This window comes from Oncorhynchus clarkii, chromosome 27 (assembly GCF_045791955.1).
Source record: "Oncorhynchus clarkii lewisi isolate Uvic-CL-2024 chromosome 27, UVic_Ocla_1.0, whole genome shotgun sequence".
Taxonomy (NCBI): domain Eukaryota; kingdom Metazoa; phylum Chordata; class Actinopteri; order Salmoniformes; family Salmonidae; genus Oncorhynchus; species Oncorhynchus clarkii.
In genome coordinates this window covers 2,864,982-3,009,160 of record NC_092173.1, presented here as the reverse complement: position 1 = coordinate 3,009,160, position 144,179 = coordinate 2,864,982, and positions in this window count along the sequence as shown.

The window sequence follows — 144,179 nt, the reverse complement described above, 5'->3', positions numbered from 1 at the left end:
AATCAACTGCATTACAGATAAAAATGACTGACTACCACCACTGATTTCTGTATGCTAGCTATGCTAACTAGCTTATACGAACAGGGGTTAGCATTTAGCGGTCAGTTGTTCTAAACCTTAAAAGGGACAACTTCTACACGTTATGCAGCTAAAACAGACAAATATATCCAAATCAGACTCAAGTAACCACATTGTGGGTGTCATGATTCCTCCTGGCAGCAGAGGGTGGCAGAGAATGCCCAAGAGACTATTATTAGTCTCAAGTGTGTCTTATTATTTCATGATAATTTGTGTCCCTGTTAAAAAAGGTGTGTTTTCTGTGGTCCTTCGCAGAAGCTTGAATTGTTTACCGCCTGCAATCGTTTTCTGAGTGAATTTTCCAGACGCATTGTTTATTTTTATTTTTTATGTGTACTGGGATCCTGTGGCTACCGTATCTCAGTAAAGTATTATGTTTATCCTTAAAGGCCCACTGATTCATGGTTCCAACCTTACCACATCACAGTGGGCCTGTTACAATACATAAATCATTACGAATATCCACTTTGTTAGATCAGATTTGTTGAATGTGCACCAATCTGGTCAATGGAATGTCTGCGTTCCATTGCCTCCTTTACAGCATCTATCAAAGTTATGAAAACATTTTTCAAACCAACTCCCTGACCAAAATGGCTGACCTTTATGCCATCATAATTAGGTTAATTCCCATTCTAGTATTCTAATTCCTAATTCTATAGCCACAACTTCAAATGTGCTGAATAATAATAATTTATTTAACTTTCAATTACAGAAAATAATCTCAATGCACATAAAAAGTAAACAACAAAATATTAAAACTTTAAATTGAAATTATGAAGATATAATGTCTCTAGATTATCTGGTAACTCCAGCCCCTCTGCTGGGGGCAATTATGAAACGAACAACAAAAGTAAACTAAAAACCTCTACATTAAACCCTGTGCTTCTAATAAGTAATAAGCCACGTAGTCAAGTCTTTGTCAGAAGGCCTACTGTAGTGCTCATCACACAGAAATCTGAATCCTCCTGCTTGAAGTTGACAAAAGTGGCCCTTTGTCTAAATGTTTAGTAGCAGCTGACTGTAAGGACACCCGGCTCTCTGGGAGTGGGTTCTGCTACCCGACACTCTGGCATGTGGCTGACTGATGTAAGGAGGACCATCTGCTGAGAGTTACAAACAGACCCTTGAAGCCCACCCTCAACATACAACACAGACATGTACACACTAGCGTGCGCACAGTCACTCTCTCTCACACACACAGGTGCTCGAGTATGCATATGACAGAGAACACACCCTCTTGTGCTCATGATGTACACAACAACACAAATACAAGGCCACATAAATAATAATTCACTCAGAATTATTTTTTTTGCAAATAAAAGTCTTAAAATGGTGAGGTACAGTTGAAGTCGGAAGTTTACATACACCTTAGCCAAATACATTTAAACTCAGTTTTTCACAATTCCTGACATTTAATCAGAGTAAAAATTCCCTGTCTTAGGTCAGTTAGGATCACCACTTTATTTTAATAATATGAAATGTCAGAATAATAGTAGAGAGAATTATTTATTTCAGCTTTTGTTTCTTTCATCACATTCCCAATAGGTCAGAAGTTTACATTCACTCAATTAGTATTTGGTAGCATTGCCTTTAAATTGTTTAACTTCGGTCAAACTTTTCGGGTATCCTTCCGCAAGCTGCCCACAATAAGTTGGGTGAATTTTGGCCCATTGCTCCTGACAGAGCAGGTGTAACTGAGTAAGGTTTGTAGGCCTCCTTGCTTGCACACGCTTTTTCAGTTCTGCCCACAAATGTTCTATAGGGTTGAGGTCAGGGCTTTGTGATGGCCACTCCAATACCTTGACTTTGTTGTCCTTAAGCCATTTTGCCACAACTTTGGAAGTATGCTTGGGGTCATTGTCCATTTGGAAGACCCATTTGCGACCAAGCTTTAACTTCCTGACTGATGTCTTGAGATGTTGCTTCAATATATCCACATAATTTTCCTGCCTCATCTATTTTGTGAAGTGCACCAGTCCCTACTGCAGCAAAGCACGCCCACAACATGATGCTGCCACCCACGTGCTTCACGGTTGGGATGGTGTTCTTCGGCTTGCAAGCCTCCCCCTTTTTCCTCCAAACATAACGATGGTCATTATGGCAAACAGTTCTATTTTTGTTTCATCAGACCAGAGGACATTTCTCCTAAAAGTACGACCTTTGTCCCCATGTGCAGTTGCAAACCATAATCTAGCTTTTTTATGGAGGCTTTGGAGCAGTGGCTTCTTCCTTGCTGCGCTGCCTTTCAGGTTATATTGATATAGGACTCGTTTTACTGTGGATATAGATACTTTTGTACCGGTTTCCTCCAGCATCTTCACAAGGTCCTTTGCTGTTGTTCTGGGATTGATTTGCACTTTTCGCACAAAAGTACGTAATCTTTAGGAGACAGAACAGCTCCTTCCTGAGCGGTATGACGGCTGCGTGGTCCCATGGGGTTTATACTTGCATACTATTGTTTGTATAGATGAACGTGGTACCTTCAGGTGTTTGGAAATTGCTCCCAAGGATGAACAAACTTGTGGAGGTCTACAATTTTTTTCCTGAGGTCTTGGCTGATTTCTTTAGATTTTTCCATGATGTCAAGCAAAGAGGCAATGAGTTTGAAGGTAGGCCTTGCAATACATCCACAGGTACACCTCCAATTGACTCAAATTATGTCAATTAGCCTATCAGAAGCTTCTAAAGCCATGACATGATTTTTCCAAGCTGTTTAAAGGCAGTCAACTTAGTGTATGTAAACTTCTGACCCACTGGAATTGTGATACAGTGAATTATAAGTGAAATAATCTGTAAACAATTGTTGGAAAAATGACTTGTGTCATGCACAAAGCAGATGTCCTAACCGACTTGCCAAAATTATAGTTTGTTAACAAGAAATTTGTGGAGTGGTTGAAAAAATAGTTTTAATGACTCCAACCTAAGTGTATGTAAACTTCCAACTTCAACTGTACATGATTCCAAATGTGCCATTTCATAGTTTGGATGTCTTCACTATTATTCTAAAATGTAGAAAATAGTAAAAATAAAGAACAACCGTTGAGTGAGTAGGTGTTTTCAAATGGTACTGTATAAATAATGGAATGTTATCCAGCTAGCTAGTTTTTACAGCACTGTTAATGTGCGTTATGAAAGTGAAGTGTACATCTACTGAAGTAGCTCAGGTTAGTTAATAGTAATCTAACTCTATATCTTACTATCTAATTGTGTGCTCCCTTGAATTATGCAAGCAGTCGGTGTGGACTGCAGTGATTAGAAGCAACAAAACATTTGCCTGACCAACCATGGATATGACAACCCGGGGCCCATAGTCCATCTCAACCATTCCATTGACCCATCTGTACTGCAAGATAACTAGTTAGATGACTAAAACTACCCCTTTTATATAGCCACTTGATCTACGGTTACCTGTGAATTTTCTCTATTGCATCTGTTCGCCTCCCCGTTCTCCTCCCCACTTCCTGTTTACTCTGTTCTAGTTCTACAGAATCTAAAGAGGGGTTCTGCAGCGCCAGACAGCAGATACCTCCAGGGCTCCTTTCCCAACATCCAGAGTCCCCCCCCCGTGATCTACCCAACATCAGACATTCAACCTCCATCAAGATGCATCAAAGTAGATGTCCTAACCGACTTGCCAAAACTATAGTTTGTTAACAAGAAATGTGTGGAGTGGTTGAAAAACACATTTTAATGACCCCAACCTAAGTGTATGTAAACTTCCGACTTCAACTGTATGATCACGCTCACAAAGTGGAATTTCACTAGTACACAGGCAGCCTGGGAGTAGGAGAGCTAACCACAGCCCTCCATCTCTTCCCCAGTCCTGTTATGTCTACCATCTGCCCCAACCCACAAATAGAGCGTCAGTCTGAACCTGGCCAGCCCACCCCTCAGCCACCAGACAGGAACACAGAACGCTGGGCTCTATTTGTGTCCTGTGACTCTCCTGACACCCACAGGGGGATAGGTCAGCATCATAAGTCATTCGAGCTTTGATAAGAACAGGTAGAATAGAGCTGACACATCTGAGGGAGCTGGGTAGTCACCTGACTGTCGTCAAAAATCTACTCCGGTTTGCTGACGACAACAGTGGCAGGCCTGATTTGCAAACAACAAGACAGCCTACAGGGAGGAGGTGAGGGCCTGGCGGAGTGGTGCCAGGAAAACAACCTATCCTTCAATGTCAACACTATGAAGGATCTTATTGTGGACAGCGGAGACAGCACGCCCCCATCCACATCGACAGGGCCACAGTGGAGAGGGTGAAAAGCTTCAAGTTCCTGACAACCTGAAATGGTTTATCCACACAGACAGTGTGTTGAAGAAGGCACAACATCGCCTCAACCTCAGCAGGCTGAAGAAATTTGGCTTGGCCCCTAAGACCCTCAAAAACTTCTACAGATGTACCATTGAGAGCACCGTCCTTAACCTCAGGTCTCTCGAGAGGGTGATGCGGTCAGCCCAACGCATCAACGGGGGCACTCTGCCTGTCCTACAGAACATCTACAGCACCATGTGTCACAGGAAGGACAAGAATATCATCAAGGACCTCAGCCACCCGAGCCACGGCCTGTTCACACTGCTACCATCTAGAAGGCGGAGATCGTACAGGTGCATCAAAGCTGTGGCCGAGAGACTGAAAAACAGCTTCTTCGTCTTGCCGTCAGAATGTTGAATAGTCACCAGTAGCCGGCCTAAGTCAGCCTCCTCCCAGTACGCTGCCCTGAACTTAGTCACTGTTACTAGCAGGCTACTACCCGGTACTCTACCCTGCACCTTAGAGACTGCTGCCCTATGTACATATTCATAGAGCACTGGTCACTATAATAATGTTTACATACTGTTTTACCCACTTCATATGTATATACTGTATTCTAGTCAAGGCTCATCGTATATATAGCTACTGATGTAAACACCGTTCCTATTCATATACTGTCGATACACACCATTATACTATATACATACACTGAGTGTACAAAACATTAGGAACACCTTCCTAATATTGAGTTACATCCTCTGCCCTCAGAACAGCCTCAATTCGTCAGAACACCCTTGAATGAGTAGGTGTGTCCAAACTGTATGTACATACACACATATGCAGTACCAGTGCAAAGTTTAGACACACCTACTCATTCAAGGGTTTTTCTTGATTTTGACTATTTTCTACATTGTAGAAAAATAGTAAAGACATCAAAACTATAAAATAACACATACGGAATCATGTAGTAACCAAATAAGTGTTTAACAAATCAAAATATATTTTAGATTCTTCAAAGTAACCACCCTTTGCCTTGATGACAGCTTTGCAAACTCTTGGCATTCTCTCAACCAGGTTCATGAGGTAGTCGCCTGGAATGCATTTAAATTAACATGTGTACTTTGTTTAAAGTAATTTCGTGGAATTTCTTTCCTACTTAATATATTACCGTTCAAAAGTTTGGGGTCACTTAGAAATGCCCTTGTTTTTGAAAGAAAGGCACATATTTTACCCATTAAAATAACATCAAATTGATCATAAATACAGTGTAGACATTGTTAATATCGTAAATGACTATTGTAGCTGAAAATAGCAGATTTTTTATGGAATATCTACATAGGTGTACAGAGGCCCATTATCAGCAACCATTACTCCTGTGTTCCAATAGCACGTTGTGTTAGCTAATCCAAGTTTATCATTTTTTTTAAATCTTAAATTATTATTTTAAATCTTAATGTTTTTAAATGACAAAATACAAATCTTCTTGAAACATTGTAGTTTCTTGACAAAAAGTCTGAGGGAAGTCCAGTGAATGAGGGGTTAAATAAAAAAGTATAAAGATTCATGTTTAGGGACAGGGGATTGTTCGTGACGGTGTGGCCTGACAAGGATAGACTAATTAGAGCTCGTCCAATCAGGGCACAGGACTACCCATGAGCCTCTCCTGGCGGAGAGACATCAGCCTGTTGAGCCAAAGCTCCTCGGCCTTCTCCTTGTCCAGGAACAACTAGAAGAGAAGACAGAGACAAGCACAGTGCACTGGTTAGATACAAATGAGTAGATAACAGAACCCACAAACAACCAGACAGAGAAATTATTGGAATGAGTGACAGGGTCTGGAGAAAAGTGTGTATGTGTGTGTGCATGTGAAAGAGTCTGAGATGTGTGGTTGAGAAAGTGAGGGATGAGTGGGTGCAACACACTGAGACAATCAATGCTGTACTTCAGTAACCTTTAATATTACTATACTAAACAAAAATATAAATCCAACATGCAAAGGGTTGGTCCCATGTTTCATGAGCTGAAATAAAAGATCCCAGAAATGTTCCATACGCACAAAAAGCATATTTCTCAACAACAACAAACATTGCACAAATTTGTTTATATCCCTGTTAGTGAGCATTTCTCATTTGCCAAGATAATGCATCCACCTGACAGGTGTGGCATATCAAAAAGCTGATTATACAGCATGATCATTACACAGGTGCACCTTGTGCTGGGCACAATAAAAGGCCACTCTAAAATGTGCAGTTTTGTCACACAACACAATGCCACAGATGCAGGAATGTCCAACAAAGCTGTTGCCAGAGAATTTAATGTTAATTTTTCTACCAAAAGCCGCCTCCAACATCATTTTAGAGAATTTGGCAGTACGTCCAACCGGTCTCACAACCGCAGACCACATGTAACCACGCCATCCCAGGACCTCCTCATTCGGCTTCTTCACCTGCGGGATGGTCTGACACCACCCGGACAGTTGATGAAACTGAGGAGTATTTCTGTCTGTAATAAAAACCCTTCTGTGGGGACAAACTCATTCTGACTGGCTGGGCCTGCCTCCCCAGTGGGTGGGCATATGACTGATTTCCTTATATGGACTGTAACTCAGTTGAAATTGTTGCATGTTGTGGGTATATTTTTGTTCAGTCTACATTAGAGGAAGACTTGGTCAGGAGAACAAGATGTATGTGTGTGTGCTTGCATGTGTCTATACGCATGTGCATGCCTGTGTACGAGTGTGTGTGTATGTGTGCTTTTACACGCAGGATGTGTCAAAACTAGCCCCCGTCCCGTCCGGGCAGCACACTAACCTGCCACAATGGTCATGAGCCTGACACACGGGTGTGTGCTCCGCCCTACTGAACTAACCTAGCATTGACCCCAACCTGGCACATGGCCATAAGTCAGCCACAGAATTGTGTTGATTGAAAGGTGCTTAATTGAGCTTGCCTGCCATGGTCCTACGTGGCTCAGTTGGTATGAATATGGAGCTAGCAACAGCAGGGTTGTGGGTCCAAATCCCAACGGGGGCTACTGGCGCAAAAATAAGCCCTCACTGCTGTAAGTCACTTTGGATAAGCGAGTGTACAAAACATTAAGAATATCTGCTCTGTCCATGACTGACCAGGTGAAAGATATGATCCCCACTTCAATCATTGTAGATGAAGAGGAGGAGACAGGTTAAAATAAGGATTTTTAAACCTTGAGACAATTGGGACATTGATTGTTTTTTTGTGCAATTCAGAAGGTGAATTGGCCAGACAAAATATTTAAGTGCCTTTGAAAAGGGTATGGTAGTAAGTGTTCAGGGGCACTGGTTTGTGTCAAGAACAGCAACACGGCTGAGTTTTTCACGCTCAACAGTTTCCCGTCTCTATCAAGAATTGTCCACCACCCAAAGGACATCCAGCCAACTTGACACAACTGTGGGAAGCATTGGAGTGAACATGGGCCAGCAACTCAATATTCATGTTTTGTACACTCAGTGTACATGTGGCTGGCGCATCGTAACCAGTGGATTAATCCCAAAAGTGCAAACTCTGCTCACCGGGAACTTCGGACAGACTCAAAAGAACGCTCAAAGCATTTAAAATAAATACATTTTTGAACCCATGTCAGATTAGCCATGATGGGATACTACTGGGGGTTCATGGCTGTGGTGGGTGACAGAAGGGTACACTCACCGAACAGTTTATTAGGTACTCCACCCCGTTCACAAAAATGGTTATGTGGCTGTGGCTTGCTACATAAAGGAGGCAGACAGGCATCGAGGCATTCAGTTACTGTTTGATTGAAAGTTAGAATGGGCAAAACGGGTGACCTAAGCGACTTCGAATGTTGTGTGGTCGTCGTTGACAGGTGCGCCGGATCCAGTATCTCAGAAACAGCTCTACCCTCTTGGGTTTTTCATGGATGACAGTGTCTAGGGTTTACCGAGAATGGTGCGACAAACCAAAAAACATCCCGTCAGCGGCAGTCCTGTGTGCGAAAACAGCTCGTTGATGAGAGAGGTCGAATGGCAAGAATCGTGCAAGCTAATAGGCGGGCCACAAACAGACAAATAATGGCGTACAACAGTGGTGTGCCGAACGGCATCTCGGAATGTACAACTCGTTGATCCTTGTCTAAAAACAAGAAGAAGTGGCTCCAGTGGGCATGCGATCACCAACACTGGACAATTGAGGAGTGGGAAAACATTGCCTGGTTCGACAAATCCTGGTTCCTGTTGCGTCATGCTGATGGCAGAGTCATGATTTGGCGTAAGCAGCACGAGTCCATGGACCCATCCTGCCTGGTACAGGCTGGTGGCGGTGGTGTAGGGAATGTTTTCCTGGCAAACGCTAGGTCCCTTGATAACAATAGAGCAACAAACGTTTCTGATAGCTTGTAGAATCCATACCAGGAAGAATTCAGGCTGTTCTGGAAGCAAAGGCGATCCGACCCGGTACTAGATGGGTGTACCTAATAAACTGTCCGGTTAGGGTATATGTCTAGTATAGGGATTTTTTAAAGTGGATTATTGTCTAGAATATATCTTCCCCCCCCCCCCCCACCCCCCCAGCACACCAAATTTCCGGTACCAACCCTACTAAGAGGCCCAAAGTCTCTGCCTTGATAAGAACATTTGTTAAGGCAAATTTAAGTGCAGGTTTCTATTTTGTTTTCTACAATTTGGAGGCTAAGGACACCCTAAAGATTCACTGCAGCCGTTCACAGAGCACGGGCCACCTGACAAAGAAAACCCATTCGAAAGACAGATCATTTCCATCTCTTCATATCCAGTGTCTCTGTGTGTATATAATGATGTTTGATTTATCCAACGTGCGTCTGATAGCTTAGGAGAGCTAAAGATGCAGCGTCTGGTGTGTAACGGCCTTGTGAATCACTCATCTCTTGCCTTAAACACGACGACACACACACACATACGCGTATGGCCTAACCTACAGTATGGGGTGTACACCGTTCCCTGTGTGTTATCTAGGGTTTGACACGGTGACTAGATCAGCCCCCCCCTCCCACCCCACCCTCTCGCCCAGGCTCTGGGGTGTCGCAGCAGTAACGAGTTTGAGATGACAGTATCTACAGTAGGGGTAATGGGGAATCATTATTCCTGATTGGCTCTCCCCCGCCTGGGGCATATTGCTGCCATAGATCAGGCTGTCGTGGGTTGATCTGCATGTGTCAGGGCTAACTCACTTTCCCCCGCAGGGAGATAAATGACTCCACACAGCTCTTCCAAAAGGGAGGGGGGGGGGGGGGTCGGAGTAGAGAGAGATTCAAGTTAGGCTTCATTTCCTATCCTAAGGCCTGACTCTGTGTGGATGGAAATTCTTGATTGTCGTGGGTGGGATGTGTGTGTGTGTGTGTGAGAGTCAAAGAGTCTGAGGGGACATGTGTGGGTGATAAGTGGGCCCAACACCCTGAGACAATCTATGCGATACTTCATATTCCTGTGTGTGTGTTTGTGTCCCCCAATCGGAAAAGAGTGTGTGTGTGTGTGATAGGGGAGAACTTACCCTGGGGTGTGCTAGCATGTCGCTGTCGTTGTAGCGGATTGTAGTAGGTAGAGAGCTGATGTCTGTAATGTCTGCTGATGTCTAAAAACACAGAGAAGGTCCGTTGATATAACATTACACTAGGGCTGCAACATTTCTAAGTTCTCCAGATATCCTGGTTATGGGATTCTAAACTTCCTGCCTATTTTCCTTTCTAATTCTAGGAATCTTCCAGACGGCATTTCTGGAAAACCTTGGAATTTTGGGAAAGTCATCTAAATTTTGGAACTCTACATCACACCAGGTCAGACCAAACAAATCAATCACATGGTATAGTAGTGTAATGTACCATTTATTCGTCACATCAAGTTTTCTGACAAGAACAAAAAAATGTGCTGCTGGCATTAACGAGCTAGAACACTCATGCAGAGGAATGACAGAGGCAGCAGATGTAGTTTGGTGTTTGCCCAGAAGATGGCAATGTGAGTATAAGTCTAAAGTACTGACTGGATCTTCTGAGCGGTGTGCGTGTGTCTTTGTTTAACACATGCACTTCCTGCAGCCGGGAGGGACACTGATGAGGGTGTATGTGCCCGCGTGTGGAGCATGATGGAAAATTCACCCTACTCGAGTGGGGATGGAAGGAGGTTAGGACTTGGCAGCTTAGGGGGTCACACCACTCTCCTCACACCCTGTATCCTCATTATTTCATTAGGGCCTCTATTTGAACAAGCCATGTGTAAATCGGTGGCTAATTGAGTGCTAACTGGAGAGGGCTGCAGGTGTTTGGCCCCTGGGGGACTCAGAACACTTAACTATAAAAAGTACCTCAATTACATTTACACTTTGGTCATTTAGCAGACGCTCTTATCCAGAGAAACGTACAATCAGTGCATTCAACTAAGGTAGGTAAGAAGACAACCATACGCAATCCCGTCCCTTTCCTTGTCCTCCTCTCATACCACTTACACAGGCCAGGTACAGCCGTGATAAGACAGAGAGAGATAAAACATTTTTTTTTTTTTTAAAGAGAGAGCAACAGCACACAGAGGGATAGATACAGGACCCGGTCCCAGTGCCTGGTGTAATCTATCAACCCGCTCCACTTGGACTGTCACCTTTTGTCCTAACCCTCCCAGGATCGGCAATGATTGCCAACAAATCTAATATCCTCCACGTTTTCCCAGGCAGGAGCATTTCAATAATGACTTCTGTGCTTCTGTCGCTGTGTCTGGTGGAGAGAGAGAGAGAGAGAGAAAGTGAGAGAGAGGGCGAGGGACAGAAATCCGCCGCGGTGGCTTTTGTGGCGGTTATCCCGCTTTTGTGGCGGCCGAGCAGATCAAAAAACAGTCCCGACCGGCCCCCTTTCTCGTCCCGAACAAACAGACGGAGCAAACGGCATTGAATGGGAATGGTTTAATTTGGGTCCGGGAGCCGTCCTCGGACAGATGGAATAAAAAACTGGATTGGGGGAGGAAGGAAATCTAATAAGAGAGAGAAAGAAGCGAACAGAGAAGGAGAGAGAGAAAGCGCACCTTGACACTGTCTCGGGATGATTTGAAAGCCTGAGGAACAAAGGATTCGCTCTCAATGGCCTCAATGTCCTTTATCCTTCGCACTTGATCAGCCAGCGACGTCCCCTCTGGAAACAGAAAGAGAGAGAGAGAGAGAGAGGGAGAGATAGAGATCGAGAGGGAGAGGGGGAGAGATAGAGAGAGAGACAGAGGGAGAAAGTGAGAGAGAGGTTAGCAGCGTTAGGGGGGAAAGGTCATACACACTGGGATTTGTTAGCTGCCCTCAAGTCACGTTGACACAAGAGGGACATCTGGGGAAGTGAACCCGATTACATTTAGGATGCTTGACTCTGTCCATGTTCTCTTGGCAGTAATGCTCTTTGGCACTTGCTAAGAAATCTCTGATGTGACCGAATCTCTGTATTTAAAAAAAAAAAAAAAAAAGGAGATATTAGCTAGGGGGACCTGACAGGGGGTCAGGTCTGGGGCCTACCCCCGTGAAAGAGAGAGAGACACAGGGCAAGACACTTAAGACAAACAAACAAAACAAACACAGAAGGTTGATCAGTCCCAAATGGCACCCTATTGCCTATATCGTGTACTACTTTTGACCAGAGCCCTATGGGTCAAAAGTAGTGCATTTGGGATGTACCTGAGGATCACAGTATATTTAGGAAAACATCAGACCAAATAGAATATATATTAGAATGTTTTTAAACATTGTCATTGCAAACAAACACTGTGTAGCCTCAAAATATGCTTAAAACAATAACTGTAATATGTTGGATGGTCAGTCATTGCATCAATAGCTCTGTCTATGAATTTAAGAGTTGTTACATTTCTCTAGGCCCCTCCCTCAACTTTTTATCCAATCCGAAGCTGGGTGTCCCCTTTGCTATTGTTTCAACTGTTGATTGGCCATTTAAGCAAATCTCAGTAAGCGCAGTCGATTATCTTACAATGAAACGATTTAAGTGTAAAAAAATGAAATCCACATTTTACGCATCAAATTAAAAAAACGTAGGCGGAAGGCACATTTTTGATTTATGAACGTGTGTCTGGAAAGGTAGGAGCTGTAAGAGTCTGAACAATACTTTTCTTCTTTCGCCTGTCAATCTCTCCACCAATCAGTCAATATTTATCCCTCGCTTACCTATCCATTCATCCTCCCCTGCACACGTCCATCTATCCAGCTGTCAATCTGAGAGATACCCCTGTCTCTGTCTGAGTTCCATGTAGAAGAGAGAGGTGCACAGAGAGAGACCTCCAGTGAGTCTGCATATGCTTCAATAACAGAAGCTGCGACTACAGTACCTGGTAGGGAAATTCAAGAGTTTCAATGAGCAGGTGTGGGCTCACAATGAATGACACGGATGATTGTCACACACACACACACACACACAGAGACAAACACACTCAAATACACGGACAAATACACACACACACATACTCACATACAACGAAGACACACCAGTTTGAGCTAATGACAGGAATTAAATGCCATCCATTACTAGCCACAGAGAAGCTGTCACAACAGATCTTTCTGGGCCGCGTGTTTAATGAATAGATTCATATTTGTTCTGGTTTTTATTAGGTTAGCGTGAGTGGCACAGCAACACACTTTCACACACACTTCTCATTATTTGCCTCAGTGCACGCGCACGTACACACACACACGCGCGCACAGAGTGAGGAAAAAGATACAAAAGAGGAGGACATAATGTTGTTCCAACAAACTTTGTTTCCATTCATATTTACTGGGAGAACTGGACAGACTGACTAACAATTGGAATTAAGCATTCCATCCATGATAGTCTGTCTTGTTGTGTGAGGAGAGGGGCAAGAGAAATAGACGTGGTATCTCCAAAAATAGTTATTACCTTGAATGTGCGGCTAGATGGAGAGCGGGAGCACCGGCCCAATATCCTCCTGAAGACTGTGGCCTGTCCTTCACATGACAGCCACAGCATCATAAAAAAGTATGTGTGTGTGTGTGTGTGTGTGTGTGTGTGTGTGTGTGTGTGTGTGTGTGTGTGTGTGTGTGTGTGTGTGTGTGTGTGTGTGTTCAAGTTTGACGGAGAGCCAAATCCATCAACAATGAATCCCGTTTTCAATCAGTGATCGATGAATCCACCCTCCGCCCTCTGAGGTAAGAGTTAATAAAGGACACACACACACACCTAAGCCCCCTCCCCACCCTATCTGCCCAGATATATCAATGACAGACCTTCGGGCGGGCGGCAGAGTGGACGGACGAGGCCCACGGAATCCATTAAAGCCTCATACTTTTTGACAAACACATTATTGGTAGATAAAATGACTTCCATATGCTGTTTGTCAGATGTCAGTGAGGAAAGATATGTATTTCATAGGAAAATCAAAAATAATGGACTTTGAGAGAGAGAGAGAGAGAGCGAGAGAGAGAGAGAGGGACGGGCCGAGCTACATACAAAACAAAAATCAATACCCGTGCCGCCCGAGTAGCGGAGAGTGGAGAGCCCGGGAGGTCAAAGTTGATATTTAATATTGACACATTATCTGGCAAATGAATTTAGCGGTGCGACTCGATTGTCACCGCATTACTGGCAGCGCTGGTCTGTCGGCGATGAGATGAAGACGGAGGGAAGAGAGAGGGGGGGGGGGGGGGGGGGGCATAAACAGACAGTAAAACTATTAGAAAGACAATGCCTTCAATGTACAGCACGTTTATGACAGCTCAATATTTTCATTAAACTGCTGTATGACTCTCCATAGAGTTATCCAGCTAGGTCAGGACCAAAAACAGCTGTAAACAGTGGAGTAGGCCTTTAAATGGTCTTACCACCATTATGAGTGACCTGGTGGGGCATCAAACCAGAATGATCAATACACTAGACCATATTGAGTGCCTTTACATTTTTTCATCCTTGTATTCACTCGTTATAATGACCCTAACAATGGTTAGTGATTGATCTGCTTCTTATCAAATCAAATTGTATTAGTCACATGCGCAAAATACAACAGGTGTTGACCTTACAGTGAAATGCTTACTTACGAGTCCCTAACCAACAGTGCAGTTTAAAAAAATATGGATAAGAATAAGAGATAAAAGTAACAAGTAATTAAAGAGCAACGATACAAAATAAAATAACAATATATACAGGTGGGTGCCGGTACAGAGTCAATGTGCGGGGGGCACCGGTTAGTTGAGGTAGTATGTACATGTAGGTAGAGTTAAAGAGAGAGTGGCTGTGGGGGGGGGGGGGGGGGGGTGGCGCAATGCAAATAGTCTGGGTAGCTATTTGACTAGATGTTCAGGAGTCTTATGGCTTGGGGGTAAAAGATGTTTAGAAGCCTCTTGGACTTAGACTTAGCTCTCTGGTACCACTTGCCGTGTGGAGAGAGTCTCTGTGTGTGCATGTGTGTGTGTTAAGTGTGTGGGATGGGCAGAAAACACTTGGAAACTCATTACCAAAATTAGTCCAAAGGCATCCTGATGAGCAACCTGGAATCAATAGCGTATTGTGCCCTCTAAATAGCTGTTTGTCTACTTCATTGATTAAAAGGGTGGAGAGAGGAGAGAGGAGAGAAAATCAAAAACACCAATGAAAGAAAGCAGATTCCCTGAGCCATACGGGACAGAAAGTGTGTATGTGTGTGTGTGCGTGTCAGAGAGAAAAAGAGAGGTGGCGTTTCTGCTGCAGTGACAAAGTCCAAACAGAGGAGAGCGCTGTTTGACCACAGATTTCAACAGTGCCAGACCGTGGTGTCTTTGTAAATGTGACTTTGCTCCACCGTTTGTCAATCAGCAACAGCGAGAACTGAATATATCGCTGCTAATGATTAATTCGAGTAATTGAGTGCATACCATCGCGAGCTAAATTACGACGGCGCTTATTGTGCCGAGCAAATAAATAAAGGAAACGAACTGTACGTTGTTTCGAGGTCGGTCACAAATTAAAGGTACCTTCAAAGGTGCTTTGGTGTTATATTTGCGAAAGGCAAGCAAAGAGCACGCTAATGGTGACATTAAAATAAGAAATAAAAAATGCGAGCGGGGAGAAAAGGGCAAATTTTACTGCTGTTGACATGGAGGATGTAATTGGACAGAGTTGAGCTGGCTGCAGTAGGGATGGATGGCGCTACGGCAGGGCATGATCCTACATGGTCCTGTTGGTCCATAGCACGTCCCTGCCTCCCCTTACCCTCCTCTTAGCACTGCAGTAAAGTATAATTCAATGCTCAATTTAGGGTATAGTCTAGCCTTAGATTTTTTTTCGCCCGCTAATTTATAGAAATTAAGACATTAATTAAGCCACTAGCCATCATTCAAGCCGGGGAAGATAAATACAAACTTTCATAATAACCACCTTCCCCATTTTAGGGCTCATTATCATCAATTTTTAATGCAATTATGCTATTCTTTTTACGCTGAGCTCATAAATTACCCGCCCTTTTGTTGCCGGCTGGCCTTGTAAAATCCAAAGTAATGCTTTGTAGTCTGATCTTTAAGGCAATTACTGGTTTCTTCAGTCTTTCATCTCCCTGCATTTCCAATAACCCTTGCCTCCAATGATTTATCCCTGCCACCACCCGCCAACACGCAGATGCGCACGCACGCACAAAGACATATACACACACACACACACACACACACACACACACACACACACACACACACACACACACACACACACACACACACACACACACACACACACACACACACACACACACACACACACACACACACACACACACACACACACACACACACACACACACACACACACACACACACACACACACTTTAACTCACCTCTGTTTACCATGTTCCTTACCAGGATGCCAAGGTAACAGAGCAAATGGAGCAGCTATGTTCCTATTGGTGGATCCCCGGTGGGTCTTGGCCTACCTGTGGCCTACCTTGTTGTTTGCGTAACCCCACGCAAAGCTAAGTACACAGAACACAGGTTCACTTGGCATCAAACGGTTAGTTTCATTCAGCGCCAGGGGGCAATGAGATACACTGAAATACACTGAAATACTGTAGCACTTCCTTACGCCTCAAAGTGTTCCTTCTTGAGGCCTAAACATGTTGTTTAATACATGATTGGGTCTGGGAATACGTTCAAACCACATTGGATGAACACTGATGTTTTCAGTCCGAAAACGTCAAGTTATCGCTAACCCCAAAATCCACATTCCAACCAAATGGCCGATTATTGAAATAAAGCAAAACCAGGTCAACTGTACAATTCTCAGCTCTGCCTGAGCTCCGAGTTTATACATGAGGATATACAGTGCATTCGGAAATTATTCAGACCCTTTGACTTTTTCCACATGTTGATATGTTACAGCCTTATTCTAAAATTGACTAAATAAGAAAAAACAGGTTGTTAGAATAAAATAAAAAAATGTATTAAAAACAAAAATAACTTATTTACATAAGTATTCAGACTCTTCGCTATGAGACTCGAAATTGAGCTCAGGTGCATCCTGTTTTCACTGATCATCCTTGAGATGTTTCGACAACTTGATTGTAGTCCACCTGTATATTAAGGTATGACAGTGCATGTCAGAGCAAAAACCAAGCTATGAGGTCGAAGGACAGGACTGTGTCGAGTGCTACCAGCAGGTATTTATCTTGGTGTGCACATGAGTGTGTCTCTCTACAAGGCACAGATCACTCAGCAAATCTTAAAACACACATCCCCAGCCAGCCCATCCCAGCCCTGAGAAATAGCAAAAACAGAAACAAAGGCTGGGTTATTAAAAAGGTGTCTGGCCCCGTGGTCCGGTAATAGTTTTGGACTGCATTGATTATGGCGCGCCGACAGCTTCCGATGCTAGCACTGAAAATGCATCAAGTGCGTAATGAGGAGCTATTAGGCCCATCGATTTGCTGATTTCAATTGATAGCTACCAGGCCAAAGCGGCACGTCAATATTTGCATAACTAATACCCTGCTGCCTGTCTGCTGCTCCCGGCCTTGACAAATGAGATCTCAATGAGGGGAGGAGAGGGAGTTGGATGGAAAGAGGGGGGGGGGGGCAGAGTGGTAGCAAGAGAAATGGGAGAGAAAAAGAAAAAGTAACACAGAGAAGAAAACAAGATCAGATGGGTAGACAACAGCAGTTGGACTCAACCCACCATTTATTGGAACCACATAGAAATAATGCATCAGATAATGTGTTGGGTCGGGCTGTGATATGTGCTAGGCTGAGCTGTATTGTGATGTGGTGTGTTTTGTTGTGCGGTTATTATGCTCTTATGTGATGTGTAATGTTTTTGCTGTGCTGTGTTGTCTGACAACTTACGTCTTACTTACTGACAACTTACGCTGAGCTGTGCTGTTTTACGTTGAACTGCTGTGCTGTGATGTGACGGAGCATGCTGCCATGCAGTGACGTCGAGTGGTGTGCTACATTCTGCTGTTCTGTGATGTGTAATGTTTAAGTCTTGTGATGTACAGTGCTGCTGTGCTATGCATGCTAGCACGTCATGCTGGCCATTATTGCTAGGGGGTTTTGGGGGTCACACCAGGGGGACAGAGTGGCAGCCTGGGCCAGATGTCCGAGAGAGGGAGGGGACCGCCCAGTACCACAGCAGGTGGCCAAGCTGTTCTAATGACGCTGCCACAGCCGCATTGTAAGGTCCCCCACGGGACCACACACACACACACACACACACACACAAACACACACACAGCTCCTTATCAACCAAGCATCCCCTCCTCCTCAAAACACACGCGCCCCGTAAATACGTAAGCGACGCGTGCCGAGTCCCCATGGTCCTAAAATCCTTATCACTGTGTCAATTGCCCTGGGTGCACCCTCTCCTTGATCCCTGTCATTCTCAGTGTGACACCTGAAGTCACTTGTCACAACACTAATGTCCCACCTACACCCATTATGACCCCCGACCTCCGTGTAAATACTAAACCCAATGCTCACTCTGATAACCTAAAGTATCACAATACTTCAAACTAAACAGCAACAAAGAAAGTCTATGACAGCCCTCTCCTCAACCGTAGAGCCCTGAGTTTTACCTGAAGCACAAATGTGTCTAAATGTCATTGATATTAACACAATCACATCTCTTCAATGCTTTTTTATGTGAAGCCTACATTTTCAGTAGGGTTTAAGATGGATGGATGGTTGGTTGAAGGATAGACAGATGGATGAAGGTTGGATGGATGATCTCCGTGCCCAGAGTTTTTCCCCTGAGTACATGACCCCATATTGACGGCCAGTGTCCTAGTCAGAGCAGCTGAGGACAGACACCTCGTGCGTCCTGGACTCCCTGACGTCTCCTAGAGAGATAAGCATCATCTCCACTCTTCACTCAATAAAGGGACCAATAATTAATTAATTACCCCAACACAGAGCCTAATGACAGGCAGAGACTGCCGCCGCGCTCCCATCTCCTTCACCATCTCCATTTACCCCCCCCCCCTCCTCAATCAACCCCTATAATCAGTGGGGTGACACTCCACACCTGTCTGCAGTCTGTTACGGCTATAGACCGCGGGGTCAGATAGATAGAGAACGATGCCATGTTGCGCGCACACACACACACACTTTTTTTTGCACAGAAATAATGAATAGAAAGGGTGTCTCCATTCAAGTCAATGACGGCATGGTGGGTGTAACTGGCAGCCATTTTGAGGGTACTCATGCCAGGAAGTAAAAGCAGGAAGTGTACCTTTTAATCTGTGCTGTGATTTGTTGAGTCAACTCAACTGACATTACATGAGCCACATCAGTTTTTGAATGAACATTCTACATTACCATGGCAACCCAGCATCAGTTGATAGAACATTCCAAAACACCATGAAAATGATTGCATCACAACACCAGGCAGCCATTGCGAGTGTGCACCCATGAGTTTACCAGTCATTTGCCAGGGTTAGAGCTTCCAAGCCCATTCTATTCAGTCTTATTTCTATGCTTTTTGATGGTATGAATAGCGTGGAGGGCATTTGATAATGCAATGTGTTTAATTGTGAATTCCCTATTAGCTGTGACTTTAGCAATAGCTGCTCTTTCTGGGATCCACACAAAACACAATCGTCATGCATATAAATAGACAGAAACAGCACATGGAGACAGACAGCAAAACCTCTATTTATCTGGTTAACAAAGAAGCCAAATACAAATCCAAAAGGCCCTCTTTTCACGACACACAAAAAACTGTGCTAGAGTCACGAGAGACCGCATTACAGTGCACCCAGGCTGCATCACGTAATGACACCATGTCCTATAGTGAACTTAGTTTTACCAGAGCCCTATGGATAGTGCACTAAAAAGGAATAGGCTGCTATTGAAGACGCAACCCTAATACTTGAGCCATAAGCCTTCTATTTACCCTGAAAGGGAGTAGGGTTTTGTGGGCTTGGATCTGTCCACTTACCCTGCCCAGTGCACTGTCAAGGTGGGTGGGTGTTAGATGGGGGGGGGGGGGGGGGGGGGGGATAGAAGGGTGAGGGGAGCAGACTGCACACACAGCACTGTGGGTTAACTAAAGACAGGTGTGTGTCCGTGTGTTTGTGCGTGCGACTCCGTGTCTGTCCATGTATGTGTGTGTGTGTGTGTGTGTGTAGGGTGAGTGGGTGTCAGCAGACAGCCAGTGTCTGTGCTGTATCACGGCGTGCCACTAAAATGTGAAGCTTTCACAGCCTGAACCGTGACGTCCTCAAGACCAGACCCTCTCTGTGTGTATGAGTGTGTTTTAGTGCATGTGCATTATGTGGGCGTGCAATACTAAAATATTATGCCTATTGTAATGTTCAAATATGATTATCTTGCATTCTGGGTGATTCAAGTGCATGTTTCGACCTCAGTCCAGCTTTAATCGAAACATGGGGTAATATCCTTTACGAGAAATAAGATACATTTTACCAGTATATTTAATTGATAAAGTGATTTGAACTGTGTGGGTATGTGTGCACTGCTAGTGTGTGAGTGTGTTTGCGCACGTATGTGTGTGTGTACGCAAGTGTGTGTGTGTGTGTGTATGTAAAAATGTGCTAGCGTGTGTGCATTCGAGTGTAAGTGTGCTAGCGTGCGTGTGCGTGAGCTAGTGAGAGTGAGTGAGCTAGAGAGAGTGAGTGAGCTAGAGAGAGTGAGTGAGCTGGAGAGAGTGAGTGAGCTGGAGAGAGTGAGAAAGAGTGAGTGAGCTAGAGAGAGTGAGTGAGCTAGAGAGAGAGAGTGAGCTAGAGAGAGAGAGAGAGAGAGAGAGAGAGAGAGAGAGAGAGAGAGAGAGAGAGAGAGCGGGGAAAAGTGCAGTGCTCTCCACTTTCTCGTCCTCGTCTGGTCAGCATGTCTTTTATGAGCAGGTCCGTAATTAAATAAACACCCGGGCAACTAATTACTTAATTGGAGCGTGCTCTTTAAAATGAAAATGATGTAATCAAGAATCCAGGAAAACGGAAGGGAGATTTACAAACAACACAAGCACACGTATACACATATACACACACACTGGTGACCTACAGCCTTGTTGACATCCAACCCCCCCCCACCCCCCTCTCTATTTGCACCCCTGTTTTCCTGCCTCTCTCTCTCTCTCTCTCCAAACCTAAGGAGGCTCTGGCTGGTTCTACGTAGCCAGATTTAGGATCTCTTTTGGACCGTCTCAACTAGCGAAATGTCATGGACATGGTGAAGGGTCGGGTGGGGGCCTGGTAAAGACACTTAATACATTACCTTACCGGCACCTTACCGACTTTACCTTATTGAATGAGAAGGACTTACGACAGAAACACAGAAAAACATTGTGTCCTCATAGGCATTCAAGCAACTGGGCTTTAGGAACGAGGAGTGCCTATTTCAGTTGTAAAAAGGGGCCATTTTCAAATGACCACTTGATAAGGGACAATACAATTTTCATTTGAAGCAAGTATGTGTCCCAGTAGACCAAACAGTTACCTAAACAACCTAAGTGTATTGTTAACCTACGTATATTGTGAATATTGATGATACTCAACTAACTAGTCTGTCTATGTGTGTGTCGTTTGAAAGTCAGTTTTCCTCAATTTCCTTGATTCTTGATTACACCATTTTCATTTCAGATTTTTTTAAACTACAAAAATCTAACTCTACAGTGCCTTGCGAAAGTATTTGGCCCCCTTGAACTTTGCGACCTTTTGCCACATTTCAGGCTTCAAACATAAAGATATAAAACTGTATTTTTTTGTGAAGAATCAACAACAAGTGGGACACAATCATGAAGTGGAACGACATTTATTGGATATTTCAAACTTTTTTAACAAATCAAAAACTGAAAAATTGGGCGTGCAAAATTATTCAGCCCCCTTAAGTTAATACTTTGTAGCGCCACCTTTTGCTGCGATTACAGCTGTAAGTCGCTTGGGGTATGTCTCTATCAGTTTTGTACATCGAGAGACTGACATTTTTTCCCATTCCTCCTTGCAAAACAGCTCGAGCTCAGTGAGGTTGGATGGAGAGCATTTGTGAACAGCAGTTTTCAGTTCTTTCCACAGATTCTCGATTGGATTCAGGTCTGGACTTTGACTTGGCCATTCTAACACCTGGATATGTTTATTTTTGAACCATTCCATTGTAGATTTTGCTTTATGTTTTGGATCATTGTCTTGTTGGAAGACAAATCTCCGTCCCAGTCTCAGGTCTTTTGCAGACTCCATCAGGTTTTCTTCCAGAATGGTCCTGTATTTGGCTCCATCCATCTTCCCATCAATTTTAACCATCTTCCCTGTCCCTGCTGAAGAAAAGCAGGCCCAAACCATGATGCTGCCACCACCATGTTTGACAGTGGGGATGGTGTGTTCAGCTGTGTTGCTTTTACGCCAAACATAACGTTTTGCATTGTTGCCAAAAAGTTAAATTTTGGTTTCATCTGACCAGAGCACCTTCTTCCACATGTTTGGTGTGTCTCCCAGGTGGCTTGTGGCAAACTTTAAACAACACTTTTTATGGATATCTTTAAGAAATGGCTTTCTTCTTGCCACTCTTCCATAAAGGCCAGATTTGTGGAATATACGACTGATTGTTGTCCTATGGACAGAGTCTCCCACCTCAGCTGTAGATCTCTGCAGTTCATCCAGAGTGATCATGGGCCTCTTGGCTGCATCTCTGATCAGTCTTCTCCTTGTATGAGCTGAAAGTTTAGAGGGACGGCCAGGTCTTGGTAGATTTGCAGTGGTCTGATACTCCTTCCATTTCAATATTATTGCTTGCCCAGTGCTCCTTGGGATGTTTAAAGCTTGGGAAATCTTTTTGTATCCAAATCCGGCTTTAAACTTCTTCACAACAGTATCTCGGACCTGCCTGGTGTGTTCCTTGTTCTTCATGATGCTCTCTGCGCTTTTAACGGACCTCTGAGACTATCACAGTGCAGGTGCATTTATACGGAGACTTGATTACACACAGGTGGATTGTATTTATCATCATTAGTCATTTAGGTCAACATTGGATCATTCAGAGATCCTCACTGAACTTCTGGAGAGAGTTTGCTGCACTGAAAGTAAAGGGGCTGAATAATTTTGCACGCCCAATTTTTCAGTTTTTGATTTGTTAAAAAAGTTTGAAATATCCAATAAATGTCGTTCCACTTCATGATTGTGTCCCACTTGTTGTTGATTCTTCACAAAAAAATACAGTTTTATATCTTTATGTTTGAAGCCTGAAATGTGGCAAAAGGTCGCAAAGTTCAAGGGGGCCGAATACTTTTGCAAGCCACTGTAACTCTTCAATATATTCTGTAGTTAAAGTGAAACAACCCCTGGATGGAATGACAACCATAAAGCTGTGGTTCCCTTCTCTCTGCTTTCGAATCGGAGGAGAAAACTGACAGGACACATTACATCAGCCCAGTCACTCATTCACACCCTCTCGCCCTCCTTCCCTCCATAGCCAGGTCTGGGGGTGGCTCTGGCCCTGCGAGGCGCTGTCTGTGAACCTTCCCCTCTACATGTCCCCCCAGTATCACCCTATCCCAGCCGTAGTGGTCTGCTCTACCACCCTCAGTCCCCCACAGCCCCTTCAGCCTGGTCTGGGACCACCAGTTACATCATGATTAGGTGCGAATGAGCCCCCCGCCCCACACACACACACACACACACACACTTTAACCCTGTCCCAGGAAACCCCTTTCCCACATATTATACACACACATTTACAAACACTTTTATACAGGATTGGAAAACACGCCCCCCCCCCCCCCCCCCCCCCCCCCCCCAGGCCTGTTTATGAACTCTGTCTGACCATAAAAACTTTAGAGGACCACATGGCTGGCTGCCACCCAGGGAGATTTCCCCCAGCAGAGCAGTGTGTATGCGCGTGCACGTGTGTGAGAGAGCCTGGCCATCCTGTGCCTGCATACTGCTCAGTGTGAGTGTGACCCTGTCCAGACATAGACAAGCCCTTACCACTCTGTCCTCCAGAGGTCCATACAACAGCACTCGGGCAACACACACTTACAGTGCCTTCAGAAAGTATTCACATCCCTTTACTTTCCCCACATTTTGTTGTGTTTACAGCCTCAATTTAAAATTGAGTAAATAGAGATTGATGTGTCACTCGCCGACACACAATACCGCATAATGTCAAAGTGGAATTATGTTTTTTAGAAATGTTTACAAATTCATTAAAAATGAAACGCTGAAATGTCTTGAGTCAATAAGTATTCAAACCCTTTGTTATCGCAAGCCTATATAAGTCCAGGAGTAAAAGCTAGCTTAACAAGTCACATAACTTGCATGGACTCACTCTGTGTGCAATAATAGTGTTTAACAGGATTTTTGAATGACTATCACATCTCTGTACACATACAATTATCTGTAAGGTCCCTCAGTCGAGCAGTGAATTTCAAACACAGATTCAACCACAAAGACCAGGGAGGTTATCCAATGCCTCTCAAAGAAGGGTATATATTGGTAAATGGGTAAAAAAAAGAAAGAAAAATATCCCTTTGAGTATGGTGAAGTTATTAATTATACTTTGGATGGTGTATCAATACACCCAGTCACTACAAAGATACAGGTGTCGTTCCTAACTCAGTTGTCGGAGAGGAAGGAAAACGATCAGGGATTACGCCATGGTGACTTTAAAACAGTTACAGAGTTTAATGGCTGTGATAGGAGAAACTGAGGATGGATCAACAACATTGTAGTTAGTACACAATGCGAACCTAAATGACAGAGTGAAAAGAAGGAAGCCTGTAAAGAATAAAAAATATTCCAAAGCATATTCCAAAGTTTGCAACAAGGCACTAAAGTAATACTGCGTAGAATATGAAAAAGCAATTCACTTTTTGTCCTGAATACAAAGCGGTATGTTTCGGGCAATTCCAACACAACACATCACCGAGTACAACTCTTCATATTTTCAAGCATGGTCGTAGCTGAATCATTTCAATTTTTTTTTTTTTTATGTTATGGGTATGCTTGTAATCGGCAAGCACTAGGGAGGATTTTAGGATAAAAAGAAATAAATTAGAGCTAAGCACAGTCAAAATCATAGAGGAAAACCTGGTTGTCTGCTTTCCAACAGACACTGGGAGACAAATTCACGTTTTGGCAGGACAAGTCCCAAAAACACAAGGCCAAATATACACTGGAGTTGCTTACCAAGACGACTTTGAATGTTCCTGAGTGGCCTAGTTAACAGTTTTGACATAAATGGGCTTGAAAATCTACGGCAAGACTTGAAAATGGCTGTCTAGCAATGATCAACCATCAATTTGACAGAGCTTGAAGAATTAAAAAAATAAATAATGTGCAAATATTGTACGATCCAGGTGTGCAAAGCTCTTAGAGACTGACCCAGAAAGACTCACCACTGTAATCACTGCCAAAGGTGATTCTAACATGCATTTACTCAGGGGTGTGAATACTTATGTAAATGAGATATTTCTGTATTTCATTTTCAATACATTTGCTAACATTTCTAAAAACATGTTTTCACTTTGTCATGATAGGTGATTGTGTGTAGATGGGTGAGAAAATAACATATTTAATCAATTTTGAATTCCGGCTGTAACACAAAATGTGGAATATGTCAATTGGTATGAATACTTTTTGAAGGCACTGTACAGTCAGATGAAACCTCATTCAGATCACAATCAAGGGCATTCTTAGGTTTAATATATATATATATATATTTTCCTTTATTTTTTATGAAGATCTTAATTACAAGGGTGACCTAGTCAATTATTTCAAATTCTTATGAAATATAATGGACTTGTATACTTTTACTGGGCAGCGATCAATATCAATGACAATCTGTTTATTGTTATAAACATTTTATTATATGAATCAGATTACTTTAATTGAGATGATTTCACTTTCGATGTCTGAATAATAGCAACAACGAGGGATACATTTCTGAAACAGTGACAAAGGCGGTATCAACATCAAGATGTTTTTCCTGTGGTTTTGGTGACATTCTGAAGGTACAGTACATCTCTCCATAGACAGAGGGGTAATTGATAAGGGTGACCCGTAAAACGATTAGTGATCAACACAGGTGAAAGGGTGCTGTCAATCATCTGTCCACTTGACCTGTGGTGTGCACTGCAGAGGCACATACGAAATATCTGCACAATGTGGGCTAATATGCTGCTACAGGTGTTGGCGGGCTGCTTCGTTTTTTAAAATTCACAGGGCAAGTTAAACATTTCGGTAGATACCCCTCCATGCACTGACGTTTGGTTTGGTCTGGTCGAGTCCCCTGGTGTCCCATAGCGAGAGAGCCGAGCAGTGGCATCCCATTATCCGACAACAACAGGGGTCGACCCGGGGTTATTAGAATTTGCCACGCAGCTCCACTTCTCCCCTGAACCGCAGAGGGCGGGATGGAGATGGAGGAGGGAGGGGGGGTTCCTCACTTAATCACTCGCGGTGGCTTTTCAAAGAGGGGGGGGGGGGGGGGCGAAAAAAAACTACTTTAAATTTTGTGGTGATGAAAAATCAATAAAGCTGTAATTGCTTGGCTTATCGCCGTGCGCGGGAACAAATTGGGAGAAGGCTGGCGCCCGCGCACGTTTGGCTGCAGCAGCGCGGGAGTTTCTGGGGTTCACTGGGCCAGCTGAGGGAAAAGGTCTCGCGTGATAATTAAATCTTCTCACACTGATTTTCTGCCAAATTTATTTCCCCAGGGTCCATAACTCTGATTCACTGCTTACAAGCCAGGCATAACTAATCATTTCAATGCGGGGTAGCCTTACAGCAAACCTGAATGGGGGGGGAGAAAGAAGGACATTGACTCGACTGGTGGAAACCAATTCACCAGGACACCAACTCCAAATCATACATCTTTTAGGAGAAAAAAAATATCGGTGGAGTTAAGTAGGCTAATAGACGACGACATTGTAAAGGAGTTTGTTTCTGTAAGGCCTGCATGTCAAACATTTACATCTACTGTAGCCTCTAAATGCGTAATTTATTGGCCTCTCTCTCCAAATAAGGCAGTATTTATTCACCGTTTTAATCAAAGAAACAAATATAAGTCATAAAACCGGTTAACTGTCAGTGCAATATTCCTCAACATGTTCAAGCATTATTGTATTGACAGTGAACATAATAACACAACAAATAAGTGGATCCATCGCAGAGCACTGCCACTAAACGACAAGTGATGAGTCCACCCCAGGATCGATAGCAGGTCAATACAAACCAGATTTTCTTAGATCAAAATCACTGTGAATGATATTCTGTCAGAGCGCACAATAGAAACACAGTCAGCTTTCTCGGAGCATCCAGGAGATACCCTCGATGTATAGGAAAATAAAGCCACAATAGGAGAGCGTACTGTAGCAAAATGGAATTAGGCCTAATGACGAGGGCAATGACAACGCGTTGACGTTATTCACCGTGTCTCATCATCAGCGCCATCTCCCATATTAGACTTCATGCAGGGTGATAATCGACACATGAACACCGATGTTTACCAGGTGCTGAATATCTCTGCTTGTCCTTCAAGTGCTGTGGCAGGATCCTCCTGCCCGCCCGGTAATTAAAACATTTAAAGCAGCACGAGTCCCGCGCTCCCGGGGTGTGATACCGGGGTCAGACGCCTGTAGATTCTAATTTGCGCGTCATTTGTATTCATGACAGGGTGCGTGTTAAATATTTAACAGCAGTCAGGTAGGAGTTTGTATTGTTAGGCTTTCGAGGTCAAATGATTTAATTTGCAGGCAGATTATATTAAAGCGTCCAATGTCCAATCCCCCCTCTCACTTCCATTTTTTTTTTACATTTTATTACCACCAAAGATACAAATTGAGGCACATAAAGATTGGGAGAGCTTGTTTTCTGCAGCCTATTTATTAATTTGAATTAGAATACGGAGCCCATCATTTATTGTAAGGCATGATAGCACATGTGAATGGTAGACTAGGGAACATATCGGGGTATCACAGGTTATTAAACGGGGCATAATCACACTGGCGGACTTCAACAAAATATGAATTCAAACATTGCAAGCGAATGCAGATAGATAGGCCTACTACCAGAGACACAGACAAGGCTAACCCCTAATCAGCACTCTAACTGCAGCTATGCGTAGAACATGAAATGTATGCCAGTTTCTCCATATGGGTACTTGTTCTCCTCTATAGGAGAGGGGAAAAGAAAAGGCACCTCTTGGTTTGTCCATTTTCTCTCCCACTCCCTCCCTTGCTACTTCGTTTTTTTTTTCTGTTCTACTCAGCAAGGCCATAGATGAAGTCCAGACATTTTCCTCTTCAGGATGGGGCTGGTGATTGACAACAGAGCTAGTTAAATGGTGATGAGGTGTTAATGGCTGCAGGGTCAGGGAGATATGGTGAATATTTAATCACCATCTAATTCCAGAACACAGCCACACACAGACAGGTACACACCCCAACCCGTGACCCATCCTACAAACAGCATAATTAAAGAAACAGTTATTTTGTTTTAATGCCAAAAGAGCAAGCCCGTAGTATATATTCCTCCTAATGATATGGGTTAAAAAGCTATTACATGTCTCATTAAAATATATGATCTTCCAATCTGCCAGCGGTTTGGGGTGATGGGGACAGAGAGAGGTGCATATGGCTTAAATACCTAAATACCATCAGCATAGGCGCAGGAATTACAACCCTTTACAACATCATGTAGTCGTACACAAGATTCAGATGCACCAACGAGGATGATGACAGCCTTCTGGGTGTATTGGCTTTGAAGTGGCATGGCTGTGTGTGGGAATGGCTGAGGTTATTAAGCATTTGATATGCATTTCCATATTGACTGCATGATGGTAGAGCCTCTGCCACAGGCTCCTCTGAACAACCATACACGTGAAAAGAAGGGGAATTAACAATCTTAATGAGCCCGGGTTTGATCTCTCTCTGCCACACAATGCACACAACACCTGATTCATTTGCACCTTTTCATATCAGGAAGGCTAGTGGTGTGGAACCACCCACCCACCCACTCACTCACTCACTCACTCTACTCACTCTACTCACTCTACTCACTCTACTCACTCTACTCACTCTACTCACTCACTCACTCACTCACTCACTCACTCACTCACATCAACGTTTTGGAGTGTGTGAGCACTGGGTTGAGGACCACGGCCATTACATCTGAGCATAGAGGAACCTTCTACACCTGGGGCCACAGACAGCCACTGACATAGAGTCAGTCTTGCCCTCACACCACATTGGCCTGAACCCTGGTGTTAGTGTGTGGCATCACACTCCTCAGCTAAAACAACAAGTCAGGGCAGCAATACATACAGCAGACATACGTAGTGGTTCTCTCTTCCCAAGTTTAATTTTCCATCTCTAGTATTTTCCCTTCGACAGATGAAAAAGTAACAGCCCTTTCAAGTTGAGAATACTTTGTTAAATTATGACCATGGGGCCAAGTATAGATCCGGATGTACTCTTGATAAAACCCACTTTGCTCAGGGGCAGCCAGTGTGCAATAATATAATAATAGTGTGCATATCACAGCTTCCACATGAATCGAGAACGGTTTCGATTAGTACCAATACCGTCGGACTTGTAAATCTATTTGTGAAGTGGAGTGTAGGTGGCTGTTCTTGTCCTCCCTCTCTCGTTTGGTTTCATTTTGTTCTTCTTAGTGGTTCAAGCGGTAACTTTCTTGTAGGGGCTGATCTGTAGGAGCCCCTGCGGGAGTGCATGGGAGACCCCAGTGACCCAGCACTTAATAAGCATCGGGCCCACCTCCTCTGTTTAGTGGCCCATTGAGAAGCGGGGCTGGGTGCCAGTAGACCGTGTAACGCCAGCTCACTGTCTTCGAGGTCAGAGCCAAAGCAGCTGTTGGGTCGACGAGGGCGCTTTGACGCTTTGATGAGACATTTTGCACCCAACTATTTCGGTCCACTCTCCCAAAGAGGACCAGGAGTAAAAAACCAAGCCTCGCAGCCTTATGCAGGCACAGCGCGTTACTTAATAAAACAGGAACAGTTTGAGAGAGGAATAAAGTGGCTTGGAGCTGGGGGGGGGGGAGTCAATTGATTCCAAAAAAGGCGAGATTACAGCGTGAACTCTGCTTAAGAAACCTACTTGACTGGGAGCTCGGCACCGTAGCCTGGAGCCACACACTTACTCAACACTTTGCCAATGTCTCCACTGAGAGAAAGAGAGTTGGAAGGGGGAGAGAGAGAGAGAGAAGGGGAGGGGGAGAGAGGGCCGGAGCAGCAAGAGAAATAAAAAATAGAAGGAGAGAATGACAGACCAAAAAATGAGGGCGAAACAGAGAGCGATTTAATTTATGTCCTCGCTGCCAACGGAGGAAAGACCAGAGTAGGTTTGCAGGGCTAATTAATTTCTGATGGCCGGGCTTTCATTTGGCTAAAAGGTCACCAAACTTTAAAGGTCATGCACAGTTTCCCACTGTGTGTGTGTGTGTGTGTGTGTGTGTTACTGTTACCAAACCCCTTGAATTACTCTCCAGAAGGGATGTGGTGCAGTACATAGCCAAGTAAAGACACTGGTAACATGGCATGTACCACAACATGACAATAACAACACCGAACACCTTCAGCAATCTGGAAGTTTTCAGTATGTGTGTGTGGTGTAATGCTATGAAATGCTTTGTTTCTCAAAGACATGGTAGAGGTGCGAAATGTAATGAATTCAATGCTAGCTACGTCCGCACACACATACACACACTTACACGGACGGAAGCACAAACACGCACACACACAAAGCCATCCCCACCTGCACCCTGACGACCCTGACATTTTCTCATATATTTCAGGACGTCACTGACTTAATTTCATCTGAAGCCTTTTAATACTGCTAGCACTTTCTGTAGCTCCATAAGCAAATGGCTCCTGATTTTATTTGAGAATGTCTGTCGAAATGCTGTCTGCTTCCCAAATGGCACCCTATTCACTATGTCAGGGGTTTTCAAACTTTTTTGGGGCCGGGGACCTATTGTGATAGCAAATTCATCAGGGGCCCTCTTATAATCAGAATACGACTTGAGTGAGACAAAAATAGCATACAATGCTTGGCCAGACGAATCAAGTCTCGGGCACTGGGAAGGAACACTTCGCATCGGAGAGAAAATGTTGCATTTTTCAAGCTAACTTCCTGTAATTTCGTACATTATGTTATGGGGCAGAGAGATTTTTTGAATTCTGCGAGAAAACTTTGCAGTTTTAAAGCTTAAATTACAGTGCATTTATGTACAGTATAATAAAAAAGAAATAAAACATGAAAAGTTGAAATGTCTTGAGTCAATAAGTATTTCAGCCCTTTGTATGGCGAGCCTATATGAGTTCAGGAAACCGTTCAAGGAATTGATTGATTGAATTTATTTGACAATTTGTAAAAATCCATACATAAGGGGGCTCCAGCTGGTGACGCCTCCACATTCAATTTAAGAAAATCATCAAGGATGATAACACAATAAAGCTTAACAGCTTATTTCCATTGTGGTCCTTATGGAGAGGGAACGGGGAAGGGGGAATACAACAAGGTTAGGCGGCGAGTGTAATGACAACAGACAATGACAGACACCATTTTTGTTTGTTTCACAGCAACCGATAATGTTCCTAATAAACATCTATGGACAGGTACATGTTCCTTGTCTCACATACCCTTAATATTTAAACAATCAATCCCTAATATACACACAAGACAATCACATTATAATAAACCACAGGCACCAACACTTTTGAGACATGCTACTATTTAGCAATTGTTTCGGTGAGAACTTGAAACTACCTATGGAGGTTTTACGTTTCAAATTCTTTGGAAGATTATTCCAAAGAATGGCAGCCGAATATAAAAATGTTTGTTTCCCCATACCACTTTTAAATCTAAATTTAATTTAAGTCCCTCCTTCTAGTTTAATAGTTTTGGTTATCCCTTACTAAGTTAAAGTAGTTACATAAGTATTGGGGGACTATATTGTGGACACAATTTTATCTGAGCAACTCTCTCGTCCACTTTAAGCCATCTAAGGCTTTTAAAGTGGGAATAGTCAAGATGCGTAAGTGCTGGAAGTTTAAGAATAATCCAGACTCATTTGTTCTGAGATGTCTGCAATTTATTTTTTAATATCCTGAGGGCACTATTGTACCAGGAAGAGCATGCATAGTCGAAGTGGCACTGAACAAGAGCCCCTGCCAATGTCCCCATTGCATTCTTATCCAGATATTTGGAGGTTCTAGCCAGGAACCTAATTTTATGGTTCACTTTGGCGATAACATTTTGTGCCATGCCAGAGATGGTTATCTAGCACACATCCAAGATACTTAACAGTCTTTTGTTGCGACTACTATGTCACCTACTACCACCTTAAAATCTGGGGATTTCCTCAGTTTGACTTTGGAACCGAACAAGATGGACTCTGTTTTCCAAGGTGAAGTGACAGCTTATTGTCATATAGCCATTTACTGAAATGGGGCGGCAGCGTAGCCTAGTGGTTAGAGCGTTGGGCTAGTAACCGAAAGGTTGCATGTTCAAACCCCCGAGCTGCCAAGGTGAAAATCTGTCGTTCTGCCCTTGAACAAGGCAGTTAACCCACTGATCCTAGGCCGTCATTGAAAATAAGAATTTGTCCTTAACTGACTTGCCTAGTTAAATAAAGGTACATTTAAAAAAATTCAGCACTGAGGGCTTTTTCAACCACATTTTTGTCTTTGTGGGAAACCAACGGTGCAGAATCATCTGCATATAGGAAAAGGTCACATGTACAGGCAGATTTCAGATCATTTATATACAATATAAGTTAAAGTGGACCCAGCAAACTCCCACCGCAGTTCAATATTTGGGGTTTAGACAGGGTCACATCCACCATCTGTTTTCTTCCTTGCAGGTAAGAGGTGACCCATTTTACTGCTAAGTTGTTAAAGCCCATGGCTCTTAGTTTGATTAACAGAATCTCACGATCCACTGTATCGAACACCTTTTGGAGAACTAACATAACCATACCACAAAATTTCCCTCCATCTACTTCCTTTCTTATGTGGTCTGTCAGATATAGTAGGCAGGTGTCAGTGGAATGGGATTTCCTGAAGCCAGATTGGAGCTCATAGAATAGGTTATGCAAGGAAATATAACTGTCAATCTGCTTGAACATGACCTTCGATAAAGCACACAGGATTGAGACATGCAGATAGTTTCCATGATCTAATATATTCCCTTCAATAGACAGATTCACAATGTGAGTTACACAGGGGGTGATAATTACCGCAGCATCCTATAGAAATCTGTCAGGAATGTTGTTACGGCCAGATGCTTTGGAATGGTCAAGCTCTTTCAGCATCTCATGGTGAAACCGCTCAGGGCCAATTGTGATTTTAAAACAGTGACATTACTGAGTACCACGCTCCATATTTTCAAGCATAGTGGTGGCTGCATCATGTTATGAGTAGCCTTATAATCGTTAAGGACTGGAGAGTTTTTCAGGATAGAAAATAAACGGATTGGAGTTGAGCACAAGAAAAATCCTAGAGGAAAACCTGGTTCAGTCTGCTTTCCTCCAGACACTGGGAAATTCATTCACCTTTCAGCAGGACAATAACCTAAAACACAAGGCCAAATCTACATTGGAGTTGCTTATCAAGAAGACAGTGAATGTTCCCAAGTGGCTGAGTTACAGTTTCAACTTACATCTGCATGAAAATATATGGCAAGACCTGAAAATGGTTTAGCAAAGATCAGAATAAGTTAGAAAATAATAAAAGGGCAAATTAACCAGAAGGACTCACAGCTGTAATCACTGCCACGGGTGATTCTAGACATGTACTGACTCAGGGGGTAGAATACTTATCTAATCAAGATATTAGTATTTCATTTTTCATGGTTTTACTTTTTTACATTTTTTTGACAGATTTTATAATTTTTCATTCACTTTGACATTACAGTGTAGATTTTGTGTAGATCGTTGACCAAAAAGTGACAATTAAATGAATTTTAATCCCACTTTGTAACAAAATGTGGAAAAAGGTGTGTGAACACTTTCTGAACTGTGGCACTGTAACTCATGCCTAAAGAAGTTTGGCAATTGCTCGCTGGTCTGTCTGTGTGCCGGTCTTTATTCCTGTCTGCCAGCCCATCCGCCTGTCTACCTGCCAGTCCATCCATCACCACCACTCAGCTGCAGACGACCAGTATGTATTGATGTTACACAAAGCATTATGGGTACTGTAGTACATCATGCTACACAGTCCACCTATAGTACCACCTCCACTACTAAATTGATGACATGGACCAGGCTCATCTTCATCTTCTTGGCCTCCTCGTCCTTCCTCTTCTTGGCTTTCAGTACCTCATCTGTTATGGCTGGAAAGGAGAGAGAGACACCCTCATGAGCAGAGCAAATAGCACATTTCTTTATCGAACAACATAACCAGCACACGTCGCTGGGCAGTGTATCTGTATCAAGGAGGAGTGTTTTCTCCATTGTTCCCTAACCCGATAAACCCCTTAACACGATAACCTCTCTCACTTTTAATATAGAGACCTAGCTAGCTTAGTCTTACATTGAAGAACACACCTCTCTCTAAGTTTAATATCTTACTCTTGAATTTAATAACTGAACTCGGGCATTAGATTTAATTGCTTATCGTTCCTCTTAAACCTATTAACCTACCGCCCCGATCTGGTTTCTTACTGTCTCGAGGGCCACCCAGGCCCTGCTTTTACCCTGCGCATTATCCCAATGAATTGTTCTCTCAGAGCAGTAATAGGAAATCAGCTCAGAAACAGCGACTGGCCGTAGCATAAGAGATAAATCAGATCTGGGGGGCCTCTTGGTTTGCTAGTATATTGAATCTAAATTGCAGCCCCCACGCCCCTCCGGCCCCCTTGTGTGGCTCTCCATGCACACCATCCATCTTGTAGGCTGATAATGTGAGCCGGCCCAATTCCACCTGATGTTTGCATTATTACATTTTAGTGCGCTAACGAGCTGCGGCTAATCCAGCCAGAGGAGAGGAGGAGGAGGGCGGGATCGGATGGAGAAGCCAGGGCCTTCATGGCATTTTTTCTGGTATTATTCTCTCTCTCTCTCTCTCTCTGTCGCTCTCCCTCCGTTCCTCAATGATGATTTGAATGAAACATAGACCCGGCGTCACTACATAGCTCTTTGGGCCCCGAGGCCCCTCAAGCTGCAATTACACATATAATCACAATTGTATTTCAACAGAGCCCGCAATTCTCATCCCCTTCTCTCTTCTCCTCGGCCCTTCCAGCCAAGGCAGAATGAAGCGTAAATGAAGTGAAAGACTTCTGCCGTCCCCAACACTTTGTTTTATTATGACCTAATTTAATCAAAGTCTCCGTCACAGAATTGCCAGGAAGGCAACGATGAACTGGAGTCCCTAATAGACAAAGAAATATACCTCCAATAATGATCCCTATACACCCTACAGATATTCCCCATATATCTATTTATATGGCGTATATCTGGCCGCGTGTATGCTGTTGTTTACGACTGTACATTACCAGTGTGTTGGATATATAACAGTGGCGAGGTAAGGATGTACTAAGGTTGTATTAATGTTTTTCCAGTAGCGCTCCTTATTGATGTAATTAAATAGGATCTGGCGCCGTTGTGAGGACCGACTTTCATTGTTTGTGGGGGCAGGATCCCCTGGAGGCAGCGCGGAGATGAGAGATGGATAAACAGTTTGATTTTGTGCTATCGCCCCGAGCAGTATACTGGAGAGATGGAGGAAGAGGGAGAGCGAGGGAGGAAGGGAGGGCGGGGGAGAGAGAGAGAGAAACAGAAACAGGGAGAGAGTGTGTAAAGCAGAAGGATAAGAGAACCAAGTGAAGGGCTGGAGGGGGGAGACAAGCAGAAACAGAAAATAAATCACTCTTCACTGTCTCACTTCTTTCAGTCTTTTTTTCCCCACTTCTCTTCTCTGTCTCACTTTCTCACTTACCCTCCTGTCTGTCTCACTCAGGGGCTAGTGGTGATGGAAGGGAGGTGGTAACTTGGAAGGATTAGGGACGTTAGCGGCCATTTCAAGCTAAGTCACTGTGCTAAAGAGGCAGAACGTTGAGTTTAAGTAGCCGTTGTACGAGTGTGACGGACTTTTTGTCTACGGCAATTACAAAACAAAGACGGCAGACGAGGAGTCACAGGGAGAAGGCAGAACTTATGGCCTGCATCAAGCGAGCGCGAACACACACACACACCTAAACAAACCCCTAGTCCATCCATTTGCAGTCACACAAAGACCTGTTCGCTCTACTTCCACATACTGTATGCATTCACAAACAAACACAGTACACCCACATTCATTTCATATTAGTTCACGAGTGCAGTGTTCTCCTCTCCCCTTCTCTCTGTCCTCTTTTCTCGGTTTTGGAAAAGTTTAAACTCATTAAGTGTAATGTTATTGGAGACTCAATTTTACACCGCTCACTCATCAACTAGTAAGATAGCAATAAAGCCCAATGGCTCATCGGAGACGCTAAATGCTTTGAAATAAATGATGCGCTGCAACAGAATCGTAATTAATTTACAGTCCATATTGATAGCCCTGCCGTACTCGGCTCTATCTTTTTTCATCTCTGCTCACATCTTCATTATTGGGGGGAAATCGCCTGAGTGAAGAAGGAACCGAGTCAACATCGCTGATGAATTGCCTGAGAAAGATGCGGCGGCCCACTCAAACGTTGTGCCTCGGCGCATCGATTTCTCTTAAGCATTTAATTATGGCGAACAATAAACAGCGTTGGATATGACTTAAAAAAATAATAATTAAACGTGTCGTAAGCAGAGGAAGTGGATTCTAGGTATTCAAATCAGTCTGTTCTTATTCTGGTTTACCTGCGAGGAAGACACTGTTACCTTGAATACCTTCAAACACCTGTGTTATTTTGACACAGGCATAAAAAGACACAATGTGTGTGTGAGGGAGAAAGATGTATGTGTACGCATGTATTAGAGAGAGACACACAGGAAAATACGTTTTGTGTGTGTGTGTGTGTGAGGTTGGAGGTTACCGTTATTAAGAGTAAATGAGACGGTTACTCGCTGGCAGAGAAAATCTTCCTTAGAGCAGGGCTCGGAGGCATAGCCCCCCCACACACTCCTACTCAAACGGTCTACAAAAACACCCAACTCTAGTCCTCTTACCCCAGCATCCTCACCCCTCTACCTATCCTCCTCAATCACATCCCTCCTTCCCTGAGCACCAGCGCTCTCGCTTTCTTTCTCTCTCCCCTTCAGCCCCAGGCCTCTCAATCAAACCAAACAAAGCTCATCCTGCTCCTCTGTGATTAATTACTCAGGCCTGAATATCAAAATCAAACACCCCCGTGTGAAGAGAAGGGGCTCCGCTTTAGAGCGCCGCGCCCACCGAAGGCAGACAGACAGGGGGACGGGAGGGTGGGCTACGCCTCCCTGCCTGCCTGTGGGCCTCACACACACACACACCTCTACCCCCTCCAGCCCCCAACCCCTTAGAGAAGTCCAGTCCAACCCTTTCCCCCCTCACACCCCGCTAGTCTCCTCTACATATCACTCTCGTTTGTAAGTTCCCTGGTCCATCAGGCTCCCCTTTCAACCCGGAAGCAGGGGTTTTACTACTACTTGTGGCTGCATCCTAAAGGGCACCCTATTCCCTATGTAGTGCACCACTTTTGACCAGGGCCCCAAAGTAGTGCACTAAATAGAGAATAGGGTGCCTTTTAGGATGCAACCCTACTACTATGTAGTGCACCACTTTTGACCAGGGCCCCAAAGTAGTGCACTAAATAGAGAATAGGGTGCCTTTTAGGATGCAACCCTACTACTATGTAGTGCACCACTTTTGACCAGGGCCCCAAAGTAGTGCACTAAATAGAGAATAGGGTGCCTTTTAGGATGCAACCCTACTACTATTACTACTACTGGTAGTGGAAGTGGTGGAGGTAAGGAGGGGAGAGGGAAGGGCTTTTAGACTGATTTACACTGACTAACTAATCAGATGGGAACACCATCCATCGCTTTTCCTCATCTCCACAGAAGGCTTATTTTCCAGTAAACCGAAGTGCAGGTAGAAAGGGAGAGAGAGAGGAAGAAAAAGAGAAAAGGAGAGATGACAAAAAAGGCTCCTCCCGCAAGGAGCTGAGCTCGCTCCCTTTCCCTCTCGATCACAGTGACAATTTCCCCCCCACCCCCAACAGGGCTCTATAAACCCCCTCTAACACCCCATTCACATCACATACATCACCCGAGCACCTACAGCTAGGCTACATGATGGGTTCCCTTTATGTGTCCTAAATGGCACCCTATTCCCTATGTAGTGCACTACTTTTGACCAGGGCCCATAACCTTTTGACCAGGACCCATTACCAGGGCTCTGGTAAAAAAAAAAAAAAAAAAAAAAGGGGGGGGGGGGGGGGGGAGTAGTGCACTACATAGGGAATAGGGTGCCATTTGGGATGCACCCACGGATAAGTTAATGAGAGAAGGGACTGGAGGAAATCAACGCAAACAATGGAGTGGTTGGAGGGAATAGATAGAGGAGTGGAAGGAGCGAGGGAGTAGCTTGGAGGAAGAGCTCATTTGCAAACTACAGACTACCCTGGAAGATCCCTTAGGAAATGCTAACAGAACTTCTGGTCTACTGACACAGCTCAATAAGTCCTGCGGAACACCAAAGAATAATAGTATCAAAACCAAAATGGGAAAACAGTGGGATTACAAAAGGATAGAAAAGCAGAGAGAAGCACTGATCTGACTGTGAAATAGAAATGCAAAACACGTCAGCTCCTGTGTATTACCCACTCCTCAACATGACACGGGTGTGTGTGTGTTAGTGATGCGCAGGTCAGCTATCTGTTCACCCGCAATTACTAATAACCCATCCGCATTCGGCTAATAAAGGGGAAATCTGAGGCCCTCACCCGACCCTAACCTGAAAATATAGAAAATGCTCTGTAGAGAGAAAAAAATAATACTTTTCAAGCCTTATTTCGATAGGCCTGTTTTTCTGATTATAATTTCCAACATTTTAGTAGGCTATTTGTTAGTCAACTCGTCTTTAATTAGAAACATGCAGTTTATTTTCTGTCATTACTTGCTACCCAAGAACACAAGTCAAATTCATTCCACGGAGGGCTGAGTGTCTGGGGGTTTAGCTCCTCCCTTTAACTTGATTGATGAATTAAGGTCACTAATTAGTTAGCAACTCCCCACACCTGGTTGTCTAGGTCAAAAACAAAACCCAGCAGATACTCCATAGAATGAGTTTGACACCCCTGCACTAAAAGACTAAACAAACCCTTGCTCACCAGAAAATATGTCATAAATCGATAGAATGAAATCTTCAATCTAGTTGACATCGGCAAAGTTTGTTCTTTAATCTCTGCTTCTCACTTGCAACAAATGTGTTTAGGGACCGGGGAGAAAATGTAATAACCCCACCCAAAATAGTGAAAGATTTTCTGTGCAAAATCAGTTTGACCAGTTTAAGGGAATTGAAAGCTGTGAAAAACATGTTTCTGATAAGATTTCAGTTAGTATTTCAACCATATAAAATAGGCTATGCATCCAAGACTATCAGCTTTTATGACGCTGATAAAAATAGCACCTTTACAGATGGTCCCTAACCGCACAGTCATTCTCTCAAGATGCTGAAATAAATAAATCATATTTCTCCACTCCTCGAGTCAAAATGTACATATGTTGTTTCATTTGACTGCAACAACTTCTTAATTGTGTAGGAGTTAATATTATGTAAGACTTTGTGAGAAGTTATAGGTCAACAGTCGGTGTCCAGATTTCAGTTACTATTCCATTTAACCCATCTGTAGGCCGTCATTACAAATAAGAATTTGTTCTTAACTGACTTGCCTAGTTAAATAAAGGTCAACATTTTTTTTTTTTATCTGAACAGGACAATTCCCTTGACGTGCCATATTTGAAGTCCCCGTTTTGTGACTGTCGAATTTGTATAGCGTCTCACAATCATCACACATAACATCTTTCCCAATCATTAGGCTACTGTTCAGGTCCTTCCTTCGCTTTTCTCGTTTTCAATTAAACTGTCCTTTTTGCCTCATGGATCGAAGTGAACTTTTTCTGCTCAAAAGCATTTGGCAATTGGCTTGTATTTGACGTACGTACAGTTGGCCGTAAAGCTTAGGCTTATGCACTAACACCAGATAAAAAATGATGAAAGAAAAACCTCATTGTAGCCTATAGATTTGAATTGCACAACAATTCTATATTTATGGATTTTTAATGCATTGTTATTGCTTAATTCAACCCGCCCTTCATCCACACAATATTTCATGATCACAAACCCGCCCGCCCAGTGGATATAACCGCGGGAACTGCGGGTTATGAGTCAATCCACGCAGCCCTAGTGTGTATACGTATGTGTGTCTGTGTGTGTGCTGTATTGTGCTGTATGTGAGTTTGAGCGAGTTTGTGTGTGCATACTGTATGTGAATTTGTGCATGTGTGTTCGTGGGTGCGTATGTGTGTATGGAGAGTAGGAGGGGGGGTTCCTGTTATCCACCCGCCAATCAAAGTGAATCTGAATGTCAGGAGGAGAGGAAGCATGATAAATCAACCTTATGCCCAACGACAAACATAATATTAGCAGCAGCACCGCGCGATTGGAAAAATGTCCCTTTGAATCAGGAATGCACTTTACAGTGAGCCACAGCCAGGCAACCTGCACAGTGCAGACACACATACGTATACACACAGGCACGTATACAAACACACACACGCTCACACATACACCCATCCATTCATTCATTTGTCCACAGGCCAGGAGACGAGAGAGATGGATTTAAGAGAAAAGGATGAAGGGATAAAATGATCAGCCATTAAATGAAATGTAACCCCCGTGGCCTCTACAGGCTTCCTTTAGCACTAGAATGCAGATAGTGTCACAGTTAGGAATAATGAGGGCAAGAGGTGAAGCGTTTCTCAACAGGGCACTGCCACTATCTGCCACTAGGTGGCACAGGATACTGTGTGCCATAGTAACAGACGAGAATGCCAGAGGCCTCTGTGTGTGTGTGTGTGTGTGTGTGTGTGTGTGTGTACGTGCGGAGGGGCTTAAGTGCATGTAGTCCTATTAAAACCAGTCCGTGTACACCTTGTAAGGCATAATTTTGAACAGGGAAATCAGGCCGGTGCATTCATTTAATTGAACAGTTGAACAATAGGTGGGTGGGAAAGCTTTCAGAGAAGCGTGATAAAAACATAAGTTAAAATGGACAATAACACACAAGGTCCCTTTGACTGAAACAGGTACTTCATGTTTTCGACAGTAAATAGAAAGTACGAACAGAAACCTGGGATGTATTACTAGTACACAGTGTGGCAAAACGTTTTGCAACAGAACACGTTTTGCACTAAAAACACAAGGAGTTTTTAATTGGGCAAATTCAGGGAGGTCCCTCCATGTTACGTCCCAAAGAGGCAGACTCCTCGTTTGATTCTGTCTGGTTCCCAGTAAATACACCCCTGAAAAGGGAGGGCAGACACCAAACCAACGACACGGCCTGCCATCCGGCCGTGGCCTCTGATCTACTATCAAGAGGATGTAATGACGGCCCATGAAATATTAACAAACAAAACAATTAGAACGAGCTATCTTACCAATTCAATAAATTATTCATTGACAATCATCTCTCTCTCTTCAGAGGCTGCTTTATTCTCTGTGTTTCCTGCTATATTCTTCGAAAAAGCTTCAATTACGAGGCTACACACACGGGTTCTAACCCATCCTGATGATGGATCACCCTAGTGTACAACAGTAGCGCCCATTCATAGAGAATAGGGTGCCTTTGGGCCCCTGGTCAAAAGTTGTGGACTATGTAGGGAATAAAGTGGTGTTTGGGACGCAGCCTGGCTGTTGGGACTACGGGAGGGGAAGAGGCACAATCAGAGAAATTACACTCGTCTCACTGAGGAGGCCCGTAATAAAACCAGAGTTCTTCAGGCTGATGAGAAATCCAATTAATTGAAAACAATTTGCGGTGACGAGGAAGAGACGTTTGTTCTCTTTCTTTCAATCTCGATTTTCAACAGATGCCAATCAAGCTGCGGGTGGGAGGGGGGGAGGGGTCGGGTGATGTGAGGGGTGCGTAGAAGCGCATGTTCACCCCTTTCGGAATCAGACAACACATTTCCAAAAAAAAACAACCTTTTTCACAAGCGGTTTTTAAGCATTTCCGTCAGAGGGAGAGAAGAAACTCTCGGCTCAGAATGTGAGACTACAGATGATTTTCTCCTTAATAATCAGAATGAATCATGAGGTTTAAGGTCGACAGCTTGGTAGAGACGGTAGCGACTAGTTTTCACTTTCCACATGAGACATCTTAGGCTCTGCCTGCTTTGTCTGATTGGACTATGCTGCTGTTTGTCTATGGACTGTGGTGAGCCTGGATTGGAGGCTGTTGGAGCTGCTCTGTGCCCAGAGAGGAGGTGAGGATCCTGGGGTGGCAGAGGCCCCGTCCTGGGCCACAGCAGCCCTTCACCCTCCCAGCTACACCATGGACCTCCACTGACCCTCCCAGGCCCTGGGAGCACCCAGCAGCCTAGGCACACGTGACCCCGATGCATGGGTTACTGAGGCGGGGGTCCGAGTCTACTATCCTGGGGCCAGAACATTGCACAGCAGGGATAGGGGGTTCACTTCACATGGTCACAGGGGTGTTCAAAGTGTGCGAGAGAAGATTGTGTGTGTGTGTGTGTGGTTCAGGTCAGAGAAGCACAGCAGGCCCACAACCTTCCTTTCCACAACCAAAGAGCAAAGATTTCCCATAATTCCACAGTTTCACTGCTGCCCTTTTGGATAAAACACCTTCAGTCAGAGAAAGGACTTATGGGAAAGGCATGGAGGACCACAGGCCTCTCACGGTCAGGTTGGAGTCAGGGTGAGATGACCTTGTGGACCGTAAATAGCCCTGAGGTGTCAAACGCAAACACTTACTACTGAATAGCCGACCAGAGTTCACTCCCACTAGGCCAAACAGGGCACATAGAAGTTCATTGCTGAACACAAGGTCCTGAAAGGGCTTTATGAAGAAAACACATAATGCAGATATCACAGAGTGAAATATTCACGAGGGCTGGGGCACTGGATGACACCTCTCCACCTCCATTCCTCACCAGGTCTTTTTTTATCACTCTCCTGCCATTGTCTTCCTCCCTTGGCGTATTTCTCTCTCTCTCCCACTCCTCCCTCATCCGTCTCTACCCCCTTCCACTTCCACCAAGCTGCGCGCGCCCCCTCCCTCCCTCCCTCCCTCCCTCCCTCCCCCTCCTGTGGCAGGAGTCTGCCTCTTTGAACTGGTCCACTGCTGGGATTTAGGAGGAGGGAAGGACGGGAGAGGGGGGCACACAATGCATGTCCAACATGCTGTGTTTATATTTAAGTATGGGGTGTTAATAAGTGTGCTTGTGTATTTCCGCTAAGAATATGTGTCTGTGTGTGTGCGCATTGGTGTGTGTGTGCATGTGTGTGTGTGTGTGTGTGTGTGTGTGTGTGTGTGTGTGCCTGTGGTAGAATACACGCGCGTGTGTGTATGGATATCATTGTGCACATGGGTGGGAGAGGGTGGGGAGTATACGAGTGTGTAGCAGGGTGTGTGGTAGGTGGGGAGTATACGAGTGTGTAGCAGGGTGTGTGTTCCTGAGTCGGTGTGTGCTGCGAGTGCTGATGTGATGAATGGAGAATAATAGGCCGGGTTTCCGCGCTGACAGACGGCGCAGGATCTCATTGTGACTGAGTGGGCGAGAAGACGGAGACTCGCGGCTTGAGCCGGACCCCCGCACATGAAACGCAAACTCGGGGCGCTAATCGGCTGGCCGACACAAGGCGAATCAGGAGGGCGGCCACTTAGAAGGAGAAAAGAGGGAGACCCAGGCCCGGTGTAGTCTCAATAGGGCTCAGCAAGACTGTTGATATCAGATAACAAACATGGAGGACAAAGGAGGTGGAGACTTGGTGGTCCTCTGGGCCTGTGTGTGTGTGTGTGTGTGTGTGTTTCCAAAGCCCTCTGGAGAAGGGGAGAGAGACGAGGATGTGGATGTGGCCCCTGGACTACAAACGGCAAGGACACCACGCTCCACTGAACACTACAGGCTAACACAGAGAAGAGAGCAGAGAGACAGAATATCTCAAGCGCATCATTAGACAATCTTTCTAACGAGAGAGATGTGTTTTGCCTCGCGGTTTCAGGTACCGCTATTACGGTATGTTTTTAAGAGTGAAACAATAAGGGAGAAAGAATGAGAGAGCAGGGCAGAGAGGAGAAAAAAAGGGGAAAGAGAGTGAATGAGAGAGACAGGCAAAGAGGATCGGCAGAGAGAGAGAGGTAGAAATGTGCCAAACGAGGCCCCCTCTAAGGCACCCGAGCAGACCCCCTTCTCATCTCTTAATGCTTATTTTCATCACTTTGCTTAAAATATTGATAATCAATTAGGCCCACGTCTGTTTTGCTACAGAATCTGTGTCACGGTCTATCACACTGTCAGAGCCAATTCGCCGCTCATTCAAAGTTCATTTTTTTTCTCCCTTGGCCGATTTCTGCCTTTGGAGGAGTCATTAACCGGGGAACATAGCCCGAGGTGCAATCACCTATTCTCTTTCATTACAGGGGAGATAGAGAAGGTGAGAGAGATTATTAGAACTTTGGAATGATCACAAAGCTTCGGAGTCGCCTGTCAGATCCCCCCTACGTGTAATTCATCTGGCCCCTCCTGCTCCCCCCTTTGGCCCCCTTATCCCCCCCCCCCCCTTTCCCCCGTGCCAGGGGTTTGGACGTAGACATTATTCATGAACATCTGCAGCGCGCTGAATATTCCCCGCTGCCTCTGCCATGATGAAAAGGGAGCTGCCCCTTTGACTTTAAAATGAACATGCCGGCGAAAATATTACGGCCAAGCATTTTCAGAATTGTTCTCTGTGCAGTGCGCACAGAGATGGACGGGAGGATGGTATAGGTGTAAGAAGGAGCGAGGTACAATACAAAGAACATATCTTATATTGGAGTGTTTCTATCTATGGTTACAAAAAAGAAAGTGTACCAAACAGAAAATCTACAATGTCATAATTAGGGCAGTGAGCATGTTCTGTGACCATGTTGGTCCTCAGCCCAGGGATGTGTTCATTAGGCACCAAACAGAAGCAACCAGACTGAAACAGGGAGGTAACAACCTGCACCTGTCCAATAAGCGGTGCTACTTTTCGTGTTTTCCGTTGCAAAAACACTTTCCGTTGCGTGCCCTAATGAACACGACCCAGGCTGATCCAAGGCCCGTCCGTGCAGCAGGCAGACTTATGCTGTTCTCAGGTACAGCTCCCCTGGGGGTTTCCACACATGAAAGAGCAGCAAGACATATAGACAGACATACGGGCGGACAGGGAGGAGAGCATTCTTCCTCCTCTCACACCAGGGGAGGAACAGCTGGACGGAAACCAAGCCTCCCATCACCCGGTGTTGTTTATGCTCACTATAACCCTCTGAGAGACTCAACAGTTAAACTCCTTGGAGGGCACCCTGTGGTTTCAAAACACCGCACAGAGGTAATGACATAACGTTATAGCTGGCCAACTAGGAGGAGTACATCAGTCAGGTTTTCGAACATGCCATTAATTTCACAACACGCAAAAGTATTTGTGCATGCGGCCCCGGCAATTTGGCGGGCTGCATTTCGGCATGCACCCGTCTCGTCTCGCTGCTCCTCAGGTGTAACGTGATGTAGGTTAGACCCTGGTCTGTTTTCACACCGTGTAACAGGCACAATGTGAGAGCGCGGGTCTGAGCCTTCGCCATCATTACAGCAACAACCAGCCTTGTTTTGCAGCTCGTTAAAAAGCACCCGCTGATTTTCGACATGTTCGCCAAACATGAGAACGGTCTGATCAAATGTACACAACTTTAGCACTAATCTAATTTGGGGGGGGGGCTGCTGTAAACCACGGATGGGCCTTTAAATGGATCCATCTGGGTTGACTTCTAACTCTCTCCTCCTTCTGAGCAACAAATGGCTGGGAGTAAAGAAAGAATAAACGCAGCGCAGCCAAAAAAAATTGGGTTAAGGTGCTTTTTTCAACCACACTCAAAGGGAAAGTCAGTGGGGTTTGACACGGACTGAAATGGGTGCCTTTTGCCTCAGCTCTTGTTTATTGCAAATGGCAGACCGAGTTTACTCTGGCAGTTAGAGGCAAAATGAGGCTTGACAGCTTTGTCAGGGAATTTGAGTGGTTCAGTGGCAGGGCAGGAATCGGGATGATTCTACGTCTTTCATCTCCAAATCGCGGCCGTACGCTCACCATGCCTCCTTTGCAAGAAAAATAAAAACACACACACCCCTGCCTGACATTTTTAGGGGATGACAGACGATTTTCTAACCCTCGTCAAAAGACAAAAAAAATAAATAAATCACAAAGAAATGGGAAAAAAGAAGAAAAAAAGAAGAAATATGCCGACCAGAAGTTTGGATGCTCCGGTCGGACGCAAAACAAGCATGTCAAGAGATGTTAGCACTCTCTCTGAAAACTAGATATAAAAACAACAATAACAACTCTGTCTCTCTCTCCTGCTCTCCCTCTCTCTCTCCGACTCTGACTTCCTCTCTTGGCCGGTGCTGTGTAAAGAGCTGATGCCATCCCACTCAGGATCACAGTGTTTGAGGCTGTTTCTTTCCAGTCCCTGGTAGGTTCATTTAAAGACTATGTCTAAGACTGCAGCGCTATTAGCATGACCCTTCTCTGCCACCTCTGAACACTGCCTCTGCCAAACAGAGAGTTTCCCACCACAGGCTGAGGGCCAAACTACAGGAGTCATTCCACAACCAGACACCCCAACGGCCCACTGCTCAGACCCCACCGCTGGGCAGTGGGAGCCAGGCTCCAGCTTCTCCATCTTTTCCTGGCTCCCACGTGCCTTGAGGAAAGGCCGGTGGAGAGAGCTGGAGCGTTAGGAAGACAGAGAAAGAGAAAAGTCAACGTGATTGAAAGAAAAGGTTGGGATACAAGATGGGATAGAAGGAGGAGGCCTCGCCACAGAGGTATTGTAGTTACACTCAGAACCTTAACTCCTTCTGATCCGCCATATCCGCTCAGTCGCCTTTTTCAATTTAGTGGATTTGTTCCTCTGTCTCTCCCGAGCGAGGCGGATGAGGTATGAAATTAATCTTTATCCTCTTTTTGTGGCGCTACCTCCAAACGCACAATGTGTGTCGGTAATTAGCCGCAATGCTCCGTTCCAGAGCTCCGGCAGGCTCCTCCGTGTGCCAACTTTTCACCTTTTGTTCTCGCTGCAGAATGCCGCCCACTCCGGCCCTGCCGTCTCTGTGCCTTCCCGCTCCACACCCACACAGGGCGTTACACAATTCCCTCCAAATGTGCTTCGCTTTAGAAACCCATTACTTAGCCCCTGTGGTTTTGTTCGACACAATTAAAAGAACACCCCCTTCATTTTATTTGGTGGAGCAGCCTCGGGTTCCCTGGCCTTGGCTGGCGTAGCTAGCATGAGCCGTGGCCGGCACAGCCCATCTAATTCGCAGGGTTTTTGTTTGCATATAGGCTTAGTTTGGCTTTCCATTTGAAACTACTCAACACTCTGTCTCGTCTCATTGCCGCGACTTGATCCAGTTCAGCTAGGAACTTTAAATCAAGATCAATCAAGGCAGATGCCAGCACAGAAGTACTCTCGCAATGTATCAGGAAATGATCCCAACAAGGTGAAAAGGCTACAACATATATAATAATAACATGCATACAGAATACAGTTTTTTTGGATTCACTGTCAGATTGATGGTAAACAATTACAGTGCAAACGTTATGTTACACATAAAAACAAGATTCATGTCACTAAAATAGAACAGAAGGGAAGTGAAGACAAGACAAACAAGCTAGCGACTATCCCCACTTTGTACCTGCTATGGAGAACCCCACAGCCAGTCTACAACTCCACTTCAGTAAATGGTGCAACCCTGAGGGTGCGGCCATTTCATAGGCTCACAGCTGATTGAGAGTGTCGGGAGAGGAAGGGTCAGCACCGACACCAGCATTTAGCCCCTGAACTCTGACCCTAAGCATAAGAGAGAGGGCTGGTCATGTTAATGACAGGTCTGGAGACTAGTGGGGAGTAGGCAGGGCAGGGTGGACAGCTGGCCTGCACTTCACGCTGAGACAATGACTCTGTGAACTACAGGCACACTCACACTCCTCCCTCCTCACCTTGTTCTAAGCCCTCTGTTTCTAATTGAGTGGTTTGGAGTCTCTTCCCCACTTACATTAGCTCTGGACTGCGATATGGAAACTTTTTGGACGTGTGTGTGGGGAGCGGGAGGACGTGTGTGTGTGTGTGTGTGTTGTGTGTAGTGTGTGTGCGTGGCTGAATGTGCCGGGCTGGATGTGAGTTGGGGCTGTGTGAAAATTGTAGCGTGTAATTACTGTGCACACTCAGAGGGTCACACTGTTTCAGAGGGATTCTGGGAGAAGGGAGTGGTTACAGAGGCTGAGTCCCAAACGGCACCCTATTCCCAAAGGGCTCTGGTTAAAAAGTAGGGTACTATGTCGGGAACGGCGTGCCATTTGGGATGTAGACCGAGCGAGAGGAAGGAGACATTCCGACTTAACCCGCCTCATTCCGTGTGACTTCTCTTGTTTAACACAGCCGACATAGGCAGACGTCATGTTTTTTACACCCAAAGTAAAAGAACACGTACTTTACATTGTGATTTTGAGGGCTCAGTTGATCGAAGCATGACGCCTGCAACACTTCATTTCCAGGTGGACTACATACATTGCATTTGTTAACTTTGGATTCAAGCACCTAGTGCCGACAATGTATAAATGATCATATGTTTAAAAACATTTTTGGAATGAAACCCAAGCAACATTTTCTTACTAGTAATGCCTTCATACATTTCTAATAACTTGAAACTTCCGGGAAACTTGTGTCGAGCTAACATTTAGGGCTACCCTGCTAACGCTGTACCTCGGCCCCCATTTTCACCTGGTAAAGCGCATGGCGTTTATACAGATGACACAGACACCAGCTCTCCCCTGTGACGCACCCGCTAAACAGTTATCAGTAGCACTCAGTGCGCACACTCATTTCTCTACACTGTGTTTAATAGCCACAATGATCAAGGAGCCCTGGGTTTCATTTTCAGCTGACTTGTTGAATTGTCTGTAATTGCATTATGAAATTTGGAGTTTTAACTCGCTGTAATTGTGAGGTAATAGCACTTTAGTGATAATGAGAATGTTAGATATGACCGACTGTGCATATTAATCATACCAGAAAATGTCAATCCGGCCCGCCTGCTAAAGGGCTTCCGTTTAATCAACTTAATTTATAAAACAACCAACTCATAAAGCAATTACAGGTCTATATATTAATCGAATGAATAATGCATTATGGACAGAATTGTTTATGCTGAAATCTTTGTAGTTGCTTTTGTTAATCATCATTGGGGAAACTGCACCGATGTTAGATTTGATATAATCAGTGAAGTGGGTGGCAGAGTCGAGCAGCAGTTTTGGGTGAACCATCATTTCCTCCGTTTAGGTCCTGAGGCTCAGGTCCACCATCTGCACCCCACTCCCTACGTCCAAAATACACACACACACACACACACACACACACACAGCCCTGAATACCCTCTGCAGAACGGCTAGCCCGTATCGATCCCCTTTTAAGCTCCTGAATAATACATTCCCCCCCCCCAAAAAAAAAGCCCAACTGGGGCGCAAAACTGGCTTAAACCACACTAATTACATCAGCGCTGAAAGGAAATCATTGATCAACAGCATTATGGGAAATTAAACTACCCCCCCCCCCTAAAAAAAACTGGATCAAAGTGAATGAAGTGGCTTAACGGGATCTCAGGGGGGCTCTGCCGGGATGGCGGTGGGATTAACACCCCTGGACGGGCGCTAACGCTAACACACTCACTAGACCTGTATGCATATACAGTACACACACACACACACACACACACACACACACACACACACACACACACACACACACACACACACACACACACACACACACACACACACACACACACACACACACACACACACACACACACACACACACACCAGACCTGTCCGAGTTACACCAGGAACACACAATCCCTCCATCAGTGCTCAGACTGTCCACAATAGGCTGATAGAGGCTGGACTGAGGGCTTGTGGGCCTGTTGTAAGGCATGTCCTCACCAGACATCACGAGTCGCGGTTATGTCTCACCAGGAGTAATGATCGGATTCGTGTTTATCGTCAAAGGAATGAGCGTTACACCGAGGCCTGTACTCTGGAGTGGGATTGAGGTGGAGGGTCCGTCATGGTCTGGGGTGGTGTGTCACAGCATCATCGGACTGAGCTTGTTGTCATTGCAGGCAACCTCAATGCTGTGAGTTACAGGGAAGACATCCTCCTCCCTCGTGTGGTACCCTTCCTGCAGGCTCATCCTGACATGATCCTCCAGCATGACAATGCCACCAGCCATGCTGCTCATTCTGTGCGTGATTTCCTGCAAGACAGGAATGTCAGTGTTCTGCCATGGCCAGCGAAGAGCCCGGATCTTAATCCCATTGAGTACGTCTGGGACCTGTTGGATCGGAGGGTAGTGTCATTCCCCCCCAGAAATGTCTGGGAACTTGCAGGTGCCTTGGTGGAAGAGTGGGGTAACATCTCACAACAAGAACTGGCAAATCTGGTGCAGTCCTGAGGAGGAGATGCACTGCAGTACTTAATGCAGCTGGTGATACTGACTGTTACTTTTGTATTTTTCCCCCCTTTGTTCAGGGACACATTATTCTATTTCTGTTAGTCACATGTCTGTGGAACTTGTTCAGTTTATGTCTCAATTGTTGAATCTAATGTTCATACAAATATTTTACACATGTTTAGTTTGCTGAAAATAAACGCAGTTGACAGTGAGAGGACGGTTCTTTTTTTTTTCTGAGTTTATCACTGAATGATGAAAATATAGGAATAAAGTAGGCTAATGCAATTGAAGGCATCAAATTGTTATAATACACTTGATTGAAGCAATAGCCTACCCCATGTGTGGTCAACTATTTCAGCACAAGCGTGAGGTCTTGATAAATCAATCGATGTCCGATCTCCGTTTGGATATTGGTTGGCTGTGGAAATGTTAGCTAAGTCAAGGTGAGTGCTGCTCATGATCATCATGCCTAGTTGGCACATTTATTAACACGGGTCAGAACATTTTGCCAGCATGTTAAGTAGCTTGACAAGTGAATTATATGGCTCTTCACTCGCAGTCACTTAGTAGCCCAGGTCTACTCCCTACCTAAAGCCTGTGAAACAAAATTAATCAAGGTGATTTTGTTTCACTGAATCTCTGTCTGAATATTTGGCTAATTCTCTGGCTGGGAAAATAAGTGGAGGTGGTATAGCTCATCTATTTGTGAAAATATAGATTGCTAGAATTTTACATCGCTTTCTTTGGGCTCTGTTTCAAAATAGCCCCTTTGTTTTTATATGACAGTGGTTCTACACGTTGCCATGACAAAAGTTGTGTGGGAAAAATATTATTGAAATGATTTTCTGTTACATTTCATTATATTCTTAGCCTACTATACAAATATGTGTGTTGACTGTGATCAGGGTAGCCTAAGCGTGCGTGTCTTGATTTCATATGCATGGCACAGACATATATTTAAACTCACAATATGCCATTCTATTCTTTGAAAATACATTTTTATTAGTATTATGTTTCTTAGGACCCGCCTAAAACAAACAAATGGATTTCTTTGTGATGGTGTATATGTAATAGATTCATTAAAATAGACGTCAACCAACACGGGCCCACGTCTATTCCTACAATTGTCGGCATGTGCAGGGAGATATAAGGCTTCTCCCGGCAAGAATGTGGTACAAAAAAATTGGACTGTATGAATTGGGCTTTAAAAAACATAGCCTGTTTTTTGTTTGTTTTTACAGACAACAAAGGGTGTTACAGTCTTCGCCTCTTCTGTTATAGACAAGGGGCTGTATCCACAAAACATCTCACAGTAGGAGTGCTGATCTAGGATCCTAGACCAGCACTCAGATGCTTTGCTGATACGGATCCGGAGCTAGTTTAGACAAAGCATCTTTAACCGTTCCCTCAGTGTCACGGCCGTCGAATGAAGAGGACCAAGGCGCAGCGTGGTGAGCGTTCATTTTCTTTTTAGTAGAAAAGACGCCGAACCAAACAATCAACACCACAAAACACACCGTGAAGCTAAAGGCTATGTGCCATAAACAAAGTCAACTTCCCACAAAGACAGGTGGGATAAAGGGCTACCTAAGTATGGTTCTCAATCAGAGACAACGATAGACAGCTGTCCCTGATTGAGAAGCCTACCCGGCCAAAACATATAAATATAAATAATATAACATAGAATACCCACCCCAAATCACACCCTGACCAAACCAAATAGAGACATAAAAAGGATCTCTAAGGTCAGGGCGTGACACTCAGACTCACTCACCATTACTATCACCGTACATATTCCCACTAAGATTACTCCTACATTCAACCTCCAATGTCCCTCCTAGGGCTTTCACAATACACCACCATGTCTATACACCTGGGTCTGTATTCATGAAGCATCTCAGAGTAGGAGTGCTGATCTAGGATCGGTTTTAGATTTTAGATTTTGATTAAAATATTACATTAACAAGGGGGGGGACCTGATCCTAGATCAGCACTCCTACACCCCCTCTCCTTGGCCCTGTGGCGTACTGGGCCCTCCTGTCTGTCACAGACCTGCTGTCCAGGGGCCCATTGTGGGGATGAATAAAGGAACAGGGGCCCCTGCTGGCTGATTTGGCCACCGATTGGTGCCCTGAGACCCCCTAAATCTGTCTCCCCCGTCCCCCCAGGAGCCTGTCCCCTGCTGGCTAGGGATTCCTTCATGCCTAATTAACGGTCCCCATGCTGCCTGCAATAGACACACGAGGGCGGGTACACGCCCAGAAGGACAGACGCACTCACGCACACACAACCACCTGAGACCAGCCTGCCCGCAGCAGACAGGTGTGTGTGAGAGATGGAGAGACAGAGAAAGAGCGAGAGAGAGAGAGAGCCCCCGCAGAGGACAGAAGGAAAATGGCGTTTAAAAGGTTGTACCAAACAATTACAACCTATAACCAAAAGTGAAAAGTTAATGCAGTGACATGCAACATAAATGAGTGTTTCTTATTGGGCAAGTTCAGGTAAATCCCTCCCTGTTTTGGCCAGTTTGCAATCTAGTAGATATACCCCTGTATTTCTCTTTACCAACTGCGTACTCCTGCCTATGCCACAAACACTAAGACCCAGAAACAAACACTCACTCTCTCACCCGTTACTATACTGTTTGCTGTGCACACACAAAAGTTACAGGAACTACACTTGTACTTACATTGTGCCCCCGAATCTACTTACTGGCAAATCCCGGGCTTACATTCAAGTGACATAAGCGGCAGATATTGAGTGAATAGGTTTACACTGGCATTGTTGTAACTGAGCTTTTCTGGGGGAATTTGCAGGAATTTGCTGGCCTACTGTTTTGTCATCAGAGGGAAGAAATTGAGGACAAAAAATAAAGTTGTTTTGTTGGCCCCCGTGTCGTTGAGAGGGGTGAGCAGGGGGGCTAAGATGATTTGGAGGCCTTTCTGCTATCAGATCATCTAAAATGTTGAGCGATTACAACCAATAATCAGGAGGCTAGCCTACACTGAAGATGTCTGTGTTTGGGAGATAAAGAAAAGGTTTGAGACAGATACGTGAACGACAGAAGCCTTCTATGAAAGAGAGGATAGGAGGAGGAGGAGATGAGGAGAGATTACTCCTCACACAATAATATATATTTCTCTCTTTCCCTCGGATTCCAAAATGGCCCTCTCTCTCTCTCTCTCTATCCAGCAATCCCATTTTTCCCGGGCCAAACTGAAATGGCTGAAAACTGCCTTATCAAAGGGACTTGTACTGTAGCAGGCAAGCGGGGCCAAGTGGAGATGTTTACAAGGCGAGGGCAGAGAGAAGAAGAGGAGGAAGAGAAAGGAGAGAGCCCAAATCCTACCGTAATTCCCCCAGCTGTAATCCGCTAGGATTTAATGTGTGAGGATTATATATTTATCATAGCTGCTCATCCCCTGTTCCCTCTCTATCACACCCTGTGTGTGTGTGAGAATGGTAGAGCAGGGGGAGACTCAGGAAAATAAAAGCCAGGCAGTAATATTACAGGGGCCCGGGATCTAAACCCCTACTGTCTCCCTATCTCCGTCTCTCTCTCTGTTTTACCATATGTCCTGGGCCAATTCACGATTAAACAATTAAATTCACTCCGGGATTCGCCAGCTTTATTAAATTTTTCCTGAACTGGAGTCCCCCCCCCCCATACAAACCTGAGCTCTGTTCGCTTTCTTCTCTCCAACTCCCTGTCAAACTTCATGTAGTCCTCTGTTTCTCTATTAGTGGTGGGGTGGTGCTAAGCAGCCTAGGTGGTGCTACCTAGTCTAGGTAGACAGCTGCAGGACCAGAGCCTGTATTCAAGACCCATAGTAGGAGTGCTGATCTAGGATCTGTCCATACAATCTTATTCACATTGTGCTCTAGATCAGTACTACTCTGAGACGCTTTATGAATACAGGCTCAGGACTAGAGATTCTAGATCCCAACAGCACGTCTGCGCTATTCTGGACAATCCTAAAACGAGGCTAAAGCGCTTAGCATTGCAGCAGGAATGCCATTTACCGGACCACCGCTAACTGCTAACTTGTAACCAGTAAGGCTAAGCTAACAGGAGACTAAATGGGCTACACCACCTCACCACACACTGAGGCATGTGTGTATATATATGTGTGTGTGTGCGCGTGTTTGCGTGCGCAAGACGAGAGAGGGTAAAATAGTGCTCCGATACTTTAACGCCACTTTCAACATCTACTTTTCACCAGAAGCAATCAAAGGATGATACGAGGCGAGATATATCTGTCACAGAGACGCAGGATTCATCTCTCAGCTTCAAATCTACCTGACGTTTCATACCAAAGTAAATCGACTGGAAATCTCACCAACAAGCACACACGCGCGTCTCTACACTTCAAAATGAATGCACATCATGCTCTGAACATTCTACTTATAATGAAGGATATATGATCAAGGTACAGATACCCGTTTCATAATCAAACATTGACCCCAAAACATCTTAAACCACTAGAACATATCTTGGAACCCACACTTTGACTTAGACATGCTTACATACGCAGACACACTCACACATGCGTGCATACACACACAATGCCTTCAGAAAGTATTCAGACCCCTTGACTTTTTTTTACAGATTTTGTCACGTTACAGCCTTATTTTAAAATCTACACACAATATCCCACGACGACCAAGCCAAAACAGGTTTTTAGACATTTTTGCAAATGATATAAAAATATAAAACACTGAAATAGCTTATTTACATAAGTATTCAGCCCCTTTACTATGAGATTCAAAATGAAGCTCAAGGTTAATCCTGTTTCCATTTATCATCCTTGAGATGTATCTACAACTTGGAGTCCACCTGTGGTAAATTCAATTGATTGGACATGATTTGGAAAGGCGCACACCTGTATATACAAGGTCACACAGTTGACTGCATGTCAGAGCAAAAACCAAGCCATGAGGTCGAAGGAATTGTCCGTAGAGCTCATAGATAAGATTGTGTCGAGGCACAGATCTTGGGAAAGGTACCAAAGAAATTCTGCAGCATTTGAAGGTCCACAAGAACACAGTGGACTCCATCATTCTTAAATAGAAAATGTTTGGAACCACCAAGACTCTTCCTAGAGCTTGCCGCCCCGGCCAAACTGAGCAATCGGGGGAGAAGAGCCTTGGTCAGGGAGGTGACCAAGAACCTGATGGTCACTCTGACAGATCTCTAGAGTTCCTCTGTGGAGATGGGAGAACCTTCCAGCAGGACAACCATCTCTGCAGCACTCCACCAATCAGAACCTCAGAATGGGGCGAAGGTTCACCTTCCAACAGGACAACGACCCTAAGCACACAGCCAAGACAATGCAGAAGTGGCTTCGGAAAAAACTCTGAATGTCCTTGAGTGGTCCCAGCCAGAGCCCGGACTTGAACCCGATCAAACATCTCTGGAGAGACCTGAAAATAGCTGTGCAGCAACGCTCCCAATCAAACCTGACAGAGCCTGAGAAGATCTGCAGAAGAATGGGAGAAACTCCCAAAAAACAGGTGTGCCAAGCTTGAAGCATCATACCCAAGAAGACTTGATGCTGTAAAAGGTGCTTCGTCACACGCACAAAAGGCTGCACGCATTCTAAAACATATGCCCTGCAGATGTAACATGGAAAAAGACAGATTATGTGCGAAGGAGATGAAGTGCAAAGAAATACCTGAAGAAAACAAATGAAGTGCATTCGGAAAGTATTCACACCCCATCACTTTTTCCACATTTTGTTACGCTACAGCCTTATTCTGAAATTGATTTTCTGGTGACGCTGTCTGTGATTTATTTAGAATTCAAGGCACACAACCAGCATGGCTACCACAGCATCTGCAGCGATACGCCATCCCATCTGGTTTGCGCTTAGTGGGACTATCATTTGTTTTTAACAGGACAGTGACCCAACACACCTCCAGGCTGTGTAAGGGCTATTTGACCAAGAAGGAGAGCGATGGAGTGCTGCAGTAGATGACCTGGCCTCCACAATCATCCGACCTCAACCCAATTGAGATAGTTTGAGTTGAACCGCAGAGTGAAGGAAAAGCAGTCAACAAGTTCTCAGCATATGTGGCAACTCCTTCAAGACTGTTGGAAAATAATTCCAGGTGAAGCTGGTTGAGAGAATGCCAAGAGTGTGCAAAGCTGTGGTTACTTTGAAGAATCTCAAATATAAAATATTTTGGGATTTGTTTAACACTTTTTTGGTTACTACATGATTCCATATGTGTTATTTCATAGTTTGGATGTCTTCACTATTATTCTACAATGTAGAAAATAATAAAAAGAAAGAAAAACCCTGGAATGAGTAAGTATGTCCAAACTTTTGTCTGGTACTGTATAAAAAATGTGATATTAAGGCTGTAATATAACACAAAGTGGAAAAAGTGAAGGGGTCTGAATACTTTCCGAATGCACTGTGTCGGAGCGGGGGAAAAGAGAGAGGCAGATTAAAATAACACTAATTCCTCCACAATGATCCCTTCTTTTCTGTAGCGCGAGAGAGGGCAGGAGATGAAAGAGCAACAATGTAATTTCTGGTATTTATTTATCCTTAAACAGCTGGGGAATGGGGCCGCTGGAACTTCAAGGCCCCTTGATTGCCATGACGGATAATTAGGCAGAAATATGCAATTTTAGGGAAAATGTAGGGATTAATTAAATGTTTATTTCTCTTCACCCCTCCCTGGGATTGGTCTGGGGATTCCATGGTGTGTGGGTGTGTGTGCAGGCATGTGTTTGTGTATGGGTGCGTGCGTGCGTTCGTGGAATGTTTCGGTGTTGCCATCAATCTCTGCATTGGGAACGTGGATGTCTGTGTCATTGGCAGCCCATGGCACAGACCGGGAAGAGAATTGTTATGTCTAATTCTGGACAGCACAGCCACAGCACCAAACTGTCAGGGAGTTAAGGAGAAGGAGAGGAGAAAGGGAAGAATGGTTAGAGGGAAGGAGGTGATGAGAGAGAAAAGAGAGAGAAAGGAAAGAAAGGGGGAAGAAGGGAGAGAGGGAAGGAAGAGAATAGGGAGAGAGGGAAGGAAGAGAATAGGTAGAGAGGGAAGGAAGAGATGAGGTAGAGAGGGAAGGAAGACTCGAGAGCGAGATGAAGGGATTGGGGGATGTAGGGCTCCCGAGTGGTGCAGCAGTCTAAGGCACTGCATCACAGTGCTAGAGGCGTCACTACAGACCCTGGTTCGATCCCGGGCTGTATTACAACTGGCCGTGATCGGGAGCCCATAGGGCAGCGCACAATTGGTCTAGCGTCATCCGGATTAGGGGAGGGTTTGGCCGGGGTGGGCCGTCATTTTAAATAAGAATTTGTTCTTAACTGACTCGCCTAAAATAAATAAAATAAATGTAGGGAAGGAAGAAGAGGAAGAAGGTTGGTCGTTCCACAAATAAAGTACATTTTGTGTAGTATAACTTGGTAAAACACAACAACATACATTTGACAACATTTTAACATTCTGTCATAAAGAGCAAATGTTCAACTTCATAAAAATCATGTTTTCCCATGTTAACGGGTACTTTTTTAAAATGACTATTGTAAGTGACATTAAGGTAACAGGGTTGGGGTTTTCATCTTAAATCAGCTATAAATCCCTTGTGACAGGGGGAATGGAAGATTGTTCCGTGAAACAGGGAGGGGAAATTGAAAGCAAGTTTCACCCCAAAATTGAAATTGTAAAAACAAATGGTAGCCTATCTTTTCCACATGAACATAAAGCATATTTCTCTACAATATTGTGCACATATTTGCTTGCATCCCTGTTAGTGAGCATTTATCCTTTTCCAAGATAATCAATCCACCTGACAGGTGTGGCATATCAAGAAGCATGATCATTACACAGGTGCACCTTGTGCTGGGTACAATAATAGGTCATTCAACATAATGCTACAGATGTCTCAAGTTGAGGGAGCATGCAATTGCCATGCTGACTGTAGGAATGTCCACCAGAGCTGTCGCCAGAGAATCTAATGTTCATTTCTCTAACATAAGCCGGCCTCACAACCGCAGACCACGTGTAACCACGCCAGCCCATGACCTCTACATCCGGCTTCTTCACCTGCGGGAATGTCTAGTACCAGCCACCTGGACAGCTGATGAAACTGAGGAGCATTTATGTCTGTAATAAAGCCCTTCTATGGGGGAAAACTAATTCTGATTGGCTGGGCCTGGCTGCATTCCTGCCCAGTCATGTGAAATCTATAGATTTTGGCCTAATGAATTTATTTGGGCTGATTTCCTTATATGAACTGTACCTAAGTAAAATCATTGAAATTGTTCCATTTATATTTTTGTTTAGTATACATGTAGTCTATATTAAAGGGCACTTCACTTAGTATAACCGGATTTTAAAATGCAATATTCGTGCACAACTTGTACGACCCAGGTAAGGACAGAGGGAGGGAGGGAAAGGAGGAATAGAGAGAAGTATGTGGACCTCTGTGTTGGGTAGAAGTGACCGCGTGGGAATACAGCCAATCAAGGGAGGGGAGAGAAACCAGAGAGGGAATGAGGGAAAAAGAGAGAGGGAGAAGATGGAAATCTGTATGAAATTAGGGAGAGCATTAAAGGGAAAAAACAGCATATCCACGCCATCTGTCGTTAAGGTCTGCAACTTGATATTAGAGAGGACAGGTGTCTAAATATTTATCAACCCTGCTAAGTTCATTCCTGTTTTACTGTGTCTTAAAAAACGACCCTAGCTAATCCAATTCAAACTAACAATCACTTTGAAACGCTGGTTAGGGGGAAAAACACCAAACCTTCAAAGCCGTTCAGCCAATGCATACAGAATGCATGCTCTTTTCAGGTCTGCTATTCCTTCTCTCCCTCGTTCTCTCGACATGACAGGTGCATTGATAGAGGCTCACTGAGAGGGAGATTTGGACCGAGTGACTGAACGTAGGCATCTCTTATCTTTCTGTGCTTCAGGTCAATCAAGAACCGCTTAATAATAACTATCATACAAAACACTAATAAATGCTTACGTTTATACTACATATAAAGGACTACTCATCAAGTACTCATCTATTAATGGTAAAAACACTACTTATAAATATAGCTTATTAATGTGTATTCATAAAAGTTAAAGTATTACCAACTGAAGTTTTCACCTATAGAGATGTTCCTAACAGGCCAAATGTAGGCTCATCCAAACGTTCTCTTGAGCTGGGTGTACATTTCCACAGATTTGTTGCCAATTTGTTGTCACCAGTGAGTTAAAAAAAAAAAGGAAGTCAATTCAATAATGAGGGGAAACATTTATTCAACGTCTGTATGAAATACTTTTTTAAGTAGGAGAGAAAGATTCATGTGGATCTACATCGCATAATCATTATCTGCTCAGCTGGCAAGGACATAAACCATTTCATCTGGGAGGAGTGCTCCCTCTCTCCCTCCAGCTCCCCCTTTCTCTCTACCTCCTACTCTCTCTCCCTCCAACTCCCTGTTTCTTTCTACCCTCTATCCACCTCCCTCTATCTCATCCTTTCTCTTTCTCCTCTCACCCTCCATATCTCTCGCTCTCTCTCACTCTCTCTCTGCCACAATCATAAAATTATTAAAATGCCGTTTGGCTGCCATTAATCAGGGGGCCGGCTGTGATAAATCCAGCGCAGTCTCCTCTGACAGTACATTAGTCACCGAGTTCCTGCGCCCTAAGAGACAGCGAGTAATGGGGACCAAGTCGGACGGGGTCAATCATAAACTCATCAAATGCGTCATTTAATTTCTCCATTTAGACAAACACAATTTGTTTATGGGATGGATATCAGGTGTTCGACGATGAGGAACGACGCTGAGAACGCAGCTCCATTAATCAGACCCTGATTACGGCGGCGACGCAGCGGTTGTTTATTCTAATTCGCTCATTGCGATCAACAAAGAAAACACACCGGCGGAATACCAGGCCATTAGCGACAGTTTGGGGACGGCACAATTATTTCCCCATATTAAATAAAGTGATGATGAATGGTTCGATGTTAAATAAAACAAAGAGCTTTTTATTACTTCAATAGCGCGCGCGCACACACACACACACCTTCCTCGCCCCTGTACATGATACATGATATGAAAGAGGTGCTGTTCAAACTGATTTATATGTTAATAAAAAACAAGGTCCATTACTTATTTACCCCATCGTAAACTTTCAACCTTGTCTACCTAATTGAAATCAGCGGGTGAGTGAGCCAGTTGCATGGTCGGCTAACGTGTCAACAAAGTTCCATTCTTCTTTTTTTTATCATGCAAAACTAGGCATCAATTAACCTTACACGTTTCCCAGTGGCCTGTCCATGCAAGCCTACCAGCATACAAGCCTACAGGTCCTCTTCTGCTGATTTAATGAAACACACACAGGCCCTAAAGAGCTGAGGTTAGCACCCACATGGGTGTTACCCCCGTCAGAGGGAATGGGAGAGCCTACCTGGGCCAAAAGTGCACACACTCAAGCACGCACGCACGCACACACACGAGAGAGACACACACGAGAGAGAGAGAGAGACAGAGAGACAGACAGACACCAGTGATGAGAGTGCAGGGCAGGGCAGACAGACACCAGTGATGAGAGTGCAGGGCAGACAGACAGAGAGACAGACAGACAGACAGACAGACAGACACCAGTGATGAGAGTGCAGGGCAGACAGACAGACAGACAGACACCAGTGATGAGAGTGCAGGGCAGACAGACAGACAGACAGACAGACAGACAGACACCAGTGATGAGAGTGCAGGACAGACAGACAGACAGACAGACAGACAGACAGACACCAGTGATGAGAGTGCAGGGCAGGGCAGGGCAGACAGACAGACAGACAGACAGACAGACAGACAGACAGACAGACAGACAGACAGACACCAGTGATGAGAGTGCAGGGCAGACAGACAGACAGACAGACAGACAGACACCAGTGATGAGAGTGCAGGGCAGACAGACAGACAGACAGACAGACACCAGTGATGAGAGTGCAGGGCAGGGCAGGGCAGACAGACAGACAGACAGACAGACAGACAGACAGACAGACAGACAGACACCAGTGATGAGAGTGCAGGGCAGACAGACAGACAGACAGACAGACACCAGTGATGAGAGTGCAGGGCAGACAGACAGACAGACACCAGTGATGAGAGTGCAGGGCAGGGCAGACAGAGTGCTGTATAACAAAGGACAGATTACAACCACAACAAAGCGTAGTGGTACCATATACAGCTGAGGGTAGCTGAGATGTCTGCCAACACTGGTGGTGTGCTGGGACTGAGTCAAAGGGGATAACAGCCACAGAATAATGTGAGGTGTAAACAGACCCCATGCTTTCAGAGTCAAGTAGAATCCCCCCCCCCCCCCCCCCCCCCCCCCCACATTGGGATTCAATGAAGCCCCCCGCAATCCCTCCCTTTAAGAAGCACTAGCAAAAACTATACCTCCCTACAACACCCTCAGAAACACGCCTACCCTCTCCCTCCGTACGTCCCCAAAAAGCCCCCAGACACCTCCTCTAGCTACCAGCGGTACGATGTAATTCAATTACTTAGCAAAGTTTACTTAACAGTAAATGGTAAGCAAAATTTAAGGTGATTTGAAATTTGCTTTCATTCCACTTCAATGGAATGAAAGCACATTTCCAGCCTGTTTCAGACTCTGTCTGCAAATAATTAGCACATTCATTTGCATCAAAATCGTTTAGACCATATGTTGCAGAAATGATGGAAAGTAGCAAATTAAAAAATATTCTTGTTCTCTTACGGAAATGTGTACATGTCCAGAGTGGGGAGGAGAGGAGGAGAGGAAGGAGGGAGAGAGAGGAAGAAGGGAGAGAGCGGGCGGCATTAACATGTGGCTTTAAATGCCGACAACAAGGAGGAAGAGAAAAGGGGGGAGGAAGAGGAGGAGAGAGGGTGAGGTGGGGCAGAGAGAAATTATTCCATTTGGATTTGAACATACTCATAACGTTCTGTTTCAAGAGCTCACCAGATGCTGTTTGAAATCTGCCAACAGAAGAAAGAGATGGCTTCCATCCCCACTCCCCCCCCCCCCCCCCCCACACACACACACACACACAAACACATACATTACTCTTCTCCCTCTAAAGTGCTTAACAACCTCTATCACACCGCTCATCTATCTATAAACCTCCTCTCTCAATAGGCCCTCCGCAAAAAAAAAGTTCAACCACAAATTTCATCACAAATCAGGGAGGTTGAGTTTCCTGGAAAAAAACGCTGCCTTACTTAAAACTATGGGAAAGTGATTACATCGGGGATACATTGATGTTCATTTGTGTGAATGTGTGAATGCCTAAGAACTGTACATTTACATTACATTTGATGGGATGACGGAAATCATGGCAATCGTGAAAAGCAGGTACTCCAAAGCGAGTCTGACCAACGGAAGATACAGAAATACGTAGTGTACTCTCAAGGAAGAAACACAACACTCTAAATGACAAAGAAAAAATGCAAAAAGATTCAATTCACTTGGACAGAATCAGCCCCCCACCTTCATGAAAAAGGCACAGGTTGAGTCTCAAATGGGCCCCTTTCCCCTATAGTGCAATACTTTTGACCAGGAGCAGGGCAAGAGAAAGGATTAGGGAGATACCTCGTCAGTTGTACAACTGAATGCATTCAACTGAAGTGTGTCTTCCGCATTTCCCCCAACCCCTCTATAGGGCTCCTTATCGTATCAACTTCTAACACAATCACTCTACAGCCGCAAGATGCAGAGAGCAGGCAGGAGGGTCTGTGTTGTGTGGATACTACCCTCAAAACAAACAGAGGAATCAATTTGACATAAAACCTCTGGTACACAGTCTGTCAATCCACAACAGGAGAAGAAAAGCAGCTAACTTCCCAGTCCTCCCTCCCTTATTAACCTATAACTGAATCCCATCCCTCTACCCCCCCCCCCCCCCCATCTGGGTTTCACTCTACCTGGGTATCAGTCAATGTGTCACCGTGCCCATCTCAATCAGTCTAATACGGTTAAGTGAGTTGCGGGTGGTGGCCCCCCAGCCTCTTTGATAAAAGCTTATTCAGGTACATGTGGGGGGGGGGCTGCGCGGCGGGCCCGATCACTTCCCCTTTGAAGAGAATAATTACGATTGTTGACTGGAACAGTGAGGTAATGGCACATAAATCCAGTCTGATCAATGGATACAGGCCACAAATTACAGACTGTCCCTCCTCTATTATCCTCTCAAATAAACACAGAACCAGCCTTTAACTGACGGGAGAGGAGGAATTCAGATGTCAGGGGGCTTTTTTTGGGATAGTGTTGCTGTTTTCTTTGTGGTGGCAGAAAAACAATGTAACATAAAAAAAATGGAGGGTGGTTTGAATGTGAAGATTGGTTGTGTGTCTTACATGCTCTATTGCTCTTCTCAAAACTCTGACAGGACACTTGACTCCTATCGAAAAGTTCATTTACAAACCTGTTCCAATAATCCAAATCTGTTTTTCAGAACTTGTGACTGTTCAGGTATATAGTCAATAAATCATTCAAACAGCTCTAATTCAATATATTTTTGAAAGCTATTAGCTACAATAATCATGATCACAATTTGTTTTTTTACCAACCCCCCCCCCCCCCCACTAACTGTTCAAACCCCACACATCTCAGCTCAAGTGCTCTCCCAATAATAACACTACTAGTACAAACTGTTATGATGACATAGTTCTAGTTATTACAATGCGCTTCCCCCACGCGTTTGGGAGGTAGGAGGGGGACATAGCTTCAAGGGAAATCCCCTGTCTGTGTCCCATATGGCACCCCTTTCCCTGTGTAGTACACTACTTAGGGAAATGGGTGCCATTTGGGACACGGCCCTGTGAGTGTGAGGTAACTACTGTCTGACGTTTGTGACAACCATGTCCAGAGTAGTGCAGCGCGGCTAATAATCACACAGCCCCAGCTATACAGAGAGTGGCAGAGAGAAGGGGATGGAATTGTATGATTGTGATATAGGGACAGGGTGAAGATAGAACATGTACGGACAAGAAAAAAAGGGAGAGGAAAGTGTGTGTGTTTCTGTGTGTGTGTGTGTGTGTAAATGTGTGTGTATGTGTGAATGGGTGTGTCTGTGTAAATGTGTGTGTGTGTGTGTGTGAGTGGGTGTGTAAATGTGTGAGAGTGTTTGAGTGGGTGTGTCTCTGTGTGTGTGAGTGGGTGTGTAAATGTGTGTGTGAGTGGGTGTGTAAATGTGTGAGAGTGTTTGAGTGGGTGTGTCTCTGTGTGTGAGTGGGTGTGTAAATGTGTGTGTATGTGTGAGTGGGTGTGTCTCTGTGTGTGTGTGTGTGTGTGTGAGTGGGTGTGTAAATGTGTGTGTATGTGTGAGTGGGTGTGTCTCTGTGTGTGTGTGTGTGTGTGTGTGTGTGTGTGTGTGTGTGTGTGTGTGTGTGTGTGTAAATGTGTGAGAGTGTTTGAGAGTGTGTGTATGTGGAGAAGGGTGATGGATATAAAGGGAGCTAAATTAAAAAAGAAGAGAACAGAGAGAGAGGGACGCTCCGTCCTAGTGGTGTCTTAGCTACCGCCCCACTTCAGCCCTCTCTCGCCCTCATCCCGCTCCTCAACAAAGGGTGGCAGCTCCCTAAACGTGCCGAATTAGCCCATTAGTTCTAGAGGGGTCGAGGTGACACCCCTCCATGTATGTGGTCTGTTCAGCCCACATCTGTTCAGGCCCTGCTAGTGGGCCACAGGACCCCGGATGGACCCTGGAGGGGCCCGAGACCCCGAATGCTCCCATTTACTGTGTTAGAATTAGTCAAATCACATGCCCCTAAGCCTCCCCTCGCTCCCTATATAGGTATATGTGTGTGTGTGTGTGTGTGTGTTTGTTGTGTGTCTTGCTACTGCTTCGCCCCCTATTTTGGTTTCAATGGTAAATCACCAAAGCGGAGTAGGGGACTCCCAGATTTGTCCATTTAAGGACCTGTCTGCTTAACGCAAGACACGCACGAACATACACCTCTCTACGCACGCACGGAAGCGCACACACACACACACACAAACACACACACAAACACACACACAGGCTGTGAAAACCCAGTGTTAGTGTTCCAACTACAGCTAGCTATACCACTAGCAGTGAGGTATCGCCGCTGATGCTGCCAAGTTCACCACTCTCCTCTGAAGGGATCTTAAGGAGTGTTTGTTTATTCTGTCATCAATGGTTCCAATAGAGAGAGAAAAAAAGTTTTCAGTGACCTTTAACCCCACTGGGTCCTTAGTGGGTGTTCTGCAAACACATCCTATTGATGAGGGGCTAAGGAGGGACTAGCGAGCAGAGGTTTATTGGAGTGGAAGCTGATAGCTTAGCTGCGTCCCAAATGGCACCCATAGGGCTCTGGTCGAAAGTAGCGCACCGTGTGAGTAGGGCGCCATTTGGGACGCAAGCCTGAATGCAGTAGAGGAGCTGAGGCAAGTGTAGACGTGTGTGTAGATGGACGTGTGTGTGTGCATGTGTCTGTATGCGAACGTCTGTGTGTGTCTTAAGAGATATTTTTTTGCGGGCGTGTGCGCGTACGTGCCTGTACATGCGCATGTGTGTTTGATGTACCCGTATGTGTACGCCATGTGCGTAAGTGTGTTTGTGTACCCGTACACATATACGGGTCTTTCTATAAACCAGGGTACCAGTGAGGATTTCCTACGCTGGACAACGTGTTAAAGCTGCTGATAGGTCATTTCTTCACATTAAGATATAATCCTCTCTATAGTCAATCAAATTCACAAGTTGATTTAAACCCTTTATCGTGGCTGGTGACTCGACGGATTTGTCCAAAATCGTGTGACATAAAATAGGACTGTTCTGTCCTTGCGTTTATGGCGGTGTAAGTTGTTGTTATAATAAGAGTTAATCGGTTAAATTAGACATTGAGCTTCAACCCTTTAAGAATCCTGAATCTAACTGTCGGGCAGTTTTCTGTGTATACTGTAGATCTCAGAAATTCCGTGTAACTACGTAACACTTCGTGTCTCCATATGTTACAGGGTGAAAACATTTTCCATGGGCACACGAATCCACAATAATAAATGCGACTGCGAAAACGATTGCTTCTAACCGAAAGAGTCGCCTTACCTTGATACTTAAAACCTAAATCTTCAATAACTATGCATATTACTTGTTGAATGCGCATTTGGTGTCCAGCTGATGAGTTACGCTGTGATAATTTCACACATCATCCTCTGATCCAGGAAGTCATTTTCCCAATGACAGTCAAGTGACGAACAGCTGTTGCGATGGCGCCAGCGATGCATTAACAGCCCAAGTGCTGGTGAAAAAAAAGTGTTTGTGAGGAATGTCCAGAATATGTTTGTTATGCCGGGGAACACAGTTGCGCCTGGATCCATGTTGGATCTAATATCCCTAGCCAATTGATGTTGATCATCGGTTGCTCTCTGCTTGATTTACAGCAGGGTCTCGTTGGATTAACAGGGAAAGCATCAAGGTAATGTGTTCATGTTTTCATCTGTTTTTGTGCCTCGGATTGGACACGGAGTCTAATGTGTCGCAATTGGTTAGGATAAACTATTGTGCAACATCTGGCAGGGTTCCGGCAGGCTACCAGGTTACCCTGGGGCGGCAGGGTAGCCTAGTGGTTAGAGCGTTGGACTAGTAACCGGAAGGTTGCAAGTTCAAACCCACGAGCTGACAAGGTACAAATCTGTCGTTCTGCCTCTGAACAGGCCACTGTTCCTAGGCCGTCATTGAAAATAAGAATTTGTTCTTAACTGACTTGCCTAGTTAAATAAAGGTAAAAAATAAAAAATAAAAAAATCCATTGCTATTCCTATGAATTATTGTGGATATAATGACACAAAATTACCAATATGATCTTGAAATAACATGACAAATACATTTTGTTATCCATGGTGCACCTCCAATTTGGCTTGAAGTAGCTTACTAAAACTTGAATTTGTAGCTCAGAAATGCTAATACTGGAATAGTACTGAAAATCAAACATTTACTCGATTTTGGTGCTTGACAAGTCCTTTTAATAATTGCAGCTAATTTATAAGTTCTCCTGCTCCCAGTGCTACATTTTCTGACACGTTTTTGTGAGAGATGTGGCCACTTTCGTTTGTTTCCCACTGCTTGAAGGATGTTGTACTACTTTTTTGCGATAAAGGGGACGACAACATCTAACGCTGACTACAACTTGGCTTTCAATACAAATCCTTCCATTAAAGAAGGAATCTGTTTTTTGGTGACTTTCGCATTATAAAAACAGTGATGGTGAGATGAATGATACCTCTACTCATGGCTATATTATGTGTGCCTGTGTCGGCCACATAGGCTTCAGAAAAATGGCCATACACGCATCCAATCTTTTTAGTCAGGCAATGTCCACATTATCCTCACATGTTTTAGAATGTAATAATCATTTGAATATCAATGCGTTGGCAAGGCCTAAAAAGTCACTATTCTTAAAGTGGTAATGGCCTACTTGTTTTGGTAAACTTTTTGCATGCTTTTTTTTTAAAGGGGGGGGGGTCTATATTAGTACAATTGTACAACATTGAGATCCTTGAAAATTACAATTAAGTGCTTGAAAAAGTCCCTGAGAGTCTTTGAATTTGACTTGCAAATGCCTGTGTGAACTCTGCTTCAAGGATGTATAGTCCAACAGTGTTTAAATATTGGTGGAGTATTGGGGCAATTTGTATATATTCACTTTTATTCCTCTAAAATCCTTTTTTTTTACCTCAGTTCCAAACCATTTTGAAATGTTTATCCCAATGTCACACATTGGCCCTACTACTTATATACTGAACAAAAATATAAACACAACATGCAACAATTTCAATGATATTCTGAGTTACAGGTCATATAAATAAATCAGTCAATATAAATGAATTCATTAGCCATGAATGTCCCCCAGCATAAGGTGCACCTGTGTAATGATCATGCTGTTGAATCAGCTTCTTGATATGCCACACCTGTCAAGTGGATGGATTATCTTGGCAAAGGAGAACTGCTCACTAACAGGGATGTAAACGCATTTGAGAGAAACAAGCTTTTTGTGTGCATGGAAAATGTATGGGATCTTTCATTCCAGCTCATGAAACACAGGACCAACACTTTGCATGTTGCATTTATATTTTCGTTCAGTATAGAAAGACCCATATGTGTGTTCACGTGCATGTGTGCATTGACGTGTCTTTCAGAAGGAGGGGTGGAGAGGAGAGAGTAGAATAGAGAGAAGAGAGGCACATGTGTCTTGAGGGGAGTGAGCAACAGAAGCCATTCAAAAAGCCTAATGTTGACACTAGGGATTATAGTGGGCAAAGGCACAGAGACACAGGGGAGAAATATCACGCTGCACAGGGCATATGTGGGAACCTGGCTGTCACACACACACACACACACACACACACACACACACACACACACACACACACACACACACACACACACACACACACACACACACACACACACTAGAGCATGTGGACACTACACACACAAACATGTGTGCAAAACACATACACGTGACTATCGCATGCATGCACGCACGCACACACACACACACAGACAATGTTTTTGGGGAAAAATAAATCCTCTTGAATTGATTAGATTAGCGTGGGTGTCTGTGTGAGTGATTGAGAGGGAAATAGCTGAAAAAACAAGGGGTGTGAATGAGGCCCCCACCCCCCCACCAGCTCAATGCTCAGGCCAGGCAGGAAGTGACCCATAAACATATCTTTCCAGCTCTTTCATAGGGGGCCAGTGTTGCCCCCCTACTACCCACTCCTCTCCTTACCACCCCCCAGGCCCCAGTGAGCATTAAGCGGGCCAGCGGCCTGCCGAGAGCGCTCATTACAGGCCCACAGAGCCCACAGAGCTCCCGCTCAACAAAGGCCTGAGAGGCTTTAGCCAGGGGATGATCTGCTTTCTACTGACTAGAGAGAGTCCTGGAGTCCATCGAGTGACAAAGAGAGGCACAGAGGGGAGGATGGGAGGAGGAGGGGAGGGAGGGGTGAGGGTGAGCGGGTGGCTTTAAGGATCTCTGGGGAGGTAGGCGGGAGAGAGAGAGAAAGACTGGCGGGCGCTCAGAGAGGAGAGGAAAGGAGGAGAGAGCAGGGGCTTAAGCGATGGCGGGCAGGCGACGACGTCAGAACATTAACATTCACAAACCTCCAACATCTGCTCTAACACACACACTGGAACAAAGACAGAGAGCGAGAGATGGAGGGGGGGGGAGTAAAAGAGAGAAGGGAGAGAGAGAGAGAGATGGGAGGAAACAGAGAGCGAGAGAAACAAGTTGAGAGAAAGATGGCATACAGAAGAGTGAGAGAACGGGAGATGGTTTGTTTCTGGACTCTGTCATCATCCTGCATGTGGTTCCATATCAATTAGAGAATCCACTCAGTGGTTAAAAGGGTGAATGGAGTAGAGACAACAGATGCTCCTAATTTACTGACAAATTCATAGATAAACACACACACACATGCAAGCACAAACACACGTGAATGGCTCGACAGACAGACAGACAGACAGACAGACAGACAGACAGACAGACAGACAGACAGACAGACAGACAGACAGACTAAAGGAGCTAAAGGAATGGGTAAGGACAGGCAATGCTCATTACAGTGACATTAGAATTACAGGGACTAGCTTCTGGTGATCAGTCAGGGCCTGAAGTGCAGAGGGATTCTAGAACAGTCAATGTTTAGTGTGTGTGTGTGTTCTGTTGTGCGTGAGAGAGCGTTTGTGCATGTGTACTTTACCCCAAATATACCAGACCACACCTAAACAGCTAAGAGGATCCAGCCCCCAAAATAGACCTGTGTCCCAAATGGCCCCCTATTCTCAATGTATATAGCCCACTATTCTCTATGTACATAGCCCCCTATTCTCTATGCATATAGCCCCCTATTCTCTACGTATATAGACCCTTATTCTCTATGTACAGTTGAAGTCGGAAGTTCACATACACCTTAGCCAAATACATTTAAACTCAGTTTTTCACAATTCCTGACAGTTAATCCTAGTAAAAATTCCCTGTCTTAGGTCAGTTAGATCACCACTTTTCTGAAATGTCAGAATAATAATAGAGATAATTATTTAGAACAGCTTTTATTTCTTTCATCACATTCCCAGTGGGTCAGAAGTTTACATACACTCAATTAGTATTTGGTAGCATTGCCTTTAAATTGTTTAACTTGGGTCAAATGTTTCAGGTAGCCTTCCACAAGCTTCCCACAATAAGTTGGGTGAATTTTGGCCCATTCCTCCTGACAGAGCTGGTGTAACTGAGTCAGGTTTGTAGGCCTCCTTGCTCGCAATCACTTTAACAGTTCTGCCCACAAATGTTCTATGGGATTGAGGTCAGGGCTTTGTGATGGCCACTCCAATACCTTGACTTTGTTGTCCTTAAGCCATTTTGCTAGTATGTTTGGGGTCCTTGTACATTTGGAAAACCCATTTGCAATCAAGCTTTAACTTCCTGACTGTTGTCTTGAGATGTTGCTTCAATATATCCATATTATTTTCCTTCCTCATGATGACATCTATTTTGTGAAGTGCAAACAGTCCCTCCTGCAGCAAAGCACTCCCACAACATGATGCTGCCACCCCTGTGCTTCACGGTTGGGATGGTGTTCTTCGGCTTGCAAGCTTCCCCCTTTTTTCTCCAAACATAACGATGGCCATTATGGCCAAACAGTTCTACTTTCATTTCATCAGACCAGAGGACATTTCTCAATACAGTATGATCTTTGTCCCCGTGTGCAGTTGCAAACCGTAGTCTGGCTTTTTTTGTGGCGGTTTTGGAGCAGTGGCTTCTTCCTTGCTGATATAGGACCCGTTTTACTGTGGATGTCGATACTTTTGTACCTGTATCTTCCAGCATCTTCACAAGGTCCTTTGCTTTTGTTCTGAGATTGATTTGCACTTTTCGCACCAAAGTACTTCCATCTCTAGGAGACAGAACACGTCTCCTTCCTGAGCGGTATGACGGTGGTCCCACGGTGTTTAAACTTGTGTACTATTGTTTGTACAGATGAACGTGGCACCTTCAGGTGTTTGGAAATTGCTCCCAAGGATGACATGTGGAGGTATACAATTTTCTTTTCTATGGTCTTGACTGATTTATTTTGATTTTCCTATGATGTCAAGCAAAGATGCACTGAGTTTGAAGGTAGGCCTTGAAATACATTCAGCGATACACATCCAATTGACTCAAATTATGTCAATTAGCCTATCAGAATCTTCTAAAGCCATGACATCATTTTCTGGAATTTTCCAAGCTGTTTAAAGGCACAGTCAAGTTAGTGTATGTAAACTTATGAAAATTAATTAGATAACTGTAAGTGAAATAATCTGTCTGTAAACAATTGTTGTAAAAAGTACTTGTAGATGTCCTAACCAACTTGCCAAAACTATAGTTTGTTAACAATAAATTTGTGAAGTGGTTAAAATACGAGTTTTAATGACTCCAACCTAAGTGTATGTAAGCCCCTTATTCTCTACGTATATACAACCCTATTCTCTATGTATACATCCCCCTATTCTGTATGTATACATCCCCCTATTCTCTATGTATATAGCCCCCTATTCTCTATGTATACAGCCCCCTATTTTCTACGTATACATCCCCCTATTTTCTACATATACATCCCCCTATTCTCTACGTATATACACCCCTATTCTCTATGTAAACATCCCCCTATTCTCTATGTATACATCCCCATTTTCTCTATGTATACATCCCCCTATTCTCTATGTATACATCCCCCTATTCTCAATGTATACATCCCCCTATCCTCTATGTATACAGCCCCCTATTTTCTACGTATACATCCCCCTATTTTCTACATATACATCCCCCTATTCTCTACGTATATACACCCCTATTCTCTATGTAAACATCCCCCTATTCTCTATGTATACATCCCCATTTTCTCTATGTATACATCCCCCTAATCTCTACGTATACATCCCCCTATTCTCAATGTATACATCCCCCTATCCTCTATGTATTCAGCCCACTATTCTCTATGTATACATTCCCCTATTCTCTATGTATTCAGCCCCCTATTCTCTATGTATACATCCCCCTATTCTCTATGTATACATCCCCCTATTCTCTATGTATATACACCCCTATTCTCTATGTATACATCCCCCTATTCTCTATGTATATACACCCATATTCACTATGTATACATCCCCCTATTCTCTATGTATATACACCCCTATTCTCTATGTATACAGCCCCCTATTCTCTATGTATATAAACCCATATTCTCTACGAACACATCCCCCTATTCTCTACGTATATAGCCCCCTATTCTCTACGTACAGTGCCTTGCGAAAGTATTCGCCCCCCTTGAACTTTGCGAACTTTTGCCACATTTCAGGCTTCAAACATAAAGATATAAAACTGTATTTTTTGTGAAGAATCAACAACAAGTGGGACACAATCATGAGGTGGAACGACATTTATTGGATATTTCAAACTTTTTTAACAAATCAAAAACTGAAAAATTGGGCGTGCAAAATTATTTAGCCCCCTTAAGTTAATACTTTGTAGCGCCACCTTTTGCTGCGATTACAGCTGTAAGTCGCTTGGGGTATGTCTCTATCAGTTTTGCACATCGAGAGACTGACATTTTTTCCCATTCCTCCTTGCAAAAAAGCTCGAGCTCAGTGAGGTTGGATGGAGAGCATTTGTGAACAGCAGTTTTCAGTTCTTTCCACAGATTCTCGATTGGATTCAGGTCTGGACTTTGACTTGGCCATTCTAACACCTGGATATGTTTATTTTTGAACCATTCCATTGTAGATTTTGCTTTATGTTTTGGATCATTGTCTTGTTGGAAGACAAATCTCCGTCCCAGTCTCAGGTCTTTTGCAGACTCCATCAGGTTTTCTTCCAGAATGGTCCTGTATTTGGCTCCATCCATCTTCCCATCAATTTTAACCATCTTCCCTGTCCCTGCTGAAGAAAAGCAGGCCCAAACCATGATGCTGCCACCACCATGTTTGACAGTGGGGATGGTGTGTTCAGGGTGATGAGCTGTGTTGCTTTTACGCCAAACATAACGTTTTGCAATGTTGCCAAAAAGTTCAATTTTGGTTTCATCTGACCAGAGCACCTTCTTCCACATGTTTGGTGTGTCTCCCAGGTGGCTTGTGGCAAACTTTAAACAACACTTTTTATGGATATCTTTAAGAAATGGCTTTCTTCTTGCCACTCTTCCATAAAGGCCAGATTTGGCCTGATTGTTGTCCTATGGACAGAGTCTCCCACCTCAGCTGTAGATCTCTGCAGTTCATCCAGAGTGATCATGGGCCTCTTGGCTGCATCTCTGATCAGTCTTCTCCTTGTATGAGCTGAAAGTTTAGAGGGACGGCCAGGTCTTGGTAGATTTGCAGTGGTCTGATACTCCTTCCATTTCAATATTATCGCTTGCACAGTGCTCCTTGGGATGTTTAAAGCTTGGGAAATATTTTTGTATCCAAATCCGGCTTTAAACTTCTTCACAACAGTATCTCGGACCTGCCTGGTGTGTTCCTTGTTCTTCATGATGCTCTCTGCGCTTTTAACGGACCTCTGAGACTATCACAGTGCAGGGGCATTTATACGGAGACTTGATTACACACAGGTGGATTGTATTTATCATCATTAGTCATTTAGGTCAACATTGGATCATTCAGAGATCCTCACTGAACTTCTGGAGAGAGTTTGCTGCACTGAAAGTAAAGGGGCTGAATAATTTTGCACGCCCAATTTTTCAGTTTTTGATTTGTTAAAAAAGTTTGAAATATCCAATAAATGTCGTTCTACTTCATGATTGTGTCCCACTTGTTGTTGATTCTTCACAAAAAAATACAGTTTTATATCTTTATGTTTGAAGCCTGAAATGTGGCAAAAGGTCGCAAAGTTCAAGGGGGCCGAATACTTTCGCAAGGCACTGTATATACACCCCTATTCTCTATGTATATAGCCCCCTATTCTCTATGTAAACTCAGCAAAACAAATAAACATCCTCTCACTGTCAACTGCATTTATTTTCAGAAAATGTGTAAATATTTGTATGAACATAACAAGATTCTACAACTGAGACATAAACTGAACAAGTTCCACAGACATGTGACTAACATAAATGGAATAATGTGTCCCTGAACAAAAGGGGGGGGGGGGGGGCGGGGGGTCAAAATCAAAAGTAACAGTCAGTATCTGGTGTGGCCACCAGCTGCATTAAGTACTGCAGTGAATCTCCTCCTCATGGACTGAACCAAATTTGCCAGTTCTTGCTGTGAGATGTTACCCCACTCTTCCACCAAGGTACCTGCAAGTTCCCAGACATTTCTGGGGGGAATGGCCCTAGCCCTCACCCTCCGATCCAACAGGTCCCAGAGGTGCTCAATGGGATTGAGATCCGGGCTCTCGCTGGCCATGGCAGAACACTGACATTCCTGTCTTGCAGGAAATCACGCACAGAACGAGCAGTATGGCTGGTGGCATTGTCATGCTGGAGGGTCATGTCAGGATGAGCCTGCAGGAAGGGTACCACATGAGGGAGGAGGATGTCTTCCCTGTAAAGAACATCATTGAGATTGCCTGCAATGACAACAAGCTAAGTCTGATGATGCTGTGACACGCCACCCCAAACCATGACGGACCCTCCACCTGGTGAGAGAAAACCGCGACCCGTCAGTGAAGAGCACTTTTTGCCAATCCTGTCTGGTCCAGTGATGGTGGGTTTGTGCCCATAGGCGACGTTGTTGCCGGTGATGTCTGGTGAAGACCTTCCTTACAACAGGTTTACAAGCCCTCAGTCCAGCCTCTCTCAGCCTATTGAGGACAGTCTGAGCACTGATGGAGCGATTGTGCGTTCCTAGTGTAACTCGGGCAGTTGTTGTTGCCATCCTGTGCCTGTCCCGTAGGTGTGATGTTCGGATGTACCGATCCTGTGCAGATGTTGTTACACGTGGTTTGCCACTGCAAGGACGATCAAGCATTAAACATTTATGGCAATTTAGCTAGCTAGCTTGCACTTGCTAGCTAATTTGTTCTATTTAGTTAGCTTGCTGTTGCTAGCTAATTTGTCCAGGAATATTACAAAAAATGTAACCTGAAATGCACAAGGTCCTCTACTCCACCAATTAATCCACATATTAAACGGTCATCTCTCATCCTTCCAGGCCTTATCTTCTCTTGACTTTATATTGCGATTGGCAACTTTCATAAATTAGGTGCATTACCGCCACTGACCTCGTTCGTCTTCAGTCGCCCACGTGGGTATAACCAATGAGGAGATGGCACTTGGGTACCTGCTTCTATAAACCAATGAGGAGATGGGAGAGGCAGGACTTGCAGCGCAATCTGTGTCAGAAATAGAACTTCTATTTTAGCCCTTGGCAACGCAGACGCTCGTTGGCGCGTAAGAGCAGTGTGGGTGCAATAATTGAATAATCTAGATTTCTAAATTTATTTTTCAATATAGATTTATACATTTATTTCAAATTTTATTTTGGTGTAGTCAGCCTATAAGGCACGTTCACGCAGATGAGCAGGGACCCTGGGCATCTTTCTTTTGGTGTTTTTCAGAGTCAGTAGAAAGGCCTCTTTAGTGTCCTAAGTTTTCATAACTGTGACCTTAATTAGTGTTAGTGTCTGTTAGTGTCTTAATCACTGTTCCACAGATGCATGTTCATTAATTGTTTATGGGTCATTGAACAAGCATGGGAAACAGTGTTTAAACCCTTTACATGAAGATCTGTGAAGTTATTTGGATTTTTACGAATTAGGGACGTTTCTTTTTTTGCTGAGTTTATATAGCCCCCTATTCTCTATGTATATATAGGGAAGAGGGTGACATAAGGACGTAGCCCAACTCATTGCAATCCCACCATATCATGAACCTGAGCCTAATAGATGTTTCAATCGTTTGAAGGGCGGGTGAACAATCACAGCTAATACACCACCGCACATCCTCAATACTGGGACCCAGTGGGCCTGGAGACGGGATAAGAAGTATGGATAGAGCCTGAATGGCTAGTCCAACTCCACATCTCAAAGACACATGTTTGTGATATCCCACACATGCACAAACACACATGTGCAAGCGGCCACACACACCCCACAAACTAACCTCCACACACACATTAACATTTTAGTCATTTTGCAGAAGCTCTTATCCAGAGCAATTAGGGTTACGTGCCTTGCTCAAGGGCACATCGACAGATTTTTCATCTAGTCAGGTCGGGGATTGGAACCGGCGACCTCTCGGTTACTGGTTCAACACTCTTAACCGCTAGGCTACCTGCCTACACACACTTGCCCAGCGGTGCGTCTTCCATCTTGGATCTAAAGGGAATGTCCAGTGGATCAGCAGTGCAGGTGTCAGAACTGGTCCTACCTCAAGAGACACTGGCAGTATAACAAATGGCACCCTATTCCCTAGTGCACTACTACTAGAAACAGGGTGCCTTTTTGGTCAAAACTAGTGCACTATATAGGAGTATGGGGTGCCGTTTGAGGAGCAGCCACTGCCTTGGAAATTAGAGGGATTCATTCGGGGTGAGAAGGAATGGAGGGATTCACAGCCTAAAGTCAAGCATGGCCCAGCTCACAGGATCGCCAGGCAGGGCAGGGCAGGGCAGGGCAGGGCAGGGCAGGGCAGGGCAGGCAGGCAGGCAGGCAGGCAGGCAGGCAGAGAACGAAAGAGAGAGAGAGAGTAAATTAAAGAAGAAACAGATCCAAGATCCTGCCAAATCTGCCGAGGCGTCGGAGGAATGACATCCACATTAGAAATTCGACTAAAAGAGTGCGGCGGCCGGGTTCCTTTCTATTGGGCCATAAAAGGCTTATTACGGATCTGGTTCTGTGGAGAGAAGAGGAAAGCCAGAGACACGGTGGGTGCATTAAACACGCTGTGTGCGCATCTGGCTGTCTGTTATCCGTTCTGCAGCCCAGAGGTGAACTGCACTTAAACCCGGAGTTCTTTTATGAAGGCCCGCTGGCATTATGAGAACATTAGTATCACGTTGGGGGGGGGGGGGGGGGGGGTGTCCTGAGTCTATGATAATATACACACAAGCACACACCATTATTAGCACACGGCCATGCAGGCGAGGCCAGGGAGACAATAGGGGCCCTGGTATCCACGGATACTCAGGAGTGACGCTTACTGTAAGCCTATGATCTACACACACTCACCAGACAAATTTATGGGGCTGGGATGATGATGATGATAACATGAAAGTAAATACTGTGGATTCTACAGGTAGAGTAAGTACATTTCACAGAACAGTATCAAGAAGAGAAAGTTTTGGCCTCCCGGGTGGCGCAGTGGTCTAAGGCAATGCATCGCATTGCTAGCTGTGCCACCAGAGATTCTGGGTTCGAGTCCAAGCTCTGTCGCAGCTGGCCGTGACCGGGAGGCCCATGGGGCGGCGCACAATTGGCCCAGCATTGTCCGGGTTAGGGGAGGGTTTGGCCGGCAGGGATATCCTTGTCTCATCTAGCAACTCCTGTGGCGGGCCGGGCGCAGTGCACGCTGACCAGGTCGCTCCGACACATTGGTGCGGCTGGCTTCCGGGTTGGATGTGCATTGTGTCAAGAAGCAGTGCGGCTTGGTTGGGTTGTGTTTCGGAGGATGCATGACTCTCGACTTTCGCCTCTCCCGAGTCTGTATGGGAGTTGCAGCGATGAGACAAGACAGTAACTACTGGATACCACGAAATTGGGGTTACATTTTTTTATAAAGAAAATAAAACAAGAGAGAGTTTCCCCCTTGCTGACATAGGAATAGGAAAAACTCCTGGCCCTCCGTAAGACGGACACTTTTCCACACAAAGACACAAAGACACAAAGACACAAAGAACACCCGCGGACACAAAGATTCAGCCTGGTCCTAGACTCAAGGAGATATCTATTGATTATGCTTTTTACAGGGGGACAAGTCACTAAGTGACTTACAAACTAATTCAGTGGTAGTTGCTTTACTAGCCTACCACCACCAGAGTAGTGTTCTAATATTCCGACCACTTTCCTAAAAATCCCAGAAATCCAGGTTGGAAGATTCTTGGAATCAGAATGCAATAACAAGGAAATCCAACAATCCTCCAAATAACATTTCTGAAAAACATGGTTAAAAGTAGTGCACTATAGGGTGCCATTTGGGAGACAGACAGGTTGTGTTGCCGTGTCAGTGTCCATATTAACCACAGGCCTCTGATCAGCAGCAGTGACAGTGCCATATAAAGACCAATTACTCAACTCCAGGCACTCAACACAGCCACAGCAGCACCATTCATATCCAACGGAAATGAGTAAAGCATGGAGAGACTGGGATGGCAGGCCAGCATTCGTGCTCTCTCTCTCTCGTTTCCTTGCTCTCTCTCTCTTCCCCTCGTTTCCTTCCACTCTCTCTCTCTCAATCTTTCTTTCTGCCTCCTCTCTTTCTCACTCTCTCCTCGTACCTACTCCCCTCTTCCCTTATCTCTCTATGTTCTCTCTACTTCCCTTTCTCAGCCGCCCTCTCACTCTTTAGTGTCACGTTGCAAAAATACTTCCAATAGTTCCACTGGGTTTGGCCCATGCAGCATACAGCTAGCTCGAGTCTGTCTGTCTGTCTGTCTGTCTGTCTGTCTGGGAATTGGATGTTTAGGATGTCTTTCACAGGCCTGTGCAGCAGAGTGAGGTGGGTGGTTCTGAAATGATGCATGGCTGTCGGGCCCTTTTATATGTTTCCTGTGACGCGCACACACAAACACAAACACACAGTCACACACACAACTAATTGCACGCACACACACACACACACACTCACACACACACCTAATTGCACGCACGGATGCACTCTCTCTCTCTAACACACGCACACACCTACACTCACTCTCACACACTCTCCCTCTCTTTCTCAAATTAAAAAACAAAGGGCCTGACAACCAGGCCTGACTGTAAACACACACCCCTCAAAAGACAGTGTAATGTACAGCGTATTTGTTACAGTACAGCCTTATTCTAAAATGGATTAAAATGTTTTTTATTTCCCCTCTCATCAATCTACAAACAATACCCCTTAATGGCAAGGCAAAAACAGGTTTTTTAGACATTTTTGCAAATGTATAAAATGTATAAAATAAAAAAAACGGAAACATAACATAAGTATTCAGACCCTTTACTCAGTACATTGTTGAAGCACCTTTGGCAGCGATTACATCCTTGAGTCTTCTTGGGTATGACGCTACAAGCTTGGTGTTATGACTGTTATGACTTCTATGAATGGTGGGTGGAGGAGTCAAGCGCAGAGAGCAGGTAGTTCCGTACGTGGGATCTTTTATTCCAATGACAGCAGAAAAACGGACATGCAAAACACAAGGGCGCATGAAACAACCCGTCCAAATAAACAGGACTAAAAATGTCCGGAAAAAGCTAGTAGGCCGGCGACGACGACCGCCGAGCGCCGCCCGAACAGGAAGAGGCACCATCTTCGGCGGGATTCGTGACACTTGGCACACCTGTTTTGGGGAGTTTCTCCCATTCTTCACTGCAGATCCTCCCAAGCTCTGTCAGATTAGATGGGGGCGTCGCAACACAGCTATTTTCAGGTCTCTCCAGAGATGTTTGATTGGGTTCAAGTCCGGGCTCTAGCTGGGCCACTCAAGGACATTCAGAGACTTGTGCTGAAGCCACTCCTGCATTGTTTTGGCTGTGCTAAAGGTCGTTGTCCTGTTGGAAGGTAAAACCTCCGCTCCAGTCTGAGGTCCTGAGGTTTACTCCAAACGTGATGCTTGCATTCAGGCCAAAGAGTTCAATCTTGGTTTCATCAGACCAGAGAATCTTGTTTCTCATCATCTGAGAGTCCTATAGGTGCCTTTTGGCAAACTCCAAGAGGGCTGTCATGTGCCTTTTACTGAGAAGTGGCCTCCGTCTGGCCACTACCATAAATGCCTGATTGGTGGAGTCCTGCAGAGATGATTGTCCTTCTGAAAGGTTCTCCCATATCCACAGAGAAACTCTGGAGCTCTTTCAGAGTGACCATCAGATTCTTGGTCACCTCCCTGACCAAGACCCTTCTCCCCCAATTACTCAGTTTGGCCAGGCAGCCAGCTCTAGGAAGAGCTTATACCATTTAAGAAGAATGGTGGAGGCCACTGTGTTCTTGGGGACCTTCAATGCTGCAGACATTATTTGGTACCCTTCCTCAGATCTGTGCCTCGACACAGTCTCGGAGCTCTACGGACAATTCCTTGGACCTCATGGCTTGGTTTTTGCTCTGACATTCACTGTCAAATGAGGGACCTTATATAGACAGGTGTGTGCCTTTCCAAATCATGTCCAATCAATTGAATTTACCACAGGTGGACTCCAATCACCTGTTTTCACTTTGTCATTATAGGATATTGTGTGTAGATTGATGAGGAATTTGGATTACATTTTATTTAACCCATTTTAGAATAAGGCTCTAACGTACATTTTGGATGGGAAAAGTCAAGGGGTCTGAATACTTTCCTAATGCACTGTATACACGGCTCAGATGATGAAATATGCGTGTTTGAAAGGCGCTCGCCTACAGTAAGAACATGGGCCTGAAGTAGTGGGAGAAATGGAGACCGGGCGGCTAGTCTGATGCGTATGGGGTGTGTGTGTATGGGGGGTGTATGCGTGTGTATGGGGGGTCCCGGGTGGCTCAGTTGGGAACTACTACTCAGGGGAACTACTACTTCAAGGTCTCAGAGCAAGTGACGTCACCGACTGAAACGCTATTTAGCGCGCACCGCTAACTAAGCTAGCCGTTTCACATCCGTTACATAAGGACTGTACTAGGATCAGCCATTAGCAGTGTGTTTCTTGTATACATGACAGGTTGTCTGTGTAAGGACTGCACTAGAATTAGCCACTAACCTGCAACACCAGCTGGAGTTGAGCCTTGGCCTTAGCTTTAACATTTTATTAGGTATTTTTATTTGTTCCTTACTATTATTTTTCAAGTATGGGACAATATAGGATATTCAATTAATACGGGGGGAAAATTGTGTTACATTTTTTCTATATCTGAAATATTCCCTGGTGTGAACATTTAACATTTAACTTGCCTTATGTATAAATAGCTTTTTTCAGTCATGTGGTTATTACTTATTTGGAGTACAATGACTACACCCCTATGGACCTTGGAACTCGACAGAGGAGCATTATCTGTGGGTTTCAGGCGAGAGTCAACAGAAGTTGTGTGTGTGTGTGTGTGTGTGTGTGTGTGTGTGTGTGTGTGTGTCTGTTTTACTATAGTTCTGAGTACCAGATGTCCTCACAAGAATAGTAAACCAAGGAAAATGCTGACAAGTGAGGACTATTTGCAGGTCCTCACAAGGAAAATGGCTATTTTAGGCTTAGGTGTTAGGGTGAGAACTAGGTTTGGGGTTTAGGTTAGGTTTAAGGGAAAATTTGATTTTGAATGAGAATTTACTATCGGTCCTCAAAAAGTATAGTAAAGCAAATGTGTGTGTGTGTGTGTGTGTGAGGCAGGTTAGATGTGTGCTCTTTAACAGAGAGGATGTGTGCACTTGTGAGAGGCAGGTTACAGCAGGACTGTTCTCCCGGGCACCTGTCAATCCAATGAGGATCTGATCAGGCCGTCAGATGGCGTCGCCCCATTTGAAACGACAGTAACAACAATCAGACAACCATTAAAACGACATGAAAGCCTCTTATTTTATTTTTCGCGCTCCGTCTCGCCCCACCCCCCCCCCCTTCTCTTCATCTGCGGGGAGTTGTGAGGAGGAGAAGTGCAACTTTTTCTCTTGGGGGGGGGGGGGTAATGCACACACACATTCACAAACCAGGCTACTCTACCTCTTTTTTTCCTCCCTTTTTTCCTGTGATTTCTTTCTACTGTTTGTTTTATTGCCGTTTGATTGGAGAGAGTCTAATTGAAGGGCAAATCCACTTCAGATGCAGTGGGCATTGCTGGGACCCAGCTGGAAGTTTGGAAGTTTGGGAGGCAAAGCGAGCGCTGCCTCTGGGGAGGACAATTAAAGCTTTTTTTAAATTTTTATTGTTAATGAATTACGCAGAATGAATCGCTCTCTCTCATCTGTTCTCGTTCATTCTCTCGTTCTCTCACACTCTCTCTCTCGTTCACTCTCGTTCATTGGCTGTCTGTTTGTGTGGAATACAGACACAGAAGAGCCTGTGGTATGTGCTTTATCCAAGCCAGAGAGTGGACACAGTGGAACCAAAAATCATCAAAACTATGAAAAAACACATATGGATGGAGTCATGAAGTAACCAAAAAAGTGTTAAACAAATGGCATTCTCTCAACCAGCTTCATGAGGAAGTCTTTTCCAGCAGTCTTGAAGCAGTTCCCACATATGCTGAGCACTTGTTGGCTGCTTTTCCTTCACTCTGCGGTCCAACTCATCCCAAACCATCTCAATTGGGTTGAGGTCTGGTGATTGTGGAGGCCAGGTCATCTGATGCAGCACTCCATCACTCTCCTTGGTCAAATATACCTTACACAGCCTGGAGGTGTGTTGGGTCATTGTCCTGTTGAAAAACAAATGACAGTCCCACTAAGCTCAAACCAGATGGAATGGCGTACCGCTGCAGAATGCTGTGATAGCCATGCTGGTTAAGTGTGCCTTGAATTCTAAATAAATCACAGACAGTGTCACCAGCAAAGCACCATCACACCTCCTCCTCCATGCTTCACGGTGGGAACCACACATGCAGAGGTCATCCGTTCACCTACTCTGTGTCTCGCAAAGACACGGCGGTTGGAACCAAAAATGTCAAATTTGGATTCATCAGACAAAATTACAGATTTCCACTGGTCTGATGTCCATTGCTCGTGTTTCTTGGCCCAAACAAGTCTCTTCTTCTTATTGGTGTCTTTTAGTAGTGTTTTTTTTGCAGCAATTCGATCATGAAGGTCTGGTCTGATTCACACAGTCTTCTCTGAACAGTTGATGTTGACATGTCTGTTACTTGAACTCTGTGAATCATTTATTTGGGCTGCAATTTCTGAGGCTGGTAACTCTAATGAACACATCCTCTGCAGCAGAGTGGGTTTTCCTTTCCTGCGGCAGTCCTCGTGAGAGCCAGTTTCATCATAGCGCTTGATTTGTTTTTGCGACTGCACTTGAAGAAACATTCAAAGTTCTTGAAATGTTCCAGATTGACTGTCCTTCATGTCTTAAAGTAACGATGGACTGTCATTTCTCTTTGATTATTTGAGCTGGTCGTTTTGATACAAGGCCATTTGGTTTTAGACAGTCCCTTCACATTAAAAATAAAAATGTGTATTGTATGAAACTATTGGATTCCATTGGCTGTGTAGTAGAATGTTGGCTTGATATGTCGGTTTGTGTTTATAGGCATGTCTGGTTGTGTGCGTCGTTTAGGCCTACTTTGTGTCTTGGTCAGTATAGCTCTCTCATTCGCTCTCTCTCTCTCTTTCTGTCTCGCTCTCTCTCTCCCTCTCTCTTTCCCCCGCTGTCTCTCTTTCTCTCTCCCACTCTCTCTCTGTCAGTTTCTCTGTTCTCCTGGCCAGCGAGCCACTTTGATTGGAGCTCGACTGGAATAGTTGCCGCGCGGTGCCGAGCCATGGGCTTTCTTGGCACGGGCACCATTTTCGTCATTTGACATGTTTATTTAACCGTTATATAACGCTCGCCATTTGTCACGTTACGAAACAAACAGGGGCCGGGCTTTTCTTCATATCATTTCTCTTTCCTTTTCTCCCCTGTGTGTAAACACACATGGTGTTATATGGCAGAAGCCTGGGGGGCAGTGTAAGCAACTGCAAATGTAATTAGGGGGGGGGGGGGTACATTTCATAATAAACTGTAACTAAGATGATTGCAATGCGCCACTATTATCCGGGACCACTTAAGCTCTGTGATGTTTCTGCCGACTGTTTGTTATACATCAAGACGGAGTGTTATTGTAATCACTGTTGCACTGGATGGTGAGAGGGGGGCCTCGACCAGGCTAACGTGATACTTGTTTTAGTATCGTGGCAAGGAAACAAAACACGAAGCGAATTTAACTTCTTTAGGAAAACAAACGTTATGGTGCCATCCAAAGTCACATTTATTTCCCAAGCTATATAGCGCACACTATTTTACATACAGTAGGTTTTTAAAGGACCAAAGAGTTTGGTCTGCTTCGTTGTTTTCGTTTTTTTGCCCTGAACTTTTTTTTTGTTGCAACACTGGTATCGTCACAGCCCTTGTGTGTGTGGTGGGAGGTGTGACTCTGGGTATGCGTGTCTGTGCGCGCCCTTGTATGTGTGTGAGGGCCCTGGGTGTTCTCCTGTCACTCAGTCCTCTCTCCCAGTCTGATTGATAATTACAGCTGTCTGACAGTCCCCAGTCCTACTGAGTTTGATCCGCACTGTCACCTCCACCAACGGGAACAAAACCCTGCACCCCGCCACTCTCAAAGACCCACTCGGCGACAAACCCATGTTTTTTAAAAGATGGGGAATATGATGTGTCTTTATATCAAGCGGTGGGGAAGGTTAGACGGAAAGAAAGGCGAGGTTGACGTGTTTGTCATCTAAGACACAGCCGAGTGACACTTTTACATTAAAGGGGGTCATTATATTTTCCCGGCTGCCACGAAAAGTGACGTTTTTACGAAGTGACAAGTTTACAGTTTGATAAATCAAATTTATGCGGGAAGAGGCGGGCTGTCAGCGGTGGGGCCCGCACCTCCCTCGCCATCTAAATGATACTCCCAGACACCACATTCAAATTTCATCCCATTAGCATTTAATTTCTCCTCTAATCCTACAGTGTGTGTGTGCGTGCGTGTGCCTTGCTTCCTAGAGAGCAATCGCAATCTGAGGAGGCGGCCCGGGCTGTATAACGCTTCCACCCCAATGACTATCATTCTTCCTTGACAATTAAGACTCCTCAAATCTAATAGCAGAGATATTGGAATTACACCCGGGCCTTTTGAGGCATGTCAAAACGCTGCTCAGCCCTCCTCCCGATACAGCTGTCAAATCAGTAGGCGAACACTCACACGCACACGCACACACACACACCTATGCATACGTAAGCACACACACGCACCCACAGGTGTGCTGACGTTCACATTCACGCGCACGCACACACACACTACAGGACAGAGCTATCATGACTCTTTATCTCTCATCCCACTTAAATGTGCTCTGTTTTCCGTCTCTCGAAAGACTTGTTGCTGGTGCCTTTTATTTCACGTTTTCTTTCATACCCCTTGAGTGCGTCACTTTTCAGAGAGAGAAAAGTGCTTTTTTTTATATGGTGGTGCTGCAGATGCTCTGCCCCCTGTGTGCTGCTCTGTTGACTCTCGTCTGAAACACACATGCGCACGCACGCACGCACGCACGCACGCACACGCACACACACACACACACACACACACACACACACACACACAAAACCCCTGACATATAGATAATCACCACATTAAACATATCAATAGAATCCTATATAGAAACACAACACTTTTTTCCCCACCCCTTGTCATGTGAACACCTGGATCAGATGTATAGGCGTCATTTAGACTTAGTTCAGGTTTTCGTTACTTTAGGGCTCGAGGTACAGCTAACAACCACTTTAGACAGCTATTGCATGTTGAACAACAACAAAAATGTGTCTTCAACGTCAAATAAAGCCTATAGATAGCGTGTTGGTGTGAGGGCAGGGAGGAGGATGGTGTGTGTGTACTTGCGCCTGTGTACGTCAGGTGTCGGGCCTAAATGAGGACCTGGTAGAGGCCTCTCTCTCTCTGCTGCTCCTCCAGCCTCCCTCCCTCTAGTCCATTATCTCCACACACAGAGGACACTGATCCGCTCGGCAACCTAAGCCAATTACACACACACTCATCATCGGGCTCACGTGCCATCAGGTTTGCACCTCTCGCCCCAAAGTTGTCTCTCTCTCTCCCTCCCTCTCTACGTCTGTCTGGCGTGAGGCCCTCTCTTAGTCACAGCAATGGGGATTTCTCTCCACGGTCTCACCGGATCATCTGGCTGACCGTAGACAGACAGTGCAAGGTCCTTTATCCCTCCCTAAATTCCCACTACCTCCCCTCGCTCTTCTTCAATCCCACCCCTCTCTCTTCCACCCTATCCTTCCCCTCTCCATGCATTTCTACCAACAACACTCAATTTCTCTTCTTCTATCCCTCCCCTATTTATCTCTCGGTTCCTCTCACCCATAGACAATTATTCAGTCTCATGGCAAATCGACCAGACGGCCAAAAACTACCAGGTAGAATCTCAACTGGCACCCTATGTCCTATGTAGTGCACTACTTTTGATCATGGGTGCCATTTGGGACTCATAGCATGACCTTACATTTACATTTTAGTCAGTTAGCAGACGCTCTTATCCAGAGTGGTTAAGTGCCTTGGTCAAGGGCACATCAACAGATTGTTCACTTAGTTGGCTTGGGGATTTGAACCAGTGACCTTTCGGTTACTGGCCCAATGCTCTTAACCACTAGGCTACCTGCCGCCCCATGTGTCTTGGCATGCGTCTTGGCATGAGTCTTGTGCGAACACCTCAAGCTTTTAAGGTCACTAGATTGTTAGGTCTTCAGTTCACACAGTTTACTCGAAAGACATAATCCAAATACGAATATTACTATAATATTATTCTTCCACTTTTATATTTTACTGTATGTACAGGTAACTGCCTAAATAATGGAAACACTTGAGTACCAGTATAATGAAAGCAGGTGCTTCCACACAGGTGTGGTTCCTGAGTTAATTAAGCAAATTAGCATCCCATCATGCTTAGGGTCATGTATAAAAATGCCGGGCAGGCCATTATTTTAGCTGCCATGGCTATGTCACCATAGGATGGCAATGCCCCCATCCACAGGGCATGAGTGGTCACTGAATGGTTTGATGAGCATTCACAATATTTAAACCATATGCCATGGACTCTACAAGGTGTCGAAATAATTCCACAGGGATGCTGGTCCATGTTGACTCCAATGCTTCCCACAGTTGTGCCAAGTTGGCTAGATGTCCTTTGGGTGGTGGACCATTCTTGATACAGACGGGAAAATGTTGAGCGTGAAAAACCCTATAGCGTTGGAGTTCGTGGCACACTCAAAACGGTGCACCTGGTACCTACTAACCACACCCCGATCAAAGGCACTTCAATCTCTCGTCTCCCCCTTTCACCCTCAATGGCGCACACACACACAATCCATCTCAATTGTTTTAAGGCTTAAAAATCCTTCTTTAACCTGTCTCCTCCCCTTCATCTACATTTATTAAAGTGGATTCAACAAGTGACATCAATAAGGGATCATAGCTTTCACCTGGACTCACCAGGTCAGTCTAGGTTATGGAAAGAGCAGGTGTTCATAATGTTTTGATCACTCAGTGTATACATCAGGACCATCTTTATCTTTGGCCAGTCTGTTTTTAGACTTTTGGGACTATTTCAGTGGTTCCATTGCACTAGCCAGGCAAACTTAAACAGCTGGGTTACCACAAACTGTCTTGCCTTTCTTCCCTATCCACTCAGCCATCAAGGTTAGACTCTCTCTCTCTCGCGCTCCCTCTCTCGTTCTCCCCCTCCTGTAACGGAGGGACACCTCCACCGCCAGTCCAGTCTGCCACACCACCTCCTCTGTCTCCCTCTGTCAGTCCTTTTTATTAGACGATATTTAATTCCAGCCATTCCACTTGGCAGGGGAAAGAGTGGAGTGAGAGAGGGAGAGAGGGCGGGGGGGGGCTGGTCTTGATTAGTTGAGTACTGGAGTCAGCAGAAGTCATAACCTATCACACCCCACCTTCCCTCCGACAGGCCCGAGAAGAGAGGAGAGGAGAGAGGAAGAGAAGAGAAGAAAAGAAGAGGCGACCACTTTATCGCAACCACACTAGCACCTCCAAATCACCTGATGATGACACATAATCTAATACCGGACTACATGTGTCCATAACACACACACAACAAGCCCACGCGTACACAATCACTAGAACATACCTGCACATTATATACCCACTCGGGCGTCCTGCATTTATCTCCTGTTTTGTTTCTCTCCATTTTCTTCCTTCTCTTCTGTTGTGCAGTTGCCTATTTGTGAATCAATCAGACCTATTGTTGTATTCCTGATGTGTGTATCAATGTATTATTTTTGCCTGGTTTTTAAGTATTTAAATATTGTGAGTATGTTTGACACATAACCACAAATTCACGTAGTCTACAGTTAGGATGTAACAGTTGATTAACTAAGACACCCATTCACATACAAAAAGAACATAAAAGATATACTCCCAAAACATCAAACCCACTCACAATATTTAAATACTTATAAACTAGCTCCAACTAACAAAGAGGATCACATTTGATACACTCAGCGTGAACACAATGAATAGCTCTGATTGAGTGACAAATATGCTGCTGCACAACAGACAACAAGAACGGAGACAATTGAGACAAACAAAACAGGGAACAAATGAAGGAGATCCATAGGTTTGCATCCCAAATAGTACCCTATTCCCTAGTGCACTACTTTTGACCAGGGCCGTATGTCTCTAATCGAGAGTAGGGCACTATATAAGGAGCATGGTACCATTTGGGTGTCAGGAACCATCTAAATGATAACACAATGACTCAGTCTATATAGGACAAAGGACAAATGGTTGTATTCGTAAAGAACCGATGCCAAATCCCCTCTAACCACAATGACCCCTTGATTGATTTTTATTTGTTTGTTTATTTATTCATCTCATTCGATTTTTTTAAGTTGTCATTTTTTAAAATCTTTATGTTTTCATTTGTTCCTCCGAAACCCGGCCAGCCGCCCTGTGCCCAAAAGAAGAACAAGAAAAAAACTAAAACAGCACCCTTTGAAAATGTAATATTCCTGTTTTTAATATTGAGGTCTATAAGATCAGGGCAGAGATGGGGTTCCTTGGCAATATGTTTATATACTTTATAAATATGAAAACAAACCCCTGCCTATCAGCGGTCGAGCCTCCGCACCCCTCTGCACCCCCGTCGAGTCTCTCATCTTATATAAAAAATAATGTTGTATATGGATATACTTTTATATATAATCGCAATATGGAACCGGAGTCTCTTTTACAATGTGCCATACTTCAGGCTGGCGCTAACAGCATTTTATGGGCCGGGAGCTGTTCATCTTCATGTCTCTAGCAGGCATGAGCACTGCATAATAATGTCGTTTCCTGCCCCCAAATGTTATTTCACAGACCCCGGCTCATTTCTCAAACTTCACCACTTTTACAATTTCCAAAACTTTTATTCCTTTCATTATTAGGAACAAGATTTCATTACGTATTTAGAATGTAAACAAGCCTGAGTAATGACACCCTCCATCTCCCTGGAATCCTTCCCACTGATGCCGACACCCCCTCGGCCTCCCCGCCACGCTGGCCTCATCTTGTGTGTGCATGGACGCAGGCGCACACACACAGTGCTTGGGCCAAGATGGAACACAACAACATTAATTTACCACCCTGAGAGCTTTTTTTGTTTGTTTGTTTGTGTTTGTATGTGTGTGTGTGTGTGTGTGTGTGTGTGTGTGTGTGTGTGTCCCCTCCGATAAAGGAGGTGGGGGAAAGTTTTATACTCAACTCAAATAAATCATGTAGAAGAAAAATGAGCAAATGTGCGGGCTAACTCATCTTCTCCCCATCCAGAGAAAATGAAATTCACTGGAACACCTATCAAAACTGCAATCATCAAGAGATAATATCTTCTTTGGTCTATCTGCACTTTCCGATTTAATTTCCTCCATGCCCTTGACATCCACCGATACCATTAAGATGAAGCGCGTACAGTAAGAGAGTAGTTCTCACGTTTTGATATATGATGCCTCCCCGCTAAATGTAATATCATCATTTGGAAATTAATGCAATATTTCTTTTGTTAGCTTTTTTTTTTCACGGCGGTGTCCTCGAGCTAGCGGCACGCCGGAGCGAGTGGAAGACAGACAAATAGAAAAATGGGGGCAGAGGGGAGGGAGGTGGGGTGGGTGAATATAAAAAGGGGGCAGAGGGGAGGGAGGTGGGGTGGGTGAATACTTTGGTTTCATGGCAGCCATTTCCCCAGTCAGAATGACATGCAATTACGTGTGGGCCGGCCCCCGATCAGGGGTCAGTGAAATTACTCCATCGTTTAGCAGCGCAGTGGAGATGATAGGATCCCCCCCCTCTCTCCCCAGACATATCAAATATGATGCAATCATTAGTGTAATAAGCATGGAAATCTGTTTGCAGATTATCGTGCCATTTCTCTCCCCCTCTTATCTGCCGAGTCGCTCGCTCTCTCTCTCTCTCTCTCTCTCTCTCTCCCCCGAGCTGTTTCCAGCCTCTTTATCCACCACAATCAAATTACCTGCAAAAAAAGAGAGGGAATAGGAGAGAGGGGAGGGGGGGGGGGGGTACTGCCCATTGGATATATGACAGTGTGGATAGGGGGTTTTCATTTCGGCAAAAGTCTGTCCTCCGTACTCTCTCCTCTGTGACCAGGAAGCCGGTAAGTGGTCAAGGAGTGTGTCAACTCGTTAGTAGGCAAACTGAAGACGTTCTCCCCTCCGCGATAGCCTCCTTTTCGCGAGGAGGCACAAGTGCATCCTACCGCGGAAGAGTTCTGATAAAACACGGGGGGGGGGGGGGGGGGGGGGGGGCATATACGGTTAAAAACAATATACTAGTTTTACCTATAAAATGTCTTGCACAACAAACTTCATTCGTTTTGAGCACTTCACACATTCATTATGGGATCGACCCCTGTAAAACGTCATTTGACTAACGACGGCATGAGTGGAGGAGGACCGTCTCATTTCAAGCAAGCGCATTTCCATCCACGTTCACCCTCCTTGCCGACTCTCCTCGATTAACTGAGAACCTTTTTCAGGTGGCGAGAGAGGACGGAGGAGAGGACGCGGGAGGGGAGCAAACCTAAATTGATAAAAGGCACGGGTCTGTCAGGCCACTATCCCATTGCCTACTCCTCTTCATCCTCTCCATCCTCCTCATCCCTTACATGCTGCTATCGTTTTACCCAACAGGAAAATAAATATCATGACATACTCAGGAACACTAGACATTAAGTTGCTCTTACACCTGTGTAGCAACACTGTAATTACTCTAGAAATAATACTGTACTCATATTTATAACATACCCAATAGCTTTCAATTACATGCGAAAGTGGAATGAGAAATTGCAATACAATGTTGTTACTGGAGTCATTTTGCATCATAAAATGTGTTACAAAGCCAAAACAAAGGATCACTACCCAGCAAACAGGGGATGTCCTAAGGACATTAGGCGACATTGCCATTAAGTTCCTTTGAGGGTTTCGGCAAGATGTTCTCACTGACGTTATGAGAGTGTTCTAAGAACATTAAAACATGACGTTAACCTCGGGACCATAAAAGGATGTTCAGTACAGGTCCCGGTTTTGGTCGCGGAATAACGTTATAATAAGGTACTATGATGTCCATTGAGGAACGTTACAAAAAGGTTCCGATTTGGTTCTGATAGGACGTAATCCATAGGACAATTCAATGACCACAAGGGGAAGTTTCTGGGACCTTCTTTCTAGTTCCCTGTAGGTTTCCAGGACATCACTGAGGATCATGTCAGGACCTCTTGAGAAAAATCTCAGGACTTTCATTTTACCATTTCTTAGAAATTTTGCGTGATGGTCCAAAGGGCAGTTCTCTGGGGGACCTTCGTCTACTTCCCTGTAAGTTACCAGGACATCAATGAGGACAACGTCAGGACGTTTTCTAACACGTTCTCAGGATATTCATTTTACCAGTCATCAGGCCGCCATGTGTTGGTTCCAGGTGTCCCAAACCATTTTAGGTGAAGTATGACAATGACAATATGATTACTTCACAATATGATCGCTTCATACTCGTCGCCAAACCCACTGGCTACAGGTTATCTACAAGTCTCTGCTAGGTAAAGCCCTGCCTTATCTCAGCTCACTGGTCACCATAGCAGCACCCACTCGTAGCACGCGCTCCAGCAGGTATATCTCACTGGTCACCCCAAATCCTCTTTTGGTCGTCTTTCCTCCCAGTTCTCTGCTGCCCATGACTGGAACGAATTGCAAAAATCTCTGAAGCTGGAGACTCACATCTCCCTCACTAGCTTTAAGCACCAGCTGTCAGAGCAGTTTACAGATCACTGCACCTGTACTTAGCCTATCTGTGAACAGCCCATCTATCTACCTACCTCATCCCCATACTGGTATTTATTTATTTATTTTGCTCCTTTGCACCCCAGTATCTCTACCTGCACATTAATTTTCTGCCGATCTACCATTCCAGTGTTTAATTGCTATATTGTAATTACTTCGCCACCATGGCCTATTTATTTCCTTAACTTACCTCATTTGCACTCACTGTATATAGACTTTTTGTTTTCTTTTGTTCTACTGTATTATTGATTGTATGTTTTGTTTATTCCATGTGTAACTCTGTGTTGTTGTATGTGTCGAATTGCTACGCTTTATCTTGGCCAGGTCGCAGTTGCAAATGAGAACTTGTTCTCAACTAGCCTACCTGGTTAAATAAAGGTGAAATAAATAAATAAATACAATTACATTTGACATGATCACTTAGTACTGACTTTTCAATATGACCCCACCTGGGATTTGAACTCACAACTTCTGCATTTTGGGTATACAGATTTTTGGGCTGCACCACAAAGTCTATCGTATTCTCAGAAGTTCCCTGCCACATTTCTCATCTATAACATCTTAACTCTATTTTCTTAAAACTGCATTGTTGGTTAAGGGCTTGTAAGTAAGCATTTCATGTTGCATTCGGCGAATGTGACAAATACAATTTGATTTTGATTTAACTTTTTATGGCTGCAGGGGCAGTATTGAGTAGCTTGGATGAAAAGGTGCCCATTGTAAATGGCCAGCTCCTCAGTCTCAGTTGCTAATATATGCATATTATTATTAGTATTGGATAGAAAACACTCTAAAGTTTCCAAAACGGTCAAAATATTGTCTGTGAGTATAACAAAACTGATATTGCAGGCGAAACCCTGAGGAAAATCAAAACAGGAAGTGGCTTCTATTTTGAAAACTCCATGTTCCATAGCCTCCCTTTGCTGGATTTAAAGGGATATGATCCAGATTCCTTTTCCTATCGCTTCCTCAAAGTGTCAACAGTCTTCAGACATAGTTTCAGGCTTTTATTTTGAAAAATTAGCCAGAACAATAACATCGCGTCAAGTGGTCACATGAGTTTTGCTCGAGCAACAGAGTTTGGATAGGTATTGCTTTTCCCTCTCCTACTGTGAAAGACATTTGCGGTTGATATATTATCGATTATATATTTTAAAAGCAACCTGCGGATTGATTATAAAAACATTTAGCATGTTTCTGTGGACATTATGGAAACTATTTGGAATTTTCATCTGCGTTGTCGTGACCGCTCTTTCCTGTGGATTTCTGAACATAACACGCCAAACAAACTGAGGTATTTTGGATATAAAAATAATCTTTATGGAACAAAAGGAACATTTGTTGTGTAACTGGGAGTCTCGTGAGTGAAAACATACGAAGATCATCAAAGTTAAACTATTAATTTGATTACTTTTCTGATTTTCGTGACCAAGCTACCTGATGCTAAGTGTACTTAATGTTTTGTCGTGCGATCGATAAACTTACACAAAACGCTTGGATTGCTTTCGCTGTAAAGCATAATTTCAAAATCTGACACGACAGGTGGATTAACAAAAGGCTAAACTGTGTTTTCCTATATTGCACTTGTGATTTCATGAATATAAATCATTTTTTGTAATATTTATTGAATGTAGCGCTATGCTATTCAGCGGTTGTTGATGACACTTATCCCGTTAGTGGGATTGCAGCCATAACAAGTTAATATATCTCTGCAATTAGCAAAAGAGTGCCATCTGCACTGCTATTTTAGTTATCAGTTAATCTGACTATTCTCCCATCATTGATTTAATTGACTTATTTCAGCAATTAGAGTTTTTTTGTTGTTGTAAAGTTGTCTAATGTTAGCGGGTCATATTACTCTGTGTTAATGTTACACCTTAATCACTATGATAAATATAATACTTTTCCTTGAGTGCATTTTCAGCACAACCGAGATGGACTTTGAAGTACAAAGTGTAGGAATGCAGCTGAAATCTGTCATTGACACAGACATGGAGGCGGAGGTGGAATTTCTGCAACCATCAGATGACAAAAACCTCCAGAGGACCATGCCACAACTTCCCAAGAACATCCTAAAAGTATCCTGAAGGATGTACCCGGGAAGGGGAAAAAAAAAAAGAAAGTGAACTAGACAAAACCCCCAGGGGACCATGACACAACATCCAAAGAGAGGGATGCCTAAAGCCTAAAGTGAAGTCCTAACCCCGGGCCTCTAGAGCCCGAGCTAGCCCCATGTACCCCTGTACACACCTAGCCCCATGTACCCCTGTACACACCTAGCCCCATGTACCCCTGTACACACCTAGCCCCATGTACCCCTGTACACACCTAGCCCCATGGACCCCTGTGCACACCTAGCCCCATGTACCCCTGTGCACACCTAGCCCCATGTACCCCTGTGCACACCTAGCCCCATGTACCCCTGTGCCCACCTAGCCCCATGTACCCATGTGCCCACCTAGCCCCATGTACCCCTGTGCCCACCTAGCCCCATGTACCCCTGTGCCCACCTAGCCCCATGTACCCCTGTGCCCACCTAGCCCCATGTACCCCTGTGCCCACCTAGCCCCATGTACCCCTGTGCCCACCTATCCCCATGTACCCCTGTGCCCACCTATCCCCATGTACCCCTGTGCCCACCTAGCCCCATGTACCCCTGTGCCCACCTAGCCCCATGTACCCCTGTGCCCACCTAGCCCCATGTACCCCTGTGCCCACCTAGCCCCATGTACCCCTGTGCCCACCTAGCCCCATGTACCCCTGTGCCCACCTATCCCCATGTACCCCTGTGCCCACCTATCCCCATGTACCCCTGTGCCCACCTAGCCCCATGTACCCCTGTGCCCACCTAGCCCCATGTACCCCTGTGCCCACCTAGCCCCATGTACCCCTGTGCCCACCTAGCCCCATGTACCCCTGTGCCCACCTAGCCCCATGTACCCCTGTGCACACCTAGCCCCATGTACCCCTGTGCCCACCTAGCCCCATGTACCCCTGTGCCCACCTAGCCCCATGTACCCCTGTGCACACCTAGCCCCATGTACCCCTGTACACACCTAGCCCCATGTACCCCTGTGCACACCTAGCCCCATGTACCCCTGTGCACACCTAGCCCCATGTACCCCTGTACACACCTAGCCCCATGTACCCCTGTGCACACCTAGCCCCATGTACCCCTGTACACACCTAGCCCCATGTACCCCTGTACAGGCACACCTGCTTGAGCACAGTACAGTCCTACTGTACACCAACCACGGATTCTACCTAAAACCACATATGACTTGATCCTACACCCCACACGAACACAAGCTCTCGCGCACACACATGCACACGCACCTACACAGACAAACATGTACCCAAACCTACCCCAAATCCTCAACACCCCCTCCCCGGCCTGTGATTAACTGAGCTAACGGAACTAAGTGCTGATTGAGGCAGTAATCCTGATTAATCTGATGTTTTATGTATCGATTGATCTGACTCTTTTATCCACTTCTCCTCTTTAAGCAGCTGTGCATCTGGACTGATTAGCACCAGTCTGCTCTCTCCCAGGACTAGTACACAGAGCCACGCAACTCAACCAAGCAAATAAGACAAACCCCATACCACAGCACTAATTGCAAACCTAATTATTACACCGGCTGCGACTGGTGGCGTAATAAGCACAGCTCTGTCAAACACTGAGCATCTCTTAATCGCAAAGGAATCAAGGCGCACAGTAATTTGAACAAATATATTTTGTCTTCACTAAATAATATTAAAAACTGGAAATTAATTCTGATTTGGGCCGAGTGGTGTGTATTGATAAACAATAACAGTGGGTGCTTTGACGGAAACAGACATACAGTGCCTTGCGAAAGTATTCGGCCCCCTTGAACTTTGCGACCTTTTGCCACATTTCAGGCTTCAAACATAAAGATATAAAACTGTATTTTTTTGTGAAGAATCAACAACAAGTGGGACACAATCATGAAGTGGAACGACATTTATTGGATGTTTCAAACTTTTTTAACAAATCAAAAACTGAAAAATTGGGCGTGCAAAATTATTCAGCCCCCTTAAGTTAATACTTTGTAGCGCCACCTTTTGCTGCGATTACAGCTGTAAGTCGCTTGGGGTATGTCTCTATCAGTTTTGCACATCGAGAGACTGACATTTTTTCCCATTCCTCCTTGCAAAACAGCTCGAGCTCAGTGAGGTTGGATAGAGAGCATTTGTGAACAGCAGTTTTCAGTTCTTTCCACAGATTCTCGATTGGATTCAGGTCTGGACTTTGACTTGGCCATTCTAACACCTGGATATGTTTATTTTTGAACCATTCCATTGTAGATTTTGCTTTATGTTTTGGATCATTGTCTTGTTGGAAGACAAATCTCCGTCCCAGTCTCAGGTCTTTTGCAGACTCCATCAGGTTTTCTTCCAGAATGGTCCTGTATTTGGCTCCATCCATCTTCCCATCAATTTTAACCATCTTCCCTGTCCCTGCTGAAGAAAAGCAGGCCCAAACCATGATGCTGCCACCACCATGTTTGACAGTGGGGATGGTGTGTTCAGGGTGATGAGCTGTGTTGCTTTTACGCCAAACATAACGTTTTGCATTGTTGCCAAAAAGTTCAATTTTGGTTTCATCTGACCAGAGCACCTTCTTCCACATGTTTGGTGTGTCTCCCAGGTGGCTTGTGGCAAACTTTAAACAACACTTTTTATGAAATGGCTTTCTTCTTGCCACTCTTCCATAAAGGCCAGATTTGTGCAATATACGACTGATTGTTGTCCTATGGACAGAGTCTCCCACCTCAGCTGTAGATCTCTGCAGTTCATCCAGAGTGATCATGGGCCTCTTGGCTGCATCTCTGATCAGTCTTCTCCTTGTATGAGCTGAAAGTTTAGAGGGACGGCCAGGTCTTGGTAGATTTGCAGTGGTCTGATACTCCTTCCATTTCAATATTATCGCTTGCACAGTGCTCCTTGGGATGTTTAAAGCTTGGGAAATATTTTTGTATCCAAATCCGGCTTTAAACTTCTTCACAACAGTATCTCGGACCTGCCTGGTGTGTTCCTTGTTCTTCATGATGCTCTCTGCGCTTTTGACGGACCTCTGAGACTATCACAGTGCAGGTGCATTTATACGGAGACTTGATTACACACAGGTGGATTGTATTTATCATCATTAGTCATTTAGGTCAACATTGGATCATTCAGAGATCCTCACTGAACTTCTGGAGAGAGTTTGCTGCACTGAAAGTAAAGGGGCTGAATAATTTTGCACGCCCAATTTTTCAGTTTTTGATTTGTTAAAAAAGTTTGAAATATCCAATAAATGTCGTTCCACTTCATGATTGTGTCCCACTTGTTGTTGATTCTTCACAAAAAAATACAGTTTTATATCTGGGGCGGCACGGTAGCCTAGTGGTTAGAGCGTTGGACTAACTGGAAGGTTGCAAGTTCAAACCCCCGAGCTGACAAGGTACAAATCTGTCGTTCTGCCCCTGAACAGGCAGTTAACCCACTGTTCCTAGGCCGTCATTGAAAATAAGAATTTGTTCTTAACTGACTTGCCTAGTTAAATAAAGGTAAAATAAAAAATATATAAAAATCTTTATGTTTGAAGCCTGAAATGTGGCAAAAGGTCGCAAAGTTCAAGGGGGCCGAATACTTTCGCAAGGCACTGTAAATCAAATGTTACTTTATGTGACTAAACAAGCAATGTAATAGTGTAGAGAATTATTGTACCATCTAAACCGCTGTGAAATATATTTTCATTCACCTAAAATATTGTATTTTCTGCTGTTTTCAGCTGGTGCACAAAACCGAAAGTAAAAGACGCAAAAAACAAATTTAAGAATGGGAAGCATAGAAATAGCGCACACAGAACAGATCTACCGGTTCTTAGACTTGCTTTCAATAAGAATGACACATCTATGTCAATTTGGTCAGGTCACCCAAAAGAGCTTTACTATTGAACTTAGATAAATGCAATACTAGTGTGGGGTTATAGGCAAAAAAAAGAACAGAAGAAAGAAAACATGTCCCTTTCATTGCCCTGGGCCTTTGGGATTTCATTAGTACGACCAAGGACCTGATCGTGGACTCAGGAGGTTGAAAAGGTTTGGCATGGGCCCTCAAATCCTCAAAAACTTCTACAGCTGTACCACTGAGAGCATATAGACTGGCTGCATCACTGCATAGTATGGCAATAGAGGGTGGTGCGGACAGCCCAGTACATCACTGGGGCCGAGCTACCTGCCACTCAGGACATCTAAATCAGGCAGTTTGAAAGGAACGCCAGGAAAATCATTAAAGACTCCAACCACTCAAGCAAGCCATAGACTGTGCCCTCTGCTTCTGCACGGCAAGCGGTACGGGTGCATCAGGTCTGACACCAATAGGCTCCTGAACAGCTTCTATCCCCATTAGACTGCTAAATAGCTAACTATATAGCTAACAAAATGGCTACTCTGACTATCTGAGTATTTTACTCTTAGCACTGTGGCACTGTCTCTATGCACACAGGGCCCTACACACTACCAACACATTCTCCAACACACATACAAACATTATTTGCTTACACACACATAATATGCACATACATCTATACCAACTCCACACACACCCACTCAAAAACAATGTACACTGCTGCTACTCTGTTTATCATATACAGTAAAGTGCATTCGGAAAGTATTGAGACCACTTCACTTTTTCCACAATTTGTTACGTTAAAGCCTTATTCTAAAATGGATTAAATAACACATTTTCCTAATCAATCGACACACAATACCCCATACTGACAAAGCGAAAACAGGTTTTTCGATTTTTGGGGGGGGGGGGAACCAACACATACCTTCTTTACATAAGTATTCAGACCCTTTGGTATGACACTGGAAATTGAACTCAGGTGCATCCAGTTTCCATTGATCATCCTTCAGATGTTTCTACAACTTGATTGGAGTCCATCTGTGGTAAATTAAACTGATTGGACATGATTTGGAAAGGCGCACACCTGTCGATATAAAGTCCCACAGTTGACAGTGCATGTCACAGCAAAAACCAAGCAATGAGGTCAAAGGAATCGTCCGTAGAGCTCTGAGACAGGCGTGTGTCGAGGCACAGATCTGAGAAAGGGTACCAAAACATTTCTGCAGAATTGAACGTCCCCAAAAACACGGCGGCCCCCATCATTCTTAAATTGAAGAAGTTTTGCACCACCAAGACTTCCTAGAGCTGGCCGCGCAGCCAAACTGAGCAATCGGTGGAGAAGGGCCTTGGTCAGCAGAATTGAACAAGAACCCGAAGGTCAGTCTGAAAGAGCCCCAGAGTTCCTCTGTGGAGATGGGAGAACTTTCCAGTAGGATAACCATCTCTGCAGCACTCCACCAATCAGGCCGTTATGGTAGAGTGCCCAGACGGAAGCCACTTCTCAGTAAAAGGCACATGACAGACCGCTGGGAGTTTGCCAAAAGGCACCTAAAGGACTCTTAACATGATTATCTGGTCTGATGAAACGAAGATTGAACTCTTTGGCCTGAATGCCATACGTCATGTCTGGTGGACACCAGGCACTGCTCATCACCTGGCCAATTCCATCCTTACGTTGAAGCATGGTGGTGGCAGCATCATGCTGTCGGGATGTTTTTCAGTGGCAGGGACTGGGACACTAGTCAGGAGAGGGAAAGATGAACGGAGCAAAGTACAGACCTTTGATGAAAGCCTGCTCCAGAGCCCTCAGGACCACAGACTGGGGGAAAGGTTCAACTTCTAACAGTACAACAACATACGCACACAGCCAAGACAACGCCGGAGTTGCTTCAGGACAAGTCTCTGAATGTCCTTGAGTGGCCCAGCCAGAGCATGGACTTGAACTCGATCTAACATCTCTGGAGAGACATGAAAATAGCTGTGCAGTGACGATCCCCATCCAACCTGACAGAGTTAGAGAGGATCTGCAGAGAGAATCATGGGAGAAACTCCCCAAACACAGGTGTGCCAAGGTTGTAGCGTCATACCTAAGAAGACAAGGCTGTAATCTCTGCCAAGGGCACTTCAACAAAGTACTGATGGTCTCCCGACTGCATTGCAGTGCTTAAGGCGTCACTACAGACCCAGGTACAATCCCAGGCTGTTGTGTTTCGGAGGACGCATGGCTCTCGACCTTCACCTCTCCCGAGCCTGTAGGGGAGTTGCAACGATGGGACAAGACTTTAACTACCAATTGGATATCACAAAATTGGGGAGAAAGAGGGGTAAAATAAAAAACAATTATAAAAAAAAATTAAAAAGCACTGCGTAAAGGGTCTGAATACTTATCGAAATGTGATATTTCACTTTTTTGCAAAAATGTCTAATCACCTGTATTTGCTTTGTCATGGTGGGGTATTCTGTGTAGATTGGATGAGGGGAAAAAAATAACAATTTAATCCATTTTAGAATAAGGCTGTAATGTAACAAAATGTGTAAAAAGTGGAGGGGTCTGAATACTTTCCGAACACACTGAATCCTGATGGCTAGTCACCTCTCCCCAATACATATCTACCTCTATCGATCCAGTATCCCTGCACATTCTAAATATGGTACTGGAACTGAACCTGTCGCGCTCTAGTGACTCCTGCAGGCGGGACGGTTGCCTGCAGGCTCGTCAGTTGAAAGGTGTTTCCTCCAACATGTTAAGAAGCATGGCTTGGCGGGTCATACTTCGGAGGACGCATGACTCGACCTTCGCCTACCGAGCCTGTTGGGGAGTTGTAGCGATGACACAAGATCGTAATCACGAAATTGGGGACAAAAAGGGGGTACAAATGACCCCCCCAAAAAAACGCTTGTAAATTAAAAGGTGCTTAGACCAGAGGGGAAAAGTCCTTGTAACAGAGTGCTAAATTCCCTAGAACAGAGGGGGAAAGTCCTATGACCAGAAGGGGAAAAGTCCTTAGATCAGAGGGGGAAATGGTTTATATCAAAAGGCAAAAGTCCTTGTAACAGAAGGAAAAAGTTCATGCATGTGCGTTGCAGCTTATTACCACACCGTATACAACTTCCTGTCACTTCGCACATAAAAAAAACAACTGATGACTGTTGTCATTAAAATGGACGTACGTTCATCTTTTCTTTCATTGTGGAGAGTCTCTTCAGATTCACTCTAAAGCAGGGATGGGAAACTCCAGGCCTCAGGGGCCAGAGTGGTCTCACACCTATTCCCCGTCCCTAGCAAAACACAGCTGATTAAACTAATGTCATTCTAAACTGAAGATCATGATTAGTTGATTATTGGAGTCAGGTGTGTTAGCTTGGGCTGGGTCAAAAGTGTGACACCAATCAGGTCCCAGAGGACTGGAGTTGCCCATCCCTGCTCTAAAGCAAGCGAACAAGGACTACACACATTCAAGATATGGCTTCCTATAGTGGTCCTCTAGCCCCAGCCCTTGCTAGACCTGGATGTGTTTTTGGCAGTGTTTAGAAGAAGATTGTGGTTGGTTTGGTGTACCATCTAAAGTCTCTCATAGGGCCTGATCAGAGTGGAGCCTCCATACATAGCCCAGAAGAAAATAAAGAGCTGAAGAAACAAGAGTTTAAAGGCATACTTTGGGATTTTGTCAAAAAGGCCCTTTATCTACTTCCCCAGAGTCAGATTAACATGTGCATACCATTTTGATGTTTCTGCGTGCAGTGACTGGATGTCTATGGCTATCTTCTAGCATTTGACACATACCTTTTAGAGAATTGATTGTATTACGTGTTAAACAAAATATTTTTCTCTCAGCAATTGTATTAATATAAAATAATCAAATGTTCCTTTTTTTTTTGCATACAATTTGGCTCACTATTTGTATGATTTATTTGATATAGTCTTTTTTGGTAATCTATATCGAGGGTGCCAATAATTTTGGACCTGACTGTATCTGGTCTTCTCTTACCAGTGATACATCTTGAGAGGGTGATAAATTGTTGTTTATGGGGGTACATTTACAGGGGGGTGCTAAAAGGGGGGGGGGGTACAACACCAAACGCCCACCCCCTCACCAGGGGGACAGGATTTTATTCACGGCCCTCTGTCCCGAATCGTAATCAGATACTTCCACACACCCCAGGTTTCCTGACGACTGGAGCGCAAATTACTGATGTGCATAAACACCCAACATAAATAAGCCACACACATTCAATATTCACATATTCAAATATCCCTCAGGAAATGGGAGTGAAATACAGCTGTACACATACAAACGGAGCACACGTGTGTGTGTGTGTGATGTTTAGTGCCTTAAAAACCATGCTCTGGTATTAGGAAAACAACCTCTAACTCAATGTCAACAAAACAAAGGAGATGATCGTGGACTTCAGGAAACAGCAGAGGGAGCACACTTTTACAGATGCACAATCGAAAGCATTCTGTCGGGCTGTATCACAGCCTGGTATGGCAACTGCACCGCCCTCAACCGCAAGGCTCTCCAGAGGGTGGTGCGGTCTGCACAACGCATCACCGGGAGCAAACTATCTGCCCTCCAGGACACCTACAGCACCCGATGTCACAGAAAGGCCAAAAAGATCATCAAGGACATCAACCACCCGAGCCACTGCCTGTTCACACCGCTACCATCCAGAAGGCGAGGTCAGTACAGGTGCATCAAAGCGAGGACCGAGAGACTGAAAAACAGCTTCTATCTCAAGGCCATCAGACTGGTAAACAGCCATCACTAGCTCAGAGGCTGCTGCCTACATTGAGACCCAATCACTGTCCACTTTAATAAAGGGATCACTAGTCACTTTATACAATGCACTCTAAAATAATGGCACTTTAATCATGTTTACATATCGTACATTACTCATGTATATACAGTATTTTATACCATCTATTGCACCTTGCCTATGCCGCTCATCCATATACTTACATGTACATATTCCCATTCACCCTTTTAGATTTGTGTGTATTAGGTAGTTGTTGGGGAATTGTTAGATGACTTGTTTGATATTACTGTTAGATATTATTGTTAGATATTACTGCACTGTCAGAACTTGAAGCACAAGCATTTCGCTACACTCGCATTAACATCTAACCATGTGTATGTGACAAATAAAATGTGATTTTATTGGATTTAAAAAGTAAACACAAACACTGTAGCATTGCTGTAATTTGTTCACACACAAACTTTTTGTATGGTCAACTCCAAACACACACACCCCATCCCACACCCAAATACATCCCTGTTCTCTTGGGGGTTAGATCCAGTGCATCATGGCCTCTGACCTCTGGGTCAGGGTCAAGAGGGCGTCTGACTGACCGACTGCTCAAAGACATGCCCCCCCCCTACACCTCTAAAGCCAGATTATCCTCCAGCGTCTGGGGCTGGACTGATGTCCCACTGTGCTCCTACTGTGGTCCCATTGTGGTCCCATTGTGGTCAATAAGCCGTTAGAGCTCTTCAAAGTAATGCCTTCGTATGGGCAGCCACTCTGGTGGTCTAGCCTAAGATAAAAGATACAGTTGGTGTGTATCGTGCGTGCATGCGGGTGTGCATGTGTGTATACGTATGCCTTCGTGCGTGCACATGCGTGACGTAGCGTTGCCTCTTGAAAACAGAGAGACCAGTGAAGTCAATGCAGCCCCATCCAGCCATATAAGCAGTTCTTTCCAGCCAAGCCAACCAGAGACCTCGTCTTTACATTAGGAATATATAGCTAGCTACCTCCTGTTTACCTAAATGCAAAAGTGCCAACACAGAGGCTGCATCCCCAATTGACCCTATTCCCATTATAATGCCCTGCTTTGCACTTGCACTCCCCATAGGGAATCCCTGGTCAAAAGCAGTGCACTATAAAGGGAATAAGGTGCCATTTGGGACACAGCCATATTGATTCCTGCTGTTTATGCATGTAATCTTCTTTTGAATAATTCACACAGTCCTTTGATAGAGTAGTAAATCAATTACTTTCTCCCTGCCTGCGCCCTCCCCACCCACCCACCCACCCGCGCGTCCTTCTCTCAGCTACTCCTCCCGTTCAGTCAGAGGAGCGGGACTCATAACTTCTCACGCCAGAGGGTAGGAGGCAGAGGCGGGTGACGGAGGACAGAGGGCATTACCGATGAAGTCAACAAACTCTTGTTGAAGTTTTTACTCCACCACCCTCTCTAGTAGTACACTCTGTTACATGGCATCAGGGTGTTGCCAACTGCTTTCTTGCGCCATCTCCATCTCTCTTGCTTCCTGTTTTCTTCTCCCACTCCCTCTTTCACTCTTATTCCTTCCTTCCCTCCATCCCACTCCCTCTCTGTCTCAAAGATCTCTCCCTCCTTCCTTCTCTCTCAAGTGAGCTGGCATTCTCATCTGGTTGGGAGGACCATGAGGACAGAGGTAAGTGGATTCGAATCCGACCCACTTCCCTTCGGACTCCAAATGCTTCTACCTTTCCTGTCTCATCTTCACTGTCCTATCTCATTAACCATTTAAAAACAAATAATAATAAAAAGGGAATATGTGAAATAGCACGGCTTAATTTGGTGTAATTCGCAAAGCTGCTAATGGTTGTTTGCTTCCCAAGATCACCTGTAAATCAGAAAATCTAACTTTGTGGTCCAGGGTGTCGTTGAGAACAAAAACATTAGCGTTTCATATGGTTCCCTAAAAGGAGCAGAGCGGTGGTTTAGTATGCAGGGAGCATGGCTACGCTAGGCTAAGGGAGGTGACTCTGAACTGGCTCTACATCAAGAGTGTCATCACCCTCTTTGACCTCTCTCTATTATTCATCCCTTTAGCCTAAGGAAAAGCGAGGAAAAAAAAGGCACCTGGAATCTGCTCTTCGTTCCCACCCAAAAAGGAGGAGAGGAAAATCTTTTAACTTTGTTGCATGGCACTCTGACCCCGGTATTACAGAGAGAACAGAAGAATCTGGGAGATGTTGGACATAACATTTTCAGAACTGTCCCTGGGGTCTTTTACAGGGGGCCCAAGTGATGTGCCGGAGCGGCCTCGAATATAGACTTCATATGTGTGTGTGTGTGTGTGAGAGAGAGAGCCGAGCTACAGTACCAGTCAAAAATGTGATTAATTCCAGGGTTTTCTTTATTTTTTATATTTTCTACATTGTAGATTAATAATGAAGACATCAAAATGATGAAATATTATATTATATGGAATAATGTAGTAACCAAAAAAGTGTTAATCAAAACAAAATATATTTTAGATTCTTCAAAGCAGCTACCCTTTGCCTTTAATGACAACTTTGCACACTCTTGGCATTCTCTCAACCAGCTTCATGAGGAATGTTTTTCCAACAGTGTTGAAGGAGTTCCCACACATGCTAAGCACTTGTTGGCTGCTTTTCCTTCACTCTGCGGCCCAACTCATCCCAAACCATCTCAATTGGGTTGAGGTCGGGTGATTGTGGAGGCCAGGTCATCTGATGCATCACTCCATCACTCTCCTTCTTGGTCAAATAGCCCTTACACACCCTGGAGGGGTGTTGGGTCATTGTCCTGTTGGAAAAAAAATGATAGTCCCACTAAGCGCCAACTAGATGGGATGGCATATCGCTGCAGAATGCTGTGGTAGCCATGCTGATTAAGTGTGCCTTGAATTCTAAATAAATCATCAAAGCACCCCCAGCAAAGCACCCAAACACCATCACACCTCCTCCATGCTTCACGGTGGGAACCACACACGCGGAGATAATCCGTCTCACAAAGACGGAACCAAAAATCTCAAATTTGTACCTGTCAGACCAAAGGACAGATTTCACACCTGGTCTAATGTCCATTGCTCGTGTTTCTTGGCTCAAGCCAGTCTCTTCTTCTTATTGGTGTCCTTTAGTAGTGGTGTCTTTGCAGCAATTCGACTATGAAAGCCTGATTCACCCAGTCTCCTCTGAACAGTTGATGTTGAGATGTGTCTGTTACTTGAACTCTGTGAAACATTTATTTGGGCTGCAATTTCTGAGGCTGGTAACTCTAATGAACTTCTGCAGCAGAGGTAACTCTGGGTCTTCCTTTCAAGTGGCGGTCCTCATGAGAGTCAGTTTCATCATAACAATTTTTTGTACTATTTTTTATTTAACCTTCATTTAACTAGGCAAGTCAGTTAAGAACAAATTCAAATTTACAATGACGGCCTACCGGGGAACAGTGGGTTAACTGCCTTGTTCAGGGGCAGAACAACAGATTTTTACCTTGTCAGCTCGGGGGTTCGATCCAGCAACCATTCGGTTACTGGCCCAATGCTCTAACAACAAGCCTAACTGCCACCCCGATTGATGGTTTTTGCAACTGCACTTGAAAAAACTTTTAAAGTTATTGAAAATGTCAGGATATACTGACCCTCATGTCTTAAAGTAATAATGGACTGTCCTTTCTCTTTGCTTATTTGAGCTGTTCTTGCCATAATATGGACTTGGTCTTTTACCAAAAATTCTGTATACCACCCCTACCTAGTCACAACATAACTGATTGGTTCAAACGCATTAAGAAGGAAAGAAATTCCACAAATTAACTTTTAAAAACACACACCTGTTAATTGAAATGCATTCCAGGTGACTACCTCATGATGGTGGTTGAGAGAATGCCAATAATGTGCAAAGCTGTCATCAAGGCAAAGGGTGGCTACTTTGAATCATCTGAAATATAAAATATATTTTTATTTGTTTAACACTTTTTTGGTTACTACATGACTCCATTTGTGTTATTTCATAGTGTTGATGTCTTCACTATTATTCTACAATGTAGAAAATAGTAAAAAATAAAGAAAAACCCTGAAATGAGTAAGTGTCTAAACTTTTGTAAATGTGCCTCATCAAGTCATCACCACGTCAGAGGGCGCAAGAATCTGCAGCCTCTCTCTCCTCGTGCACACATTTCATTCCCACATCAAAAAGTAATTGAAAACATAACAAAAAGACTAAAGTAGACAGAAAAAAGACAGAGAGGATGGGGATGGGGGGGCAATGTCCCAGAGCCAGGGAAAATCAGAGAGGGGGAAGAGTAAATGAAATAGTAAGTGCCCAAGTGATATGAAAAATCAACCAGAGGTCCTGCGCGAGTGACGTATTCAAAGCCCATTCTGACGCATGTTCATTTGGGATGCAGATATCAAAGATGGTGAACGGGATAGTGGTGAGGGAGGAGGAATGAGAACGTACCAGATGTTCTCATGCTGCTTTGATGCTGGCGCTGTCTCTGCAACACAAGAACACATTTCCTCCTCGTTAAATAAAGTGTGAGCTACGACTCCTTAAATAAACAATGGTCCGCACAAAAGCCACACACACACACACACACAGAGCGAGAGAGAGTCACACAGACAACACACACCTCACTGCATTCCCCTAAGCCTCTCTCCATCCCGGGAATAACCTTTATAATTGCTGTTTATCAAGGGGTGTTTGGTGTTTCAAAGGGAGAAGCATTTCTAAAGAGGCCTGTCTTCCTCTTTCAGAGCCGGATGACAATACCATTATGAAACCCGTCGGTCCGTCCCGTCCGTCCGCCTGTCCCGGTCGGTCCGTCCCGTCCGTCCGTCAGTCCGACCGCCTGTCCCGGTCGGTCCGTCCAGTCCGTCCTTCGGTCCGTCCGCCTGTCCCGGTCCGATCGGTCGGTCGTCCCATCTGTCCCGTCCCGTCCGTCCGTGTGTGTATTCTGAAGGTATAGTAATTGGTGTACAAGATAATGTTGGTTACAGCTAACCTAAATTTGGCTACTTGACTTCCATTAAATAGTTCCTTTCCCCTGATGCCATCTGTTTGTGAACATTTACAGTGAAGGTACAGCAAACATATTTTACATTTAGGCTACATTTGAATCATTTAGCAGAAGCTACTTTCCAGAGCGACTTCAGTGCAATCGATTTAAGACAGCTATGTGAGACAACCACATATCGCAGTCACAAGTAAGAACTTTCCTCCATAAAGCAGCAAAATCAGGGCAAATAAGACAAGTGCACAAGAAAGGCAAGTACAAGTTAGAAAACACCATGCATCCAGTCAGAGAGGAAGAGTTGAAGGGAGAGGTTTCAAAATCTGTCCACAAAGTGAGGAATTCTTGTATGGTCAATGAGAGTGTCGAATTTGATCCAGTTCACCCAGTGCCGCTCCCAGTTCACTATCCATCTTACTGGGATGCACAGAAGAATGCAGCTTGTGTCCCAAAATGGCACCCTATTCCCTTTAAAGTGCACTACTTTTGATTGGATCCCTACGGCTTTCCCTATGGGCCCTGGACAAAAGTAGTGCACTATAAAGGGATAAGGGTGCCATTTGGGATGCATTCATAGGCTACATGATCAAAATTGGTCTTGATTGCATCAAAAACGGGCTTTGCTTAATCAAAAGAGAATAAGAACATACACACAGAAAAGGAATTGGCTTAATTGTTAACCTTATACAAACAGACAGGCTGATGATATGTATGTATGTATGTATGTATGTGTGTGTGTGTGTGTGTTGCCCTGACGTTTCCTGAACTTTGACTTGCTAATAACCCTACAAACTACATAGAGGGAAACGGTGTGCTAATTACCAAGGAATAATTAATAAAACATGTATGTATTATTATGATCAGTGTAGCAGCATCCACAGAATGGAGAGAGGAGGAAGGGGGAAGGGGGGGGGGGGGGGGTAGTCGGTTTAAAAAGAGCAAATTGGCAGTAAATAATAGATGCATTTTTGGCACATTTCAAAATTGTTGCAGAGGAAATCAAAAGATAAAGAGAAAGCAAACAGTTCCCCCTTCCCTCTCCTCCCCCGCACTGCCCCCCTCTCTCCTGACAACCCATACGCTGACCATGGCAGGCCTTTCGGTTTGTGTGTGTGCATGTGTGTGAGAGAGAAATAGAGAGACAGAGAGTACACAGTGGCAGAATACGTGACCACTGTGACTGACTCAAACTTAAGGGAAGCTTTGACTATGTACAGACTCAGCGAGCATAGCCTTGCTATTGAGAAAGGCCGCCGTCATGTTTACTCTTCATTTTTTTTTATTGTTGATTTCACTTTTGTTTATTATCTATTTAACTTGCTTTGTCAACGTAAACATATGTTTCCCATGCCAATAAAGCTCTTAAATTGAATTGAGAGAAAAAGAAGCGAGAGACAGGGAGACAGAGAGAGGCTTATCGACAGACTTCAGCCCCTAATGTAGCCAGCAGCATCACAGTGTAAATCTACACCATCTCTAAAATTACCACTAGCCGCCTTGGCAGAGAAACTCAATTAAATCTCTCCTCTCTCTCTCTCTCTCTGCCAGCCTGTTGCCCCTCCTCCCCCATATATCTGTCCCTAACCTCCTTTCTCCTAATTGTCACAATGGTACCCCGATACCACCCCCCACCCTCCATAAATCCATCCACAGCCCAAAACAAAAGAGAGTTGCTAATGGCAGCGCATTTCAGAGGAACCCTTTTGACTGCTGCACTCCTGGGTGTGAGGGCAAGACTTAACAGCACCAAGTGGCCCAAAGCTAATCTGCGATTTCTCATCTCCGCCACAACAAAAAGACAAAGCGAGGAATTGAGTCAAGTTGTTCATTACCGCATCAATCACTGGGTGAGCCTGTATGTGACCACTTAAGAAAAAAAATGTCATCTAGTTTTAATTACATTACATTGTCCATAACACACCACCCGCATTTATTATACATGAGCTGCCGGAGAGGAAAGAAACAGGGAGACATTTGTTACCGCGGCGACAGCGCGCTGTTATCTAACGAAGCGCAATTAGCGGGAAACAATTTCACATGGATCTGGAGCAAGAGCTGGGGCTGCAGTCAAATCTTGCTCCCTCACTCTCCTTCAATTTGCGCTCTAGCCTCGCTCTCTCTCTCCCCTCCCCCATACCTCTCTCTGTCTATCTATCTATCTACTGTATCTCTCTAGGCACTCTCTCCCTCTCCCTCCCCCTCAATGGCTAGTCCTGTCATGACTTCATCAATAACCCCCGACCCCTCCGGTCCCCTATCCAGCCCTGTCTGTCCATCCCAGGACCGAAGGGACAGCTCATTCCATTAGAGGCCTCTAGGCCACAGGGACACACAAGACAGGAGGACCATGTTATTGGCAAATGAATACAGAACAAGCAGCACACAGAGAGAGGAGGACTCACAAAGGCCCCTTTAACACTCGCTCCTCTCTTCTTCTAAAACATCATATTCTCTCCCTCTCTTATCAGGTCTTCAGGGACTCCTGCTCTTTTTCCCTTTCCTTCCCTCGCCAGTCTGTCCGTCCACCCCTCTCTCGCTCACTCTGCCTTCAACATTGATTTCTGAATTAGGCCTGCGATATTAAATAATTAATATACTTGCCATGATTGATGTTTTGCATTAGCCCAATATTAGGTTATCAATCAACATCCACTTGGTTTAATGTAATAATATTGAAAAAGTGTCAGGGGCTGTTCATCCAATTTGTATTTGAGGCAGTGCAGATAGTAATGTCGGTGTAACACAAGGCCGCCGAAAAGGAAGTGGCTGGTTTGACATACATAGGGGGCAGATTAGAGGGGGAGAAAAAGAGGGAGGGATAGAGAGAGAGGGAGAGATAGTGGGAAGAAAGAGACAGACGAGGAGGAGAGGGAAAGGGAGACAGAGAGGAGAGAGAGAGAAAAATCAAGAGAGTGAGAAAGACAGGGGGGGGGGGGTAGGAGTTGGCACTATGGACTCCACCCCGCATAAGCTCTGACTGTCTCTAATGTTTAATAGTGGTTTGTTGAATGCTCTTTTATTAACGATCAGGGAGACATTGTGACATCACTTCTCCTTTAGGTAACTTTATAAAACTGATCAGTTTACAGCCACACTACCTTAACACACACACAGTGTGACTTACTAAGATTGAAAATTCCGGTAATTTTGCCAAAAGTCACAGGTTTTTCAGAAATACCAGTTATTACATTATTTCTGGGAAAGTTAACAGAATTTTGCAACGCCATAAGATACTAATAACCTCATTAATAGATGCTTATTTCATTGAATAGCTTATTTAAGAGCCAGTCTACATTACTTGTGAGCTAGACAAATAATGCACGACACTGAGCAAAAGTATAAACACAACATGCAACAATTTCAAAGATTTTACTGAGTTACCGTTCATATGAGGAAATCAGTCAGTTGAAATACATTCATTAGGTCCTAATACCTGGATTTCAAATTACAGGTCACAGATTCCTTAAAAAAATAAAAATAAAAGGAGTGTGGATCTGAAAACCAGTCAGTATCTGGTGGGACCACCATTTGCCTCATGCAGCGCCACACATCTCCTTCCCATAGAGTTGATCAGGCTGTTGATTGTGGCCTGTGGGATGTTGTCCCACTCCTCTTCAACGGCTGTGCAAAGTTATTCGACATTGGCGGGAACTGGAACACGCTGTCGTACACGCCGATCCAGAGCATCCAAACATGCTCAATGGGTATGCAGGCCATGGAAGATCTTGGACATTTTCAGCAACATGCAACATGGGGCTGTGCATTATCATGCTGAAACATATGGCAACAGCTCTGGTGGGCATTCCTGCAGTCAGCATGACAATTGGACGCTCCCTCAAAACTTGAGACATCTGTGGCATTGTGTTGTGTGACAAAACTGCACATTTTAGAGTGGCCTTTTATTGTCCCCAGCACAAGCTGCATTACCTGTGTAATGATCATGCTGTTTAATCCGCTTCTTGATATGCCACACCTGTCAGGTGGATGGATTATCTTGGCAAAGGAGAAATGCTCACTAACAGGGATGTAAACAAATTTGTGCACAACATTTGAGAGAAATTGGCTTTTTGTGCGTACGGAACATTTCTGGGATCTTTTATTTCAGCTCATGAAACATGGGCTCATGAAACACTTTACACGTTGCTTTATATTTTGGTTCAGGATAGAAATTGGAAGTAGAGATAAATATTTCTCCCCTTCGGTATCTGACCTAGGTAAGTAAAAGCAGAAGGGAAACACGAGGGCTTTTGATTAAAAAGACAAATAGAAAGAAAAGGAAAGTAGAGGAAATGGCCAGCGAGTGATAAAAGAGAGAGATGAAGGGAGCAGAGCGAGAGAGAGAGAGGACATCCAATTGGACAACCCCGGCTACAGAGCACGCTGCTCTCGCGAAATCAGTCAACCAACAGCATCGAAGGAAAGGGAAGGGGAAAATAAGAAAAAAAGCTTTGTCCTGTGTTTGTTCCCGTAAAAAGGATCATTATTTATCCCTACTTAATTAAGTAAAAGAGGACAAACAAGTCAACGTGTTAGAAAGAGCTCCATTTAATGCTCTGCCCTTTTGCTGCCGGGCCAATATTAGCAAATTGGAGATGTCTGGCGTATCCATCAGCTGGAGGGAGAGAGGGATGACTATGAGTCTGTCTGGGGGCTGAGAGGCTGCAGCTCTGTCTAAGTCTGATGTCTGGCCCTGTCAGCATCATTAGCCCACATCTACATCTCTCTCTCACTCTACTACATCTAATCCCTTTCTCTGTGTCTCTCTCGCTCTCACACATGGATCCTATATCATCTTGCCCTAACTACAAACCGTATCACTCTCTCTCTCTCTCTCGCGCATGGATGTCCCTCTCTAATCCTACTGTAGCTCCTGGCAGCACACAATTAATTAAAGCCGGAGCTCCAGATCAAATCAAATCAAACATCTGTCACATGTGCCGACCTTACCGTGAAATGCTTACTTACAAGCCCTTAACCAACAATGCAGGTCTAGAAAGAGTTAAGAAGATATTTACCAAAACAAACTGAAGTTTTTTTTTTTAATTATGAAAAGTAACACAATAAAATAACGAGGCAATATACAGGGGGTAACGGTACCGATGTGCGGGGGTACAGGTAAGTCGACGTAATTTGTACATGTAGGTAGGGGTAAAGTGACTATGCATAGATAATAGGGGTAGCCTAGTGGTTAGAGCGTTGAACTAGTAACCGAAAGGTTGCAAGTTCATATCCCCGAGCTGACAAGGTACAAATTTGTCATTCTGCCCCTGAACAGGCAGTTAACCCACTGTTCCTAGGCCGTCATTGAAAATAAGAATTTGTTCTTAACTGACTTGCCTAGTTAAATAAAGGTAAAAAAATAAAAAATAAAAAAATAAAAATAATTAAATAAACAGTGAGCAGCAGCAGTGTAAAAACAAATGGGGGGTCAATGTAAATAGTCCGGGTGGCAATTTGATGAATTGTTCAGCAGTCTTATGGCTTGGGGGTAGAAGCTGTTAAATTATTGGTGACAGAGGGCAGTATTTTTATGTCCGGATGAAATGCATGCCCAAATTCAATTGCCTGCTACTCATCCCCAGACGATAAGATATGCATATTAGTAGATTTGGATAGAAAACACTCTGAAGTTTCTAAAACAGTTTGAATCATGTCTGTGAGTATAACAGAAGTTATTTAGCAGGTGATACCCAGAGGACAAACCATTCAAAACCGTTTTTTGTTGAGGTCACACTCTTTTCAATGGGTTTTCATTGGGAATCCAGACTTCTAAGGGACCTTCTTGCAGTTCCTATCGCTTCCACTGGATGTCAACAGTCTTTAGAAATTGGTTGAGGTTATTCCTTTGTGTAATGAAGAAGTACGGCCATATTGAACGAGGGTCACTTGAAGTGTACTGTTAGATAGAGGCGCGTGACTAGATAGAGGCGCGTGACCAGAAAGCATGCTTCAGTTTGTTTTCTTCCTGTATTGAACACAGATCATCCCGTCTTCAATTTTATTGATTATTTACGATAAAAAAAATACCCAAAGTTGTATTACAAAAGTAGTTTGAAATGTTTTGGCAAAGTTTACAGGTAACTTTTGAGATATTTTGTAGTCACGTTGAGCAAGTTAGAACCGGTGTTTTTCCGCCAAATAAATTGACATTTTGGATATATATTGACGGAATTAATCGAACAAAAGGACAATTTGTGATGTTTAGGGGACCTATTGGAGTGCCAACAAAATAAGCTCGTCAAAGGTAAGGCATGAATTATATTTTTATTTCTGCATTTTGTGTCGCGCCTGCAGGGTTGAAATATGGTTTCTCTCTTTGTTTACGGAGGTGCTATCCTCAGGTAATAGCATCGTTTGCTTTCGCCGAAAGGACTTTTTGAAATCTGACATGTTAGCCGGATTCACAACAAGTGTAGCTTTAATTTGCTATCTTGCCTGTGTGATTTAATGATTTAATTAAGTTTGATTTTTATAGTAATTTATTTGAATTTGGCGCTCTGCATTTTCCCTGGCTTATGGCCAGGTGGGACGCGTCCCACATATCCCAGAGAGGTTAATTAAGGAGCCTTTTGGTCCTAGACTTGACGTTCCGGTACCGCTTGCCATGCGGTAGCAGAGAGAACAGTTTATGACTTGGGTGACTTGAGTCTTTGATAATTTTTTGGGCTTTCCTCTGACATGCCTAGTATATAGATCCTGGACGGCAGGAAGCTTGGCTCCAGTGATGTACTTGAACGTACGCACTACCCTCTGTAGCGCCTTATGGTCCGATGCAGAGCAGTTGCCATACCAGGCGGTGATGCTCTCGATGGTGCAGTTGTAGAACTTTTATGAGGGTCTGGGGACCCATGCCAAATCTTTTCAGTCTCCTGAGGGGAAAAAAGGTGTTGTTGTAATCTCTTCACAACTGTCTTGGTGTGTTTGGACCATGATAGTTTGTTGGTGATGTGGACACCAAGGAACATGAAACTCTCTACCCGCTCCACTACAGCCACGTCGATGTTAATGGGGACCTGTTCGGCCTGCCCTTTCCTGTAGTCCACGATCAGATCCTTTGTCTTGCTCATATTGAGGGAGAGGTTGTTGTCCTGGCACCACATTGCCAGGTCTCTGACTTCCTGCCTATAGGCTGTCTCATCGTTGTTGGTAATCAGGCCTACCACTGTTGTGTCGTCAGCAAACTTAATGATGGTGTTGGAGTCGTCGTTCAGCCACGACTTGGTGAAACATAAGATATTACAGTTTATAATGTCCCGTTAGTAGGATAGACTTGATAGATTTTCATCCATTTTGTTTTCCAATGATTGCACGTTGGCCAATAGAACGGATGGTAGTAGAGGTTTACTCACTCGCCTACGAATTCTCAGAAGGCAGCCTGACCTCTGCCCTTTTTTTCACGCAAATGACAGGGACTTGGGCTCGTTCCTGAGAAAGCAGTAATCCTTTGAGTCAGACTCGTTAAAGAAAAAAATCTTTGTCCAGTTTGAGGTGAGTTATTGCGGTTCTGATGTCCAGAAGTTATTTTTGGTCATAAGAGACGGTAACAGCAACATTATGTATAAAATAAGTTACAAAACGTGAAAAAACTAACAAAATAGCACAGTTGGTTAGAAGCCCGTAAAAAGGCAGCCATCCAATCCGGCACAATTCTTTGTCGTCAGTGGTCAAGTTTCAAATAATTGCATTAGGTCTTCAGGTTTTCCTACCTCGCCTCCTCTCTTTCTCTCACTCCCTCTTTCTCACTTATTCCCCCTACTTGACATGGTGGAGATGAATATCTTGAGTCAGCATGAATGGAGGGGACATAGGGACTTGAGGTGCAAAGGAAGGCAAGTCATTGGATTTTCCAGGGCTAACAGAGAGGTCCATTAGCCCAGGGCTCATCACCTATGCATTATCCTAGCACTCCCCTCTCAGGCCTCCTCAACCTCCCCTGGCTGGTGGATGTAACCCTTTCACCACCGCACTCCTGAGGAGGGCTTAATTTATACCTTCAGAGACTTAAGATCTGAGCCTGGAGATAGAGAGCTGTCCTCAGAGATACTGGGAATGGATAGCAAAATCAAAAGGTATACAGTATAAAGACAATGTATTAGGAGGACAACCTGCATCATGAGGACACAATGTATTAGAAGGACAACCTGCATCATGAGGACACAATGTATTAGGAGGACAACCTGCATCACGAGGACACAATGTATTAGGATGACAACCTGCATCATGAGGACACAATGTATTAGGAGGACAAACTGCATCATATGAGGACACAAAGTATTAGGAGGACAAACTGCATCACATGAGGACACAAAGTATTAGGAGGACACACTGCATCATGAGGACAAACTGCATCATGAGGACACAAAGTATTAGGAGGACAAACTGCATCATGAGGACACAATGTATTAGGAGGCCAACCTGCATCATGAGGACATAATGTATTAGGAGGACAAACTGCATCATATGAGGACACAAAGTATTAGGAGGTCAAACTGCATCATATGAGGACACAAAATATTAGGAGGACAAACTGCATCATGAGGACACAATGTATTAGGAGGACAAACTGCATCATGAGGACACAATGTATTAGGAGGACAAACTGCATCATATGAGGACACAAAGTATTAGGAGGACAAACTGCATCATGAGGACACAATGTATTAGGAGGACACACTGCATCAGGAGGACAAACTGCATCATGAGGACACAAAGTATTAGGAGGACAAACTGCATCATGAGGACACAATGTATTAGGAGGCCAACCTGCATCATGAGGACATACTGTATTAGGAGGACAAACTGCATCATATGAGGACACAAAGTATTAGGAGGACAAACTGCATCATATGAGGACACAAAGTATTAGGAGGACAAACTGCATCATGAGGACACAATGTATTAGGAGGACAAACTGCATCATGAGGACACAATGTATTAGGAGGACACACTGCATCATGAGGACAAACTGCATCATGAGGACACAAAGTATTAGGAGGACAAACTGCATCGTTAGGACACAATGTATTAGGAGGCCAACCTGATTCATGAGGACATAATGTATTAGCAGAACAAACTGCATCATGAGGACACAATGTATTAGGAGGACAACCTGCATCATGAGGACACAATGTATTAGGAGGACAAACTACATCATGAGGACACAATGCATTAGGAGGCCAACCTGCATCATGAGGACACAATGTATTAGGAGGACAAACTGCATCATGAGGACACAATGTATTAGGAGGACAAACTGCATCACGAGGACACAATGTATTAGGACGACAAACTGCATCATGAGGACACAATGTATTAGGAGGACAAACTGCATCATGAGGACACAATGTATTAGGAGGACACACTGCATCATGAGGACAAACTGCATCATGAGGACACAAAGTATTAGGAGGACAAACTGCATCGTTAGGACACAATGTATTAGGAGGCCAACCTGATTCATGAGGACATAATGTATTAGGAGAACAAACTGCATCATGAGGACACAATGTATTAGGAGGACAACCTGCATCATGAGGACACAATGTATTAGGAGGACAAACTACATCATGAGGACACAATGCATTAGGAGGCCAACCTGCATAATGAGGACACAATGTATTAGGAGGACAACCTGCATCATGAGAACACAATGTATTAGGAGGACAAACTGCATCACGAGGACAAAATGTATTAGGACGACAAACTGCATCATGAGGACACAATGTATTAGGAGGACAACATGCATCATGAGGACACAATGTATTAGGAGGACAACCTGCATCATGAGGACACAATGTATTAGGAGGACAAACTGCATTATGAGGACAAAATGTATTAGGACAAACTGCATCACGAGGACACAATGTATTAGGAGGCCAACCTGCATCATGAGGACACAATGTATTAGGAGGACACACTGCATCATGAGGACACAATGTATTAGGAAGACAACCTGCATCATGAGGACACAAAGTATTAGGAGGACAAACTGCATCATGAGGACACAAAGTATTTGGTGGACAAACTGCATCATGAGGACACAATGTATTAGGAGGCCAACCTGCATCATGAGGACACAATGTATTAGGAGGACAAACTGCATCATGAGGACACAATGTATTAGGAGGACAAACTGCATCATGAGGACACAATGTATTAGGAGGACAACCTGCATCATGAGGACACAATGTATTAGGAGGACAAACTGCATCACGAGGACACAATGTATTAGGACGACAAACTGCATCATGAGGACACAATGTATTAGGAGGACAACATGCATCATGAGGACACAATGTATTAAAAGGACAACCTGCATCATGAGGACACAATGTATTAGGAGGACAAACTGCATCATGAGGACACAATGTATTAGGACAAACTGCATCACGAGGACACAATGTATTAGGACGACAAACTGCATCATGAGGACACAATGTATTAGGAGGCCAACCTGCATCATGAGGACACAATGTATTAGGAGGACACACTGCATCATGAGGACACAATGTATTAGGAAGACAACCTGCATCATGAGGACACAAAGTATTAGGAGGACAAACTGCATCATGAGGACACAATGTATTAGGAGGCCAACCTGCATCATGAGGACATAATGTATTAGGAGGACAAACTGCATCATATGAGGACACAAAGTATTAGGAGGTCAAACTGCATCATATGAGGACACAAAATATTAGGAGGACAAACTGCATCATGAGGACACAATGTATTAGGAGGACAAACTGCATCATGAGGACACAATGTATTAGGAGGACAAACTGCATCATATGAGGACACAAAGTATTAGGAGGACAAACTGCATCATGAGGACACAATGTATTAGGAGGACACACTGCATCAGTAGGACAAACTGCATCATGAGGGCACAAAGTATTAGGAGGACAAACTGCATCATGAGGACACAATGTATTAGGAGGCCAACCTGCATCATGAGGACATAATGTATTAGGAGGACAAACTGCATCATATGAGGACACAAAGTATTAGGAGGACAAATTGCATCATATGAGGACACAAAGTATTAGGAGGACAAACTGCATCATGAGGACACAATGTATTAGGAGGACAAACTGCATCATGAGGACACAATGTATTAGGAGGACACACTGCATCATGAGGACAAACTGCATCATGAGGACACAAAGTATTAGGAGGACAAACTGCATCGTTAGGACACAATGTATTAGGAGGCCAACCTGATTCATGAGGACATAATGTATTAGGAGAACAAACTGCATCATGAGGACACAATGTATTAGGAGGACAACCTGCATCATGAGGACACAAAGTATTAGGAGGACAAACTGCATCATGAGGACACAAAGTATTTGGTGGACAAACTGCATCATGAGGACACAATGTATTAGGAGGCCAACCTGCATCATGAGGACACAATGTATTAGGAGGACAAACTGCATCATGAGGACACAATGTATTAGGAGGACAAACTGCATCATATGAGGACACAAAGTATTAGGAGGTCAAACTGCATCATATGAGGACACAAAATATTAGGAGGACAAACTGCATCATGAGGACACAATGTATTAGGAGGACAAACTGCATCATGAGGACACAATGTATTAGGAGGACAAACTGCATCATATGAGGACACAAAGTATTAGGAGGACAAACTGCATCATGAGGACACAATGTATTAGGAGGACACACTGCATCAGTAGGACAAACTGCATCATGAGGACACAAAGTATTAGGAGGACAAACTGCATCATGAGGACACAATGTATTAGGAGGCCAACCTGCATCATGAGGACATAATGTATTAGGAGGACAAACTGCATCATATGAGGACACAAAGTATTAGGAGGACAAATTGCATCATATGAGGACACAAAGTATTAGGAGGACAAACTGCATCATGAGGACACAATGTATTAGGAGGACAAACTGCATCATGAGGACACAATGTATTAGGAGGACACACTGCATCATGAGGACAAACTGCATCATGAGGACACAAAGTATTAGGAGGACAAACTGCATCGTTAGGACACAATGTATTAGGAGGCCAACCTGATTCATGAGGACATAATGTATTAGGAGAACAAACTGCATCATGAGGACACAATGTATTAGGAGGACAACCTGCATCATGAGGACACAAAGTATTAGGAGGACAAACTGCATCATGAGGACACAAAGTATTAGGAGGACAAACTGCATCATGAGGACACAAAGTATTTGGTGGACAAACTGCATCATGAGGACACAATGTATTAGGAGGCCAACCTGCATCATGAGGACACAATGTATTAGGAGGACAAACTGCATCATGAGGACACAATGTATTAGGAGGACAAACTGCATCATGAGGACACAATGTATTAGGAGGACAACCTGCATCATGAGGACACAATGTATTAGGAGGACAAACTGCATCACGAGGACACAATGTATTAGGACGACAAACTGCATCATGAGGACACAATGTATTAGGAGGACAACATGCATCATGAGGACACAATGTATTAGGACAAACTGCATCACGAGGACACAATGTATTAGGACGACAAACTGCATCATGAGGACACAATGTATTAGGAGGCCAACCTGCATCATGAGGACACAATGTATTAGGAGGACACACTGCATCATGAGGACACAATGTATTAGGAAGACAACCTGCATCATGAGGACACAAAGTATTAGGAGGACAAACTGCATCATGAGGACACAATGTATTAGGAGGCCAACCTGCATCATGAGGACATAATGTATTAGGAGGACAAACTGCATCATATGAGGACACAAAGTATTAGGAGGTCAAACTGCATCATATGAGGACACAAAATATTAGGAGGACAAACTGCATCATGAGGACACAATGTATTAGGAGGACAAACTGCATCATGAGGACACAATGTATTAGGAGGACAAACTGCATCATATGAGGACACAAAGTATTAGGAGGACAAACTGCATCATGAGGACACAATGTATTAGGAGGACACACTGCATCAGGAGGACAAACTGCATCATGAGGACACAAAGTATTAGGAGGACAAACTGCATCATGAGGACACAATGTATTAGGAGGCCAACCTGCATCATGAGGACATAATGTATTAGGAGGACAAACTGCATCATATGAGGACACAAAGTATTAGGAGGACAAACTGCATCATATGAGGACACAAAGTATTAGGAGGACAAACTGCATCATGAGGACACAATGTATTAGGAGGACAAACTGCATCATGAGGACACAATGTATTAGGAGGACACACTGCATCATGAGGACAAACTGCATCATGAGGACACAAAGTATTAGGAGGACAAACTGCATCATGAGGACACAAAGTATTAGGAGGACAAACTGCATCGTTAGGACACAATGTATTAGGAGGCCAACCTGATTCATGAGGACATAATGTATTAGGAGAACAAACTGCATCATGAGGACACAATGTATTAGGAGGACAACCTGCATCATGAGGACACAATGTATTAGGAAGACAACCTGCATCATGAGGACACAAAGTATTAGGAGGACAAACTGCATCATGAGGACACAAAGTATTTGGTGGACAAACTGCATCATGAGGACACAATGTATTAGGAGGCCAACCTGCATCATGAGGACACAATGTATTAGGAGGACAAACTGCATCATGAGGACACAATGTATTAGGAGGACAAACTGCATCATGAGGACACAATGTATTAGGAGGACAACCTGCATCATGAGGACACAATGTATTAGGAGGACAAACTGCATCACGAGGACACAATGTATTAGGACGACAAACTGCATCATGAGGACACAATGTATTAGGAGGACAACATGCATCATGAGGACACAATGTATTAGGAGGACAACCTGCATCATGAGGACACAATGTATTAGGAGGACAAACTGCATCATGAGGACACAATGTATTAGGACAAACTGCATCACGAGGACACAATGTATTAGGACGACAAACTGCATCATGAGGACACAATGTATTAGGAGGCCAACCTGCATCATGAGGACACAATGTATTAGGAAGACAACCTGCATCATGAGGACACAATGTATTAGGAGGACAACCTGCATCACGAGGACATAATGTATTAGGAGGACAAACTGCATCATGAGGACACAAAGTATTAGGAGGACAAACTGCATCATGAGGACACAATGTATTAGGAGGACAAACTGCATTATATGAGGACACAAAGTATTTGGAGGACAATCTGCATCATGAGGACACAATGTATTAGGAGGACAATCTGCATCATGAGGACACAATGTATTAGGAGGACAAACTGCATCATATGAGGACACAAAGTATTAGGAAGACAACCTGCATCATATGAGGACACAATGTATTAGGAAGACAACCTGCATCATGAGGACACAATGTATTAGGACAGAGCACGCCCCTCGCAACTAACCAAACAGTAGCATGCTAAGCCACACACACCTGTACAGCTGATTCAAAGCTGTGTAGACGTGTGTTCATACATCATACACACTCTCCCCCCTCATCATCAGTTAAGCACTACACAAACCCACCACACAGAGTAACCACAAAGTACCAATATCACCACACAAGGCACAGCTTAAAAGCAATAAACTTGTCACCACAAGACGGGGTATCCTCCACAAAGACAGACGCAGAGCGACAGCTCCAAGAAAATGAATGGGGGGCGAGTAAGATGACTGCTGTCAAATATCAGCGCGAGAGAAAGAAAGCGAGAGAGAGACGGAAAATGAGAGAGAAAGAGAGAGAGAGAAAGCACGGGTGACAGACAGAAAAAGAAAGAGCGAGGAGGGGCGACGGCATGAAGGAGAAGACAATATTATCAGTCAGAGCAACATCTCACCTCGTCAACCAAGCGTGTCAGTGAGCATTTAAAGTTGTTAAGACAGCTGATAAACACAGCAGGAATATGTATTAAAGGAGGGAGAGAGAGAGAGAGATGTGTGATGCAGAGGAGGCCTATCCCACTGACGCAGCATCCACTGTCCACTCCACGTGTGCTTTTGTGTGTGTGTTTTTTTGCGTGCGTGTGTGTGTGTGTGTGTGTGTTTGTGAGTGTGTGTGTTTGTGCGTGTGTGTGTGTTTGTACGTGTGTGTGTGTGGTTTGTGCGTGTGTGTGTGTGTGTTTGTGCGTGTGTGTGTGTATTTGTGCGTGTGTGTGTATATTTGTGCGTGTGTGTGTGTGTGTGTGTGTGCGTGTGTGTTTGTGCGTGCGTGCGTGCGTGTGCGTGCGTGTGTGTGTGTGTTTGTGCGTGTGTGTGTGTATTTGTGCGTGTGTGTGTGTATTTGTGCGTGTGTGTGTGTGTGTGTGTTTGTGCGTGTGTGTGTGTGGTTTGTGCGTGTGTGTGTGTATTTGTGCGTGTGTGTGTGTGGTTTGAATGGAATAAAGCGACATGGGGGCTAGAGGAGGTTGCCACTGTACAATAAGATTTGAACGACTCAGCTCTCAATCCCTGATTGTCATCTCTGTAACTCCGTTTGTACAGGTCCCCACCAATAGAAATTGTACTCCTGTGCGTTGGCACTAGAGGTCGACCGATTATGATTTTTCAACGCCAATACCGATTATTGGAGAACCCCCCCCCCAAAAAAGCTGATACCGATTAAATTGGCCGATTTGTATATATATATTTGTAATAATGACAATTACAACAATACTGAATAAACAGTTTTATTTTAACTTAATATATAATATATGAATAAAATCAATTTAGTCTCAAATAAATAATGAAATGTTCAATTTGGTTTAAATAATGCAAAAACACTGTTGGAGAAGAAAGTAAACGTGCAATATGCGAACGTTTAAGTTCCTTGCTCAGAACATGAGAACATATGAAAGCTGGTGGTTCCTTTTAACATGAGACTTCAATATTCCCAGTTAAGAAGTTTTAGGTTGTAGTTATTATAGGAATTATAGGACTATTTCTCTCTATACCATTTGTATTTCATATACCTTTGACTATTGGATGTTCTTATAGGCACTATAGTATTGCCAGCCTAATCTCTGGAGTTGCTAGGCTTGAAGTCATAAACAGTGCTGTGCTTCAAGCATTGCGAAGAGCTGCTGGCAAACGCAGGAAAGTGCTGTTTGAATGAATGCTTACGAGCCTGCTGCTGCCTACCACCGCTCAGTCAGACTGCTCTATCAAATATCAAATCACAGACTTAACTATAATATAATAAACACACAGAAATACGAGCCTTGGGTCATTAATATGGTCAAATCCGGAAACGATCCTTTCGAAAACAAAACGTTTATTCTTTCAGTGAAATACAGAACGTTTCCGTATTTTATCAAACGGGTGGCATCTATAAGTCTAAATATTGCTGTTACATTGCACAACATTCAATGTTATGTTATGGCATAACATAACGTTATGTCAAATTCTGGCAAATTAATTACGGCCTTTGTTAGGAAGAAATGGTCTTCACACAGTTGGCAACGAGCCAGGCGGTCCACACTGCTGCGTATACCCTGACGCGAATGAGCTTTTGTTAAATCATCACGCGTTTGGCGAAGTAGGCTGATATTCAATGCTAAATTAACAGGCACCGCACTGATTATATGCAACGCAGGACAATCTAGTTAAACTAGTAAAGTCATCAACCATGTGTAGTTAACTAGTGATTATGTTAAGATTGATTGTTTTTGCTAACTATCAATTTACCGTGGCTCCTTGCTGCACTCGTATAACAGGTGGTCAGTCTGCCACACAGTCTCCTAGTGGACTGCTATGTAATCGGCCATAATCGGCGTCCAAAAATGCAGATTACCGATTGTTATGAAAACGTGAAAATCGGCCGTGCCGACTAAATCGGTCGACCTCTAGTATACGCACAGAGGTAGTAGCTATTTTAAACTGTTAAGAGGATTGGGGGGGGCAGAGGGGTGGGGTTGAGATAATGAATGGTAGGGCTGTCACTTGTCCCCCTCTACAATGGAAACACAGACACAAGTCAGGGGCTGCGTCGTAAAGGTCAAAAGTAGTGCACGATATATAGGGAATAGGGTTCCATTTGGGACTTAGAGGATGTTTTTAATCAGATCACGATGCCCCCACCCCCCCGCCCCCCCTGACAGAGTCACACCCCCTCTGTCCTAGCTCACTAGACACGATTTACTACTCTTAGCAAAATCCCAAAAAGCATAATCCCAATAAGAACTCCATTAAAAGTGGGGTAACCCATTCTCCACTTTATGTTGCTCCCAAAAGAGGGTTAAGTGCAGTCGATAAAAAGTGGGGGGAGATGAGCTGTAATATTTGACTGATTTAATGGCTGCCTGCCTCCACTCCACCCTCTCCAACACACCCATGCCAGGGCTGACAGAAACCAGGGAGTATGGAGCAAGGGTTTAGGGAGTAAGGGTTTAGAGTTTAGGGAGTAAGGGAGTAAGCGTTTAGACCGAGTTACTTTGTGACAAATGATGAGGTTGAAAAAAGCTATACCACTAGAATGTTTGATTTATTTATTTATTTTGTGAGTGAGTGAGTGAGTGAGTGAGTGAGTAGTTAGTTTAGAGGGAGTTTAAGAGTGAGCAGGTCAGTGAGAGGGTTAGAGAGAGCATTACCAGGGGAGACCTGACAGTCCACTCAGGTAATGTCTGACAGTTCACAGCACATTAATAGTTCAGCGAGATGAGGGGAGCACCGCTTAATAATTAAGCAGGATCATAGCCCTGCCATATGACTTAGATAGACAACTGCTCCAGGGTCAAATGGGTCATCTTCATCACCATTGTTATTATTGCTAGCATCATCATCTTCATCGTCATTGTTAATATCGTCATCCTCATCATCTATACTAGTATCTCATCTCTCGTCAGTTTCTGAATACACTCCCCTCCCTCTAATCACTACCTGTACTCAAAGTGTAACTGAGGCCCTGGTGGATCTCAGAACACAGCCACCAACATACAGGGAGCAACGCAGCAATGTGACAAAGGAACGCTCCACATGCCAAGAAGAGGGGAGTATAGACGCAGAGGTTGATCTCAACGAGCTAGGAGGCCAGTGTTTCCCTGTCCCTCTGTATAGGTGATTGTCACATACTCACAGTAGAGCCCCATTGAAAAGCCACTGTGTCACACAAATACAGCACACCTGGGAGGGGGGGGGGCAGCCACTGATTAAACCCAGACTGAATCAGCACCTCCGGACCAACTCGCACATTATTTCACCCCAGGTCACGGAGAGAATTGACGCATGTATCAAGACTCCTTTACCACATCAGTCCATGGGCCCCATCTCACTGGTGCTGGAAGGAATTTAATTATAAAGCTATGTTTTAAAGAAAATTGACTTCTTTTTAAAGCAAAGGGCGGGGAGGAGGAAATGGGAAAGACAAAGAGCAAAAAAGACAGAGATAGAAGGAAGAGAGAGACAGAGAGAGAGAGCAATCCCCCCCCCCCCCCCCGGTTCCTTCAATAGCCAGAGTCCTTTTCATGTCGCCACAATTAGAAACTTTGCCTAATCAGAAAGGGGGGGGGGGGGGGGATCGCCCTATTATGGAACGAGAAACAATGCCACTCTCTCACTCCCAAACATTTTCTCCTCCCTCCAAAAAAAAAACTACTCCATAGATTGAAAATACTTCTCGTACACAAAGAACAATGCGCGGCGGTATAGGGGAGCGGAGGGGATGCTTCGTCGTATTGAAATCACACGTGGAAATCTTTTGGCTTGCGTACGTCGCAGACCCCAGAAACTGATGGGGAACAATGGTGCACCGAGCACAGCATCTGTCATGGCAGAATATAAAAAGATGATCTTGGCACCAAACGAAGGAGGAGAGAGAAGAAAAAAAAGGGAGGAAAAAAGGAGGGGAAGGAAGGAGGGGAGGGAAGCGCGAGGGCTCTAATTCATTTGCAACCGTTCGGCTTCTATTTCAGGCTGCCGGTAAGTGCCAGGAGTTAACAAGTAATCAGTTTCAATCCTTCCTTTCAATTGTACACTACGCCCTCATACGACTCTCTACAGGGGCAGAGGGGGGAATAGCAATCTGTCTGCTGAAGCAGCATACACACACACACATCTTAACAGACAGACACACACCTTAACGCACAAACACACACAAACAAAAAATGTGACGCGCAAACACACACCTTAAAACACATAGGACTGGTATGCTTTGTACAATACGCACTGACACACACACACACACACACACACACACACACACACACACACACACACACACACACACACAAACGATGGAGACAAGGTGACATAAGGGGGGCAGTAGATAAAGAATAAAACAACAACTGGAAGCTGAAAGGATGTGATGGTGTGGCTGTAGGGAGGGATAGAAGAGAAAGAGAAGAAGTCCCTGAACAGAGGTGTTCTTGGCCTGGTGTCAGCTTGGGGCCGCTGCCTGAGAGGCTGTGTTCATGACTCTCCTGCTGGGTTTATTCTTCTCTCCTTTTCTCTCGTCTTTTTCTTTCTTTCTCCCTAACTCTCTCCCTCCTGACCTGTGCGGGCCCGAGGCCCTCTGAGGCCCCTTCACGAGGAGCGTTCATTCTCCTTCTCCTCTCAGTAATCTGGCAGCTCCAACAACATGGTGCTACAGTACAACCTGCCACACAGCAACACAGACACCCCCCCCCCCCCCCCCCCCCCCCCCCCCCCCTCCTTTCTCTCTGCCACTCAGTCTCTCCCTGGTCAGTTAAACAATACACTAACCTCAGGTCTACTGCGTGCGTGCGGGGGTGTGTGTGTACAGAACTATACACGCTCACACACACACACAAACACACCTGATTTATCCCAGCAGGACTGCCCGGCTGAGTGACAAAGCAGCGCTCGGGGTGATATTGTTTTGTCTTTCTGACCAACGGACAGAACAAGAGAAAGAAAGGAGAAAAAGAGAGACTTATGGTCACTGCTTAGTGCAGGCACCGCGGAGAGAGAGAGAAAGGTATCGACTAGGTCCAGATGATATGAATAACAATAAGGTTGAGAGGCGATATGGGGCCTCTCTCTCTCTCTCTCTCTCTCTCTCTCTCTCTCTCTCTCTCTCTCTCTTTCTCTCTCTCTCTCTCTCTTTCTCTCTCTCTCCAGGCAGATAACCTGCAGACCGTCGGGCCCCCACCCGGCCCACTCTGAGTGAGTCAGGCTTTGTGGCCACTTATCCTGGCTGTACACTTGTAAGGGAGAGCCGGGATAATCACCCTAATCTAATTAGGGTTAAAGAGGGCCATGACTGACGCACCGCGCCGTCCAGCCGACACCTCCACTGGCCCAAATCCTGTTTGCATCCCCCCCAAAAAAGAAGGTTGTCATATTGATTATGCAAACGAGGGGCTAACGGGTATAGCCCCTGTCGCTACCGGGCTCTCCTGCCAGACGGCTGCAGCTGACAGCGGACTAGCTGGGGAGCAGCGGGAGGGAGAGAGGGAAAGAGACGGCGGGAGAGAGCGAGCGAGAGGGGGATTAGCCTGTTTGGTTTAGTGGTTTAGGCCAATTTGTGTCCTCCATCCCTCTTGCCCCCATTTTTCCCCCCCAGCCTTTAAAAAATATATATATTTTCCTTATACATCTGTTTTCTTGTCTAAAGAAAGTCTATGTAAAGTCTGTGTTAACCTATTGCAGTAGAGAGTATAGGCTATAGGGTGGATTGGGGAGAGACAAGTCGTTTTCCGCTCCATCGTGATGGAAATTAGTAGTAGGCCTATGCGTGGCTGCTGGTCGGGAGATAAACTCAACACAAAGCACACGTATCACTCTCTCTCGTATTACTCCCACAAGCTTCATCAACCTACACCCTTTCTCTTTCTTTCTTTCTCTCTTTTTCTTTCTTCCATTTCTCCTACAATAGAGTTGACAACCGCCCTTTCAGTAGTAGAACGATACGTCAACACGAAAGGAAGGAAGGAAGTCCCTCTTCACTAATCCAGCCAACCAGGAACCCTGTGACTCCGCTCCCATACAATCGCACAATTTGCCTTTGTGTGTTCAAACACAGCGGCTAATTATACCTGCTCATGTGACAGGCAACTTTGTGTCAGCTTTGTCTTATTAGAATTGACACATTTGAAGTAGAGTAGACAATCGAGAAGGAGACTTATCATTTTTTTAGGGGGGGGGGGGGGGTCTGTGTGTGTGTGTCTGTGTGTGAGAGAGAGTGCTAGAGTGTAACGAGAGCGAGATATGGCAGTAGTTGCGGCGCTGCCAGATTACTGAGGGGACAATGAGAATTGTCAAACCCTACATCCCGACCCTCCATCTAAACCCGAGCACTCGGTTCCACCACCTCTGGTCTCTTGGCCCTCCCAACCCAACAGGAGTGGCCACTTAGCCCAGTCAAAGCTGTTCTCTGTCCTGGCACCCCATTGGTAGAACAAGCTTCCCCCTAAAGTCAGGACAGCGGAGTCCCTGCCCATCTTTCGAAGACGTCTGAAACCCTACCTCCTTGAAGAGCATCTTAAATAACTCCCGGCGCCTCCGGTAAAGTATTATCTTAAGATGAACGCACTATGGCTAAAATGAACAAAAGTGAGAACAAAGTCATAGAGATCCTGTAATTCACCATTTGTGTTCTATATGCAATTCTACGCACCTAAGTATTGTAAGTGAAAACAGGAGGAGGGAGCTGGGCTTGGTCTCGCTCGGTCTCTCTGAAGCTGTGGGTGGTGTTGCAGTAACTCATGCGTGTTGACACCTAACAGACAGCGCGTGTTAGTGACTCTGCCTGCCATCCAACTCACCGCTAATTGCATTCATATAACGTGCTAATCACCACAGACGGCACTTTGTAAAAAAGATGACGCAGATCATCTTGTGTGTGTGTGTGTGTGTGTGTGTGGTGTGTAACGTGCAGACTCACACACAGATAAACACACACACACCCAAAACCTGGGATTGGGTGTTTACCTGATATTCATGGAACATTAAGAAGGCCCAAAGACTCCAGACTGCGTGTGGATGCAGTGTGTGTGTGTGTGTGTGTGTAGGCGTGTGTATTTTGCTCACTCACTGATGTTGTCAGGTGTCATAACACCAGCTTTTGCTTAATTTATCAATTTGATTCATTTCTGTGTGAAATTGAAACTTGGCTGATTTTCTGGCCCGTTGTTTTCCTTGGGGAAATAAAACGGCTGTGTGTGTGTGAGTTATGGTGACGTTGTCCAAAAAGGGCTCACCTAGACCGATGTCTGAAGTCTGCCTACATTAGCAAACGTACACATAAGGAGAAGTAGGTGAATTATGTCTCTCTCTTGATTAGGGAACTGAATCGCACGCAAAATATTTCCAAACTTCATACTTTCCCTCCAAAAGTTTTAGCTGTGAATGGGAGAGGTAGCGAGGGCGAGGCAGGGACATCGAGAAAGAAAGAGTTGGGAAGGAGGGAGGACGAAGAGCAACACGAACACCTTAGATCAGCACAGCTCGATTCCGTCTTGTATATCATTCACATCCGACTATGAGATCAAACTCTCTCTCTTCTCTTTCCTATCAAACGCTGTTCCTCACACTCCCGTCAGTCCCCTCATCTACCGGAGAAACCACAAACCAGGGGGGGGGCCAGTTGAGAAAACGTATCGCTTCATAAAAAAGCTCCGTTGATATCAGACGTCTCTATCCCGGGCTGTGTAATATTCTGTCACGCGTTTGTGTGCATTAGCTCTGTTTTATCACGTGGGAATATAATTTCATATGTCCCGCAGTCAGAGCAGAGTAGAATTAATGACGTCAGCGGTAAGTATGTGTGGTAAAATAACTATATTAGTGGATCCATCAGGGTGGGAGGAGTGGGAGGGTGTGTGTGTGTGTGTGTGTGTGTGTGTGTGTGTGTGTGTGTAGGCAGAGAACGATTGAGAGAGAAGCATTACCCCATGTGATGAATTAAACATTGGGGAAAGAAATCTAAACTTGAGTGGGACTGGGAAAAGAATACGGAGAGAGGCTGGCAGGCTTCATAAGTTGAACGTGCTGTGCGTTAATGTTCAATAACAGCCGTGTGTGTTTGAGTACGTGCGTTCTCTGCCACTGAAATTAAACAAAGGCCATTTGTTCAACAGCAATAAACTGGGACTCCCGTATACTCACACGGTACTTCCACGTTACACAAGTTAGTTTGGTAGACAGCTGGATGCAGATTTGTCATGGATAGAGTGGATGTGGTGGGTTCGGGTGTACCTGTGCATAATGTGGGTTTGCGCCCGTGTGCGTGTGTGTTAGGGATGTGACAAACGGAAAGACGTGATTAACGGCATTTTTAAAATCAGTTTTCAGTTAAAACGGTAATGAAAAATGCATAAAATGTCATGTGAACTCACAATGCAGCTGCCAGCAACAGATTGGGTCCCTTTCACATGGTTAATCACTGCACCTGTACTACCCTTACTGGACCTCAATTCCACCTCACAAAGTTAGCATTTCCTTCTCTTTTTAACTTCTCAAAGTATTGCCATACAGGAATTCGCTACTGTTGCTTGACTTTCTCTGCTATTTTTCCAACTGTTAATGACGACGACACAGTGGTGGAGTGTCGGCTCCAAATTAATTGATTCCTCAACTGCCGGTATCGCCTCCAATTTCAGAGTGTCAAGACTCTTTAGCTTAAGTATTTTTGGAACGGAGGAGACTGATTAGTTGCTGTACTTCCGAGAACACAAAGGGGCACAGTATACAAAGGTCGTCCACCAGGCAGACAGAGTCAGAACCGTGCACTGGGCCTATCTATCGGCAATCAAAAGCTGTATCTCGTCATTTCTTGGCTTGCATTGTGTCGCAACTTCAGTAAAGCAGGGCCTATCAATGACACAGCTTTCCCTAGGACTTTATAGCCTATCGTCTAGTTAGGTTATAACATGGAAAATAATGTTTTGTATAACTGCACTGTGATTTTTATTTGGTGCAGTCACAAACTAAAAAACGTTTTTTCTATTAGTCATAAGGACTCCAATTTCATGTAATAATTTAAACGTTCACACCCCTAGCTTGTGTATGTCTGCGTTCTCTGCCACTGAAATGAGACAAAAGCCATTTGCTCAACAGCTGGGGCTCACATACATTACTCACGTTTTTGTACTTACATATTGTGTGTTTGTGCGTGCATGCGTGTGTTATGAAATCTATTTTCCCCCCTCTTAGCTCAGTGCAGACAAGCATTGCATAGCTACTAAGCCAAGCTCAGATACACCGGTTGTATGTCTTTCTTCACCTGCAGGTGATTCTGTACAAACAGACTTGACAATGATGTATGAAAGACTGGAAGGGGAAGACAGAGCACCGGGCATCTTCTAACAAAACGAAATAGAACAAACCCAAATGAAGACGCAAACTCGATAGGTAATTTGTTAAGCGGTACAGTGAGGCGTTATGATCTAGTGTGTGTGTGTGTGTGTGTGTGTGTGTGTGTGTGTGTGTGTGTGTGTGTGTGTGTGTAAGGACTAGTGAGGACGCGAAGCGCACGTGAGAATAATAAACTGAAGCACGCCACACACGTACCAATAGATGTCTAACAGGACGTAAAAACTATAATGAGCAGAATATTTTGATTTAGATGTCTTCTTCTTTGATGCCTGGAAATATCATATTACAGGAAGAATAAACAAGCTATAATCATTCAAAAATGTATAATGGTAAAGAGAGACATTTGATGGTATGATACTAGCTAGTATAGAAGCTAATAGATGGATTGGTGTGATGATGATGGGGATGACTTGCTATAATCCCTGTCGTCTCCTGTGGTGAAATCCAGCTCCTCCTATAAGCAGCAGCATTGCGGCAGTGACAAAACTGACAGCTGGATCAAAGTCCTCACTAAGCAGCTCCAGGTGGCTGTTTAGAGGTGTCAAGCACTTCGCCATCTCTAGTTCAGTCCCTCTTTAACCCACTCATTTGTGGATGATATGCGTTGCTCTGTAACAAGCGATAAAGTGTTTCAAGGCATATGTAAAACAATGCTTTCACTCAGGGTTAGGTTTTTTCTTGTTTTTGACAGCCCTAGCACCTTTTTCATCCTCTCCCCACTCTCAATTATTAGAGCCTGAGCTGTAAGTTATGATAATCTTGACACACGCGTGCACACATGCACGCACTTCACACCTGCACCTCCTTCCGCCCCTAATTTGCATCCAGGTTGCAGTGCCGGGTGGTGGGAGAGGAGCAGTGTGATGCTAGGCGGTGTGTGTGTGTGTGTGTGTGTGTGGGGAGGGCTCGGCTGTGCAGCCCTTTAGAGTGTCTGTCAAGATCAAAGACGACCCCTTTCAGAACTGCTGGCTGACACGGAGCCGTGTGTGGTGTTGTTTTCATTAAACATTTATCACACTCCTAGTATGACAGCAGGCAACTTGGTGCTCGGGCAACACGTTTTCATGCTAAATGTATTGAAAAAGACGAGCTCTTGTTGTCGTTCATACTGGTGGCAAAGGGTAAACGGGTGATTTTTGAGAGAGGGGGGGGGGTGTGTGTGTGTGTGTGTGTGTGTGTGTGTGTGTGTGTGTGTGTGTGTGTGTGTGTGTGTGTGTGTGTGTGTGTGTGTGTGTGTGTGTGTGTTGGATAGGGCTGGGCGATATGGCCTAAGAATCTTATCTACATTTATTTTTTTTAACGCATGAGCAATTCACGAGACAGTTGAAGTCGGAAGTTTACATACACCGTAGCCAAATACATTGAAACTCAGTTTCACAAATCCTGACATTTAATCCTAGTAGAAATTCCCTGTTTTAGGCCAGTTAGGATCACCACTTTATTTTTAGAATGTGAAATGTCAGAATAATAGTAGAGAGAATTATTTATTGCAGCATTTATTTCTTTCATCATATTCCCAGTGGGCCAGAAGTTTACATACACTCAATTAGTATTTGGTAGCATTGCATTTTAAATTGTTTAACTTGGCTCAAACCTTTCGGGTAGCTTTCCACAAGCATCGCACAATAGGTTGGGTGAATTTTGGCCCATTCCTCCTGACAGAGCTGCTGTAACTGAGTCAGGTTTGTAGGCCTCCTTGCTCGCACGCGCTTTTTCAGTTCTGCCCACAAATTTTCTATGGGATTGAGGTCACAACTTTGGAAGTATGCTTGGGGTCATTGTCCATTTGGAAGACCCATTTGCGACCAAGCTTTAACTTCCTGACTGATGTCTTGAGATGTTGCTTCAATATATCCATGTCATTTTCCTTCCTCATGCAGTCATCTATTTTGTGAAGTGCACCAGTCCCTCCTGCAGCAAAGCACCCCCACAACATGATGCCGCCACCCCTGTGATGCTGCCACCCCTGTGATTCACGGTTGGGATGGTGTTCATCGTCTTGCAAGCATACACTTTTTCCTCCAAACATAACGATGGCATTATGGCCAAACAGTTCTATTTCTGTTTCATCAGACCAGAGGACATTTCTCCAAAAAGTACGATCTTTGTCCCCATGTGCAGTTGCAAACCATAGTCTGGCTTTTTTATGTCAGTTTTGGAGCAGTGGCTTCCTCCTTGCTGAGCGGCCTTTCAGGTTATGTTGATATAGGACTTATTTTACTGTGGATATAGATACTTTGTACCAGTTTCCTCCAGCATCTTCACAAGGTTCTTTGCTGTTGTTCTGGGATTGATTTGCACCTTTCGCACCAAAGTATGTTTATCTCTCGGAGACAGAACGTGTCTCCTTCCTGAGCGGCATGACGGCTGCGTGGTCCCATGGTGTCTTTACTTGCGTACTATTGTTTGTACAGATGAACGTGGTACCTTCAGGCATTTGGAAATTGCTCCCATGGATGAACCAGACTTGTGGAGGTCTCCACGGGTTTGCGGTCCTTTGGCCCTGCCGACAGTCGGTTCGGCAGGGCCAAAGGACCACTTTGTCCTTCTGTACCCTCGGATGGGTCGCCGACTTGTCCCGGCTCCCACTCAGCAGTGCCCGAGTGTTCTTATGCGTCTCCACTGCTTCCAGGAGGCCCTCCAAAGTCTGGGGCGCACATAGACTCACTGCCCTCTTCATGTCATGGGGTAGCACCTGTAAGAAGCGATCCAGGACCACTTTGTCAAGGATGGAGAGGGTGGATACGTCGGTGATGAGCAATAACCTGATGACGCGCAGTAGGTCGCTCATCTGGGCTCGGGGGGATGCGTCGGGTACGAACCTCCAGTCGTGGAACCGTTGTACCCATAGCGGCTGAGTATCTCCCGTTTAAGTCCGTCGTAGTTAGCCGCCTGTTCGTCGTTCAGATCCCAAAACGCCTTTTGGGCCAGCAGACTTGCCAACTGCGGCCTTGGCCATCCTTCTCGTAGCGCTGTCCTTTCAAACGTACAGAGGTATGCTTCGATGTCATCTTCTTCCGTTAGCTTGATTAAAAAATGGTTGGAATGTGACCCAGGAGACGATCCTCCTTGCAGCTTCCTGACTTCCTCAACGAGGCGGACGTTTTGTGAAGTCGCTGTTCCTCTAGCGTTCGTTCCTGAACCGCCTGTTGTGCTTGTTGGGCCCGGACGAACTGAGCTATCAACTCGTCCATGCTGATACTGTGTAAACGTCAACCTTGATCTGACCACATTATCAGAGATGCCCGCATTCTCCACGACTTGTGGCAGACCAGGGGGTTTGGTTAAGACGTTTACCCATATCAGACACGGACAGAGAAGGATTAGCTCAGTTTCAAGGGTGTTTGTTTGAATAATAGATCAAAAAGAAAAGGATAGGTCTCCCCCATGAGACCCTCTCCGGGATACCGTCTTCTGGGTTCCGGGTCTGGCTGTATCCTGTCGGGCACAAAACTGAACTCCCTCTGCAACCGTCAACAATAACACGGGAGTCCTTTCTTCCACCACTCACCCTGTGTGCTGCCCTTCTGGCAGCTTTATGGGACTTGTACAGCTGGTGAGCAATCAGCCCATGATTACTCACCAGCTCCAAATCAGCCCCAATTAGTCCTGTCTGGAGAGCACGTTGAGACCTGGCACGTCCAGCAGATTGTGCCATCGCCTCGTGATGTATACTCCATCTGTTACCAGGCCTCGAGGAGTCTCCCCCAGGTGGCTAACCTGCTGTACGCCACACTACATTGTAAAATAATAGCGAAGACATTAAAACTATGATGTTGACTGTGCCTTTAAACAGCTTGGAAAATTCCAGAAAATGATGTCATGGCTTTAGAAGCTTCTTTAGAAGCTTTGAGTCAATTGGAGGCGTATCTGTATCATAGAAAAATCAAAAGAAATTAGCCAAGACCTAGCCAAAAAAATGGAGACCTCCACAAGTCTGGTTCATCCTTGGGAGCAATTTCCTAACGCATGAAGGTACCACGTTCATCTGTACAAACAATCCCAACCGTGAAGCACGGGGGTGGCAGCATCATGATGTGGGGGTGCTTTGCTGCAGGAGGGACTGGTGCACTTCACAAAATAGATGGCATCATGAGGATAGAAAATTATGTGGATATATTGAAGCTCAAGACATCAGTCAGGAAGTTAAAGCTTGGTCGCAATGGGTCTTCAACTGTATATACAAAAAAGGTTCTCTAAATAAACGCTGTTATACAAGTTAAATTCAAATACACTGCCTTTCAAACAGTCAGCAATAATGTAATGAATAAGGGAATTGTAAAGTTATACCTAGGCTAAATATAAGCCTTCCACAACCATAAGACCCCCTTGTAATTTCATTATTTCATCAAAATAGTTTAACCTACTTTTTTTTGCATTAATCACTGATCTGGATTTCAAGTCCTTTCAAATGCCTTTCTTTTTACAAATGCAACTAGTACCAAGCATAATGCACATTCACTAATAATGACTAACTTCTTGTTGCAGGTATTAGGCTAAAGAAAATAAACAATCTCTAAAGCCTACGTGCTAGTGATCAGCCAGCTAATCTTTACATTTCAAGTTTAGCCAACTTGAATCTATTTGCTAGCTAAGGTTGAACAATAGAACTGTTATGAACACACCCTTCTGTCTGTCTCCAACTGTTTGAAAAGCATGTTAGCCTGTCTACTTTTTTCAGATGTTGAAATCAAGTGGCATACCGTATTTCTCAGAATCAGAACGTGTTGCCAATTCCTTATATAAATGTGTTTCATGCTTATTGCACATTTATAAAACTCAGACTAGACAGCTAGTAGGATTTGGCTAAAATACTGCAAGCATTATGCCCCATGTACGCTAACACATTACCTGGTACACCAATGCCACGAGCAAATAACTGAGCATTCATTTTCCAGAATCAATGTTCATTGATACTATTGTTTTAGTCGTGTCTGCTCTGCGCGTAACTTGAGTAGTTGAGACATAAAAAGGGTATCGTTAGAAAAGTGTACTTCTACCTCTGTTACAGTAAAATAAGGTGCTTTGGTGTCCGTTCTGTTGGACCAAATCTCAAATGCAAATAGCGAGTTGAAACCTCTTGTCAGAGAGGAAGACGTGATCTCTCAACTGTGTTGGCGTGAGAAGCGGGGGGAGGGGCTTGGTGTGTGTGACCCATAGAGGAAGAGGCGACGAGACAAAGCGAGAGGTTTAACTCTCGCTAAAAATCTGTCCAAAACGAGCCCAATGCATTTCTATGCTTGGCGCCTGCTTTCCCACCTTTGGGACAACTACTCCCATTGTTAGGGCGGAGGTCTCTTCATTATATCCATATCTCTGATGTAAATGGGGAGGTGGACACTAGAGGTTGACCGATTATGATTTTTCAACGCCGATACAGATACCGATTATTGGAGGACCAAAAAAGCCGGTGCCGATTAATCGGCCGATTTTTAACATGTATTTGTAATAATGACAATTACAACAATACTGAATGAACACTTATTTGAACTTAATATAATACATCAATAAAAATCAATTTAGCCTCAAATAAATAATAAAACACGTTCAATTTGGTTTAAACAATGCAAAAACAAAGTGTTGGAGTAGAAAGTAAAAGTGCAATATGTGCCTTGTAAGAAAGCTAACGTTTAATTTCCTTGCTCAGAACCTGAGAACATATGAAAGCTGGTGGTTCCTTTTAACATGAGTCTTCAATATTCCCAGGTAAGAAGTTTTAGAGGTTGTAGTTATTATAGGAATTATAGGACTATTTCTCTCTATACAATTTGTATTTCATTAACCTTTGACTATTGGATGTTCTTATAGGCACTTTAGTATACCTTCCGTCCCTCTCCTCGCTCCTACCTGGGCTCGAACCAGGAACAGAACGACAACAGCCACCCTCGAAGCAGTTACCCATCGCTCTACAAAAGCCGCTGCAAGTCACTCCAAGTCTCAGAGCGAGTGATGTTTGAAACGCTATTAGCGTGCACCCCGCTAACTAGCTAGCCATTTCACATCGGTTACACAAGCCTAATCTCGGGAGTTGGCTTGAAGTCATAAACAGCTGCTGGCAAACGCACAAAAGTGCTGTTTGAATGAATGCTTACAAGCCTGCTGCTGCCTACCATTGCTCAGTCAGACTGCTCTATCAAATCATAGACATAGTTATAACATAATAACACACAGAAATACGAGCCTTAGGTCATTAATATGGTCGAATCCGGAAACTATCATCTCGAAAACAAGACGTTTATTCTTTCAGTGAAATACGGAACCGTTCGGTATTTTATCTAACGGGTGGCATCCCTAAGTCTAAATATTGCTGTTACATTGCACAACCTTCAATGTTATGTCATAATTCCGTAAAATTCTGGCAAATTAGGTGGCCCAAACTGTTGCATATACACTGACTCTGCGTGCAATGAACACAAGAGAAGTGACACAATTTCACCTGGTTAATATTGCCTGCTAACCTGGATTTCTTTTAGCTAAATATGCAGGTTTAAAAATATATACTTCTGTGTATTGATTTTAAGAAAGGTATTGATGTTTATGGTTAGGTACACATTTTATTTATTCGTTATTTTACCAGGTAAGTTGACTGAGAACACGTTCACATTTGCAGCAACGACCTGGGGAATAGTTACAGGGGAGAGGAGGGGGATGAATGAGCCAATTGTAAACTGGGAATTTTTAGGTGACCGTGATGGTTTGAGGGCCAGATTGGGAATTTAGCCAGAACACCGGGGTTAACACCCCTACTCTTACGATAAGTGCCATGAGATCTTTAATGACCTCAGAGAGTTAGGACACCCGTTTAACGTCCCATCCTAAAGACGGCACCCTACACAGGGCAGTGTCCCCAATCACTGCCCTGGGGCATTGGGATATTTTTAGACCAGAGGAAAGAGTGCCTCCTACTGGCCCTCCAACACCACTTCCAGCAGCATCTGGTCTCCCATCCAGGAACTGACCAGTACCAACCCAGAAGCAAGCCAGTAGTGGTATTCAGTGTGGTGTGCTGCTGGCATTGGAGCAACGATACGCACCGCATCGATTTTATGCATGCAGGACAAGCTAGATAAACTAGTAATATCATCAACCATGTGTAGTTAACTGGTGATTATTATTGATTGATTGATTGTTTTTTATAATAGAAGTTTAATGCTAGCTAGCAACTTACCTTGGCTTACTGCATTCGCGTAACAGGCAGTCTCCTCGTGGAGTGCAATGAGAGACAGGTGGTTAGAGCGTTGGACTAGTTAACTGTAAGGTTGCAAGATTGAATCCCCCGAGCTGACAAGGTAAAAATCTGCCTAGTTAAATAAAGATTAAATAAAGGTGTAAAAAAAATATTTTAAAATAAATTTAATAAATAAAAAAAATCGGCCAAATCGGTGTCCGAAAATAGCTATTGTTATGAAAACTTGAAATCGGACCTAATTAATCGGATATTCCGATTAATCGGTCGACCTCTAGTGGGCACAGCACAAAAGGAGCGAAAGAGACAAGACCAAAATTACAACACGAGAACATGAATGCATAACATAAATGCTCATACAAACGAAAAAAGAAAAAATGTGATTCTTGTGATACAGGCATTTTGAATATCGTGCAAAAACATAAATTCAAATGAATTTGATATATCGCCCAGCCCTAGTGTTGGAAGGGGGGCCCCAGAATCCCTAGCTGAGTGTTGAAAATGGCCAATGTGGTGAAAGGTGATGCATGGTTTACCGGAAGGCGCAAATGCAAACAGAAGGCATGCGGGGGAATGTGTGTGTAGGAAGCAGAGCCTTGTTTACCCAGGCTGGCTACCCAATAAGGTCAGGAGGTCGGCGTGTAATCCACTCCTTATATTTACTGACCACACTGAAGCACGCACACACTTCACTGAAAGCTTACTCTTCGGATAAAACAATGTACAGGTTTAGTCTTTTCTCTTTATTTTGCACGTCACAGCACAGCTTGCCACACCTGCCTGGGTCAAAATCACCAGAGGAAAAATATTTCACTGCATTAAATTTAAATAACAAATGCCACGTGTCCTCCTCATCATCACCAGGGAAATTAAATGATTTGGTGTCTGCCTTTCTCTCACAGATTTTAACACAGACGAGTGTAGCTTGATGTGCTTTGACTCGAACCAAAAAACAGACTGCACCTTAACTTGTTTCATTCAATGATTCTGAAGTCAGACTTAAATTAGTAGGTAGGCTAAATAGTAGACACAGGGCTTAGTCTACAATGTTTTCAAATCACTGTACCAAACATACTCTTCTTTGACTTTACTACCAACCCAGAGGTCGATTGCATTTTAAGACTCTCTCTCTCGCTCTCTGCTATTACACCTCTCCTCTCCCCTGTCCACATAAACACTTCACTCCATACCTTCCAAACCCAGTCTGTCTGGAGAAAATTACATCTTTACGGTCCATCTCGTCTCCCACATCGCTCTACATAACAATCCAAACCCGCATCACAACTATCTCCCTGCTCAGTCCTCACCATCTAACCCGACACAGAGAGAGAGAGAAATACAGAGACAGCATAAAAAAAACAGTTTGTTGACAAGTACATTTACATAACCCTCCTAAATCCGAGGTTGGCCTGTCATGTTTGCTACTCATAACCTGCTGCTTATAATCCTTGCCTCATTTTTCCTCCCTGATCCATAAAACCAACCGGGCCCAGCAAGCCAAATTATCATCCTCCACTTCTCCCCATCACTCCAGCCAGCCAGCCTCATGAAACAGCCATAAAGTGGAGGTGGGGGGTGGATATTGATTATGTGGAGAGAGGAGAGAAGAGGGGAAGAGAGTATCGGAGAGGAGGGGAGAGGAGAGAGGGAGGAACAAGGAGAGAAAAGAGGAGAGAGGAGAGCAGGGCTGCTGGAGCTCCCAAACCTAATTGGATTGTGGATAGATTTTATTTGGCCGGGTCTGGGCTCTGTCATCACACTCCAGGCCTATGGCAGCCCACGCGCACATGCACACACACATGGATAGATAATACACAATGCTAAACATGTTACAGCAGGGAAAGCTGCCCAGTTCACAGAGTAGCATACAGTGCCTTCAGAAAGTATTCACACCCGTTGACTTTTTCCACATTTTGTTGCGTTACAGCCTGAATTTAAAATTGATTATATTGATATTTTGTGTGTCACTGGCCTCTACACAAAGTTGAATTATGGTTTTAGACAGTTTTACGAATTATTTAAAAATGAAAAAACGAAATGTCAATAAGTATTCAACCACTTTGTTATTTGCAAACCTAAAAAAGTTCAGAAGTAAAAATGTGCTTATCAAGTCGAATGATAATTTGCATGGAATCAATCTGTGCAATATTAGTGTTTAACATTATTTTTCAATGACTACCTCATCTCTGTACCACACACACTGTACCACACATCTGTACGGTTCCTCAGTCGAGCAGTGACTTTCAAAAACAGATTTAACCACAAAGACCAGGGAAAGTCGGGCACCTATTGGTAGATGGGTAGAAAAAACTATAAATAAAAAAAGCAGACATTAAATATTCCTTTGAGCGTAGTGAAGTTATTCATTACACTTTCGATGGAGTATCAATACACCCAGTCACCACAAAGCTACAGGTGTCCTTCCTAACTCAGTTGCCGGAGAGGAAGGAAACCGCTCAGGGATTTCACCATGAGGCCAATGGTGACTTTAAAACAGTTACAGAGTTGAATGGCTGTGATAGTAGAACACTGAGGATGGATCAACAGCATTGCATCCACAATACTAAATAATTGACAGAGTGAAAAGAATGAAGCATGTATAAAAATAAAAAAAATATTCCAAAACATGCATCCTGTTTGCAATGAGGCACTAAAGTAAAACTGAAAAAGACGTGGCAAAGAAATATACTTCATGTCCTGAATATAAAGCATTATGTTTGGGGGCAAGACCAACAACACATCATGGAGTACCACTCTTCATATTTTCAAGCATGGTGGTGGCTGCATCATGTTATAGGTATGCTTGTCATTGGCAAGGACTAGGGAGTTTTTAGGATGGAAATAAACAGAATAGAGCTAAGCGCAGGCACAATCCTAGAAGAAATCCTGATTCAGTCAGCTTTCCAAAAGATACTGGGAGACAAATTCATCTTTCAGCTGGACAATACCCTAAAACACAAGGCCATATATACTGGAGTTGCTTAACAAGAAGACATGGAATATTCCTGAGTGGCCTAGTTACAGTTTTGACTTAAATTGGTTAGAAAATCTATGGCAATACTTGTAAATGGCTGTTTAGCAAAGATCAACAACCAACTTGACAGAGCTTTCAGAATTTAGCAAATAACAATGTGCAGACATGTACAATCCAGATGTGCTAAACTCTTAGAGACTTACCCAGAAAAACTCACAGCTGTAATCACTGCCAAAGGTGATTCTAACATGTACTAACTTGGTGTGTTAAATACTTATCATTTTGTCTAGATCGTTGACAAAAAAATGACAATTAAATCCATTTTAATCCCACCTTGTAAGACAAAAGCATTTTGAAAAAGTCAAGGGGTGCGAATACTTTCTGAAGGCACTGTATCCTGTGTGCCCCTTATATCCTGAAACCCCCACGTGAGTGCGTGTGTGTATGCGCATGTGTGCCCTCCTTTAACTAGTCCTAATGGCTAAAGAGATTACAGAGCGTGCTAAATGGATTGTCACAGTTCTCTATCACAAACTCAGGGTGTCTCTCCTGTGATTAGGGGTGACCAGGCCTCTCCAGCACACAAAGAGAGCTTGTGTTAGGCCTGCCACAGCCACTTCAGGCCCCAGCAGCTTGTACTGTGTATCTCCCGCAATTAGTCTACATCAGCGGAACCACATGAGACTGACTCAAGCCTTATATTTCTCTTTCTCCAGCCCTGTCCTTTTCAGGTCCTCTTTCTCTCGCCACTCCTCATGCCTCTCCTCCTCCTCCTCTCTCTCTCGCTTTCTCTCTCTCTTTCCACTCCACTCTTTCTCTAGTTCTGTGAGTTTCCCCTCCAGATTTGGGCTCCCCAGGTTAAGAGAAGTGCCTGGGTAAGACAGGTGTCCCTCCAGGGGACAGAGGGGAGACAGGACAGATAAACATGTCAACGTCTTCAGGGAAAATGACATCAACCTAATCGCTCTGGCCTTCACCACCAATCACTCTTCCACTCACCTCTCCTCACAGACAGAGGGTGGGAGAGGGAGAGAGCGAGATACTTAATAATATAACAACAACGTAATATATAATAAGGCCTGGCGGCACGGTTGACTGAGAAATACAGTGACTAAACCTCTGTTTTTGGTCTTTACTTTAGTTACTTTTTTCAACTTTGTGTTTATCTAGGACCATGTCATACATTACATGCATGTATCATGATATATTGTCGATTGCTTTAAAACAGGGATAACTTCTGCAAAACAGTTAAAGTGGCAATATTGAGCTTTTTGTATATTTTGTATGTTCAAAAGCTCTTATAAGTTGCTAGTGGTCATCCAAAGTGATGCAACAGAAACAATATTGTGCCACTAGCCTGCCTGAGAACCACTGTATTCATTGGTTTTAATTCCCTGTCGGGTTGGATTTTCCCGGCAGCTTTTTTTCTGCGCAT